At 40.1% G+C, this 144,179-nt stretch overlaps 4 protein-coding genes and 3 pseudogenes across 4 annotated transcripts; 4 read left to right on the top strand and 3 right to left on the bottom strand.

Moving 5' to 3' along the window:
• The first annotated feature begins 13,337 nt into the window (after positions 1-13,337).
• On the top strand, positions 13,338-16,749 carry LOC130868541 (melanoma antigen preferentially expressed in tumors-like). The gene is made up of 3 exons (XM_057760723.1): positions 13,338-13,627; positions 14,866-15,447; positions 16,236-16,749. Exons 1-3 carry the CDS (start codon positions 13,338-13,340, stop codon positions 16,747-16,749), a joined length of 1,386 nt encoding a protein of 461 aa, XP_057616706.1.
• Positions 16,750-53,423: 36,674 nt separating this feature from the next.
• LOC130867232 (melanoma antigen preferentially expressed in tumors-like) lies at positions 53,424-56,087 on the top strand. Its single transcript, XM_057758972.1, has 3 exons — positions 53,424-53,713; positions 54,126-54,707; positions 55,574-56,087. The coding sequence occupies exons 1-3, from the start codon at positions 53,424-53,426 to the stop codon at positions 56,085-56,087; spliced, it is 1,386 nt and encodes a 461-aa protein (XP_057614955.1).
• Positions 56,088-61,185: 5,098 nt separating this feature from the next.
• LOC130868178 (transcription initiation factor TFIID subunit 10-like) lies at positions 61,186-61,828 on the bottom strand (annotated as a pseudogene).
• A 4,705-nt stretch (positions 61,829-66,533) lies between these two features.
• Positions 66,534-92,825, top strand: LOC130868540 (melanoma antigen preferentially expressed in tumors-like). Its single transcript, XM_057760722.1, has 6 exons — positions 66,534-66,572; positions 68,263-68,367; positions 68,448-68,569; positions 90,152-90,451; positions 90,864-91,448; positions 92,312-92,825. Exons 1-6 carry the CDS (start codon positions 66,534-66,536, stop codon positions 92,823-92,825), a joined length of 1,665 nt encoding a protein of 554 aa, XP_057616705.1.
• Positions 92,826-97,734: 4,909 nt separating this feature from the next.
• On the bottom strand, positions 97,735-98,373 carry LOC130868169 (transcription initiation factor TFIID subunit 10-like; annotated as a pseudogene).
• A 4,953-nt stretch (positions 98,374-103,326) lies between these two features.
• On the top strand, positions 103,327-121,326 carry LOC130868539 (melanoma antigen preferentially expressed in tumors-like). The gene is made up of 7 exons (XM_057760721.1): positions 103,327-103,365; positions 105,056-105,160; positions 105,241-105,362; positions 112,270-112,383; positions 118,632-118,931; positions 119,365-119,949; positions 120,813-121,326. Exons 1-7 carry the CDS (start codon positions 103,327-103,329, stop codon positions 121,324-121,326), a joined length of 1,779 nt encoding a protein of 592 aa, XP_057616704.1.
• A 5,132-nt stretch (positions 121,327-126,458) lies between these two features.
• On the bottom strand, positions 126,459-127,097 carry LOC130868170 (transcription initiation factor TFIID subunit 10-like; annotated as a pseudogene).
• Positions 127,098-144,179: the final 17,082 nt, after the last annotated feature.

The following is a 144,179-nucleotide window of genomic DNA, read 5'->3' as shown; positions in this document are numbered from 1 at the left end:
CAAGGGCCATGGTGACGTCTAGGCCTGGGTTGCAGCCAGGGGCCATGTCTGCATCCATGGCCCTGCTGCAGCTGGAGTCCATGTGGATGTCAGTGGCTCCTGTGACCACGGAAGGTCATAAGGACAGGGCTGCACAGAGTTGGTCCCGTCTTTCCCTAGCTGCAGCTCTTGGGAGAGCAGCTCTTACCTCTTGACTAGGCAGCACAGTAGAAATGACCCTGTTGGCAGGGAAGGAAGGCACACTTATGAGCTATCCCAAGGGCATGACAGCAGGAGAGTTATTCCTGCCACTCATCTGCCATGGGCTAATAGAGAATTCTACCACCAACCCACCCAGTCCCTTGCTGCTTGTGGACAGTGGCAAAGCTGTCCCTGAGGTCGTGAGAGCAGGACAGCTGATCCCACCAGCCCATCTCGGCTGCCATGTGTAACCCTCCCCCTCAACCCTCACCAGCTGTGACAGACAGAAGAGCTGGTCTTGGGGGGCCTGAGAGTGGGAGAGCTGGTTCTGCCCCTCACTAACTGCAGCCCTCGGGAGAGTGGGCTCTGCACCTCATCTAGGCAAAGCAGTAGAGCCTACCCTGGTGATGTGGGTGCATGTAAGCCAACCCGTAGGACAAAAGAGCAGGAGAACGGGCCCCACCCCTTGTTTCCTGCTGCTTTGGGTGAGCTAGCCAGGGTAGTGCTGGTGAACACAACCTGGTGGTGAGAGTGAGGCAAAGCTGGCAGGCTGACCAAACTAACTCCCACTCATACCCAGAAGCAGGGCTATGAGCCTTCCCACCCCAAATTCTACCCCATCTATGAACCCTGGAGCATGTGAAGGGACACATCCTGTTTTTATTGAGCAATACATTGTTCTGTGCTCCCCCTTCCTCTCCCCACCCTCTCTACTCTCTTTCATGGTCTCCATGACCCAATTTACTCAGGAGATCTTGTCTTTGTCTACTTCCCATGTAGATTCGATCCATGCATGTCTATTTTAGGGTCCTCGTTGTTCTCTAGCTTCTCTGGAATAGTGAATTGTAGGCTGGTTTTTCTTTGCCTTATGTTGGAAAACCACATTTGATTGAGTGCATATTATATTTGTCTTTCTGGGTCTAGGTTACCTCACTCCATATGATGTTTCATAGATCCATCCATTTACCCCCAAATGTCAAGATGCCATTGTTTTTTTACACTGTATAGTACTCCATCGTGTAAATGTACCACATTTTCCTTATCCATTCTTTGGTCTTCCACTTGTTTGGTTAGAGTTACTTCAAGATATTTTATGTTATTTGTGGCTATTGTGAAACTTGATGTTTCTCTGATTTCTTTTTCAACCCATTTATCATCTGTGTAAAGGAGGGCTACTGACTTTTTTTAGTTAATCTTGTATACTGCTACATTACTGAAGGTGTTTATGACTTCTAGAAGTTATTTGGTAGAATTTTTGGAGTCACTTATGTAATCATCACATCATCAGCAAGTAGTGAGAGTTTGACTTCTGATTTGTAGCCTCTTGACATCCCTTGTTGTCTTATTGCTCTAGCTAGAACCTCAAGTAATATATTGAATAGACATGGAGAGAGTGGAAAGCCTTTTCTTGTTCTTAATTTCAGTAGGATCACTTTGAGTTTCTCTCCATTTAGTTTGATGTTGGCTGTTGGTTGCTGCATATTGCCTTTATTATGTTTAAGCATGTTCCTTGTATCCCTGCTCTCTCCAAGACCTTTCTCATGAAGGGATGTTGCATTTTGTCATCCAGTGAGAGCATCATGTGTTTTTTATTTAATTTGTTTGTATGGTAGATAACACTGACGGATTTTTATATGTTGAACCATCCCTGCATCTCTGGGATGAAGCCAACTGGATCATGGTGGATGATTTTTCTGATGTGTTCTTAGATTCAGTTTTGATTGCTTTTTCTTGGTTTTCTTTAAAGGGTTTGTTGATGTCTTCCAATAAACATGACAAAAGCCACCATTGGTGACTTGTAGACACAGCATCAGAATTTTCAGAATGTAAGAAGCCAAAGGAAATACAATGAAAAGCAAAAGTATCAGGGACTTAGAGAAACACAATAAAATGGCTGGGGTTAGAGTGTTATTTCTGGAAGGTGAACTGGGAGTATGTGGTTTAAAAACAAATTAGAAGAAATAATGGCTGTATATTATTCAAACACAAGCACAAATAATGGAAGGTTAAAAAATAGAACTATTCCTATTTGCAGATGATATGACTGTCTATATAAAGTATTTCAACAATTCTACAAAAATATACTTAGGAACAAAATCACAACTTTAGAAAATTATTTGGACAAAAGAAAGCAGTTGCTAATTTGTATGCTAGCAATGCAAATGCAGAAATCATAACAGAAAGAAACATACTCTTTGAAAATTCATAAATATAATTGTAAGGGAATAATCTGCGAAAATGTCTTCATGGGTTGAAAAACTTAACATTAAAAAATGTCAATTCTTCCAAATTTCTTCTAAATTTTAAATGCAGTGTTTATAAAAATATTAGTGTCTCTTTTACATATATAGGCAATATTCTTCAATATTTACATGGAAATTCACAAAACTTACCACAGCTAAAATATTTTTGACAATAAAGTAGAAGAAGTCATTCTGTATGGCATTAATTATACATATACTACAGAATTGGAGATAATAGCATAGGTATGGGCATATATATAAATGAAATAGCATGCGAAAATGTGTTTATGCAATTGAATTTTGAGAAGGAAACAGAACAATTTTCTATACAAAGGAAAGAAATTTAGATAAATAATGGTAAAGCAGTTGTATGTTCATAGTGAGGGGCAAAGTACCCTTACAAACCATATAAATTCAACACAAAATAGGTCAGAGATTTAAATGGTAAAAGTATAATGCTTCTTGAAAATATTCTCCAGACTGGGAGAAACATTTGCATACCACCTCACACACCTGAAGTCATAGTGTTTATGACAAGGCACCACTTGAAAATTCACAAGCCCTGCACAAGTTCAGTGACGGGCAAATTCCCATAATGGAATGGGAGGGTATCGCTAAGTCCCACTGTTATCAGGGGAGCTACTGAAAATTGATAGCTTCACAGAGACAGAGAGTATATTTTTTTAAAGAGGTGACCCTTAATAAATCAACTGTGCTGCAGTGGAAGAGCACAGATCTGAGAGTACAAGTGCAGCAAACATTACACTTGGTGGGTTAAAAGAAAAAGAAGAGAACACAAAATCGGGTGTATCGTTGAGGATCTGTGAAAGGTGAGATATGATCAGAATACACTACAAAATTCTCTGAGGATTAATAAAAAGATCAAGAAATATATACGCCGCACCATCCCAAATCTGTAACATTGTACTTGCATTTCCATGTAAGATACTTCCAATTTGCCAGGTGGTCGTGGGACATGAATTTAATCCCAGCACTCAGGAGGCAAAGGCAGGCGGATCTCTGTGGATCTGAGGCCAGCCTGGTCTACAGACTGAGTTCCAGCACAGTCAGGACTGTTACACAGCGAAATTTTGTCTTGAAAGACCAAACCAACCAAACAAAAAGAATGCATAGACTAAAGAATATTCTGTGTGACTCACTGTCATGCTACAGATTCCATGATGGATTTTTTTCTTTTAAATTTTATTTTATTTTGGATGGGAGGTTGCGAGGGCAGAGGGAAGATAAATGACCAAAAAAAAAAAAAAAAAAAATGAAGATACATGACATGAAAGACACGAGAATTAAAAAAAAAGAAAGTTTAATATTAACAGAAGAGAAAAAGAAGGATTTTACAGGAAAATACGGTGGTACATAAGTTTGTGAGAGAGTCTTATATAGGAACCAGAAGGTTGCTCTCATAGCAAGGAAAACATGGGCTATCCATTCAGCACCCATATATCACTTATCTAAGCAGTGCTAAACTGAGGGCGCATTAATGAGACATTGGCTAATACTTCTATTTTCTTCCTACGGAAGACACACAATAAAATGCCAAATAGCATAAGAGTACACTGTATTTCTGTAAACAATAGTATAGAAAAGATTAGCAGATAGCGGCATGTAGAATCAGTAGTATGGGGGAAACGTTGAACACTGGTCCTGAAGAGACGGCTCGGCAGTTAGGGGCTTGTGCTGCTTTTGCAGAGGACCTGAGTTTGATTCCCGAACCTGGGAACCCATGTCGTCAGATAGTTCCCAACTATTTTCACCTTGTAGGTAGCTCCAGAGGAGCTAACTCCGCCCATTTGGGCGCAGTTTCCTAGAGGAGGACAAAGACGCGGGTTAGTCAGCTGACCTCAAAAGAACCAGTTGAAGTCCAGTGCCTGCCTCTGTGTAATCTGAGGAGGATCCATTTGCCAGACAAGCACTGAAGGCTGAGAGACCTTGCTTCAAGCTCCTCACCCACCTGAAAGGGAAGGTTGCCGCTGCTGAGGTACTAAAAAGGCAAATTACTTTCCTTGCCATACCAGGTAAGTAATTTAAACTTTTTTTTCGTTTTATATTTTATGGGCGCGGTGAGGAGCGGTTAGAGACAGAGTTTCTCTGTAGCCCTGGCTGTCCCGGAAGTCGCTCTGTCGACAAGGCTGGTTTTGGAACTCACAGAGATCCCCCTGCCTCTGCTTCCCCAATGTTGGGATTAAAGGCGTGCGCTACCGCTGCCTCAGTTTTCTTTTTGTAAAATGGAACCTTTGGAGCCTCAATTACCTTGATCCAGACTTTGGAGATTAATTGGGATCTAGCTGGATCTTTCAGTGTGTCCCCAGATGGTGTTCACTTGAGGAACCGTTTATCCCGAAGTGATTCGCTTCAATTCTGTGACTAGAGTGTTTAAATGCTCTCAAAGCATCCTTTCTCCTCAAAAACTTCTGTTCCTCGGTCTGGTCATCGAACAGGTTGCAGATGTCTAATGTGAATCTAGCCTTTCCAAGTCTGAGGTAAGAAGTTACCAAAGTTGTCTTTGCTACAAGGTGAAACTTTTTTTTGTTGTTGTTGTTTTGGTTTGTCGAGACAGGGTTTCTCTGTTGCTTTGGAGCCTGCCCTGGAACACTTCCTCTGTAGACCAGACTGGCTTTGAACTCACAGAGATCCACGTGCTTCTGCCTCCCAAATTCTGGGATTAAAGGTATTTACCCCCACCACCTGACAGTTTTGTTATTTTTTTATATGTCAGCTTTTTAAAATAGTAAAGACCGCACTGTGTAATTATTCTCTTTTTATAGTATTTCACTTTCTTGGTTTTTTTTTTTTTTTTAAATTGAGGTAGGCATTGGCGGCACATGCCTTTAATCCCAACACTCTGGGGCACAGGCAGGCAGATCTCTGTAAATTCGAGGCCAGCCTGATGTATAGTGCGAGTTCCAGAACAGACAAAACAGCTACACAGAGAAACAGTGTCTTGAAACCCTCCCCATGAAAAGAAAAACATAAAACCTACTCTCTTCCTCCCCTGCCTATAGGGTTCCTTTAGGGATCTTTCTACAAATGCTGCTTTGATGTTTCTAAACTGTTTGCCTTGAGTTTACCTTCCAGAGTGACTATCATTCCACACATGTTTCTGCCTTTGAGTTTATCTTCCAGATTGACCATCATTCCACACATGTTTCTGCCTTTGAGTTTATCTTCCAGAGTGACCATCATTCCACACATGTTTCTGCCTTTGAGTTTATCTTCCAGAGTGACCATCATTCCACACATGTTTCTGCCTTTGAGTTTATCTTCCAAGGTGACCATCATTCCACACATGTTTCTTCCTCGCCGCAGCTTGGAAAAGATGACTTTGCATTGTTTGCAATCTGCTCAGTTTTAAGAATGAAAAGATATAGTTCCATGTCATCTGGCTTTCAAGTCGCTCACAGGATATCTGATGTTACTCTGGTGGCTTTGCTTTTATTAAGGGGATTGACATTTTTCTCTTGCAGCTTTTAATATTGTGTCTTTGTTCTTGTAGGCATCAAATGTTTTTTATGTTCCCGTAGCCTGCATTTTACTTCCAACCTATTTTAGATAAATTGGTTTTTTTTTTGTCCCTGTGTATTTTGGATTCCAAATCTCTCTTGTACTTGGATGTTCATTTGTTTTCCTAGATTTAGGAATTTTTCAGAGATAATTTCACAGGCTAGGTTTCCCATGCCATTAGTTTTCATGCCGTCTCCTCTTTCTACCCCAAGGAATCTTCTATGTCCCTGGATTTCTGAAAGTTGTGGTCGTGCTTGTTAATTTGATTTTATTTATGGATGTCTAAATGTCACGTTTCCTTGAGATTTTCTTCCAACCCTAACCTTTCTTTGCCTTGATCTAGTATATCAGTAACCTTTTTCATCTTATTCGTTGTTTCCTTCCCTGCTTTTTTTCAAAGTATCAATGTCCTTGCTGACTTGAATATTTACATTCTGAATTGATTTCCTTCCTTGTTTGTATCTTGAAAGCCATTGGTAATTTTTCAAGTAGAATTTTGAATTAATTGTCTAGAATTTCAAGAGTTGATTCAGTATTTAAGGATTAACGATGCTTATGCCTTGTGTTTTCATGGTTGTGTATTGGTAGTTTTGCATCACATGGAGTCTACACCCCACCCAGGTGTCACACCTGGGGGACTGTCTTTCAATGAAAGACTCAATATCCACTATATTCACAGAGGGTAAAGGAAGCCACTATAACAGCTGTAAACATCACACTTAACCATGCATATAACTAATCACAAAATTGTAAACAATTTTAATTAACTGATCAAAGCCAAATACTACAGCACCAATGACTACAGAACAGAAATAGCATGAATGATGTATAGCAAGAAATGAAGTTAAAAACCAATTTGGACAAAGGTAGAAATGGTAAATGAGTGAAATGAGTTAAGGGACCAAGGAAGAGGACATTGCAAAGCAGCAACACTAAACAAAAGAAAGGAACTGAAGAAATGTGAATGTGAAGAGGTAAAGAAAAGATATTTTAAAACAACTGATTGCACAATTAAGAAACTTGGAAACATAATTAGGTAGATGTAAGAGAAATATAACTGAGAGGCTTAAAATAAAATGAAAATGACTGAGATTATATTAGAAAGGAAAGAGTACAGCAAAGAGGCACATAAAAGAAAAATTGGAAATTAGAAGCCTCATAGACTGAACAGCTATCAGGTTCTTGGCCTTTCTGTTGGGAGAAAGTCACTGTTGAACTAGCCTGACCAATTGACTAGCCTATGAATTAAAATTGGGAAAATACAGCACTCTAAAACTAAGAAGAAGATGTCAAGTATCAGAGCAGCTCCCTTGCAGGTCCTCTACTGGAGCCTGCCACAGGTTGCTAGCAGATGGATGAACTGGAATTGGATTGTCCTATTCTTTTGAGGGCTGTGACAGTGAACCTTCAAGGATCAGATTCCAACAGGGCTCCACGTTTTTAGGAGCTTCCAGTCTTTGAGTCTCAGAAGCCTCTGCTGTCCATACGTACTTTGCTGTCTGTGTGATGGACAGGGTTTACCCGTGTTCAGAAACTGTGGGGTGGCTAACATCTATGCCAAAGTGTGTCTCCCAAGCGCATTTTAGAATGAAAGAAGAAATAGCGCTGAGATTTGGGTTGGATGATCAGTCTCTACACATTCATATCCTACCCTACAGGGCTGCTGTATGATGGGGAGGGGGCTGCAGAATCCTGGGGCTGTGCTGGGCCTAACGTTCAGAGTTCTTCTTCTCACCGGTCATGAATTGTATGTCAGACAGATGCCGCTAGGTCTCAGACTGATTGCTGATCCCAAGTATGATATATCAGCATCTTCAACCATCCTTAGGTTACGAGCTATGCTTCCTGTCATGGATGCTGGGATCTCCCCCCACTGTGTTGTTCACTGCAGTACCTGCCAATTGAACTCAATATGTCTATGTCTGATCTTCAGTGTCCATCTAGAGAGACTCACTAGCAGCGTGTCCCTAGTCATGATTTTGTGATGTCTCCTTTTTTTCCTCGTTTGGAAGGCCAGAGTAAGCCTGTCTCAAATAGCAAGCCCTTCTCAAGATGTCACCCATCTACAATACTTTGATACAAAGAGGGCTGAAACGGATGTCTTCTCTCATGCGAGTGGAGTCACCCCAGTCTCCCCAACTTGACTTAAGGTGGGTGAGAACTGTGGGCGTGCCCTTTGGGTAGTGCTGTTTCAGGCTCTTATCCAGGCTCACTTAGCTTACCTTTATGATGAGGCTTTGCCTTCCTCTTCCCGGTCATGGGACGACTGCTGGAACCTTAGCTACTTGCTCCTTTTGGCGGCATAGTCCTGTCTCTGTGCTTTTCACCTTCCTGTGACTTATTTTCTTATTTTTTACACCATCTTAATCTCTCTTTGTGTTCCAGAGTCTGTCCCTTCTCACCTGGACGTTTCCTCATTCACTATGTGCCACCATAGGCTGATTCTAATTTGGCATTGTCCTCTAGAATTTAATGTTTTCTTCTGACTAGATAGAAAGTGTGCATCTGTGAAAAAATACACGTTTTACTCTTTCCCCACTCATATTACTGGTATGCAGGGCATACCCACCAGAATGCTTTGGGAGTGGCTAAGTGTAACTGACATTAGACAGATTAAATAAATACACAAAAGCTAATGAGCAACACTTAAAGTCTAGGAGAGAAGCACACTGTGCTGTGGGTAGAACTATACAGTGTCACATTCTGGAAGAAAGTGTACAAAAAAAGGGCTGTGGAACATTCTTGGTAGTATCGAGAAGGGAACGACCTTCACTTCATGGGGGAATAATTGTTCTGCACAATACTGTGGATGACAGTCTTCTGGTCAGGAAATAAACAGGTCGTGTGCTTTGAGCGACTACCTACATAGGAGAGCAACAGGGTACTTAGACTAGGGGATTTCTTCTCATGGGGACGTAATAGGAAGGGTCACTTACTATTAGGCTAAAACCTGTTTAGTTTTCCCCGGATGTCAAAGCACACATTTTTTTAAATTTTCTGGTTCAGATCACATTACCAGAAGAGATCGTGGATTAGTGATAATGCTTGCCGTAATTACTTGGATCAGTCATGGTGAGCGTGTTGCTCCACTGTGAGGCTTGCTACCTTTTGTCCTTTGTTAGTAGCAAATATGGTGAAAGAAACAATTTAAGTTTGAAAGAAATACTATTCTTCCCAGAACTTGAATCTCTTTTAGGAACTAGCCTGCTACAAATGTATCTAATCGTGGCCTTCCGGTTTATTTGGGCATATTAATATTGCCTGTTGGAATTTCTCTTTAGGAAAGGGTACTATCTGTATTTGATTAATTTATTTGTACCAGTGTGGTTTTAGGAATAAATGCGATACTATATGTTATAATCATCTTACAAGATATTTTGTTCCTTGAATTATTCTGGGACCTCCTTTTAGTTAGCCAGTTGCTTTCTCAGTATAATGATGCATTGCTTTGTACACTACAAGTGTCTGACACTAGGAATGTCAGATTCATCTTGTGAATGTTTTTCCATCCTGGCCTTGAGTTAGATCCCCTTGTCCAAGAATTTCTGAATCCTCTTCTTAATGAGTTGCATTTAGATAGTCTTTATTAATGGGCTTTTTCTGTTGGTAAGTCATTTTCAGTGCAGAAGTAAGATATAGTAAGCATGTAGCCATATTTATAGAAACACACAAGCACACACACACACACACACACACACATAAATGACAGAATCCTACGATGCTGCTTCTGATTCCAATACTTGCTAGCTTTACCTCTAAATCTTTTCCTTTGCCATTTGTTATCAATGATATTTTTACTTATTCTTTCCTAGTCAGTATACATATACATTAGTTCCAGAATTACTAACTATATTGACAGAAACATTTGTTTACTTGTATGTGTGCTCTTATTTCTGTCTTTACCTTCTTCAATAAAATTAAAGCTTTCTAGGCACAAATATTTTGTTATTCCTCCAGTATGGTTACAATATTTATTTGAATATTTACAAAATCTATGTAAATTGTAATTAGTTTAATTTATTGGCTTTAGGGAATCCTCCTGTCCACATGTTGAGTAATTTCAATTGCTTACCTTGTACTCTTGCTATCCATAATGTATTGACTTCAAGACATCCATAGTGAATTTTCATTCATGCTCTGTGAATACTCAAGTTTCTTATATGTAGTGTTGTAGTTACATAAGGGACACATAAATTCTACCATATACTTAAAATTAGTTCTAGATTGGTCATACCTAATGTAATGTAAATTCAAGTAATTTTTCCTATATTGTATAGGGAGTAATGGCACAGGGAAATCCTATACATGTTCAGTACTGGCACATTTTAATAGATATTTTATAGAAGTGCTGTTTGAATCTGTACGCGTAGACCAAATGTTTCACATTCAAAAATAGGATTTTTGAGAGTATAAAAAAGCTTTACCAAAGTGTATTGTTATATAAATGTCACTCCTATTCTCATCTCTTCTACTGTGCTTTTATTTCCCGACCTTTTCCTGTAAGTTTCAGGCCTAGTTCATCCTGTAGTATATTTTGCACAAAGAGAAGTCATGTTTTTTATATTGCTTTTATATAAGAAAGATAGCATGGTTTATATTTAACTTTGTACTTTGTATGATTTTATAACTTTTAATCAGTTTGTTCTCTGACAATTTTGTACATGCATGTAGCTCATCCTTGCTACTGTCACACCCCATCTTATCTGAATGCTTCTAGCATCCTTTAACCCTCCTCCTACAAATCCTTCCCACCATTCATAGCTTTACTGTAAATTATCAATGGGTATTATTGTTCCATTTCTATACCAAAGTTTTGATCCTTAGTCCCTAAAGTTTGGAGTTAGATATATAGTTTATTAACCAAATGTCTCAAATATGTGGAACCAATACATCATCCCATTTTGTTAACTACTTTCTGATTTAATTATGATTCATCGTTTGAGATTATTTTATTTTTATGTGGTCAGATTGATTGTCATTTATTTTCAATTGCCCTAAAGTTTAAGTTATATAGATACAAAGCCTGTTCCTTATGATCTTGTTAAAATTTTGTATGCTTTCTTCAAACCATTATATGGCTTCATAGTTATGACTTTATCTTTAACTATTCTGTATGTAGCATGTCTCGTGGATTATTTTTTTCCCTAAAGGTCTCATTTGTTCTAGCACCATACAGTACGTGTGCATTCTTGTTCCAGTGGTTCTCTGGTTCTCCATACTACATTTAAAATGCACTGTTTTCCCTTGGCATTGGATTCTGCTTCCAAGCTTTCTAAGCTATCCCCACGGACTGTTTGTCTATTTTTGCATCACTACCATGATGCTGTAATTAGAATTTTGTAGTATGCTCTCTTGTCTGGTACCGTAACTCCATCTCGGTTGTCTTTTCATTTTCTTAACTGTCGTGCATAGTCTTTATTATGTGAGCTTTATCATTAACTTGCAAAATGTTTGCAGATATTTTTAAAATTACAATAAGTAGATACATTAGCTTAGGAAAAGTGATATCTTCTGAACGTTAAATTTGCCTGGAAGAAAATCAAATTATAGTACTATTGCTTTGGAATCCTTAAAGTGGAACCTGTGAGCCATTCTTAAACCAGACATTAAGCTCACCCAAAACTTAGCTTTGAGCAAAATTCTTTGAATATTCACATATGCACCAGGGAACATGCAGATCTGGTAAACTCTGCAAATTCTGGAACAAATTTCACTAGCATTTGTAACAGTTTGAAAGCACCCTTTGCTTCTGGAGTCTGAGAAATCTCTCCTTTTTGTAAGATCATTTTGACTTTTGCTGGACATAAAAGAATCACAGTTCTTTTGACTGATGGGATGGAATCTGCAGCCCCTCTTGTTCTTTTAAGCTATAAAAGGAAACTATTTTTTTTAACTTGGGATATATTCTCAGGACTTCTTAGATATTATATATCCTGGAATCACAATTCTGAGAGGCTTCAAGTAAATGCGATTCTTTGCATTTGACTAGGATGATTTTTGTGCCAGTCAGCAAGTTATTCTAGTTTGTACAGGTTTGTACCTAGCATCATAGACTAGGTAGGTGACAAATAGAAATGTTATTTACTGGTAATTTTAATGTTTGTTCTTGTTGTTTTTCTTAAGTTTGCTTATTTGTTTGATGTCACATTGTTTTATAATATGTCTATTTTAATTGTGCTGTTTGCTGTCCCTCCAGTTTTTCTGTCTTTATAACTATTTCTGTTTGTTTGTATGTTCCAATTTCATTGTTTCTTCTATTTTCCATATTTTTAATTTTCTTCCTTTCATTGTCCATATTTTCCAAAGTGCCTGGCAATAATTCCCTGACCCTTATTTAAATTACTCTTTCCCAGAAGCCTTGTGTTTCAAAGGCTGCAGTGTTAAATTATAATAGTCCTTATTTGATGTCATGTATTTCTTTATTTAACACACATACATTTTAATAGAGCCAGCTATTATCTTTTTACACCTACATATATCCTATGTTGATCATATCCAGCTATTCTTTTTTCACTTTCAATACTCAAATTGCCAACCTTCCCTGACACTCAGAGTCACCATTCTGTTTCCAGATTAACAGATTTTTAATTTCTATGTGTGAGAGACAGCAAGAGGATTTAAATCAGAGTTTTTTTTTTTAGTCTGCTCCCTAAAATGCTTGCTTTCCTTGACCTTAAAGACATAGTATTATTAATTTGGGCTTGTTTCAGGTATAATCTTTCTGCCTGTTGTTTCAGAACAACTTGAAGCCCCAAATCATCACCTTTTATGTGTATCTTTTGAAATTTTGATCTCTCTTCACCTGTCAGAAAGTCTGGTTCTAGTGATGTCCTGGGGTTTCATTCTTTTACTTACAATTATTATTTCTTTTTTTTTGATTTTTCGAGACAGGGTTTCTCTGTGGTTTTTGGAGCCTGTCCTGGAACTAGCTCTTGTAGACCAGGCTGGCCTCGAACTCACAGAGATCCGCCTGCCTCTGCCTCCCGAGTGCTGGGATTAAAGGCGTGCGCCACCACCGCCCAGCTACTTACAATTATTTTTTATGACTTAGTATTTTCCATTTCCAGACAAATGAAGACATTACCTTTGTGTATATTTACATTTCTCTTTCTTGTTAATTTTGTATTCTTTGCAGAGGAAATATTATCAGGTAGGTAGCTACCTAATGTTGACTTCTAACATATTACTAATTTTAATGTCATTTTATCATATGTATATTGTATATTCATATACATAATGATATAACCAGATCAATATCTAACCTGTGCCTATAATAGAGATCTCTAGAAATCATTATCTGACTCACCATATATTTAGTCTGTAAATGTTTTTCTACATTGCTAACAGTGAGTCAGCACTGCCAATTGTTTCTCACCTCTATGCAGGTTCATGAAGATGGACCACAAGGACCCAGCCACACTGTTAGACCTTGCTATACAGAGTCTGCTCAGTACTGAGACTGTAATAATCCAATCACTTGAGGAGATTCCAAGAGAACTCTTTATTCCATTGTTCACTGCTGCTTTCTTGGGTGGACATAAGAAGACACTGACAGCAATGGTGAAGGTTTGGCCCTTTTTCTGTCTCCACATCGGAACATTAAGAGGACATGAAATACACGGTGAACTCTTAAAAGCCATCGTGGATGGTCTTCAGGTCCTTCCTGCTGTAAACTCTGCTTCCCGGTAAGACTCTGTATGATAGTGACATGGTGAGACAGCAAGAGGTTATTCTTCAACCTGTGACAGGGGAGGAAAAAGATATAGCAAAGATAATTAGTGCTAAATTCTGACAATGGATGGGAGGTGTTTGGTCCGACTGTTGAGATCTTGTTGTTTTTAATTTTTTCCTTTTATTAAAAATATTTTTTCTCATATATCCCGATTATGGTTTCCCCTCCCTCTATTCCTCCTAGTTCCTTTCCTCTTCCTTTCCCATATAAATCCACTCCCTTTTGTCTCTCATTTGAAAACAAATGGGCTTCTAAGGGATAAAAATAAAATAAAATGAGGTAGAACAAAAACTAACACACCAGAATAGGACAAAACTAATAAAGAGAAGGAAAAGTTGCCGAGAAAAGGCACAGGAACACATATAGAAGTAGAAAAGCACTGAATTGCAGCCAGGAATCCCGTAAACCCCCGACACTAGAACCCATAATATATATACACAAAAGACCCATAGGGTAAGAAGAGATAAAAAATTAAATATATAAATAAAATTAAAACATAAGATGATTTTTTAAACAGCTCGGACACATTTGAGATAATGAACCTCCAAAGATGCCACTGAGTTGGTGTTCTGTTGGCCACCTGCTGCTGGTCATGCAGTCTTCCATTAAGAGTAGATTTCCCCCATCCCCAGATGAGAGTTCACTAGAAGAGACTAAATTTTCATTTGCAGGTGGTTGTCAGTTGGAGATAGGTTCTGGGTTAGGGATAAGGGCGTATGTCCACTTCTTTCAGCTCTAGGACCCCATCTGGTGCAGGCCCATACTGGCCCTGTTCATGCTGCCTCAGTCTCTGTGACTTCATATGTGTGTGTATCATCTTGATTTAGAGGGCTTTGTTTCCTTAGTGTCCTTCACCCCCTCCGGATGTTACACTCTTTCCACCTTCTCAGTTGAGGTATTTGAGAGAATCTAATGTCTTATAGAGGGCTTTAATTTTGTAAGAGATGTGACTGAGAAGGCTATTGATTGGTTAACATGATGAGCATAACATGATGAGAAGACAGAAGCACAGAAATGGGTGAGCATTGATGGAGAATCTAGGACAGAGGTAATGCTGGAAAGTGCTGTGTTTAGTTGCTGTATGGAGTTGAGCACCCGACGAGTTTTATCTTCACTTGTTATCATTAGTTCTGTTGGATTGTATTAAAATATGCCACCTCTCTTATGTGCTATCTCCCCTTTTCCCTACAGAACCTCCAAACTGAAGATCCTAGATTTGAGGCATGATGTTGACCGCAGGACCACATGTTTTCAATCCAGGACATCCCCTTTCTGTTTTCAGTCTTGTTCCTATTCTCAGACCTCTGCCCCAAAGAGAGAAGGCCAACGCAGCACTGTAAATGTAGTGCCTGAGGTTGAGTTGTCCAGCTACCCCACTGAATTACTAGTGGACCTTTCCCTGGATGGCACCTTGAGAGCAAGGGAGTTTTTGTCTTTGCTTCTGAGTAAAGTTGAAGAAAGTTCCGGGTCCTTGCACCTCTGCTGTCGAGATCTGCAGATTGATAAACTGTCTGAGTATAAAAATACCCTCAAACTTGTGGATCTGTTGTGTATTGAACACCTGGCAGTTGATCAGGCTTCTCTTGGTGATGTTACAACCCTTTTGTCTCACATGGTCCACTTGGACAGTCTTAGTCTGTCTAAAATCACCCTTAAGTCTTTGAATGGGAAAACATTCAAAAGTTTCCTTACCCAACTTGAGCGGATGAAGAACCTTCAGGAGCTCAGCTTGTCTTTCTTCTGCCTCACAAATCGTCTACACAAATTGCTCAGGTGAGAGTCTGAGGGGAGGTACCTGGTTTCCTTCACATTCTGTTCTTAAGACAGGAAAGAAACTAGACTATGGCATTCCTAAGGCTCGATGGAATCTGTTTTTCCCTTCTCCTCAGCAGTAACACTACAGGAACTTTGAAACTGTCCACTAGAGCACTTCATTTATAGTGAAGAAAAGTCAGGATTACAAAATTAAGCTGTACCTATTCATTTATTCAGACAACTATACTCATACAATATAGGACCTCAGAATATCTTAATGAAAAGAAAAAGTCTTTCTCCAGGTATCTAGAGAAGAACTGGAAGCATTGAGGTAGAAGGAGGTAAAGATTTCATGCTGTAGTGTTGACATACATACTCATCAAAAGATCCCCGTAATTCATATTGTCAGATCATTTTTGCTCGTGTGCTGTGCTCAAGGATCAGGCCCAGAATCTAGAGACTGTCATTTAGGAACCTTCAGTTGGCTGTTATCCCTGACCCCATTCCATCAAATAATAGAATTAGATTCGTGTGGATTGTAATTGCCAACTAGGTTAAATTTTTTCACTCATTATTTCTCAGGACCAAGCATAATAATATCTTGTACATGTTCTGAAGATTGAAAATCTGTGTCTAAGAGTGGAAAAGTCTTTCCTAGAGCCACAAATGTATTAAGTTATTTTAAAGTCCACATTGCTAGCTGCTGCAGCGCTGTATGTACAAAGAAGTTTGTTCTACGTTCTTAGATAATTTCCCACCACCAGTTCCTCATTCTTGAGCATCAATTTTCTGTTTTCTCCCTACAGAGTCCTACCACCTGATTTGGATTTCTTGAATCTGCCTTTCTGTGAGCTTTCTTACAGAGACTTCAGATTTCTTTCCCAGTGTCCTCAGGCAACCCAACTCAAGCTGCTGAATCTCAGTAACAATCCAATATCTTGGGAAGATTGTGAGCCTTTCCAGACCCTTATGGAAAATGTCTCTGGTACCTTAGAGTATCTAGAGATAAATCATTGTCTTATAACAGATTCTACCATAACTTCTCTTATTCCAGCTCTAAGCCACTGTTCCCACCTCCGTGTGCTTAGTTTTGCTTCTAACCCTATTACAATGTCTATGCTCGTGAGGATCCTGCAAAACTTAATACCGCTTATGGAGCTGAAATACGTGGTTTACCCCATCCCTGTGCATTGCTACGAGCGGTGGTATTTTCGGGGTAGTTTAGATCGACAGAAGCTTGCTGATGTGCATGCACAATTGAAGATGATGCTACAGGCAGCACAGCGGACTGACATGACCTTGATCACTATTTTAGAGTGAATTTCACAGTTCAACCAATTGTCAATAATGATACTTGCCATTCAAGCACCCAGTGTTCTTTCCTGAGGGCCATCGGCTCCATATGTAAGATTTATATATTGTAGGAAATGTAGTCAGGAAATAGAGATAGGAACTGCCCTTATGAAGAATAACTCTGACAAGAAAATGGAAGAGTTAAAAAGTTCCTGAGGCTGAGTTGTCCATTGTCACCATTATTCTTCTTACCAGTATGATATAGAACCGGAAGTCATGATAAATCATACCTCTGTCCTCAATGAAATTTACTTCTGGCTACTGGACACCAGTCACGACACTCTACCCTTTCCTGGACATGTTTCTGGAGGTCTGGTAGTTATTGAAACCAACACTTTTGTCCTCTAGGGTTGTATTGAGCCTCTCAATTTAAGACTGTCTTCTGTCTCTTATAGGAAACCATCTGGATTTAACAGTGAGAAAAAGAATGTGTACGCATTACCCATTGAGTGACTCAGTTTTTCTCTATTTCATACTCCTTTTCCAAGGATTGGTTTGGGATAGTATTGTAGTCAGTCAAAATGAACAGAGAGACAAGACAAGGTTCCTCCCTGAAGCCACTCAGAGGCTCAATGTTTCTGTGGCTTATCTGTTTCTCCACAGATTGTTAGTGCCTAGAAGAAAGGTGTTTTACCCGTTTTATTTCCCTTGTTCTTATTACATGTTCTGTTCAGTCTCTTCCCAGCAGAGTTCATGGGTTCCATGTTACCATCTTAGAGCCTTTCTCTCACATCTGTTTGATGTTTGCCTTCTGTCCTTGTGTAAAATGCCTGACATAGTAGACTAGTAAGGAAGGGAATTTTGTTTCCCAGCTTTAGAAGTTTCACCACGCTTGTTTAATTGCACTGCTTTATGACTTCAGCAAGGCAGAACACGGGAAAGAGCTTGTGACAGAGGGAGATTCTTCCAATTCATGAAGCATGGAAGCAGAGAGAGCAAGAGCCTGAGTCCCTATACAGCCTGCAGGAGTGGGACTACACAGATCTGCCTCCTTGAACTAGCCTGCCCTAAGTTTCTACCACTTGCCCTGGAGCCCTTCTTGAACTAGCTAGCCAATTCAAAATTTCAACCAGCCATGAGCTTGAGACCCCCTTTTATCATGTTAGCTCAGGAAGACATTTAGGACACATGGCATAACTCTTACTGTTGTTCTTTTAGTTATCTACTTACACCTAGTCATTTTGTCTTATTGCACCATGTGCATTTCCTTCACTGTATACATGATTCTGTTTGAATTTCTTGTTGCTGCTTTTCCACTATAGTTGCTCCATTTGTTGTACTTTCTTTTAGCCAAATCCATATATTAATTCCAAATATTTGATCAATCAACAATGTGATGTAGCATAAATAAAAATACCACATTGCATATCCAAAAAATGGTAAGAAACAAAGGGCGTAATGTCAATAATTAGTAATTGTAATGTTGGTATATTGAAATGGTAACTAACATACTGATTTCTTTGAAAGTAGCTCAGTTGCAATCACATGTTAAAACGGTAATGTTACTGTCACTCAATAACACAGTAACTAAAGAATTGAAATTGAATAATTATATGTGCTTAGTGTTTTCTTGTTGCAATAAAATAGACTGCATTTTAAAGGTGTAGTAAGAAAGAAAAGTGAACATAGTGTGCTTTCATACTGTTTCTATTTTTAAAAATTAACATACTTGATTTCAGGGCAACTCAGTAAAAGCATTGTTAAAATTAATTGGATTTTAAGTCATTGGGATGGTACAGTAAGTACAGTCATTGAATTTGACCACTTGGTTGCCACTGTGGAAATAGAGAATGGATTTTTAAGGATTGTCCTCTGTCTTTCACATGCATTCCATGGAATTGATACTGCTATACTCACACACATCACACACACACACACACACACACACAGCACGCAGATACAGGTAATAGTAATAAATCAAATTTAAATCGAATTTGGTTCATTATATCTGTTAAAATAACAAACAAGAACCACCAGTAAAAAAATAACTTAGAAAGTATTTAAAGCCATTTCTATTAATTCTGGTTTGCGTGATAAAGAATTACATTTGCTTCTCAGGAAGAAAAATTATAATAACATAATTCATATATAGAGTTTCTCTTTAACACATTATTTCATGCTTTGAAGAAAAATGAAAATTTAGTGACTTAGTTATACCTTTCATGTTACTTATATAGACTGCAAAAACTATTAAAATGTCAATGTAATAAGCAATTGCTTTGTATTTCTTTCTTGTTAACATTACATTATTTTGGCACATATATAAATAAAATATTATTAAACCTTAAGTTTACCTTTTTCTTCTATATCCTTTGGGTTTTCTCCTCATCCTAATGTTGCATTTAGTGCATTCTCTGCATATGAAAAGACTTGTCACAAACACTCACCAGTGTTTGTTGAAGTAGTGGCAGAGGCACGGTGTATTAGTGACAGACAACCTCAAGCCAAAAGTGAGAAATAGAAAGGGACAGAAAGAGACAAATATTACAAGCCTCAGCCGGGCGGTGGTGGTGCACGCCTTTAATCCCAGCACTCGGGAGGCAGAGGCAGGTGGATCTCTGTGAGTTCGAGGCCAGCCTGGTCTACAAGAGCTAGTTCCAGGACAGGCTCCAAAGGTACAGAGAAACCCTGTCTCGAAAAACGAAAAAAAAAATATTACAAGCGTCTACCAATCTTGAATCCGACCAGACAGAGCCAGTTAAATTTGAATGTCTGTGATGATCACTCGTACTGAAGGTTTTCTTCTATTTTTAAGGTGCTACTCTTTAGGTCCAAGACTGTCTTCAGAGCCATTCTTCCATTTTCTTAAAGAATAGTAGACATTAACAGTGCAATTTTTTTCTATCAAATCATCTTGTATCAGCTGATTTTTGTAGTTGTGAAATTAGAATCCTGATAAAATTATATGCTTATAGGAAGTGGGGATGATTATTGAAAAAAAAATAACTGATGAATTTGAAAGAGTAAGAAGGGATATTTGAGAGGGTTAGAGGGAGGAAAGGACAGGGGGAATGTAATTATAATTGTTGTGGGGGGTCCACCAGAGAGCACGGCTCAAACACAAATTTAAGCCAATAGAAAGTATTTATTAGCTGGCCTATGACTGTACTGGGTGTTCGGGATCCCAGTGTAGCCCGCACCCTTTCTCAAGGTGAACTTTTAAGCAGAAAATCCAGTCTTGGGTTGGCATACTTCAGTTAACAAGAACAGTTAGCCAAAAGCAGAGCTATAGAAGCCAAAAGGCAAGGTTAGTACATTTAGAGATGTTCTCAGAACTCTGGACCTTGCTGGAGTAGGTCTTTGTTATAGTGTTGGCAGATGGTGCTGAAAGCTGCTGAGTTTCACAGCCTGAATACACTTCCACCATGGAGTCAGCTGTGCTAAGGTCTGGAGGCATGCTCCGTTCTGGGGCCCTGTTATGTTCCCCACTGGTCTCAGTGAATGAGTCAAGTCGTGGACTCACCCTGCTATAAAGAGGTAGCTAGACCCGAGGACCATTAATTTTACTGAACTGATACATAACTGGCCTTATAGTTTAAGATGCACAATTCATCCAATTAGAATGAGAATTAAAGGCCCAGCCAGTGCTGATAGCAGAGTAGTTAGCCAGGGGGACCAAGAGAGCATAGACTGGTACCAATTATTTATGTCTTTGTCTCTTTCTTTTTGAGGTTTCCCCCGACCATGCTAAGAATTTCTCCAATTACTCCTGATCAAATAACAAAGAAACAACAAGTTTCTCCCAAAGTCGTGCATAGTCTCCTTTGCAGGAGCATTTCTGTAAATGTTGTTTTACAGAAATGGTCCTGCAAAGCATTTAAACTGTTGTTTAATTAAACAAATTAAACTGTTGTTTTAATTCAGAAGTGGAAACTTAGTATCTGTAGGTCCTAATCAACCTGTCTATTAGTTTGGAATGTATCGGAAGAGGCACGTTTAGTCAAACCGTTAGTACACGCATGCATACATCAAGTAGTCTCAGGGGCTCAGTACTATCATTGTTATCCAGATGAATTAACCCGTAAGGCAGAATAGCAGGCATCAGGATAGGGGAAGTGCCCAGGTTAAGCCCTCTAATGCCAATTTGGGGTGCCCCAGTCCCAGTGAGTTTTGTCTGTCAATGGCTGACAGTCTGGTTAGTTCCTATCAGTGAGTTTTGTCTGTCAATGGCTGACAGTCTGGTTAGTTCCTATCTCTTTGTAGTCCAGAGGCCAAGTATCTAAGCATAATCAGCAATCCTGACTGATTTCTGGCTGTAAATAATTAACCCTCCAGGGTCCCTTCCTGTGGCATAGAGTCTGATTACCTAGGGCTTTTATGTTTCCCAAAGGCCAGAATCTTTTTAAAGGAATTTTTTTTCGAGGAAGCCTCCGTTTTATGAACCCCCCCTTTTTTTTTTTTTTTTTTGTAGTGGAAACTCACTTGTTTCTGGCAAGTGGGGGAGGCAGCTGGAGGTCATGCATAGAACTGTAACACAACAAGACACTGGAAGTGGGTATCAACATGTAAAGGTGGAGGTGGATATTATTGTTTATTATTTGGATATAAAAGTCAGGCCATTATCAGACCCCATTGCTAGAGGGAAGGCAAATCAGGGGGCCAGTTCCCAGAGGAGCTTTTTTAAAACTACTATTTGAATAGTTTTATTCTGGGTGGGAAATGCTTCTGTCTACCTGGACAAGATAGCTATAAAAATCACAAAGTTATTTCATTCTCCCCCAGCAGGCCAAATCTTGGTGAATTCAGTTTTCTCAGAATTCTTGGGGTTGTTCATCTCTCATTTGGACCCCTTCCTGGGTAAGAGCTCTCTGCTTTGGATTTACTTGAACACAAACCTGGCATCTGACTGCAACATCCTACACTATGTTGTCCAGTCAATGTATAACACACCTTGATCTGAGGAGCTCAGAAAGTTTGTGGACCCCAGATGAGTAGCCTGGTGAAGGTCAGTTTCCAGAGCCCTGAAACATTTTTTTATATCTTGACCTGTATTTGTGTCTTAAGTTATTTTTTAGACCTTCAAAGCTTATAAACTTTTATATTCTTAGACCTTAATACATTTTTTAATGCACTAACAAACTGGCTGTAGCTTTGTGGAAGAATCTGGATACCTTTTGTTATTAAACTGACATTATAACTGCCCTAGCCATTAATACTATCAGATATCTCAGAAGGATATACAAAGTTTATCTGAGTACAGACCAAATAGTTTTTAAATCTATTAAAAATGACAGGGACCAGAGTCCATATACAGTTAGTCATACCCAGGTCTCCATAGCATTAGGGGCAGAAATATCCAGAAGAACAGTCTTACTGTCTCAGCCAGGCCCATAAGGTGGATTTTTTTTTTCCTGTGGAAGAGGGTCATGGAAAAGACTCACCTTATTTTGTCTAGGCAAAAGTGGTACAATCAATTCTTCAAGGTCCTGTTGTTTGTCCACAGTCTGGACCGGGTCCTGGCAACTGGTGTTGCACTAGGGATCATCTCACCCAGTGGTCAGTTTTGTCATACTCCAGATAGAGACATCATGGTATCTCATAATCTTCTCTGGAGACCTTGGGTTACTGCTAGAATCTTGGAGTCTAATATAATAAGCTTTTTAGTCATTATTTTAAATGACATATTCTGCAGATCTCTGAAGTATGAGGGCTGACTAGGTATGTCTGATTAGACAAACTTCGTTTTTTACCATTTGCTTTAAGTTTGACTTTGAAAACACATATAGGGAACTAAATAAGGCTTATTTTTGTAGCTAATTATATCAGCACTTTAAAGATGATAGACTAACTTGCATTTCCTGACAGTCTATAATAATTTAGCAGCTTTTACAAGACTAGAACTCCACACTCTGTAATGATTTTGAATTAAAGCTAATAAAGAAACTGAATTGGTCATTCAGAAGGTAAACACAGAACAAGTTTATATCTAGCTGTTAATGCTGTCTCCTGCAAAGGCAAGGAACAGGTTCCAAGGCGAAATGGGAACCGGAGGGAGTCTAAGAGCTAGCATTGCCTATGGCAAACTGAGACTCAGGTCAACCTTCCTGCTGATCTATAGAATCCATCTTAGCAGTTGTGTACTAAGTTGACCTGGGAAAGCTGCCCTGGGCTCTACATTTTTCCCCTTCACAAGTACTAACGACAGGAATCAATCATGGATCCTGTCTGTCCAGGGACTCAAGGGATGATACTGGAACCTTAATGCCATCAGTTGAACAGTATTGACCCATTCTCAAACAAAAGCCGTCACGTCTGTTGACAAGGAGCAAGATTGTTAGAGGCCTGTTACAGCAAGAAGCAAGGTTGTTAATCAAGGAGACCAGCTGAACAAGTTTTCATCCAGCTTTCTTATGTTTTGTACTTGATCATTAACAAGGCCATTGAATCTTTAATTACCCTAGAGTGATTGACATAGAAACAACATTCTTTCCCCAAAAGAGGAAGTTCAAACCTCTTAGTATCAATATTAAAATTTATGACTTAGTTTACCCAAATAGCTTAAACTTTGATAATATAAAACATAATATAAAACATTTTATAACACAGATGTCTCACAGCCTTATAAATTTATTTAAAAACTTAAAATCTCTTAAATGTCTTTTTGCAATATCAAGAATATAAAAAATAAAGTACTTTTTAGAAAGCAACATGAGTCATCATGCAAAAATTTATCCCAATCTAAACTATCTTGGAGAATTGTTAGGCCCAATCCATGTGGTCACTTTTAATAAAGATGGTGGTGAAATCATGTGGCATCCATTTTTTAAACTCTAGTAAAATGGCAATTTAAAATTTAAAATGGAATTATGCCTTATGTTTTTTAAATTACCCATGCATAAATTTTAAGTAAATTAAACATGAGTCTAGCAAAGGAAGAGCCATAATCTACTTCTAGAACCAGCTTTAAAAAAAAACAGTAGCATATAACAGTTTTAATACTATCTATACCAAAAAGTTATCTGAATTTTTGCTAACCCAAATTTAGTAACCAGAGCTCAGTGAAAATTTTCTGAAATTAGGCCCATAACAGCAAAATAGAACATTTCTGAATCAGCTCCATGCTTGTAAGAAAACTTATATAGACAAACTTTTCAACAAAACAAGCACATTAAATATTTGCATGTATGAGAAACCACAGCAAACATAGTTTACATCCCTTTTTTCTCGCTTTTTAGACTATATACCAAAACCTTTCTTGTTTTTTCTCTCTCACTTTTTAGACAATATAAAAACTCTTACCAACGTCTTTGTGTGTGTGTGTTTTCTCAGTGGTGTATGATATATGGCTACAGCATTTTAAACAAGAAGAGAAACATGCATACTATAAAAAAAAAACCCTTAAAATTTATATCACATAAAATCCTATAACAACATGAAACATTTGAGACCAACAGTAGTTTTTTTATACATTAACCAATAATAACTTGTAACCAGCCCCTATATATGATGACAAATATTTATAACATATTGGATCTGAAAGAGTCCTTGATCCAAGGAGCCAAAGCTACGTCAAGTTTGATCAGAAGCTGAAGCAGGCAGGGGGAACTCATCCACCAGCATGGGAGGTATGCAGCATGAGGGGGAAAAGATGGTTAACTTCTCCAAGCCATATCAATTAACCTCAGACTCTCTCTTAGTGTTTGAAATCCTGTTGGGATACATCCGCCCCTACAACTGTGACTGGCAACCTTGCTATGTTGTAAAAACAAGGCTGCATAGCCCACCCATCCATCCACACAAGTATGCTGCCCCACAGCTGGCAGCTTGGCGCTTGGAGCCAAGGCTGACTCTTTTTCATGAAATGTTTAAGGTGGTGAGGAAAATATACCCCTATGCTTATGGCCCTATCTCTAAAGTCCTGTAAGTGATCCCAATATCAAAGTCAAAGAAGTCTGATTCGTGTCTGTCCATATCGTCAGCATCAGTCTAAGTCAGGACAAAACCACAGCAACACACAGACACACAGGGCAATGAACAGGACAATGGCACTGAACCAAACCCAAGACCCAGATTCCAGCAACTAAACCAAGGACACAGCTTCAAGCTGTTTTGCGGGTGTGACCCGCCCCTCTATCACACTGAGATGGCTGTGTGTCTCTATGCAGACTTGAGACCCACTACCTGTGTGTCTCACCGGAGAACTGACCACGCTACTCGCATGTCTGACCACAGAACTGAGAAATGCTACCGATGTATCTCGCCAGAGGGAACCACCCTCAGCAGAAGGGCCCTGGGAATGTCTTCCCAGGTGCCCTGCCTATGATCTTTTCCTGCATCCACAGATTGTCTTCAGGCACTACAGTTTTGGGGCCCTCTCACAGACAGACATGTGTCATGAAACAAAACACAGAAAACTTGTCAGTCGGTTGAAGGCTCTACAGGTGGTAGTCCTAGAGGGCTTTGGGGGATCTGGGACAAGCCTCCAAATGTTATGCCCAAATCTGTGAAGTCCTTGCAAAAATCGACAAGAAGACCGAATCCCGTATGAAAACAAGCAAAGAGCCTTTATTTAAATCAAATTTGCAAACTCGGTTTCTCTGCATGGCCAAGGTATTGGAATAACCGGAGAGCCCCAAGCTCAGTTAGAATTGGGTTTTTATAGTAGTAAAGGTGGGGGTTAGGGGTTTCTGAGGTTTTAAGACCCCTGACTGGCTGACATTTGTCTCGGGGTGTCCTGTTGAGTGTGTGCTGGCAGGTGATCCTATCTAGAGTGGTTGGAATGCCAGGCATTTCCTTCGAATGATATGTTCTTGGGTGGAAGTCAGGTAATCTCAGTATGTGGTTCCTCCTGCAACCAGGCATTGCCTCAGGGTAAAGTACTGAGACTCAGGCCTCCATTTAAATTTATCTATGGCCCAGTTCTACTCTGACAGGAGATACTGGGTGGAAGTAAAGAACTTCCTTTGGGTGACCTGCATACTTAGCTTATCATGGCTGGTCTTGGCTGGCCCCCACAGGAACTACTGAGGTCTCCATGGATAGGTGAGTTAGAGGATGGAGTGGGACTTGTAGATTACAAGTCTGACTAATGATGGGTGTTAAGTAGCTGCCTGTTGGCTAGCTAATGATACTTAGGCAGGTCTTAGAGGGCCCCGGGATTTGCATCAGTTTCAAAGGCCTAGAGAATGGGCTGTCCAGCATGGGAGCTGTTCACTCACATCTTGATTCCCTCTGTGTATCAGAGATACTCTGAGATCACAGAGGATGAGTTTGAGAGAGGAGTAAGAGTTGTAGCTTACAGGGTCTGATCAATTGGGTGGGAGGGTTGGAGCAGCCTCTCTACAGGAGCCTTGCCTGCTGGCTGGCTAGTGAAACTGAGGCAGGTGGGGGATGGGCTCGGGATTTTTCTCCAGGTACCTAGGGCCTAGAGATTGGGCTGTCCACCTGGGGAGCTGGCCACTTACCTCTTGGTCTACTCTGTGTAGTCACTGTCTGCTGAAGCTGAGGCAGGTGGGGGAGGGGCCCGGGGTTTTGCACTGGTACCTGATGCCTAGAAACTGGCCTGTCCAGTAGGGTGATTGATCACCCACCTCTTGGTCCACTTGGTGCAGTCCCAATCTGTGTCACAGAGATCCTCTGAGTTCATGGGGCACGGGTAAATTTGGAAGTGATGTGGGATTTGTAGTTTAAAGGGTCTGATCGACAGGGGAGCATTGGAATAACTAACCTGCAGGAGGCTTGACTGCTGGCTGGCTAGTGAAAATGAGGCAGGTGGGGGAGGGGCCCAGGGTTTTGCCCAGGTACCTAGGGCCTAGAGACTAGGCTGTCCACCCTGGTGGCTGGTCACTAACCTCTTGATTCCGCTGTGCATTCCCAGTCTGTGTCTCAGAGTTCTTCTCGGTATATTGTTTCTTTAAAAGAAGCAAGAATGGAGAATTAATGTCATTCATATTTCTCATATTGCTTATATTATGGCATGTTAATGTACAAAATTTAAAAAACTGATAAAAAGTCAATGTTGTCACCAGCAAATGATTTATATTGCCTCCTTGTTTATCAGGTACCAGGCTTGACAAAAATACCACTTGCTAGGGTAGGGCCTTAGGGATCAGAAAAATAAATAAGTAGTATGATGATGCAAATAAAATAATAAAACAGAAACCATAGAATAGTACTGGGAAGGAGTTCCAGTGAATACTGATATGGCCCACGTTTAATTTTCCATACATTTTATACCCCAGTACAACAGGGAGAAGAAGGAAAAAGGCTTCTTTAACATTATACAAAGGACAACCCAAACAGTTATTTACTTCAACACTTTGAGACATTAAGTCATTAGCATTCTGTTATTTAGGCAGTGAACCCACCCTAGACAAAGTATCCTAAAGGCAGCCATTCCCAACCTTAAACCCTCCATTTCAAAAGAAGGAGCAGATCTATGCTTGCATATCCTGGCCATCTGTTAGGGTAGAGTGGATCTACCTGTACAGGTCATCTTAATATCAAAAGAACCAAGTAACCACATCCTGGGTCAGGATGTGTGGCCCTGGCTGTTGTCAATAATTTTGAGCAAGCCCAAACTCTCTGACCTTCAGACAAGGTGGAAATTGGCTCACATTTTTGGGCCTCCACACATTTTAATTTAAAGTATTTTGACATTTTATATTAAATAAAATATTGTTACAATTTAATTTCATGAATTTCATTAAACTTCTTCTTTTAGTTTTCCTGTTTCCAGCATGACTCTATGTATTTTCTGGGTATATATCTGAAGGTTGCTCTAAATTGTTTGCTTTCATCTGATTTAAAAAGTAATTTATGTTCAGGTGTTGTAGGAGGCCACTTGTTCATTTCTCATCTGCCCAGACTCCCAAGATAACCACACAGAAACTGTATTAATTAAATCACTGCTTGGCCAATTATTTAAGCATATTGCCAGCTAGTTCTTACATCTAGAATTAACCTATCTCCATTATTTTATATTTTACTTTGAGCTCGTGGCCTACTGGCAAGGTTTTAACATATCTGTCTCTGGCAGCAGTTCATGGCTTCTCTTTGATTCTGCCTCCTTTTTCCCAGCATTCACTGTCAGGTTGTGGAGAGCAATGTCTAGCCTTGGCAATAGCCTTGATTGTGTGAGGATTCCCATGGGACCCTTTTGGCCTATGACTCAATTAAAAGTAACCCAGTCCCAGTCCTGGAACTTTCATTTGGTGATAAGAGATGGGACATTGTCTCCCCCATTATTTGGCGATCTCATTTGCATTGCCTTCATAGTATATATATATATTAGGAAGCTGCTACTGTATTAGGTTTCAAATGACCCCTAATTTTAGTTGTTTTTCCCCATTTTACCTCTTTCTTTCATTTTCCTCTCCCCTCCCCATTTTTTTATTAATTAATTTATTTAATTATTAAAGATTTCTGCCTCTTCCCCGCCACCACCTCCCATTCCCCCCCCCAATCAAGTCTTCCTCCCTCCTCAGCCCAAAGACCAAGCAGGTTTCCCGGCCCTGTGGGAGGTCCAAGGACCACCCACCTCCATCCAGTTCTATTAAGGTGAGCATCCAAACTACCTGGGCTCCCACAAAGCCATTACGTGCAATAGGATCAAGAACCCATTGCCATTGTTCTTCAGTTCTCAGTAGTCCTCATTGTCCATTATGTTCAGCGAGACCGGTTTTGTCCCATGCTTTTTCAGACCCCGGCCAGCTGGCCTTGGTGAGTTCCCGATAGAACATCCCCATTGTCTCAGTGTGTGGGTGCACCCCTCGCGGTCCTGAGTTCCTTGCTCATGCTCTCTCTCCTTCTGCTCCTCCTTTCGATCGTGAGACTTCAGTCCAGTGCTCCAATGTTGGTTGGTTGAATATTAACCTCCCCTCCCCATTTTATTCTTCCATTCTACCCCTATCCATCCGTTACTGTTTTTCTTTTCTAATGAAACCTATCTGTCCCTGACCGACTTAATTCCTTAGTCTGTACCTACCTGGAGCATGAATAATAAAATTCCAGAGACAGATATTGGGGCTCAAGCTGAAGATCAGAAAAGCAAAGTGGCTGATCACTAGCTCTTACCTTTACCTCTTACCAAAATGGGTAATCCTGCCTCCAGGAATCCTCAGACTGAGACTAAGAGTGAGACCTGTCTCCTCCTGTCTTATAGTCCTCTCTTGTGCTGGGATTAAAGGCATTCATCATCACCACCTGACCTATATGATTGACCTGTATGACTAACTAGTGTGGCTGCTTTGCATTCTGATCTTCAGGCAAGCTTTATTTATTAAAGCACAAATATTATATCTCTTAACCTACCTTCTATGGTTATGTAGATTGAAGCTTAGTTATCATTCACTCAACAGATAATATCCTCATACAAGTGAATGCATACCATATTTGTCTTTCTGGGTCTTATATACATCATTCAGGATGATTTTTTTCTAGTTCCATCCATTTACCTAGATGATAACATCACCAAGACTAATAAACCAGAAGCAAACTTTATTCCAGAAACCAGATCAAAGGAAAACCAGAGGCAAACTTAAAAATAAAAAGAAAATAAAAAATAAAAACCACCGCAGGGCACAGAAGCATCTTATTATATGACAAATACTTAAAACTTTTTAAAAATGAAGGTAAGGTTTCATTACAGAACTAATAAACAATAGTATAGTAAGAAAACACCGAAAACAAAATAATTTGAAAATGAAGCAAAATTTAGCAATTCTTTGAATGTACACACAATACCCATGAAAGAACATAAATTTTGATTAGTTTTTAAGCAATTAAAATATTAAAATAATAGTTGAAAAATTTTCAAATGCAATAATGAGAATCTCCATGTCCATAGTAATGATCTTATAAACTTCAACAAAATTTAAGGATAAGATAAATCTCATCTGCATAACATTTTCAAGAATATAAATACGACACGCTTCCTATTTTATTTTATGACACTAAATTCTGTGACAACCTAAGCAAAACTGTCAGAAGAAAAAATATATCAGTATTCTTCTTGTATATAGTTGTAAAAATTCTCAGTAAAACATTAGTAAATTGAATCTATCAACACGCAAAGTACTTGTTAGTCAGTAACTCAACTTCTCAAAGTGAGAACACTTTGGTTTCACTATGTTAACACACTTAAGAAGAAAAATAAAATGACAGTATCATCATCCAGAAAAAAGGAACTGGTGAAAATAGAACTACTACTATATACATCAAAGAAGTATGGACATTAATATATGAGAGTGAATATATGTGTGTTTTCCAACAATGTATTTTTGTGGTATAGAATGGTGTTGTACATGTATGCATATTTGTGTACCCTGTGCATATAATGCCCACAAAAGCCAGAAGATGCATCTGTTCTTGATGGAGACCTAACGAGTGCGCTGGATTCAGGGAAACTAAAGGTGTCAAAAGCTGTGAGGCTTTTGTGTCTCCTTCCAACCGGGGACTTAGGCCGAGCAGAACACCCAAAGCTTTTAACCACTGAACCATCTGTCCAGCAAAGGCCTGATTTTTAAGTGAAAATCTTCTGTACCTTTAGTTCATTCTATTTGACTTTTTGTCTCCAAGCTTGAGACCCGGCTTCGTAGAATTCTCTGGGCATTCAGTATTTAAGTCACACTCACACAGTCCACATAAACCTGTTAATTCAAAAAGATGTAGGCAATTGCATAGACACCTAAATTGTCCGCGCCGCCGGGGCCTCGTGAGCCGCAGCACGCGGAAGGAGTTGGAGAGCAGTCAGCTGACCCCAGCTAGCCAATTGGAGTCCTCCATTGGGCGCACTAACTCTGAAGAGGACCGGTTGGGGTCCTCAAGCGGCTTTTGAAGTTCTCGCGCTCTGGTCTGCCGCTTCTGAGGTGCTGAAGAAGTCGGAAAACTCTCCCCGCTCCCCTACTCAGGTAAGTGACGACAGAAGTTTCTTTTCATAAACGGAACCTATTTGGGGATTAGTCATCGATTTCACCGGATTTCTTAACAGTTTGGCCCTGTTGGCGCGAGGCAGCCCAGTTCTCGCGAGGAAGCCTTTCTTCGCCCTGTTCGCTCAAGGCGTAGGTCCCGGCTTGTTTTCTCGAGGCAGCGTTCCGGCCCTGTTCACTTGAGGTATGAGTTCCTGAGGTCACATCAATTATGTGATCAGTTGCATTATATTCTCTATTTAAAATGCTTCACTTCTTTCACCTATTAGTGAAAGTCTATATTTCTGAGTGGGTGTGGTGCCATATTGGAGGCTGAAGTAAGCCGACTCCAAGCTCTGCCTCAGCCTGGATACAAGGCAAGGGCTTCTCTCAGGGGAAAAAACAAAAAATAACAACGAAATAAAAACAAACAACAATAACAAAATCATCATTATTTGCATCAACCCGGGTACCTAACAAAATCATCATTATTTGCATCAACTTGGGTACCTGATGTATTCTGTCTTAAAAAAAATATACAGCCAACAATAAGAGGAAAATATGACCTTTCTTTGTATTTGCATCAGACCGAGTACATAGTAAGGCCTTGTCCTAAAAAAATAAAATAAGCAAACAACAAACAACTCCCACAAAGAAAAGAACACACCATTTTTTTCATTGCATATTCGTCTTACTAGTTTTCATATACAAGGCTTTTAAAATGGTAGATGCTGATTTCCCTTCCAGTTTATTTAATATGTATTTTAAAATACTTTGGCATCTGAAATAGAAATACCTGTTGGAGATGAGTGTGACTTCATATCCAAAGCATTTAGGACGTTTTTCAGTTCCCTGCTGTGTCTGGTTGGAAACTTTATGATTTATATGTCTCTGCATACTGAATGTGAGAGTTATAAGTGTTTGCCTCCATGCCTGAATTTTATCTATAAAACATTTAAAAATAATTTTACAAGTCTAAAATGTATTCTCCCAGATATTTCTGCTGAAAGACGTCTTATAAAACTAGTCTTTAGTCTTTCCCATAAGGAAAGCAAACTCCATACAAAGGTTCTTCGATGCTCATCACCTTTTCTGAAACAGTTTGGTTCTGCCAAGAGCAGACATGTCTCACTGTCATTAAAAGTCTTAGGTTATTAAACATATTAAATGTCATATTCTGTAGGTCTTTGTAGCATTTGAAGACCATCTCTCTATCTCAATGTAGCTGTTTATGACCTTGAAAACATACCTAACATGACTATAAGTTTGACTATTAATCTGTATTTCTTAATTATACATTACATTTTTAAATGAGCTGCATACACACAATACTCCAAATAAGAGTAGAAATACAGTATAACAAAATTAAATTTTCATCAATTGGGTATATATCCAAAGGATGCTCAATCATACCACAAGGACATGTGCTCAGGTATGTTCTTGGCAGCATTATTCGTAATGGTCAGAACTACGAAACAGTCTAAATGCCCCTCAGCCGAAGAATGGATAAAAAAATGTGGTATAGCTGAACATGGTGGTGCATGCCTTTAATCCCAGCACTGGAGAGGCAGAAGAAGGCAGATCTCTGTGAGTTCAAAGCCAGTCTGGTCTACAAAGTGAGTTCCAGGACAAGCTACAAAGAGAAACTCGGTCTTAAAAAACAAAACAAAAAAAAAAAAAAAAAAAGGAAAGAAAGAAAGAATGAATGAATTGTGGTGCATAATATAGTAATACCCAGTGGTAAAAGTAATGACATCTCGAAATTTGCAGGCAAATGGGTGGATATTCACTCATAAGTGACTTTTAGACATAAAGCAAAGAAAACCCAGTCTACAGACCATAACCCCAGAGAACCTCAGTAACAAAGAGGACCCTAAGAGAGATACACATGAATCTACATATGAAGGAGAAAAGTATAAGGTCTCCTGAATAAATTAGGAGTGTGGGAGTCACAAGAGAGTGTAGAAGAGGAAAGGGGAGGAAGGAAGTGGAGCAGATTAAAAAAAATGTATAGCTCAATAAAAGCAATGCAAAAAAAGAGGAAAAAATGTATCAAAAAATATATATCAATGTAAAATGTTTCAGATTAATAGTTGATTTTTGGATTAAAGTAAGTTCAATAATCTACCCTTTTATCTTGTCATTTCTATATTTCCCTTTCCTTTTTTTCTTATTTTTTCTTTTCTTTTTTTTTTCTTGGTTTTTCTTTTTAAAGGATTTCTCTGTAGCTTTTGGAGCCTGTCCTGGAACTAGCTCTTGTAGACCAGGCTGGATTCAATCTCACAAAGATCTGACTGCTTCTGCCTCCCTAGCGCAGGGATTAAAGGCGTGCACCACCACTTTCCGGCCAGATTTTTAATTTATTAAAATTTAATTTGTCAGTTTTGGCTATTGTCTCCTGAACTGTTTCCAGAATGCATTTAAAGAGGTTTTACTGTGCCTATACAGTGCCTATAAAGTGTTTTTATTATAGAAGTTTCAGGATATCACATCTTACATTAGGAGCATTGATTGATTTTGAATTGATGTTTGTAAAGAGAGACAGGAATACAGGTTACTCTCTCTCCATTTAGATGGTTAGCTTTGCTAAACTAACAAAAATTAACTGAAGTGTTGTAACATAGTTCCTTTTCTCCAGTGGATGTTTTGGGCACTTTTTTTCTTCAGTAATCAGGTGATTCTAGATATATGATCATATTTCAGGGTTTTCTATTTCATTCCACTGACTTACACATCTCGTTTTGTTGCAATAGCATGCTGCTTTTGTTTCTATTGCTCGGTGACATAATTTGAAAGCAGCTAATGTTTACTTGCTTGTTCCTGTATGTAAGAGGTCTTCTGTCTTCTACTGTCTTCTTCGATTTCTTCCTTCACTGTTATTAAATTAGCTGTTCCAGTCTTTCACTTCCTCGTTAAGTCTGTTCCTTAGTATTTAATGCTTGAAGCAATTGTGCATGGAATTGTTTTCCTGATTTATTTGTCAATGGCATAGTTATTAGAATATGGAAAAGCATCAATGTTTGCACTTACTTTGTAATACTGAATGTTTTTTGCTGCTTTTGCCAAATCCTAATGTTTTCTGTTAGAGCATTTGTAGTCTTTTAATATAGGATTATAGCAAAGATTCTTAGGAACCATTAGACATCCCCTTTACTCTTTGTGTATCATTTGCCATTTTCTCTTGCTTTACTACAGTGAACTGAAACTTCAATCAGCACATTAAGTAAGATTGGAGAGGGTGGATCATACTTTCTCATTGCTGACTTGAGAAAAAATGCTTTGCAGTTTTTCAAATTTAATATGATTTTGACTGTAGGTTTATTGAAGTACCAGCTGCAGAAGTCTGTGAGGCTGGACCATATTAGCCAGCAGCCTTGAAGCTGTTTTGGAAGAAGACTGTTAAGGAGATTCTAACAGAGGTATTCTGAAATTCTGGATCACCAGGGCCATCAGTTTTCATTGGTGTTTGGTCCCCTTGCTCTGAAAATACATAAACTTTCAAATATAATATATATTCACATTAATATTAGTATAGAGTGTGCATTATACATAAGTCAGCCAAATATGAGTTTTTATTATGTGTTTAAGTAGGTAAAATATGCATTACATATCTTTTAGTTCCTTTAGGTTCATTTCTTTATGTTTGTAGTTAGGGTTTCAGAGGATCTTTCTCTTTCACATGTGATTTTCTTTAACCCAGAATGAATCCACAGCCTCTCATTTCCTGTGGAAATAAAAGCATAACTTCTCCTGCAAAGCAATACACATTTTGACTTAAAATTTGGAAGTCAAGGCATTTTAATCAAGCAGTCCTCACAATTCAGATGTCCTAGAAACCAAAAAATTCAAAGACGACAGAATAACATACAGGATCCTGACTCTCTGTATTTTTTAATCTTTACTTTGTTTTTATATTACTTTATTTCCTCTTTAAGTACCTAATTATTTTAAACTATTTTGCATACCATTTCTCTTCTGTCTTCCAAGTCTATGCATGTTTTCAAACACACTGTGACACACTTAGAGGCTTTCTCCATCTGATCCTGCTTTACTGCGTTTCTCTATCCTTTTCTGACCACATGAGCCAAACTTCAAACTGTTAAGTGGTGTGGCTAGGACCAAAGCCTATGCCTTGGCAGCTGATTCTGCCCTGTTTGGTTCCCTGAGAGCCTAGATTCATGTCAGAGGTACAGGTGTGAGCAGCATTTACTGCCCCAGCTCTGGGAATTGTTGAGTCCATGCTGCCACCAAGTAGCACTGCTTGCTGCTCATAAACCCCATTGAAGTGTTCAGTAGCAGGACCTCCCAAAAGAACCATCCATGCTGGTAACACAAACCAGGAAAATGCATCTTAAGGTAGGCAGGCCTCTGCCTCTAGCAAACAAGAAAACAGTGGTACCAGAAATTCAAGTTTGACTCCACTTTTGTGTGTTTAGAATCCTTTTTTTAAAGCTTTTCTGGCATTATTTGGATGTATATGGCCCTGAATGTTGGGTGCCATTTGTGTAGGTGAAGTTTTCCTGTCCTGCAGCTACTCTGAAACACACCGAGTCTTATATTACACATGCTCAGCTGGTAGCTCAGGCTTATTACTTACTAACTGTTATAACTTAAATTTACTCATTTCTGTTCATCTACATTCTGCTGTTTAGCTTTATGTCTGTCCCATTTTGTGTGTCTGATTCATTCTGCCTCTGGCTGGTGACTCCTTTGACTCTGTACTTCTTCATCCCAGCATCCTATTATCTAGTCTTCCCATCTAACCTCCTCCTGCCAGCTATAGGTTAGTGAGCTCTTGTTAGCCAAGGAGAGTAATACAGATTCATAGTGTATAAAAAGATTGTTCCACAACAGCAGGACATCTTGGGAACTGTCTCAACAAAGAGTTCTCCCTGAGATATGAATTTGGCTGACTGATAACAGTTGCACAATGACATTAAGACAGTGTCAGCAGAACTTTTGGTTTTCAGCTGCCAGGAAATTCTATCAGAAACTATTACCATGTCAAAGCTCATGTAAATGTAAGTCATGCATGGGACCAGGTTTTAACCCAGGTAAACATAATAACTTGGTACCTTAAGTCCCATGGTTCTGTCTTTTTTCCCAAGGGAGATACAGGTGTAAGGGGTGGTCCATTGTTAAGGAAAACTGATGATGTAGTGACCAATACTAGGAGGAGTGGAACCTATGAAGATCCATCTAATAATCGCTTTAACATCAGTCATAGAGAGACAGAATTTGCCTGCTGGGTTTCACTCTTGCTTTGCTCCAGTATTTATTCACAATGGACCCTTTCCTCCTCTCTTTTGGAACAGTAATGTATTTTTTGTGTCATTAAATGTTAGAAGTATGTAATTTGATGTTATTATTTTGATTTTACAGGGGTTACAGTTAAGAGACTACCTCACAAGAAACTTTAAGCTCTGGAATTGTAAACAGTCTGGAGACTGAAAGACTGTGGGGACATTTGAAGTTGGACTGAGTGCATTTTGCATTAGGATATGACTATAGACTTATGTGGATCAGGGAGTAGGATGGAGTAGTTTGAACGAGAATGGCTCCCATAGGCTCAAGTATTTGAATGTTTGATTCCTAGTTGGTGAACTATTTAGGAAGGATTAGGAATTGTGGCCTTGTTTGAGAAAGCCTGTTACTGGGGAGTGGCTTTTGACTTTTGAAAAACCACTTCCAGGCCCAGTCTCACTTTCTCTCTTCCTCCTGCATGCAGATCAGGAAGTAAGCTCTCAGTTACTGCTCCTTCGCCATACCTGCCTGCCTGTCACCTTACTCCTCACCTTGATTTTCATAGACTAAGCCTCTGAAACTGTAAGCAAACCCCTAATTAAATGTTACTTTTTTATATTTTCTTTGGTCATGGTATCTCTTCACAGCAATAGAAAAACAACTAAGACAATGGGTTCAAAGCTACATATGATTATTGATTGCTTTTCTCTGTTAGCAGCTTGCATAGCACATTGAAAATTGTAAGAACTAGTCCTTATGGATGAGACTTGAGGGCTGTTTCCAGATCAGTTCCTCCAAGTCCTATGCCTGAAATGTGTGGTGCCTTTTACAGTAATATCATACCTTAAAGTCCTCATAGGCAGATGAGGGCAATGGAAATAGCATCTATTCCTTGGGGTGTTTCTTAGATTTCCCAAACTAGATTTCAGGATTTTTTTCTTTTTTTCTTTATTTTTTTTCATTCAAAAATTTCCACTTCCTCCCCTCTTCCCATTCCCCTCCAACTTCCCCACTCACCCCCGTCCTTCCCCCTTCCAGTCTTAAAATAAGGCAGAGTACCCTGCCCTGTGGGAAGTCCAGGGCCCTACTCCATCCATCCAGACCTGGAAGGTGAGCATCCAAATAGACTAGGGTCCCAAAAAGCCAGTACATGCAGTAGAAACAAGTCCCAGTGCCTTTTTCAGTGGATTCTCAGTCAGCCCCCATTGTCAGCCACATTCAGAGAGTCCGGTTTGATCACATGTTCATTCATTCCTACTCCAGCTGGATTTGGTGAGCTCCCATTAGATCAGCCACACCGTCTCAGCAGGTGGACCAAACCCTCATGGTCCTGATTTCCTTGCTCATCTTCTCCCTCCTTCTGCTCTTCACCTGGACCTTGGGATCTCAGTTTAGTGCTCTGATGTGGGTCTCTCTCTCTCTTTCTCTCTATCCACCACTGGACAAAGGTTCTACGGTGATATTCAAGATATTCATCAGTATGACTATGGGACAAAGACCTAGCTGGGGACATATCTGTGGACACTTGGAATCCCCTCTAGAGCCAAGTCTCTTGCCAACCCTAAAATTGCTCCCTTAATTAAGATATCTTTTTCCCTGCTCCTATATCCACCCATCTTCCATCTCAACCCTTCCACTCCCCCAAGCTCTCCCCAATTGTTCCCTTCTCTCTTCTCTCTCCCCCTCCCCTTCCCCCATCTCATCCCCACCCCTACCCTCATGCTCCCAACTTTTGCCCAGCAATCTTGTTTGCTTCCAATTTCCAGGAGGATCTATATATGTTTTTCTTTGGGTTTTACCTTGTTATGTGGCTTCTCTAGGCTTGTGAACTATAGGCTCAATGTCCTTTGTTTATGGCTAGAGTCTACTAATGAGTGAATACATACCATATTCATCTTTTTGGGTCTGGGTTATCTCACTCAGGATAGTGTTTTGTATTTCTATCCACTTGCATGCAAAATTCAAGATGTCATTGTTTTTTAGCACGGAGTAGTACTCTAATGTGTATATGTTCTACACTTTCTTCATCCATTCTTCCATTGAGGGGCATCTAGGTTGTTTACAGGTTCTGGCTATTACAGATAATGCTGCTATGAACATATTTGAACAAATGTTTTTGTAGTATGATTGGGCATCTCTTGGGTATATTCCCAAGAGTGATATTGCTGGATCCTGAGGTAGGTTGACTCCCAATTTCCTGAGAAACTGCCACACTGATTTCCAAAGTGGTTGCACAAGTTTGCATTCCTTACTCCACATCCTCTCCAGCATAAGCTATTATTGGTGTTTTTGATTTTTAGCCATTCTGACAAGTGGAAGATGGTATCTCAAAGTTGTTTTGATTTGCATTTCCCTGATTGCTAAGAAAGTTAAACATGACCTTAAGTGTCTTTTGGCCATTTGAACTTCTGTTGAGAATTCTCTGTTCAGTTCAGTACCCCACTTTTTAATTGGGTTAATTAGAATTAATGTCTAGTTTCTTAAATTCTTTATATATTTTGGAGATCAGACCTCTGTCTGCTGTGGGGTTGGTGGAGATCTTCTCCCATTCAGTAGGTTGCCTTTTTGTCTTAATGACAGTGTCCTTTGCTTTACAGAAGCTTCTCAGTTTCAGGAGGTCCCATTTATTCATTGTTGCTCTTATTGTCTGTGCTACTGGGTTTATACATAGGAAGTTGTCTCCTGTGCCCATGTGTTGTAGACTGCTTCCTACTTTCTCCTCTATCAGGTTCAGTGTGGTCAGACTAATATTGAGATCTTTAATCCATTTGGACTTGAGTTTTGTGCATGGTGATAGATATGGATCTATTTTCATTCTTCTACAGGTTAACATCCAGTTATGCCAGCACCATTTGTTGAAGATGCTCTCTTTCTTCCATTATATAATTTTAGCTCCTTTGTCAAAAATCAGGTGTTCATAGGTTTGTGGGTTAATATCCGGGTCCTTGATTCAATTCCATTGATTGACGTCTCTGTTTTTATGCCAATACCAAGCTGTTTTCATTACTGTATTTCTGTAATGCAGTTGTAAGTCAGGGATGGTTATGTCTCTGGAAGTTCCTTTATTGTATAGGATTGTTTGGGTTATCCTGTTTTTTTCCCATATAAAGTTGTTTATTGTTCCCTCGAGGTCTGTGAAGAATTTTGTTGGGATTTTTGATGGGGATTGTGTTGTATTTATAGCTTGCCTTTGATAGAATTTCCATTTTTACTATGTTGATTCTACCCATCCAAGAGCATGGGAGATCCTTCCATTTTCTGGTTTCCTCTTCAATTTCTTTCTTCAAAACCTTAATGTTCTTGTAAAATAGATCTTTCATTTCCTTGGTTAGTGTTACCCCAAGATACTTTATGCGATTTGTTGCTATCGTGAAAGGTGAAGTTTCTCTGATTTCCCTCTCTGCTTCTCTATCCTTTGGGTATAGGAGGGCTACTAATTTTTTTTGTAGTTGATCTTGTATCCTGCCACATCACTGAAGGTATTTATCAGCTTTAGGAGTTCTTTGGTAGAGTTTTTCATGTCACTGATGTACACCATCATATCATCTGCGAATAACAAACGTTTGACTTTTTCTTTTCCTATTCGATTCCCCTTGATCTTATGTTGTCTTATTGCTATTGCTATAACTTCAAGCATTATGGTGAAGAGATATGGAGAGAGTGGACAGCCTTGTATTGTTCCTGATTTTAGTGGAATGGCTTTGAGTTTCTCTCTATTTAATTTGATGTGAGCTGTTGGCTTCCTGTACATTCCTTTTATTATATTTAGCTATGATCCTTGTATCCCTAATCTCTCCAAGACCTTTATCATAAAGGGGTGTTAAATTTTGCCAAATGCTTTTTCAGCATCTAATGAAATGATCATATGCTTTTTTCTTTTAGTTTATTTATGTGATGGATTACATTGATATATTTTCATATGTTGAACCAGCCCTGCATCTCTGGAAGGAAGCCTATTTGATCATAATGGATAATTTTTTGATGTGTTCTTGAATTCGGTTTGCCAGTATTTTATTGAGAATTTTTGTATTAATGTTCATGAATGAGATTGGTCTGAAATTCTCTTTCTTGGTTGGGTCTTTGTGTGGTTTTGGTATCAGGGTAACTGTAGCTTCATAAAAAGAGTATGGCAATGACTCTTCTGTTTCTACTATGTGAAATACATTAAGGGGTATAGGTATTAGGTTTCTTGGAAGTTCTGGTAGAATTCTGCCTTAAAACCATCTGGTCTTGGGATTTTTTTTGTTGTTGTTGAGAGGTTTTTTTATGACAGCTTCTATTTCCTCATGACATATAGGTCTATTTAAATTGTTCACCTGGTCTTGATTTAATTTTGCTATATAGTACTTATCTAAAAAATATCCATTTCTTTTACATTTTCCAACTTTGTGGCATACAGGCTAATGAATCTCTGAATTTCCTCAGTGTCTGTTGTTATGTCCCCCTTTTTATTTCTGATCTTGTTAATTTGCGTGTTCTCTCTCTGCCTTTTGATTAGTTTGGATAGGGTTTTGTCAATCTTGTTGATTTTCTCCATTAACCAGCTCTTTGTTTCATTGATTCTTTGGATTGTTTTCTGTGTTTCTATTTTGTTGATTTCAGCCCTCAGTTTGATTCTTTCCAGTCTTCTACTCCTCCTGGGTAAGTCTGCTTCTTTTTCTCTAGAGCTTTCAGGTGTGCTGTTAAGTCTCTAATGTGTGCTTTCTCCGTTTTCTTTATGTGGGCACTTAGTGCTATGAACTTTCCTCTTAGCACTGCTTTCATAGTGTCCCATAGATTTGGGTATGTTGAGTCTTTATTTTCATTAAATTCAAGGAAGACTTTAATTTCTTTCATTATTTCTTCCCTGACCCAGTGGTGGTTCAGTAGTTGACTGTTACATTTCCATGAGTTTGTAGGCTTTCTGGGGGTAAAATGTTGTTAAATTCTAACTTTATTCCATGGTGATCCGATAAGACACAGGTGGTTACTAATATTTTTTTATATCTGTGGAAGTTTGCTTTGTTACCGAGTATGTGATCAATATTTGAAAAGGTTTTATGAGGTGTTGAGAAGAAGGTATATTCTTTCCTATTTGGGTGGAGTGTTCTATAGATGTCTGTTAAGCCCATTTGATTCATTACCTCTGTTAGTTCTTTTATTTCTCCGTTAAATTTCTGTCTGGTTGACCTGTCTATTGGTGAGAGAGGAGTGTTAAGTCTCCTATTAGCATGTGGGGTTTGATGTATGCTTTGAGTTCTGGTAATATTTCTTTCTTTTTTTTTTAAATTATTTTTATTCTTTTATAATTAAAATTTCCACCTGTCCCCGTTCCCCATTTCCCTCCCCCTCCTGCCAAATATCGCCCCTCCCCCCACTCCCCTTTCCCTATCCGCACTCCTCTTCTCCTCCCCTCACTCCATTCCCGCTCCCTCTCGATACTGAAGAGCAGTACAAATTCCCTGCCTTGCGGGAAGACCAAGGTCCTCCCACTTCTATCTAGGTCCAGGAAGGTGATCGTCCAAACAGGCTAAGCTCCCACAAAGCCAGTTCATGTATTAGGATCGAAACCTAGTGCCATTGTCCTTGGCTTCTCATCAGCCTTCATTGTCCGCCATGTTCAGAGAGTCCAGTTTCAACCCATGTTTATTCAGTCCCAGTCCAGCTGGCCTTGGTGGTCTCCCAATAAATCAGTTCCAATGTCACAGTGGGTGGGTGCACCCCTCGCGGTCCTGACTTCCTTGCTCATGTTCTCCCTCCTTCTGCTCCTCATTTGGACCTTAAGAGCTCAGACCGTTGCTCCAAATTGAGTCTCTGTCTCTATCTCGATCCATCTCCAGATGCAGGTTCTAAGGTGATATGTAAGATATTCATCAGTATAGGATAGGATCATTTCAGGTTCCCTCTCCTCAGTTGCCCAAGGTACCAGCTGGAGACATCTCCCTGGACACCTGCAAGCCCCTCTAGAGAAGCTAAATAAGAAAGTGAACCCAAAGAAAATCGTATAGTCATCCGCCTGGATAGGGGAAGTAGACAAGATTGCCGGGCAAAAACTGGGAACTAGTGGGTGAGGTGGCTTGGGGCTAAGGGGAAATGGGATGAGAAACGTGAGAAGGGGAGGGGAGGATGGGAGGAGCTTGAGGGATTGGGATGGTTAGGATATAGGAAGTATGGATACAGGAGCAGCGAAGTATATATCCTAACTAAGGGAGCCATCTTAGGGTTGGCAAGAGACTTGACTCTATTGGTAATATTTCTTTTACATGTGTGGGTGCTTTTATATTAGCGCCATACATCTTCAGGACTGAGACTTCATCCTGATGAATTGTTCCTATTAAGAGTATAAAGGGTCCTTCTCTATCTCTTCTGATTGATTTTAGCTAGAAGTCAATTTTGTTGAATATTAGTATAGCCATACCCACTTGTTTCTTAGATCCATTTGATTGAAAGTCCTTTTCCCAACCCTTTACTCTGAGGTAATGTCTGTCTTTGTGGTTGAGGTGTGTTTCTTGTAAACAGCAGAATGTTGGATCCTGTTTTTGTATCCATTCTCTTAACCTGTACCTTTTTATAAGTTAACTGAGTCCATTGATATTAAGTGATATTAATGACCAGTGGTGGTTTGTTTTTGGTGTTAGAGTTTGTGTGTTTCACTTCTTTGAGTTGTGCTGGTAGAGGGTTGTTAGATGTCTGTGTTATCATGGGTGTTGTTGGCTTCCTTGGGTTTTGGTTTCTCTTCGAGTACTTTCTGTAGGTCTGGGTTTGTGACTACATATTGTTTAATTTGTATTTGTTTTTGTCCTGGAATATCTTGTTTTCTCCATCGATGGTGAATGCAAGCTCTGCTGGGTATAGTAGTCTGGGGCTGCATCCATGGTCTCTTAATGTTTGCAGCACATCTATCCAAGACCTTCTGGCTTTCATGGTTTCCATAGAGAAGTCAGGTGTAATTCTGATAGGTTTACCTTTATATGTTACTTGACTTTTATCCTTTGCAGCTCTTGATATTCTTTCTTTATTCTGTATGTTTTGTGTTTTGGTTATTATATGCAAGGGGATTTTTTTTATCTAGTCTATTTGGTGTTCTGTATGCTTCTTGTACCTTCATAGGAATATCCTTCTTTAGGTTGGGAAAGTTTTCTTCTATAATTTTGCTGAATATATTTTCTGGGTCTTTGAGCTGTAATTCTCCTCCTTCTTCTACCCCTATTATTCTTAGGTTTGGTCTTTTCATGGTATCCCAGATTTCCTGGATGTTTTGTGATAAGAATTTGTTCGATTTGCTTTTTCTTTGATCAATGAGTTTATTTCCTCTATAGTATCTTCAGTGTCTGATACTCTTTCTTCTATCTCTTGTATTCTGTTGGTTATACTTGTCTCTGTAGTTCCTGTTCATTTACCCAGATTTTCTTACATATCCATCCCTCCGTTTGTGTTTTCTTCATTGCCTCCATCTCATTCTTCAAGTCTTGAACTGTTTCCATTACCTGTTTGATTGCTTTTTCTTGGTTTTCTTGGGTATCTTCGAGGGATTTATTAATTTCTTCTAGCATTTTGTTAGTCTTCTCATCCATTTCTTTAAAGCAGTTTTTCATGTCCTATTTAATGGTCTTTAACACTTTCATAATGTTACATTTAAAGTTGATTTCTTCTACTTGTTCTGGATTAGGATGTTCAAGTCTTCCTGTTACATGTTCACTGGATTCTGGTGTTATCGTAATGCTTTTCAGGTTGCTGGAGGTATTCTTGAATTGGTGCCTGCCTATCTCTTCCTTTAAATGCAGTCAGGAGAGTCTTGGCATCTTGGTCCAGTCTTTGCTGTGCCTAACTGTGTGCTTGGTGGTTTTTCTTGGTCTGCTCTCTCTTAGGTTCCCTCAGCACTGGATTTGGCTTTTAGATCCCTTCATCCCCGAAGAAGGCTGTGGTGGTGGGTCCTTAGATCCACAGATGGAAAGGAGTGCTTGGGAACAAAATGGGATGGGGTAACTATAGAAAGCCAGTAGCCAGGGAGACACCTCATTGAATGGCCAGGAATGTTTAGGGAGTTGGAGGAGGACCTGTATTCCATTCCTGGGGTATCAGGCTGGTGGGACAGGCACACACTTAGCCCTCTGGATGGATCTCCTGGTACAGGAGCAGGGCCTCTTGCTGGCTAAGGACCTCACAGACAAAAGGGTGGGAACACTTACCCTCCAGATGGATCTTCTGGTAGAGGAGCAGGGCCTCTTGCTAGCCAAGGACCTCAGAGACAAAAGGGCAGGTTTTGATTTCAGAATTTTTTAACATCCTTCCAATTCCTTCACTTACATATAGATCATTGTGGTACAATGTTTAATTTTATTTGGATTGTTTCATTTCTGTCATTTTCCTTAATAGTGGTTTATAATTTTTTGCTTTAGGATCTGATAAGATAGAAAATACTGATTTTACTTTTAAATAATTTTTACTTGCCCAGTGCCTTCATTGGTATCTATATCACAGAATATCTCATGGACTGCTGAGAAGATATTTATCCTGTAGCTATTGAATGTAATAGTCTATACATTCTTGCTCCAGTTTGCTTTCTTGTTTCTCTGATAAGCACCATAACTGAAAACAACTTGGGGAGGAAAGGATTTATTTCACTTTTTCTCTTATAAATCCACAATCCAGGAAAGTCAGGTTAGGAATTCAAGACAGGAATCTGGAAGCAAAAACCATGAAGTAATTATGTTTACTGACTTTTCCCCCCGGTTTGTTCAGTTGCAAACCATACTTTTCTCAAGTATACTTTTAGACTATTTGTTCAGCATTTTAAGTACTTCTGCATTTTTTTGATATGGCATTGAGGAGATATTTTCATTTGCTGTGATTTTCATATTTCTTATAACTTTGTGTTGTGACTTCTGTATCACGTTGGATGGGTATGTGACACCTTCAGGTTTATCTTTTCATAGTGTATAGCCATCTGTGGAAGGCTCAGTATCAAGTCCCAAAAAGAAAGAAGAAAAGAAACCACTGAAATAGCTAAACTATATATAGAAGTACACACAGAAATTGTTAAAGTCAACTACTGTGCCCTAACAGCTATGTAGTAGATACTCACAGAAGTAATGTACAGTAGATTATTAAGTTAAAACTCAGTTTGGGCAAAAGTCGCACTAATCATACCCAGTGTCTGTGAAAAAGAGCACATATAGTTGGGAGGTGTTTAGAGGTGGGAACTGATCTAGGAGGATATATGGGCAGTACTGGGATTAGATATTAATAGAATACATTTTAAACATTGTGAAACTTCTAAATAATTAATAAAATGTTCTATTTTAAAAGTAGAAATAATAATATGTGAGTGAAGAGGACAGGAGAAGGAAATAGAGCACTGAGGTGTGTGTTGGGATTTTTATGTTAGCACACTCACTTCTCACCCAACAGTAGACCATCTGTGAGAGGGAAGAGGCTGCTACAACCTAAGGCCTTCGTGGACCTGAAACTCAGGATTCTCAGTTTCACCAGCACTGAACCAGAAGGTAAATGACTTCAGATGTAGGACTGCTCCCCAACCTCGCGCCTGGGATCATCAGTGTCCTCACAAGGTGGCAGAGATTTCTCATTAACATGCAAGTGTTGTGACCTCAGAGTGGTGGGGCCTTCAGTTCCTGAGGATCTGTTGCGTGTCTTTTTCAGCGCGTCCTTGCTGTCATTCACCCAACCCTTCACTGCCTTCTACAGGTGTCTCTCCATAAATCTGGTGCGGCAGCCTCTCTCTAGTTCTTATTTACCAGAGTAGTTTTGTCTTAAATAGTCGGCCGCTCTCAAGATTGCACCTGGCTGGATATCCCTCAGACACTAAAGAGGAAGAAATATTTTTCTCTCACATTGACTGGTGCCATAGCAGAATCACAGTCCCTAAATTTCCCAGAATGAATTAATGCTAGTGAGAAGCTTGGGCTGACCTTTGAGGTAGGGGTGTCCATCATTTTATCAGAGACACATTATATTTGGAAGTGACTTTTCCTCATTCCTCAGACCCTCACCCAGAACTGGTGCTAGAACTTTTGAGACGTGGCTACTCTATATACAGAGACTCATTCTTACTTGTGAGGGCCTGGCCTTAGCTTACCATGTTTCTAGCCCGCTTTTCTTTACTGAAATTATTCTGTCTACATTTTGCCTCAAGGGTTTTTATCATTCTCTATTCTCTATACCTTTATTTACTTCTTAACACCACAGCTTGTTGTATAGCTTGGTGGCTGGACCCTCTGTCCCTTCTTCTACTCCTTTTTCTCCCTTCTTTCTCTTCTCTCCTCCTATTTATCCTCTCTGCATGCCAGGCCTGCCTATTCTTCTCTGGCTAGCTATTGACTGTTCAGATCTTTATTAGCCCAAATGGGTGTCTTAAACAGGCAAAGTAACATACCTTTACAGTTAAACAAATGCGATACATCTTTGTATAGTTAAACAAATATTCCACAGCATAAACACATCTTTAACTAATATTCCCCAACAGATGCTAAATGTATTTATATTGTTGATATGGGAAATATTACTGTCATTCACATAACCCAGAATAAAACTGTCTATTTGAGAAAGTACTACACATTCCTACCCTTTTCTCCTTTCCCATTTCTTTCACATCCTTCACTGAAGGAATAGTATATTCTTCACTTTTTGCTCTAATAGTACTTACATTTCTTTTGCACAAAGGACAGTAATATGTTTTTATATCACATTCTTACTTGAGAGAGAGAGTGCACATTTCTATTCTTTTATTTAACAGCAGTTCTTTCTTTACTGAAAGTACATCTAATACAGTATATTCTGATTATCATTTCCTCTTCCCCAAACTCCTCCCTCCTCCCCATTCCCCCAAATCTTTACCTTTTCTATCTCTTGCTCTCATTAGAAAACAAACAAGATTAACAAAATAATATAAACTAAGATAGAATAAAAGAAAACCAGAATAGGTCAGTACAAACAGATAAACAGAAAAAAGAAAGGCAGAAAAAACACAAGAAAAACTCACATTCACACACAGAGAAAACCCGTATAAACAAAATCTGAAGTGTAGTCATAATATCTTTGGACTGTCAGTGCCGAGATAATGACATGTTGATTTCCTATTAACTATGAATGCTTGGCCTTGTCTTAGGCTTGTTCCCAACTAGCTCTCAAAACTTATCCCATTAATATTAATATTCATTCTGCCACATGGCTCGTTACCTCTCCTCCATACTATAACTCTACTGTGCTCATTAGTAAATTATACTTTCTTCCAAGAGTTCCTATCATTGCCTGGAAGTCCTGCCTTGCTATTGGCCATTCAGTTTTTTTTTAAACCAAACAGAAGTTGCCTTGGTAAAGACAAATTTTCACAATGTTCAAAAAGAATATCCCACAACACCGAAACCATAATATAAAAGCAAAAGACATATAAGATTTAAAAAATTACCCATATGATACATTATTTGACAAAAACCCTCCAAATATATCATTGAGTTCATTTTGGGTTAACTAGTTCCTGCTAGGCATAGATCTTGCTCTTAAATCTGGTTTGCATATCCAGTGAGACTCATCATGGAGAAAACTATTTTTTCTTTATGAGTATTATTAATCAGAGATAGATAAGTTTTTAATTAGGTATGAAGGCTTGCATCCACTTACGCAGGCCATACACATGTTGCCATAGTCTCCGTGAGTTTATAAGGGCATCATTCCTGTTGTGTCTAGAAGGCCTTGTTTCCTTGGAGTTTTCCATCCCCGTGGCACTTATAATCTTTCTGCCTTATCTTCTGGAGTGTTCTCATCTATTTTATTCAGCTATTTGTCTCTTTTTTATTTTTTTAAATATTTATTTATTATGTATACAATATTCTGTCTGCGTGTATGCCTGCAGATCAGAAGAGGGCACCAGACCTCATTACAGATGGTTGTGAGCCACCATGTGTTTGTCAGGAATTGAACTCAGGACATTTGGAAGAGCAGGCAATCCTCTAAACCACCGAGCCATTTCTTCTGCCTTATTTGTCTCTTCTTATAGAAGTGACAAGATATTGTAATTACAGAAATTCTCTAGAAGGTTTTCATTTTCTTGGTATCAGGAGTCCCTTCTCAAGTGGCTTCCTTCTCTCTTCTTAGCTATTCCTGTGTATTCTTTCATATATGAACTTTACCATCAGGCCGTCTAACTCAGTAAAATGTAGATATTTTTGAAATTGAATTATATTTAAACATCAATTTAGGGAGAACATCTTAAATGTATTTTAATGTTGAGTTTGTCAGGAAAAAGTCAAATTTAAATAGCATTGCTCCAAAACCCTTAAAATGGAATCTGGAGTCCTTATTCAATCATATCAGGCACATCCACAATTGAATTTTGAACCAAAGGCCCGGGATATTTACAGATATTCTTAGGAACGGGCACCACTCTGTTGTAATGAGAGTGGCGGGCTATGTCCCTACCACCCGGCTAGTTTATACCTGAAATGACCACACCAAATTGTATTAATTAAATTACTGCCTGCCCCATTATTTCTAGCCCCTTATTGGCTAACTCTCACATATTGATCTAACCCATTTCTTATAATCTGTATTGCCACTTGACTGTGTCTTACCGACATGAGTCTAACCAGCGTCCATCTTGGAGAGGAGAGCCATGATGTCTGCCACACTGTCTTCTTCCTCCCAGAATTCTGTTCTGTCTACCATGCCCATCTAAGGGCTGCCCTATCAAAAGTCAAGGTAGTTTTCTTTATTTAACCAATGAAAGCAACAGTTAGATAGAAGACCCTCCTACACCATTTCCCCTTTTCTGTTTAAACAAAAAGAAAGGCTTTAACTTTAACATAGTAAAATTACATATAACAAAACAGTTATCAAGCAAAAATTAGTCACAATATTTATATCTAGTTTATCTTTTATCATAACTAAGGAAAACTATAACTATAACTAAGCATTCTTCAACTCCATCAAAGACTCCAGAAGGATATAATATTACCAAAGTAAATGAGAAGTAAGCAACTTCCAAAACTCTAGAAATCACAGAGACATCCCACTGCCTGGACAGTCACCCAAAGTTCTTTTGTACTGTTGGGGCATCCATCTTCGGCCTTCAGGCCCATAGTATCCAGCAGACTTTTCCATGATGCAGGAAATTTCAAAGACAGTTCAGTCACTTTCTTTTGTATCCTGCAGAATGTCTCACAGACTCTTTCATGAATCAGGAACCTTGTAATATCATCTCACATTTAGGCAAGTTTAGCAGTCCTCTCTCTGTGGGTTCTTTGTGTCCAGTTTATGCAACAGTACAGGCAAGAGCAGTTTCTTGCCAAATGGCTAGCAAATTCTTTAAGGAGCCTCTTCAATGCCCATCTTCCTCTTGAAGTAGCTGGTGCTACCAGGAGCAGATGTGTCTCATTGTCATGAAAAGCCCTAAGTTATTAAAACCTTTAAAATGCCATATTCTGTAGTCTTTGAAAGATATGAAGAATGTCTATTTAACTAAAATATACCTCTATATATCTAGAAAAATCTAACTAACATGACTACAAGCTTGACTATTATTGAAGATTATCCATTAACAACCTATATTTACTAATTATACATTTCATTTTTACTACTTTTTATTTATTTTTAATTAATTAATTAATTTATTTATTTATTAAAGATTTCTGCCTCATCCCCGCCACTGCCTCCCTTTTTCCTCCTCCTCCCCCAGTCAAGTCCCCCTCCCTCTTCAGCCCAAAGAGCTATCGGGGTTCCTGCCCTGTGCGAAGACCAAGGACTACCCACCTCCATCCAGGTCTAGTAAAGTGAGCATCCAAACTGCCTAGGCTCCCATAAAGCCAGTACGTACAGTAGGATCAAAAACCCATTGCCATTGTTCTTGAGTTCTCAGTAGTCCTCATTGTCCGCTATGTTCTGCGAGTCCGGTTTTTAAATGAACTACACAAACACAATACCTTAATCAAGAGCAGAAATACATATACATATAACAAGACTGACCTTAAATTAGTATCAGTAAACCAAGATCATATCAATGAAAATTATTCATATCTATATCATATCCCCCTTTAATGTAAAAGAACATTTATAAGCAACATTTGGGAATACGGGTGCAGTTATTTCTATCCAAACTGCTTCATGCTGTGTGGGGGCCCTGTTAATCAGGTCTTTCATGGTATAACCTGAGTGTCAGGGTCATCTCAGTCGGCAGTTGCGTGAAGTAATTTTCTGAAGTTGTTCACAATGACCTTTCAGGAGGGCGTGGTCTATCATACCATATTGGGATAGAAGCAATCCACAGGGTCTCATCCTCTGTGAAAACAAAAGAAGAACCTCTTTTCTAAAGCATCATGTCCTTAGACCCAAATTTTGAAGTCATAATGCCCTTATGATATCCATTCTGGTTTAGCTTGGCAGCCCATATAATGAAATGTCTCTCTGTATTAGTTCCTTTACAGTCAAAAAATTCAAAGAAAACACAGTAATACAAAGAATCCAGACTGTCTGTGAATTTTCCATTTTTATATGACTTGCTTTTACTCTATCACTTTATTCTGTCTTTTTAAAGACTTTACCATTTTTTTAAAGCATTAACTTTACTTTATGACTTTTTAATACTCTTTTTCTTTTCTCTTCCAAGCCTATGTATGTCTATCTAACACTATGACCCATTTAGAGGTCTTTTATGTCTGAATCTGTTGTATTGTGAATCTGTAATTCTTTATTATCCAGGAGCACTTCTTAAAATGCTAAGCACTTCTTAAAAACTTAAGTTGCACCATGTAGGGGTAATACGGTACCACCTCTTTCCTGCCCAGTCTAAACCTTAACTGCACTGATACTATGATAATTACGACTGTTTTCTGCTTGAGATTAAAATAGTTCAGCATGGCAGGAGCTGCTCCTGCCTCAGAGTCATTTGGTGCCCCTGAGCCACACACAGTTCCAGGCACACAGCAGTCCACATTGCCATCAAGCAAGCCGTAGCACTTTACTAACAAAACCCCATCCAAATTCTCTGTCTCCCACAAGAAACAGAGGTTGCGGTAGGAGCATAGCCCAGAAAGCCAGTGTTTTAAAACTGCGGCTTTTTTCCCCCGCCTTTATGTAATAGCCACACTCAACACTTTAACTCTGAGAATGAGCTTTTTATCTGAGTTACAGCCTAATCTGCCATGCAGACCACTGTGCAGCCTGGAAACATCTCTGTGTATGGCAGCAGGAATCTACCATGCTCCCATGGTTATGCACACCTAGTAAACCTGATCCCGCTGTCTGCCCGGGCAGGTAGCGCTGAGTCACAGGAATGGTCTCAACCAGTTTCCTCTCAACCCTGAGTGGACACAAATCTTCGGGGCCCAGAAATGCTCCATAGCCAGAGATTGCACAGGCAGCAGGGCCCAGGAAGCCGCGTTTTAAAATGGTGTGGCTTTTTTTTGTAAGGTTGCTGAGTCAGGAGTTATCTCTGTGGCATGCCACCCACAAACAGCAAAAAGCTGTGTTAAACTCTCTCTCTCTCTCTCTCTCTCTCTCTCTCTCTCTCTCTCTCTCTCTCTCCTTTTTAAGCACTCTCAGGTTTTACGTGGAGTTAGTATACCCCATTGGGCAGCCACTCTGTTATAAAGAGGTGTGGCGGGCCCTGTCCCCACTACCAGACTAGTTTATACCCGAAATAATCACATGGATATCTGTATTAATTAAATTTCTGCCTGGCCCATTAGTTCTAGCCTCTTATTGGCTAACTATTACATATTCGTTTTACCCATCTCCATTAATGTGTATCACCACTTAACTGTGGCTTACCGGCATGAGTCCAACCATCCTTCTCAGAGAGGAGAGCCATGGTGTCTGCCATATTGTCTTCTTCCTCCCAGAATTCTGTTCTGTTTACCACGCCCATCTAAGGGCTGCCCTATCAAAAGCCAAAGCAGTTTTCTTTATTTAGCCAATGAAAATAAGAAATAGACAGAAGACCCTCCCACACCAGATGACCTTGAAATAGAGCGCAAAAAGCAAATTCTTGAATACATTTCACTAACATTAAATAGAAAATTCTTGAATACATTTCACTAACACTTGTAACAGTGTGCGAAATCAGCTACTTTGTTACATGAGACTGCCCAGTCCCTTCCTTTGTAGACTGACTTTTTCTTCACATATAAGAAAATTCTTCACCAAAAGGAATCACTTACCCTCTCTTGCACTTTGAGCTACAACAAAAGACCACCTTTTTGAGACCCTTAGACATGTCCCTGATATTGAAAGCCTAGAAGCCTCAAGAAAGTGTAACACTTTTTAAATCTTAGTCATCAAGTTATTTTATCAAAAGACAATGCCATAAAGTGTACAAGATGTTGTAGCAAAGTACCATATTAGGTAGGTGATAAGCAGCAGTTATTTTGTTTCTGATGGTTTTAATGTTTTTGCTTCAAATTTTTCCTTATTTTGTGTATTCATATGATACTACATAGTTTTATAATCCAATTTATCATACTGTTTTCTTTTTATCAGTGCTGTGTAGGCATTTCAGAGGATTTGTTGTCATTCCAGCACTAGAAGAAAAATTTAGTAGCTTTCTGACTCTTTTATGTGTTACAAGATTCTTAATGCCCCCCATTTTTTTTTCTGTCATTAACAAATTTTCTTGAATGTTTCTCCTATCCACATCAATTTATTTTCTCAGAGCCTGTGTGTTTTAAAGACTGCAGTCTTAAACCCTCCATATTGTTTATTTGATATGCATTTGATATGCATTTTTTGTAACACACACTCATAATTCATATTAATGAGACTCATTGTGATATGTCCATACCAACCTCTAGGTTACATGAATTATATCTAACTGTTTTGTCACCCCAACCCCTGCCACCTCTCCTAGACCCTAGAAGTCATTATTCCATTATCAGATTTAATTTTTACTTACAAGTGAGACAACATACAACTTTGAGTGAACAGTTTTGAAGTCTTTGCCCCAAACTGTACTGCATTATTTTGTTTTTATGGTTTTTTTCATCTTTAGGATTAATTTATGACTAACGTTTCTGAGTATTCTTAAGGTCAACTTTAAGTTCTTAACCATCTTCCTTCATGTGTATCTTGCAGAGTTTTGGTGTCTTCATCTGCCACAAATATAGGGATGGGAGTGAGACAAATCAAGGGCTAGAATGTCATTCTTTTTCTCTTTAATCACAGTTAATTTGATGTTTTAATATTTACTATTGTACCACCTTGTAGATTTATCTTTTTCCTCATCATAGCTTAACTATTACTGAGGGAAAATATGGGAATTCATGTAGATAAGTGACCATAGCTGTTTTCTGCTTACTTTCTACCCATTTTGATGACATTTTATAAGACACAGAGTATATATAAACATGGGGGAGAGAGTAGTAACACACGCATAAACACATACGGTTATAAACTCACAAGTCTGTTTCTAATCTGTGTCTATATTAGAAGTAGCTGGTGGTGACCATCTGATTGATGTCTTCTTCAAATCATTTCTTCTTTACTAGCACGGGTTACAAAGAAGACCCTCTGTGTTTTTGCAAAACTTCTAAATGTTTCTCCTCCTGATGCAGGTTCACAAAAATGGATGCAAACAATCCCACAACTCTGATGGATCTTGCTATACAGTGTTTGCTGAGACATGAGTCTGCAGCAATCCAAGCTCTGGAGAATATTCCAAGATATTTTTTTGTTCCATTGTTCATTGCTGCCTTCAAGGGTGGGCATAAGAATATATTGAGTGAGATGGTGAAAGTTTGGCCCTTTTACTGTCTCCATCTTGGGACATTAACTGTACGGGAGCCTCATCGTGAACTCCTGAAAGCCATGATTGAGAATCTTCCATTATATCCTGCAAAGAACTCTTCTTCTCGGTAAGACTCTATAATGGAGACATGGTAAGACAAAGGAGGTCTTAGAAGGAGTAACTAGTGAATGCAGAAGATTTATTTTTAAGACTCAGCTAAAACGTGGTAACACATTAAAGACTGATGTCTTCAATATTCCTTACGAAATCTGATATTGAGGATTCTATTGATGGGTTTATGTAACGGGTGTTACTTAAGAGAAAGACAGGAGCTTTAAGACTGGAGGGGATTTAAGGTGTACAAAGCATGGGGGAAGAGGAAGATGAATTTTCATGGCAAAGAGTTGTTTGTAGTTAGTACAAGGAGTACCAGCTATGGATAAAAGGATTTATTTGTTCCTATATGTCATCATTGATTCTACTGGGTTTCATTACCATTTGCTGTTTCTCAGATGTTCTATCTCCTCTTACCCCTACAGGAAACCTAAACTGAGGATCCTAGATTTAAGGCGAGACATTGACTGTAGGATCACATGCCCTAATATCAGAATCAAACCGCCTTTCTGTTTTCACTCTTGTACTTATTCTGAAAACTCTGTCACGAAAATGGAAGGAAAGCTTCGTTTTACAGATTTAGAGTCCTCAGTTCATTTACCCAGGCCAATAGATTTAATAATGGATCTTTCCCTGGATAACTCTTTAATGGAAAGGGAATTTGTGATTGTGCTTATGAGGAAAATTAGGGAGAGTTTCGGTGCTTTGCACATATGCTGTCGAGATTTGCAAGTTGATAAATTGGGTGACTGCAAATGCACCCTGAGAATTCTTGATCTCAACTGTGTTAATCAGCTGTCAGTTGATAAGGGTTCACTGAGTGATATCACCTACGTTCTGTCTCAGATGAGCCACTTAAAGAGCCTTAGTCTGTTTAAAGTCACTTTTAGATCTCTGAGTGGGAAAGTCTTTAAAAATTTCCTTAGTCATTTGCAACGTATGGAAAACCTTAAGAAACTCAACTTGTCTTCATTCTGTCTCAAAAACCATCTGGACAGCGTGCTCAGGTAAGAGTTTCGGGCAGGTTTGTGGGTTTCCTGGATAAGTCTTGGGACAACATAGAAAATATTCATGGGTATTCCTAAACTCATCAAAACCTTTTATGCTTTCCACTTTGTCACTTTTGGGAATTTGAAACTGGAGGAGGAATTACAGAAACTAAGCAGCCAGCAATGTAAAAATAAGTGCAGAAATATGAAGGTGAAAACCCACTAGCCCTCTAGATAAGAGAAGAAAGAGGAATTGAGATGGTGGAAGAGTTTTTTCTATAGCACTGATACCAATGGTTTACAATGTCAGATCACTTTACTAATTTGTAGTCACCAAGGTATAGGCCATGAAAGTAGAGGATGGTATTTAGGGACTGACCAAAGGTAATTTTCAGTTGACTGCTCTTTCTGATCCCTTTCCACTAAAAACATGAACTGAAATCTACAATGGATAATATTTTAAGTATCAAGTGTGTTGGTTTTTCTCTTAATATTTCTTGAAATCATCACCTATAATACACTTTACACATTCTTAAGATTAAAAGAAATTATACATCAGTGTTGAAAACAAAGCTTTCAGCCAGGTGTGGTGGCACAGGATTTTAATCTCAGCACTCGGGAAGCAAAGACAGGCAGGTTCTCTGAGTTCAATGCCAGTATAATCTCTATAGTGAGTTCCAGGAGAGCCAGGACTACATAGTAAGTTACTGCCTAAAAACACTTCTTAGAGTCACAAAGCTATTAAGCAAACAAAGTAAAGATTAACTTATTAATACCCATTTATAATGCATGTGAAAAGTAGTTTATTCTGGATATAAAGATATATAGTGTTCATCATTCAATCCTCATTCTTCAGAAGTTTTATTGTTGTTTTCTCCCTACAGAGTTCTGCCACCTAACCTGGATTTTTTGTATCTGTCATTCTGTGATATATCGTACAGAGACTTCAGATTTCTAGCCCAGTGCCCTCAGGTTTCCCACCTAAAGATATTGAATCTTAGTCACAACACAATGAATTGGGATGACTTTGTGCCCTTTCAAACTCTTCTTTTGAATCTCTCTGGTACTCTTAAGCATCTAGAGATAAGTCATTGCCTTATAAATGATTCTGCAATCTCTGTTCTTATCCCTGCCCTAGTTTGTTGTACTCATCTCCGTGTCCTGGGCTTTGCTGCTAACCCCATCACAATGCCTATGCTTGTGAATATCATGCATAGTTTAACACCCTTGATGAGGCTAAAATACGTCATTTATCCTATCCCTATGCATTGCTATGAACGATGGCGTTTTCAGGGCCGATTAGACCGACGGAGGCTTGCCATTGTACAACTACAACTGAAGGCCATGCTACAGATTGCAGGGAGGCATGACATGAAGTGGATCACTTACCCAGAGTAAATTTCACAGTTTCAATCTGATATGTACTACTTAAGTACTAAATGTTATTTCCTGAATCCATACACGGCAACATATATGGTTCTTACATTGAGGGAAATTACACTTAGGAAAAATAGATACGTAAACTAATTCCTATACAGAATAATTTAGAAAAAATGGAGGACTTTGAGAATTCCTGTGTATCTCTTGTATACTATTAATATATTTCATTTTACTGATCACAGTGATGTGCATGTAATACAGGATGATCAAGTCCTAGTTTGCTCTATTTCTGCTCATACTGTTGGTTCAGTTGTTGGTACACCATACAAATGGAAACAATGACAGACTTTCCTGTCTATATTTGAGAATATGGTAGTGTTTTGGTTTTTTTGAGACAATGTTTCCATCCCCTAAGAAGGCTGGTTTTGGGTGCTTTGGGGAAACCATCAAGATTTAGTAGTGGACAAGGAAAGCAGGCAAGCAGAGGCTCTGATGTTTCAATATAACCTCAAACACATAAATATAATTGGACAATTCCTTGATGTAGGCCAACTGTAAAGTTTCCACTACTTCCCATGCAGTCGTCAGTTGGGTATCTAACCTTTTTAGGTGGGGCTTAGGATCCTTGCCGTAATATTCCCCCTACTTTAGTTCTCCTATTCCACTCCTAGTTCTGTCAATCCTGTACATTTCCTTAGCTGTATAAATCATTCCCTATATAGATTTTGCTTCTCTTTTCCATTAGCTGTGCCCCATTTGGTATGATACATACTAGCCCTGTTTGAGTACTGAGTCTAACTGACTTTATACTCCAAAATATAACACCATTATAAATTCAGATAGCATATCCTAGAATTACTTAGAAATGGTGTATGTAAAGTCAGTAATTAAGAATTTACACAGGGCTAAGGAAATGCCTCAGTCACCCATTTGCTTACCACACAAGCACTCCTGTGCTCAGCTCCCAACCTGGCATTTGTGTAAAAAGCTGAGCATTAAAGAGCACACTTGTAACTCCAGTGTTGAAAAGCTGGAGGAAGGAAGATCATTAGGGCTACATAGCCAGACATTCTAGTAATTTAGTGCATTCTACGTTCAGTGAGAGATCTGCTCTCAGAAAATATGTATAGAGGAAAAAAACAGATACTGACTTTACTCATTCATGTTTGAGGATGAGCACACGTGTGTGCACACGGTCAAGTGCATGCACCTTCTCCAACACATGAACACGGACACATAACAATATCTTACTCATATTGTTAATTTCTTTAAATGCATACTGCATCACAAAGTCATGGTAAAAATACAAAATTAGCTTTTGTTCCTTTCCTTTTATTTTGAAATGCCAAACAACTGCATTTCAGTCATTGAATAACAAAAAGAAATAATAATTCTTTGCATAATGTTGTCCTATTGAAAAAAATTAGTAAAGCACTGACTTATTTCTTTATATTTATATAGTTTTCTTTTTTATATGAGGTCATGCTCAGTTTCAGTATGACCAAAAAAAAAAGTAATTGAATTTTGTTATTAGTAGTGATACCAGTAAATGTTTCAAACTATATATATTTATTGGTTTTTTGATACAGGGTTTCTCTGTGTATCTTTGAAGTCTGTCCTGGAATTCACTCTGTAGTCCAGTCTGACCTCAAACTCCCAGAGATCCACCTGCCTCCACCTGCCACGTTCTGGGATTAAAGGCATGGACCACCACTGCCTGTGTTCAAACTATATTTTACAGGCAAAATGTAATAAGAAAATGGCAAGGCAGTTAATATTTGTTTTTATTAATTTTATTTTGGTGGTAACATTATATTTCTAAATTAATAAGAAAAAGAATGTTAAAATATGCTGTATTTCATTTGTCATATTTATTTTGTGATATAACATTCCAAATTTGTACACTTTTCATAATGCTTACATCTTTATATAATGTACAAAATTTCAAAAACCAACTAAAATACCATTGTAATGAGCAATTTACCTTTATTGTTTACAAGTTAAAAATGGAAAGTATTGGACAGTTTTTATTAAATAAAATATTAAAATTAACTTTACCTGTTTCTTTGAACTTTCTCTTTTGTGTTTTCCATATGGCTGTCACTATATGTTCTGAGATCTTGTGCTCTCAGAAGTACGGATCTGACTGATATGTTCACAATATCAGAATACTGGGGAAGCTGAAACTGGACCAATATTGGCATAGTTTCTCTCTCTGTCTTGCCTTGATTGCCATGTTTCTGTCAGCGACACTGCACCCTGAGGTGAAAACTAGACCCTACAATGAACAGAGAACTTGGAGTTTATTTCTGTCGTACTGACAATGTGAATGGTATTCCTGGAGACTCCCGTGCAAACAGGTGCTCTGGACACTTTGTTTTCCATAGATTTGAAAGGCAACCTAAGAGAGTGTACTCTATTGCTTCTATATGGGTGTGATAAAAACTTCCAAAGCAACTGAGGGAGGAAAAGGTAGTTTGACTTACATGTCCCAATCTCAGGCCATCATTGGAGGAAGTCAGAGTAAGCATTTGAACAAGAGCAGAGGCAGGAAAGATGGAGGAAAGCTGCTTAGTGTCTTTCTGTGGCTTGTTGAACAACATGTCTTTTACAACCCAGGACCAATTGCCCAGGAAGCACTTTCCAGAGTGGGCTGGGATCTATTTCATCAGCCATTCAGTAATCAAGAAAAATGCCCCACAGACTTGCTTACAGGTCAATCTGGTGGAGACAGTTCTTCATCTATGGTCCCCTTTCTCTTCATGACACTAGTTTCTGTAAGGTGACAAACTAGCCACTACAGTAGACCTCTGCCTTCTTGACACACATACATAGCTTCTAAACCAGAACCTTTCCTTGTTTATTCCCAGTACCTTTCGTTACTATCACAACATAAAAGAATATGACCTTCAAAATACCAAATCCTTTAATTTTTTCAGTATTAACACTTGAAGGTCTCTTTAAAATTTCAAAGTTTCTTAACTGTGGTTTCTAATAAAATTTAAAATGGTTCATAAAAATTCCATAATGAAACCTAATATTTGGGGGGATAATTTTTAAATATATGTGTTTATATATTCATACATTTTAACATTTTGTCACATTTGACATACAAAACACGTATGCGTGTGTGCTGTTCAGAGACAAATTGTAGGAGTTTGTTCTGTCTTTCTGCCAGGTGGGTGCAATGGTTTGAACTCACGCTGTCAGGTGTGGCAACAGATGCCTTTACCTGCTGTTCTGTCTCCCTGGCTACTTTAACAGGTCTTTAAGAAGTTCAAATACCTTCTTTTGTAAGACAGTATAGATTTATCTGGTTCCAAATTATGTGTGATAGATTAACATACTTAGTATCTATTTTAATTTGTTATAAATCATGTTTTGAAAACCTATAGCAAAGTTTTTTCTCCTCTCATCCTTAACTTCCAGAATTACCATTTGAATGTGCTGAAACATAAGTATTCCACAAGGAGGTCTTAGGTCAACATTTCCATATGTACACTTTAGTTAGAGCCAGCTGAGATAAAGGCTTTGAATTATGGATTTTTCAAGAGCCATAAAAATTACAAAAGGGACTGGAGAGATGGGTCAGTGGTTAAGAGCACCGGCTGCTCTCCCAGAGGACCTGGGGTCTGATTTCCAGCACCCACACTGTGGGCACAATAACCACCTGTACCTCCAGATCCAGAGGATCTGACACTGTCTTCAGGCCCCTTTGGTCACTGCACACACATGGTACACATCCATGCGGGAAAAACACCAATACTCATAAAATAAAAATGGAAAGATTTGAAGTACAGACAACAACCCTTTGAAATCCTAAACTCACAGCTTGAATTAGATTTACTGGCAATAATTTAGAATGATATGGAATTTGAAATAATACAAGATTGTAGCTTTAGCAGTATTTGTGAATTCTGTTTAGGATACCTAGAGACAAATTGTGGTCCATCTTGGTGAATTAAGGAAAAGTTGATGTAATATGATACACACCGTTAGGTATGTATTTCTGCTTCACCAACCCTTCCAGGTGAGTCTCACAGATGCAGCTGTACTTAAAGTGAAATTCTGGTGCCTGTGCATGTAGGTAAGACTTGATGGCACAACTACACATCAAGGTCAGACTTTTCCCCGCCTCCAATACCAGATGTATCTCCAGGTTTCACTTGTCCTAGATGAATTTCTCTCATGTTCCTCACATGGCTGTGATCTGAACTCTGAAGTCACTGCTGTTTGCCAGCCCTATAGCTTGACCCACCTGACCTAGAAGAGAGGCCCCGAGGAAAGACCTACCCCATGCAGGGAAGCCTCACTCTATGATCTCAAAAGCTCAGTTGCTTACACCTCGCAGCTACTCCTTCCAGTCCCAATCACATCTCTCCAACCAAAGAAAATCCCATCCCAAACTGAGAGGCCCACAAATGGCAACGTCTAATGCGTTGGGGTCTGTGGGTAAGGGTCTCGAGCAAATCAGTACAGGGATGCAGTGTATGAACAACTGCACAACAAGCTTTAGTTCGTATGGTTTTTATACAGACTAAAAGGCATTACCTCAACCCTGGACCGCCCTTTACTGGCGTACATGATCATGAGAAAGTCTTACCTCACTTTGCAAGAAACAATGTCTCAATAAATAACAGTAATTAAAAGAAACGAAGTACCTAGAAACAAGGTAAAAAGTATACAGAAGCAAAGCACTTGTTTATATCTGGTAGAGTGTGAAGAACTGAGCTCAAAGACCACTTCCTTATCCAGGGTACAGATTCTGATGGAACGTTTGCGAAATGGGCAAAGAAAGCATGCTTTCATGTATGCTTGGTAGCCAAGCAACCATTTCCCAACTTCATCCCATCTGTCCCAGGAGGAGCCTGCACTCTAAGCCAGTTGTGTCTCCACACACAAAGCTCAGAATCCCCATTGCAAAGCTGCCCCTTAGCTTCCAATAATTCCGGTGTAAAAATTTCTGATTTTTAGCTAAGCTTTTGAATTTGACATTTCCAGTAATATTTATTTATTTATTTTTTCTTTGCCTGTCACAATAAAGTTTATTATGAAAACAAGCTGTTGTGGGAAGAAAGGAAAAGACAAATACATCTGGGTTAGGTGGCTCAGCGACCTAGTGCGGCTTCTTCACATTGATGCCATGTTCACTGAGGGCAGGGTCAAGTCCTCCATGGTTAGGGTGTACTTGCGGTCCGTGCTTTTGCTCCGGGAGCTGCCAGAGGCTGTGCCCTTCATTTTGCAGTGCTGTAGGGCATCATTAACACTATCTGAGATGAATTTCTGGGCGGCTAGTGAGATGAGCCGGATTGTGCGTGGGTCTGAAGCTTCAAAGCCAGCACGGTTCAGGTAATAATCAGTCACTGCATCTGGGATCGCAGGGGTGTAATCCTCCAGCTGCATCAAGAAGTCCAGCAGTGGCATGCTGGCCACTATGGGCTTCACTTCTCCATTGGCCGCGCTTGGCAGGGTGAAAACCTTGTTGGACATTGCCCCTTCAGGGGGAGCTGCACTGCCTGCTGCCTCATAGGCCGGCCCACGCCGCTCTGCCAGGTCCTGGCTTGCAAGGCTTTGGGGGCCTTGCCCATAGTGGTGGCTCCAGCACTGGGTCCAGCCGTCCCTGCGAGGCTGGCCTTGGTGTTTGCTGCTGTGCTGGTCGGCACCGTGGCAGGAGCAGACACCGGAGGCGCCCATATCGCAACAGAGGCAGCACAGGCCGGAGCAACCTCGGGGTCTGCTCCTGAACCGCTGCAGCTCATGGGGCTGGTGGGAGAGGCAGCGAACTAGTAATATTTATTAAAGAGTATTTCACAGTGCCCTGTGATTTCCCTTCAGCATGTGCAGGTTCCTGGGACTTGGTATCATGTCTTTCACCCAGCTCTTTGTTTCAATACCCATTGTTCACACACTGCCATCATTTCTCCATCCTTCAGTAGTTTCTGCTTAAATAGTTTGTTTTCCAAATAGTCTCCAAAATTAAATTGCTCAGAGGAGCTGCCTCAGTGGTTAGGAGCACTTGTTGCTCCTCACAGATGATCTGGATTTGGTTCCCAGCACCAGTGTAGGTTGGTTCACAATCCTGTAACTCCAGAGCTAGGTAATCTGACACCCTGTTCCCAGAGCTGTGTGCATTTGCATGTTCAAATGTACACAACACACACCTATATATAAACAAAATTTTAGTTAGATTGCCAAACAATATCACATAAAAATGATAAAACTTTGCCCAACTGAAGTCTGAAGTGGCCCTGTTTTCCAAAAGAACAGAAGGTTCTGTTCACCCCTGAGCTAAGCATACAAGGGAGGCCCTCTTTTTGACCTTGGTAGGATGGGTCATCTTGAAGTGCAGAAGCTGCAGTGATTTCTCCAGCTTTTCGCTCCATGAACACAGCTCTCAGCTCAGCTCACGGGAACTTACACACTACGTTATAGAAGGAGGTTTTGACTGAGCAATTGCCAACAGTGCGTCATCAGATCTTGGCTTTGAATGTGCTATGGTTTTAGTCTTTGATACCTCCACATTTCCTGTTTTCTCACTTTGTTGTTGTTTTGACATTTTAATTAGTATTAGTACATGGATGGAATGTGTTTGGACCCAATATATCTCCAATTCCCTCCCCTATGTTCCTTTTGTGGCAGTGTGTGCCTGGATCACCAGAACTGACACACAGAGACTGGTGGATCCTGGGACTCGCTTACCAGGTCGTCCAGCAAAATGGAGAGCTGCAGATTCAGGAAGAGACCCTCTCTCCAAAAATAAGGTGAAGAAGTGATCCGAGATGACATCCCAGTGTCAACCTCTAGCCTGCACACAAGATACACACACACACACACACACACACACACACGGGCATCTAAAAAGAAAGCAGTCCCCTGACACTTACTTGCCTTTGGTTCCCAGAGAGGGACATGCAGGTAGAGACCTTACCCTCTGGAGTTTCCTAGCCTCCAGTTCAGCAGACATATTTTACAAATAGCTTCGACAGTACTTGGTGGCTCACACATCTGATTCCAGCACATAGGAGGGAGAATCAGGCAGATCTATGTGAGTTCAAGACTCCCATGGTTTATGTAGAACGATCCAGGAGAGCCAGTGAGGCCTCCCCCCCAATTTTTCATTATCACTGCTGTAGTCAAAAGCCAAGTTAGGGGCTTTTCCCATATTTGTGCCTACTCCATTATCCTCGTCTCTGTGGGTCATCACAATTGCTGTGGGGTTAATGGCGTACTTTGACTCTGTTCTGATTTTTGTTTCCTCTTTTATCTGCCCCTTTCTCTTCTGCCATCTGCATTTCTAGATATCATGGATCTGCTCTCACACATGCTCTCTCTCTCCTTCACTGTCAATCTGTTTCTTTCTATCCATCTCTGTCTCTCTGTCACTGTCTCTCTCCCATCCTTTTGAAGACAAAACACCAAGAATAGATATGTCCATTCTCTGTTAAGATTCTGGACTTCCCAGAGACTCTCAACAGACTACACTAGGACTTCTCTACCCATATTGCAATGGTGTCCTCTCGCCAAAACCACAACCTTATTTTTCTCTAATCTTGTTCCAGTTTACCGACACTCTGAGAGTTACTTTAGTGTGCCTTCTTTTCTCAACTCATTCTGTCTCTCAACAGGTTACCGACATTTTCCCACAGTTCAGAACAGTGTACTGGATACAAATTCAAGGCCTTTCACTTGCTGACTGTGTAGGCATGGATACAAACCCTATTATCTCTATTCCTCAAGTTTTATTCTGTAAAATGGGAGTGGGTAGGAAATTAGCCTCACATTGGTGCTGTGCACAGCGGGTATGTGGAAAGGACCAACACGTTGCATTGCAGATACTTTTGTCTGTTCCTCTGGACCTTGGTTGGGAATCTCTAGACATGCCACTCCCAATGTGTAGACTGATGGTAATTAATATTAGTCACTTTTCTACTTGTCAGTTCTATTGATCTATAAGTGATACACAGAAATATATAGATTTAAACAATACAGAGAATTGATTTGATGTATGTATATATAGTGAAATGATGACCTCCCTGCAGCCATGTTCTCTGCCATGACGACAGTGGACTAAAGCTCTGAAACTGTAAGGAAGCCCTATTTGAGTGCTTTCCTTGGTAAGAGTTGCGTTGGCCATTATGTTTCTTCCTAGCAATAAAGCAGTGGCTAAGACAGAAGGTGGTACCAAGACTGTGCTATCACTGTGAAAGGGCTAACTGTACGGTTGTTTGAGGACTATGGAAGACTGTGGGACTTTGGAATAGAAAAGCAGTTGAACACTTGAAGGGAGACTTAAGGGACTATGCTGATAGGGCAATGTGGGCTCAGCCCAAGAAGATTCAAAGGGAAAGAATATTACTAAGGTCTAGAGACCATAACTGTGATACTTTAGCAAAGATTGTAACTGTTTCCTGCACTTGTCCAAAATTTCTGGAGGAACATTACAAGTATAGTTGGCTATGTTCAGTGCTCAAGGAGATACAAAGTTTCAGTAAAAGCCTGATGCTAAATGGAATGAAGGGAGTGGTGACCTCAGAGCGAGACCCCATCCAGCTAGGCACACAAGTTGTAGAAAGCAAATAAAGGCAAGCTTAAGCAGTGAAGGAAACCATAATCAACAGCAACCTGACGCAACAGTAACTCAACAATGGGGAAGCTCCCAGTCCCATCAAGCAGCAGAACTTGTCAGCTTTAGAAAACTCGTTCAAAGACAGGGTATGTGGGGCCTTCCTCTATGCTTACAGAAAGCAACTGAGGTCAGGCATGGAGGCCTCGTAGTCCCTGCATGGAGGCTGGGTGACGCCATTTGTGAGACTGTGGAGGTGAAGCCAGAGCTGTAGGTTATCTGCCAAGGAGAGCTGCAGACTAGGTGTAGAACCGTCCTAAGAGAGACAAGAATGTTACAGTCAACAAAACTGAAAGAAGATGGAGTTTGGAACAGAGATTCAGTATCAGTCATGAAGATGAGAATTTGAAGCCTGTCCTGCTAGTTTTTGAATTTCCTTTATTCCGGAATTTTCTCGCTATGCTCCCTAAATGGCAATGTGTTTTTGTTCCTACTGCACGTACTGGCTTTGTGGGAGCCTAGGCAGTTTGGATGCTCACCTTACTAGACCTGGATGGAGCTGGGTGGTCCTTGGACTTCCCACAGGGCAGGGAACCCGGATTATTCTTAGGGATGATGAGGGAGGGGGACTTGATGGGGGAGGGGGAGGGAAATGGGAGGTGGTGGCGGGGAGAAGGCAGAAATCTTTAATAAATAAATAAATAAATAAATAAATAAATAAATAATAAAATCCCTTTAGGAATGGTGATGTGTATCCTGTGCCTTTGTTTTTCTTTTTCTTTTCTTTTCTTTTTTTTTTTTTTTTTTGAGGCCTGTCCAGGAACTAGCTCTTGTAGACTAGGCTGGCCTCGAATTCACAGAGATCCGCCTGCCTCTGCCTCTCAAGTGCTGGGATTAAAGACATACGCCACCAAGGCCCAGCTTATCATATACCTTTGTATGTAGGAAGTAAGAGATCTGCTTTTTTTATTTTGATTTTACATGGAATTACAGCTAAGAGATTGTCATGAGTCTCAGAAGGTAATTTGGACTTTGGACCTTAAAAAGTATTGAGACTATGGGGACTTTTGAAGTTGGACTGAATGGATATTTGCATTGAGATATGGTTATAAGCCTATGGGAGCCAGAGATCGGAAGGTGATGGTTTGAGTAAGAATGGCTCCAATAGGCTCATGTATTTGAACGCTTAGTCATCAGTATTAGGTATTCATGCCAACTTGGATAGTGGTGGAAACTTTCCCTGCTGTTCCAAGAGATGACCCTGGAGACCTCTGGCCACCACTGCCAGCTACTCTAGTGGCAGACCTGACCCCTCAAGGCATGTGAGTGGCTATCCCTCATAAGTCCTCTTTGAGGAGCTCCAACAGCCAGACCACGGTCCCCCATCTTAAAAAAATGTAATCACCCATTCATATAGGAGAGTGACCAGGCTGTGGCCTACAGAAAAAAAATCCCAGCAATGCCTGAATTTGCCCGAAGAACAGGCCACAGGTCACATAATCTTCCAATCTCTGGTCTCCTTTGAAAGCTCTGTCCCACCAAGAAATATATATATAAACTCTGTCTTCTGCTCAGTTCTATGCAGCTTCTCACCTGAGCAGAGGTGAGGCAGCCGTCCTCCTGGGTTTTTCCCTCCCAATAAATCTCTTTGTGTGAGGTTTGCTGTGTGATATGACTTTGTGGTATTCGTCTACTCCTGACTTCCAGAATAATTTCATATCTGAGCTGTAATTCAATCAATGAGTACCATTATTTAAGAAAAACTAGAAGATGTGTCCCTGTCTGAAGAAGCATGTTACTAGGAGTGGGTGTTGAGGTTGCAAAAAGCCAAGGAGAGTCCCAGTCTCCCTGCCTCTCTACCTGCAGATCAGGATACTGCACCCAGCTACTTCCCCAGCACCATGCCTGCTGTGCTTGCTGCCAGGCTCTCCATCATAATGGTAATGCACTCTGAGACTTGAGGAAGGCCCCAGTTAAATGCTTCCCTTTCTAGTTGCCTTGTCACGGTTTTGCTTCAGAGCAATAGAACAGTGACTAAAAGATCTCATATATATGCATATAAAACACCATATTATGAGGGTTGGGAAAAGTATTCGACAGTTCACTTGCCAGAAAAGCATGAAGACCCGAGGTAGATCGTGGCACTCAAAAAAAAAAAAGAAAAAGAAAAAGAAAAGAAAAAGAAAAAGAATAAAGTCCACTGGGCATGGCAGTCAATCTGTAATTCAGAGGTGGGGAGACAGAGATAGGGAACTTCCATTGCTAACTGGTAAAAGTGGGGGGTTCTGTTTTGATGAAATGATGAGGAGAGCAATCGAGGAAGGCCTTTGGTTTAAAGCTCTAGCACACACACACACAAATAAATTCGAACAAGATACACAGAATACACACATATATACACAACAAAATACATCTTATTGTATGACAAATACTTAAAACTTTTTAAAAATGAAAGTAAGGTTTCATTACAGAGCTAATAAACAATATTATAGTAAGAAAACACTGAAAGCAACATAATTTGAAAATTAAGCACAATTTAGCAATTCTTTGAAAGTATACACAATACCTAGGAAAGAACAGAAATTTTGATTAGTCTTCGGGCAATTAAAATATTAAAATAATAGTTGAAAAATTTCAAATGCAATAATGATAATAATATCCATGTCCATAGTAATGATCTTATAAACTTCAACAAAATTTAAGGATGAGATAAATCTCATCTGCATAACATTTTCAAGGATATAAATATGACCAACATTCCATTTTATTTTATGACACTAAATTCTGTGGCAACCTAACCAAAACTGTCAGAAGAAAAAATATACCAGTATTCTTCTTGTATATAGTTGTAAAAATTCGTAGTGAAACATTAGTAAATCAAATCTATCAACACACAATGTGCTTGTTATTAAGTAACTCAACTTCTCAAAGTGAGAACACTTTGGTTTCACTATGTTAACACACTTAAGAAGAAAAATAAAATGACAGTATCATCATCCAGAGAAAAGGAACTGGTGAAAATAGAACTACTACTATATACATCAAAGAAGTATGGACATTAATATATGAGAGTGAATATATGTGTGTTTTCCAACAATGTATTTTTTGTGGTATAGAATGGTGTTGTACATGTATGCATATTTGTGTACCCTGTGCATATAGTGCCCACAAAAGCCAGAAGATGCATCTGTTCTTGATGGAGACCTAACGAGTGCGCTGGATTCAGGGAAACTAAAGGTGTCAAAAGCTGTGAGGCTTTTGTGTCTCCTTCCGACCGGGGACTTAGGCCGAGCAGAACACCCAAAGCTTTTAACCACTGAACCATCTGTCCAGCAAAGGCCTGATTTTTAAGTGAAAATCTTCTGTACCTTTAGTTCATTCTATTTGACTTTTTGTCTCCAAGCTTGAGACCCGGCTTCGTAGAATTCTCTGGGCATTCAGTATTTAAGTCACACTCACACAGTCCACATAAAATTGTTAATTCAAAAAGATGTAGGCAATTGCATAGACACCTAAATTGTCCGTGCCGCCGGGGCCTCGTGAGCCGCAGCACGCGGAAGGAGTTGGAGAGCAGTCAGCTGACCCCAGCTAGCCAATTGGAGTCCTCCATTGGGCGCACTAACTCTGAAGAGGACCGGTTGGGGTCCTCAAGCGGCTTTTGAAGTTCTCGCGCTCTGGTCTGCCGCGTCTGAGGTGCTGAAGAAGTCGGAAAACTCTCCCCGCTCCCCTACTCAGGTAAGTGACCACAGAAGTTTCTTTTCATAAACGGAACCTATTTGGGGATTAGTCATCGATTTCCCCGGATTTCTTAACAGTTTGGCCCTGTTGGCGCGAGGCAGCCCAGTTCTCGCGAGGAAGCCTTTCTTCGCCCTGTTCGCTCAAGGCGTAGGTCCCGGCTTGTTTTCTCGAGGCAGCGTTCCGGCCCTGTTCACTTGAGGTATGAGTTCCTGAGGTCACATCAATTATGTGATCAGTTGCGTCATATTCTCTATTTAAAATGCTTCACTTCTTTCACCTATTAGTGAAAGTCTATATTTCTGAGTGGGTGTGGTGCCATATTGGAGGCTGAAGTAAGCCGACTCCAAGCTCTGCCTCAGCCTGGATACAAGGCAAGGTCTTCTCTCAGGGGAAAAAACAAAAAATAACAACGAAATAAAAACAAACAACAATAACAAAATCATCATTATTTGCATCAACCTGGGTACCTAACAAAATCATCATTATTTGCATCAACCTGGGTACCTGATGTATTCTGTCTTAAAAAAATATTCAGCCAACAATAACAGGAAAATATGACCTTTCTTTGTATTTTCATCAGACCGAGTACATAGTAAGGCCTTGTCCTAAAAAAATAAAATAAGCAAACAACAAACAACCCCCACAAAGAAAAGAACACACCGTTTTTTTCTTTGCATATTCGTCTTACTAGTTTTCATATACAGGGCTTTTAAAATGGTAGATGCTGATTTCCCTTCCAGTTTATTTAATATGTATATTAAAATACTTTGGCATCTGAAATAGAAATACCTGTTGGAGATGAGTGCGATTTCATATCCAATGCATTTAGGACGTTTTTCAGTTCCCTGCTGTGTCTGGTTGGAAACTTTATGATTTATATGTCTCTGCATTCTGAATGTGAGAGTTATAAGTGTTTGCCTCCATGCCTGAATTTTATCTCTAAAACATTTAAAAATAATTTTACAAGTCTAAAATGTATTCTCCCAGATATCTCTGCTGAGAGACATTTTATAAAGCTAGTTTTTCCCATAAGGAAAGCAAACTCCATACAAAGATTCTTCGATGCCCATCACCTTTTCTGAAACAGATTGGTTCTGCCAGGAGCAGACATGTCTCACTGTCATTAAAAGTCTTAGGTTATTAAACATATTAAATGTCATATTCTGTAGGTCTTTGTAGTATTTGAAGACCATCTCTCTATCTCAATGTAGCTGTTTATGACCTTGAAAACATACCTAACATGACTATAAGTTTGACTATTAATCTGTATTTCTTAATTAAATGAGCTGCATACACACAATACTCCAAATAAGAGTAGAAATATACATACAGTATAACAAAATTAAATTTTCATCAATTGGGTATATATCCAAAGGATGTTCAATCATACCACAAGGACATGTGCTCAGGTATGTTCTTGGCAGCATTATTCGTAATGGTCAGAACTACGAAACAGTCTAAATGCCCCTCAACCAAAGAATGGATAAGAAAAATGTGGTATAGCTGAGCATGGTGGTGCATGCCTTTAATCCCAGCACTGGAATGGTAGAAGCAGGCAGATCTCTGTGAGTTCAAAGCCGGCCTGGTCTACAAAGTGAGTTCCAGGACAAGCTACAAAGAGAAACTTGGTCTTAAAAAACAAAAAGAACAAAAGAAGAAAGAAAGAAAGAAAGAAAGAAAGAAAGAAAGAAAGAAAGAAAGAAAGAAAGAAAGAATTGTGGTGCATAATATAGTAATACCCAGTGGTAAAAGTAATGACATCTCGAAATTTGCAGGCAAATGGGTGGATATTCTCTTGTAAGTGACTTTTAGACATAAAGCAAAGAAAACCCAGTCTACAGGCCATAACCCCAGAGAACCTAAGTAACAAAGAGGACCCTAAGAGAGATATACATGGATCTACATATGAAGGAGAAAAGTATAAGATCTCCTGAATAAATGGAGAGGGTAGAAGAGGAAAGGGGAGGAAGGAAGGGGAGCAGATAAAAAAAAAAAAAAAAACCTTATAGCTCAATAAAAGCAATACAAAAAAGAAAAGAGGAAAAAATGTATCAAAAAATCAAAATCCTTATCAATGTAAAATATTTCAGATTGATAGTTGTTTTTGCTTTTTGGATTAAAGTAAATTCAATGATCTTCCCTGTTATCCTATCATTTCTATATCCCCATTTTCTTTCATTTTTCTTTTCTCTTTCTTTCTTCTTTCTTTCTTTCTTTCTTTCTTTCTTTCTTTCTTTCTTCTTTCTTTCTTTTTTGTTTTTTTCTAGACAGAGTTTCTCTGTAGCTTTTGGAGCCTGTCCTGGAACTAGCTATTGTAGACCAGGCTGGCCTCGAACTCACAGAGATCAGCCTGCCTCTGCCTCTGGAGTGCTGATATTAAAGGTGTGCACCACCACTGCCTGCCCCCCTTTCCTTTTTAGAACAAGATCCCTGAATATAAACTTTTTTGTTTGTTTTCTTTCCTGACCATTACCAATAACAACTTGCAACCAATCTACCTTAAATAATAATAAACAAATATAATCCATCATTTTGGAATTTGGACGTTGTTCTCTAGACTACTTCCTGTTGATGTGGGCACTGTTTTCTTTTGGGGATCCTGGGAAAATTTACAATTATGGTCAAGTTCTGACTGGAGTATGATCTGAGACAGCAGCCTTGAAGCAATTCTGGATGCAGAATTCTGAGGAGACTATAACAGGGGCATTTTGAAATGCTGGGTCACCTAGGCCATCTGTTTTTTTTTTTTTTTTTTTTTTTTTTTTTTTTTTTTTTTTTTTTTTTTTTCTCTTTTGGTGTTTGATCCCCTTGCTCTGAAAATACATATGCTTAAAGATAGCATACATCTCTGCATTAATACAAGTATAGACTGTTAATTGTATATAAGTCAACCAAAGATGATTTATTTTTGTTTTATGTTTAAGCAGGTAAAATATATTTTGCATATCTTGTAGTTCTTCTAGGTTGTTTTCTTTATGTTTGTAGTTAGATTTTTCATGGGGTCTTCTTTGATCAAACCTGATTTTCTTTAACCTGGAATGAATGCATAGTCTCTCATTTTCTGTCAAAATATAATCATAGCCTTTCTCCAAAGTAATATATCTTTTGACTTAAATTTTGAAATCAAGATTTTTTTAAAAAAATATAGATTGGTTGAATGTAGCAGTGTTTTAAAAATAATCCAGAACCTCTTAGAACCAAAAAATTCAAAGATAGTCCAATAATATACAGGATCCACACTCTGTGTACTTCCCATCTTTACATGGCTTATTTAATGTTTTTATTACTATTTCTTTTTTTAAGTACTTTATCATTTTTCTTTTCTCTCTCATGACTAAGTATATTTTTAAACACACTGTAGCCTGTCTAGAATATTTTCCATCTGAATCTGTCTTACTTCATTTTCTGTAACCTTTTCTGTCTGCATGAGCAACATCCCCAAACTTGCCATACAACATGCTGGCAGAGATTACAATTCTAGTTTAAACCCACAGGTAATGACTGGAAGAAGCCTCTCTGTACTGCAGCCCATTTCAGAGAATGCAGGAACCCACCATGCTGCTTAACTCATGGCAGTTGGTGGCCATCTCCATCACTCAAGCAGCTGTTGGAAGATGTCTCTGCACTGTGCCTGGCATGAGACTGTGAGACTAGGAAGCTGCATTTTTCTCTGTTTCTTTGCATTTAGAATCCTTTTAAAAGCATTCTCAGGCTTTGTGTGGATGTACGTGGACATTGGGCACCATTTGTAGTTGGGAGTTTTTCTGTCCTGCAACTGCTCACAAATAAACATTAAGAAGTTTAATATTAATTACAAACGCTCAGACAGTTGCTCAGGCTTATTACTAACTATCTCATATTTTAAGTTAAACCATATTTCATATGTATGTTCTGCAGTGTGGCAGTACCATTATTTGCACAGCACATTCATCTGCTCCCTCTGAAATGATCTGGCATGAGCGAGAAGAGAACACAAAACTTGAACAAACCCACTTAGGAGTTTATTAAAGGGGAAAAGTGCACACAGGCCTGGGAAAAATGGTGTACAGAGAGAAAGAAGGAGAGAGACTGCCTCTCCAAGAGGGAGGGAAGGAGGGAGGCAGAGAAGAGAGAGAGAGAGAGAGAGAGAGAGAGAGAGAGAGAGAGAGAGAGAGAGCGGGAGGCTGCATCTCTGAGCTCAGGGGGACAGAGAGAGCAAAGGTGGCCCGTCCAGCTTTTAATGGCTGCCTAACACATGCGCACAGGGTGAAGACGTGGCTATGTCACACGCTGATGACAGGCGACCTGGAAATGCAGCTGAATAATTACATTCCACCTTTTGTTTATTATAAAAATTTGGGGGGGGTTGAGGATCTTAATGGGTGTGAATGGGGTGTCGTAAGGTCTCTCTCATGACAGCTTCACACTGACTTTGTGGGTGTCAAGGAGTTGGGATGTTTGACCATGTCCTGGGGTGGCTGATTACTGCTGTATCTTCTAGACTCTGAGGAATTGGTTGGCTGGCAGCTTGGACCTCACAAAATGTTGGAAAGGCAAAAATTATGCTTGGAAAAAAATTTAGATCCTAGAGATTAACAGAGGAGAGTCCCAAGATGGAAGATAGAGGGGTTTTCCCCCAGGGGTTCCCAAGAGCAGGAATGACAAGAAAAGAATTAAATAATGTTTATTCTGGGCGAGTCTGGTCCATTTAGGTGGGTCCAATTGGCTCCCCGGAACTTAATATCCAGGAAACACTGCTGCAGTAAGTGAGAAAACCTGTTATGTTAAAGTTTGTTTTGTGAGTTTTTGGAGTTTGGGGCTGCAAACTCATTATTGTTTCTTACCGCCTGGGCTTTTGACAGTCCTTGTGCCTCTGGCTCTATGTTTAATGATGGTTCCTGTAATAATAGCTGAGTGGTTAACTGGAAATTTAAGCATGACATTGTAAGCATATAGGAGAAAGAAGAAAAGGGAGAGTATATGGAGTTTTGGCACAAGAGAGTTGAGTAAGGATGAGACTTTCATCTTTTGGAACTAGAGAAAGAGTGGCTGATCCTGGTGTCCTCTGGAACTTGAGGGAACAGGGCCCTGTTTGAGTTACTGTATATGAGGGGATATCTTGAGCTGGAAGAGTAAAAGGTTTAAAATTTGACAGGTGAATCCAATGAGGAAGTCCCTCGAGCTTGGCAGCTGTGGGAGTTACAAGAATTACTTTAAAGCGGCCCTGCCATTTAGGAGAAAGGGGTGAGGGGCATTGGTCTGGGGGAGAAAATAATACCTGATCCCCTGTTTTAATCGGCGGTGGGCATGAATTAACAAATGGTTGAGGTAATGAGTGGTTGGTGAAATCCCATAATAGGGAGCATAGATGGGATAACAGTGGAGTAAGCAGGAGATCAGGAAGGGGAGAGGATTTAGGTGAGAGGCCGGGGATTAAAATTGGCTGCCCATATGTGAGTTCAAAGGGTGAGATAAAAAGGGGGCCTTTGGGGAGAGCCCTAAGCCTTAGTAGGGCCAGAGGCAAAAGTTTTAGCCAGTCAAGGTGAAGGCAAAGATGTTTTGAGATTGAGAGCTGAGAGGGATAGAGAAAAAAGCATCCTTGAGGTCTAGAACTGAGAAGTGGGAGGTTCCTGGAGGAATATTGGATAAAAGTGTGAGAGGGTTAGGCACTACAGCATAAAAAGGGACCACTGTGGAGTTAATGAGGCAGAGGTCTTGAACCAGACTATAGATTCCATTAGGTTTTTTAACAGCAAGTATAGGAGTGTTAAAGGGAAAAGGGGTGAGGCGAAGTAGCTTTTTTTTTTTTAAAGGTCAGAGATGATAGGCTTAAGTCCCTTAATGCTCTAGAGAGAGGGGGTACTGAGCTTGGGTAATGTACTTAGTAGGATCTTGTAATTGGATAACAGTGGGGGAATGGTGTTTTAACAACAGACGGGTTTTGGGTGTCCCAGACTTGGGGGTCTACCTGGGAGGCTGGTAGAGGAAAAGACACATTAGGGTTGGGAGGTTGGGAGGCTAGGAGAAGGAGGAGTGGAGCTACTGGCGAGTCTGGCGTAAGGTAAATGGGAGGAGCAAAGGAAATGGAAGCTCCTACCTTTGCTAAAAATTCCCTTCCCATGAGAGGTATCAGGCAGGCTGGCATGATTAAAAATGAATGTGTGAGATAAATACCCCTAAACACACAGTTAAGTGGTGGGGTCTGCTGAGGTAGATAAGGCTATCCCCCTACCCTGACAATAGGGAAACTAGAAGGAGAAGTAGACCCCAGAATTCCCTCAGTATCGAGTGTGTGGCTCTGGTGTCCAAGAGAAAGGATATGGGCCATCCTGATACCATTATGTTTATCTGTGGCTCCTCATTGCAAATGACGGTTGTGGTCGGGTCAAAGGAACCTGAGCAGCCTCACTCATCTATGGCCAGACCTAGAAGGTCAACTTGGTAATTCTCTGGGTCAAATGTCTCCATGCCACTACATGTATGAAGACAGTCTACTGCCCAGTGACCTTCCCTATGACACCTTGGACAAGGTCTCGTGGTACTGAGATGAGGATTAGGGCATGCTCAGGCCCAGTGACCAATTTTACCACATTTGAAACATGGACCTGGCAGTTCTTGAGCCCCAGGGGGCAAGGGAGAATCATGGATCTGGCGGTCGGTCACCGTGGTTGGGGGTGGTCCCCCATCTTCAGGAACTCCAGAGGGTTGCCAAGAGCTCAACAGTCAATTCCTCGGGTTCGGAGAAACGGTTAAGCTGACCAAAGTGGGAAGACTTACCAATCGAAGCAGGTGTTGTTCAGAGAGGTTGCGCTAAGGCATAAGGAGGGGTGGGTTGTTTTCCAGAAGGTCCCCAGTTTTGATTCTGACCCCAGGAGAGAGGCCTGGGGCGGAAGAATCTCTCAAGTCACCGCACCAATGAAATGATCTGGCGTGAGCAAGAAGAGAACACGAGACTCAAACAAACCCACTTAGGAGTTTATTAGAGTGCACACAGGCCTGGGAAAAATGGTGTACAGAGAGAGAGGGAGAGAAGCTGCCTCTCTGAGCACGGGGGACAGAGGGGGGGGCGCTGCCTCTCTGAGAGTAGGACAGAGAGAGGGGGGGAGAAAGGGAGAGAGAGGCTGCATCTCCGAGCGTGGGGGACAGAGAGAGCAAAGGTGGTGCCTCCAGCTTTTAATGGCTGCCTAGCACATGTGCACAGTGGGAAGACACGTCACACGCTTATGATGGGCGGCCCGTGCCATGCACATAAGCAAAAGGGGTTTGCGTGGCTACGTCACATGCTAATGACAGACGACCCGGAAATGAAGCCTATGGGTAGCTGAATAATTATACCCAGTGACTCCAGACTCTGCCTTTCATCCTCCCAGCATTCTCAGTTTGGCTCTCTCACCTAACCTTACCCTGTTTAGCTGTTGGTTAGTCAGCTTCTTTATTAACCAATAAGAGTAATACAAATTCACAGTGTATAGATGGATTTTTCTACAGTGCATCTCATTAAAAAAAACAAGTTATCATATGAAATAAACATTATGACGTTTTCAGTATGTATATCATGGTCCTTTTTTCCTGGTCCTTCTCAGTGCTCTCTCATGTTCATTGAGCGTCTTAAGATAATTCTCTGTCCTTCTCTCAAACAGATGGTTTTCTACTTTCATTGCATATTTTTATATATGTATGAATATGTATTTAAATCTAGGCACTTCATGTGAGAGAAAGTATGTAATATTTATCATTCTTAGACTGGATGATTTTGAGTAACCTGATGGTTTTCAGTGCTATGTATTTTTCTACAAATGACATAATTTTGTTTCACTTTCTCACTTAGTAATAACTTCATTTCATATGTACACATTATTTCTTGTATCCATTCATCTGTTGATGTAATTCTAAGCCGATTCCATTCCCAGGATATTGTGAAAAATAACATAAGAAAACACGAATGTGCAGGAATCTCTGTGGGGTTTTGATTTGGATTGCTTTGGGTTGTATGTGTGGATAGTAAGATAGTTCTAGTTTCCACTTTTTTCAGGATCTTCCATAAATACCTTCATATTTTCAGCAGTGTTTTATAAGGGTTCCTTGCCCTCATATCCTCCCTTGTGTTTGTTGTCATTTAGCTTATCAATATACTTTTAATTATTATTTTCCTTAAGTCTATGCAAGTTAAACATTTATGAGTATATGTATTAGCCAGTTGTATTTCTTCTTTTGAGACCTAACCAATTGATTAGTCATTTATTAGTGTGTTGGCTTCTGTATTTGGCATTTAAAGATTTAAGTTCTTTAAAGATTCTGAATATTAATTCTCTTTTTTTAAAAAAGGGCTAGAAAATATTACCATACTGTTGGTTGTCAGTATATTGTTGTTTCTATTGCTCTGCAGAAGCTTTTTATTTGTTTGTTTGTTTGTTTGTTTATTTATTTATTTATTTATTTTGGGTTTTCGAGACAGGGTTTCTCTGTGGCTTTGGAGCCTGTCCTGGAACTAGCTCTTGTAGACCAGGCTGGCCTCAAACTCACAGAGATTCACCTGCCTCTGCCTCCCGAGTGCTGGGATTAAAGGCGTGCACCACCACCTCACAGCCAGAAGCTTTTTAATTTCATGAAATTTAATTTGTCAGTTTTTGCTATTGTTTCCTGAGCTGATCCCAGAATGTATTTTAAAGAGGATTACTGTGCCTATACAGTGCCTATAAAGTGTTTTTCTCACATTATAGAAGTTTCAGGATGTCACATCTTACATTAGGAGCATTGATTGATTTTGAATTGATGTTTGTAAAGAGAGACAGGAATACAGGTTACTCTCTCTACATTTAGATGGTTAGTTTTGCTAAACTAACAAAAATTAACTAAAGTGTTGTAACATAGTTCCTTTTCTCCAGTGGATGTTTTGGGGACTTTTTTTCTTCAGTAATCAGGTGATTCTAGATATATGATCATATTTTAGGGTTTTCTATTTCATTCCACTGACTTACACATCTCGTTTTGTTGCAATAGCATGCTGCTTTTGTTTCTATTGCTCGGTGACATAATTTGAAAGCAGCTAATGTTTACTTGCTTGTTCCTGTATGTAAGAGGCCTTCTGTCTTCTACTGTCTTCTTCGATTTCTTCCTTCACTGTTATTAAATTAGCTGTTCCAGTCTTTCACTTCCTCGTTAAGTCTGTTCCTTAGTATTTAATGCTTGAAGCAATTGTGCATGGAATTGTTTTCCTGATTTATTTGTCAATGGCATAGTTATTAGAATATGGAAAAGCATCAGTGTTTGCACTTACTTTGTAATACTGAATGTTTTTTGCTGCTTTTGCCAAATCCTAATGTTTTCTGTTAGAGCATTTGGAGTCTTTTAATTATAGGATTATAGCAAAGATTCTTAGGAATCATTAGACATCCCCCTTTACTCTTTGTGTGTCGTTTGCATTTTCTCTTGCTTTACTACAGTGAACTGAATCTTCATTCAGCACATTGAGTAAGATTGGAGAGGGTTGACCATACTTTCTCGTTGCCGACAAATGCTTTGTAGTTTTCCAAATTTAATATGATTTTGACTGTAGGTTTATTGTGTAGAGGCATTTTATAATGAGATGATATGTTGCTTTTAGTCTTAGATTCTTCAGTGCTTTTTTGATAAAGGCCTGTTTTGCACTTGTAAGATCATTATGTGACCTCTGACTACAAACCTATTAATAAGTCAAACATCCTTGCATACCTAATATAAACCAACTTGTTCATGGTGTTAAAATCTATTATTAAATTCAGTTTATATTCAGGGGGATGCTTATATGTTTTTCTTTGGGTTCACCTTCTTATTTAGCTTCTCTAGAGTCACGAATTATAGTCTCAATGTCCTTTATTTATGGCTAGAAACCAAATATGAGTGAGTACATCCCATGTTCCTCTTTTTGGGTCTGGCTTACCTCACTCAGGATAGTGTTTTCAATTTCCGTCCATTTGTATGCAAAATTCAAGAAGTCATTGTTTTTTACAAAGAAGGTGAACCCAAAGAAAAACATATAAGCATCCCCCTGAATATTAACCTTCATCAGGCGATGAAAGAAGACAGAGACAGAGACCAACATTGGAGCACTGGACTGAAGTCTCACGATCCAAAGGAGGAGCAGAAGGAGAGTGAGCACGAGCAAGGAACTCAGGACTGCGAGGGGTGCACCCACACACTGAGGCAATGGGGATGATCTATCGGGAACTCACCAAGGCAAGCTGGCCGGGGACTGAAAAAGCATGGGACAAAACCGGTCTCGCTGAACATAATGGACAATGAGGACTACTGAGAACTGAAGAACAATGGCAATGGGTTCTTGATCCTATTGCACGTAATGGCTTTGTGGGAGCCCAGGTAGTTTGGATGCTCACCTTAATAGAACTGGATGGAGGTGGGTGGTCCTTGGACCTCCCACAGGGCAGAGAAATCTGCTTGCTCTTTGGGCTGAGGAGGAAGGAAGACTTGATTGGGGGAGGGGGAGGGAATGGGAGGTGGTGGCGGGGAAGAGGCAGAAATCTTTAATAATTAAATTAATTAATTAATAAAAAAAATAAATTCAGTTTATAAAGACTTTATTAGAAAAAAGTAATACATTAATAATGTTCACCACCAAAACTTTTTTTAAATTTTAGTCTGAACAAGCCAAATATCAAGGTATTTTGTCCACAAAGGAGAAGTTTAGCATTTCCTGTATGTTTTAATTAGGTAGTCTCATGAGCATTTTTGAGGTCTGATAAAATATTTCCTTCATCCATGTGTTTCTAGGATTTTCTTTGTTGAGAGATACTTTAATCTTATTGTTTTTATGGATCTCTATTTTACTAATTTATGTATTCATTCTCTCATTTAGTTCAGCTAAGGATATTGCCACTCTTACCTTTTGAAAGAAACTGTCCTTTTTCATTGATTATTTGTACTGTTATTTGTCTTAGTTACTGTTTCATTGCTATGAACAGGTATGACCAAAGCAATTTTACAATGTATTTAATTGGGCGACTGCTTAAAACTTCAAAGGGTGAGTCCATGGCCATCATGATTGGGAGTGTGGCAGGCACTGTGCTAGCGTATTAGTTACAGCTTCCACCTGATCTGAAAGTTGCAGACAGAGATAGATTGGGCCTGGCATGAGTGGTGACACACCTCCTAATAGTCCCACTAACTGGGAACCTGCATTCAAACATATGAGTTTATGAGGCCCTTTCCTTTTTTGAGTCAGGGTTTATCTGTAGCCCTGGCTGTACTGGATCTTGCTCTGTTGTAAACCTGATAATCACAGATATACCTGTATCAGCTTGGGATAAAAGTTTACTGTTCACAGAGGCAGAAGCTACAAAAACCAGTGGGTTTCAGATGGTAACTAGCGGCTGTTTAGTCTATATAGTGAGTTCAGAGAGTATCTGTGCTCCCGAAGTTTCAAGTCCCAAGAGGACTCAAGGTCGATAAAAAGTCCAGAAGGTCCCAGAAGAAGGATGGAGCTACCAAAGGGCAGGGATCCAAGAATCCTTCCTGGGTTTCTACACCAAAATGTTATATTTAAGAATAATAAAGGAACAAAAACCATGAAAGAGACCTAAGTCTGCTCTCAACAGTTGAGAGTATTTATTAGCACAGCAGGAAGGGCCAATGACTTCCCATGGGAATGGAACTTGTGTGAAGGGGAAGGAGCTGGTTAGGGCTCTTATAGGACTGGGCAGGGGGTTTGAGTATCCGAAAGTTGATAGAGCTGCAGAGAGCACATAAGAACTCCTCCTTTTGAAACTTCTCGTTCAGGCAAAGCAGACTGTAGACAGAGTTTTCTTGTTCCACAGACAATCTCAAATACACTAAGGCTTATATTAATTATAAATGCTTGCCTGATAACTCAGGCTTAGTACTAACTACCTCTTACAAGTTAAATTGACCCATTTCTGTTAATCTATGTTCTGGAATGTACCTTTTGCCTCTGTTCCATTTTGTGTGTTCAACTCATTCTGCATCTTGCTGGCAATTCCTCTAACTCTGCCCCTCTTCAACTCAGCATCCTCTTTTAGTCTGGTTTTTCACCTACCTTCCTCCTGCCAAGCTATAGGCCACTGAGTTCTCTATTAGCCAATTATGGTAATACATATTCATAGTATACAAAAAATGTTCTACAGAATTTCCCCCTTTTTGTCTAACTAAAAGGAAGGTTTTAACTTTTAACAAAGTAAAACTATATATAACAAAAAGAGTTATCAAGAATTACAGTTACAAAATTCAGTCTATTTGGCAAAATTAGAGAAAATACTCTGTTATCTGTCGTATCTTTGTGAGGCTAAAGTTTTATACCTAATTTACCTTTGATCATAACTTAGGACAACTCTGACTATCTAGTCTTCAACTCCATCAAAGAACTCAGAAGGATGAAAATGTTATTTAATGACAGGGACATCAGTTTGCCTGGACAGTTAACCTAGATTCTTCTTTGATGTTGGGGCATCCAACTATGGCCTAAAGACCTGGTATATCTGACAGACATTTCTGAGAAGCAGGGGATTTTGAAGGACTTCCTGCCTTGTCTTGGCAAAGATTGGGAATCACTCACTTTCTTTTGCATTTACTGGTCCAGTTTGGACAGTAGCTGTCAGCAATTGAGGCAAAGGGATTTTCTTTGCCCACATGGCTAACTTTTGCCATAAAAAAAAAAAATTCCGTATGGAGTTTCTTCAGTGCCCATCACCTTCTCTGAAGTAGATTGGTTCTGTCAGCAGGAGACATGTCTAAATGAGCTGCATAAACACCAACAAGTGCATACATATGCAGTATAACAAAATTAAATTTAAATTTGTATCAAGGTACAAAAATCCATTCAAATATTCTTACATTTATACTTAGTACTAGGAGTTGCTTTTTAGTTTAAAAGTAGATTCAACAATCTTTTCTTTTATCTTACCATTTTTATATCCCCCCTTTTCTTTTCAGAAAGAGATCTTTGAATCTAATCTTTGTTTAGCATTTTTTCTTTTTTTTTTTTTATTTTCGAGACAGGGTTTCTCTGTAGCTTTGGTTCCTGTCCTGGAACTAGCTCTTCTAGACCAGGCTGGCCTAAAACTCACAGAGATCTGCCTACCTCTGCCTCCCGAGTTTGTTTAGCTTTTTAATGACTATTACCAATAACAACTTGTGATCAATCCCCTTAAGTGATAACAAACATCCAAAACTAAAGTTTGAGAATGTGGTTACAGTTCTCTAGACTGTTTCCTGTTGTTTGTGGGTACTGATATCTTTGGGGAAACCTTGAGAAAATTAAGACAATAATGAAGTACCATCTGGAGAAGTCTGTGAGGCTGGACCATCTCAGCTAGCAGCCTTGAAGCTGTTTTGGATGAAAAATGTTAAGGAGACTCTAACAGAGGTATTCTGAAATTCTGGATCACCTGGGCCATCAGTTTTCATTGGTGTTTGGTCCCCTTGCTCTGAAAATACATAATCTTTTAAAGATAATATATATTTGGATTAATTCTAGTATAGAGTGTGCATTGTACATAAGTCAGCCAAATATGAGTTTTTATTATGTGTTTGAGTAGGTAAAATATGCATTGCATGTCTTTTAGTTCTTTTAGGTTCATTTCTTTATGTTTGTAGTTAGGGTTTCAGAGGATCTTTTTCTTTCAGATCTGATTTTCTTTAACCCAGAATAAATCCACAGCCTCTCATTTCCTGTGGCAATAAAAGCATGACCTCTCCTGCAAAGCAGTATACATTTTGACTTAAAATTTGGAAATTTTTTAAAATTATAAAAGTCAAGGCACTTTCAAAATATTTATGTATTGGTTTAATCAAGAAGTCCTTACAATACAGTATGTTCTAGAAACCAAAAAATCCAAAGATGACAGAATAACATACAGGATCCAGACTCTCTCTGTTTTTTAATCTTTATTTTACTTTTGCTTTTATATTACTTTATTTCCTCTTTTAGGACCTAATTATTTTAAACTATTTTTCATACCATTTCTCTTCTCTCTTCCAAGTCTATGCATGTTTTCAAACACACTGTGACACACTTAGAGGCTTTCTCCATCTGATCCTGCTTACTGCGTATCTCTATCCTTTTCTGACCACATGAGCCAAACTTCAAACTGTTAAGTGGTGTGGCTAGGACCAAAGCCTATGCCTTGGCAGCTGATTCTGCCCTGTTTGGTTCCCTGAGAGCCTAGCTTCATGTCAGAGGTACAGGTGTGAGCAGCATTTACTGCCCCAGCTCTGGGAATTGTTGAGTCCATGCTGCCACCAAGTAGCACTGCTTGCTGCTCATAAACCCCATTGAAGTGTTCAATAGCAGGACCTCCCAAAAGAACCATCCATGCTGGTAACACAAACCAGGAAAATGCATCTTAAGGTAGGCATGCCTCTGTTTGCCTCTAGCAAACAAGAAAACAGTGGTACCAGAAATTCAAGTTTGACTTCACTTTTGTGTGTTTAGAACCCTTTTATTAAAGCTTTTCTGGCTTTATTTGGATGTATATGGCCCTGAATGTTGGGTGCCATTTGTGTAGGTGAAGTTTTCCTGTCCTGCAGCTACTCTCAAACACACTGCGTCTTATATTATACATGCTCAGCTGGTAGCTCAGGCTTATTACGTACTAGCTGTTACAATTTAAATTGACCCATTTCTGTTCATCTACATTCTGCTGTTTAGCTTTATGTCTGTCCCATTTTGTGTGTCTGATTCATTCTGCCTCTGGCTGGTGACTCCTTTGACTCTGTGCTTCTTCATCCCAGCATCCTATTATCTAGTCTTCCCATCTAACCTCCTCCTGCCCAGCTATAGGTTAGTGAGCTCTTGTTAGCCAAGGAGAGTAATACAGATTCATAGTGTATAAAAAGATTGTTCCACAACAGCAGGACATCTTGAGAACTGTCTCAACAAAGAGTTCTTCCTGAGATATGAATTTGGCTGACTGATAACAGTTGCACAATGACATTAAGACAGTGTCAGCAGAACTTTTGGTTTTCAGCTACCAGGAAATTCTATCAGAAACTATTACCATGTCAAAGCTCATGTAAATGTAAGTCATGCATGGGACCAGGTTTTAACCCAGGTAAACATGATAACTTGGTACCTTAAGTCCCATGGTTCTGTCTTTTTTCCCAAGGGAGATACAGGTGTAAGGGGTGCTCCATTGTTAAGGAAAACTGATGATATAGTGACCAATACTAGGAGGAGTGGGAGCTATGAAGATCCATCTAATAATCGCTTTAACATCAGTCATAGAGATACAGAATTTGCCTGCTGGGTTTCACTCTTGCTTTGCGCCAGTATTTATTCACTATGGACCCTTTCCTCCTCTCTTTTGGAACAGTAATGTATTTTTTGTGTCATTAAATGTTAGAAGTATGTAATTTGATGTTATTATTTTGATTTTACAGGGGTTACAGTTAAGAGATTACCTCACAAGAAACTTTAAGCTCTGGAATTGTAAACAGTCTGGAGACTGAAAGACTGTGGGGATATTTGAAGTTGGACTGAGTGCATTTTGCATTAGGATATGACTACAGACTTATGTGGACCAGGGAGTAGGATGGAGTAGTTTGAATGAGAATGGCTCCCATAGGCTCAAGTATTTGAATGTTTGATTCCTAGTTGGGGAAATATTTAGGAAGGATTAGGAATTGTGGCCTTGTTTGAGAAAGCCTGTTACTGGGAGTGGGTTTTGACTTTTGAAAAACCACTTCCAGGCCCAGTCTCACTTTCTCTCTTCCTCCTGCATGCAGATCAGGAAGTAAGCTCTCAGCTACTGCTCCATCATCATACCTGCCTGCCTGTCCCCTTACTCCTCACCTTGATTTTCATAGACTAAGCCTCTGAAACTGTAAGCAAACCCCTAATTAAATGTTACTTTTTTATATTTTCTTTGGTCATGGTGTCTCTTCACAGCAATAGAAAAACAACTAAGACAATGGGTTCAAAGCTACATATGATTATTGATTGCTTTTCTCTGTTAGCAGCTTGCATAGCACATTGAAAATTGTAAGAACTAGTCCTTATGGATGAGACTTGAGGGCTGTTTCCAGATCAGTTTCTCCAAGTCCTATGCCTGAAATGTGTGGTGTCTTTCACAGTAATGTCATATGTTCAAGTCCTCTTAGGCAGCTGATAAGAATGGCAATAGCTTCTATCCCTTGGGGTGTTCCTTAGATTTCTCAAAGTAGATTTCCGGATTTTTGAACATCATTCCTGATTGCTTCACTTACCTATAGCTCATTGTGGTACAATGTTTAATTTTATTTGGATTGTTTCATTTCTGTCATTTCCCTTAATAGTGATTTATACTTTTACCACTTTAGGATCTGATAGAAAACATTGTTTTTACTTTTATATAGTTTTTACTTGCCCAGTGCCTTCATTGGTATCTGTATCACAGAATATCCCATGGACTGCTGAGAAGATATGTATCCTGTAGCTATTGAATGTAATAGTCTATACATTTTTGCTCCAGTTTGCTTTCTTGTTTCTGTGATAAACACCATAACTGAAAACAACTTGGGGAGGAAAGGATTTATTTCACTTTTTCTCTTATAAAGCCACAATCCAGGAAAGTCAGGTTAGGAATTCAAGACAGGAATCTGGAAGCAAAAACCATGAAGTAATTATGTTTACTGACTTTCCACCCCTGGTTTGTTCAGTTGCAAACCATACTTTTTTCTTAAGTATACTTTTAGACTATTTGTTCAGCATTTTAAGCACTTCTGCAATTTATTTTGATATGGCATTGAGGAAATATTTTCATTTGCTGTGATTTTTATATTTCTTATAATGTTGTGTTGTGACTTCTGTATCACGTTGGATGGGTATGTGACACCTTCAGGTTTATCTTTTCATAGTGTATAGCCATCTGTGGAAGGCTCACTGATGGAGGAAGGTCATCGGTTAATTAATAAAGAAACTGCTTGGCCTTATAGGATAGAACATAGGTGGGTGGAGTAAACAGAACAGAATGCTGGGAGGAAGAGGATGTAAGCTCAGATGCAGGGCAGCTCCTCTCAGAGCCAGATGTGATGCAGCCAGCCGCCAGGTAAGACATGTTGAATCTTTCCCGGTAAGCACACCTAGTGATGCTACGCAGATTATTAGAAATGGGCTAAATTAATACATGAGAATTAGCCTAGAAGAGGCTAGATATATGGGCCAGGCAGTGTTTAAAACAATACAATTTGTGTGTTGTTGTTTCGGGGCATAACCTAGCCAGGCGGCCAGGAGCTGGGTGGCAGGAACACAGCCCGCAGCTCCTTCAACAGCTCAGTATCAAGTCCCGAAAAGAAAGAAGAAAAGAAACCACTGAAATAGCTAAACTATATATAGAAGTACACACAGAAAGTGTTAAAGTCAACTACTGTGCCCTAACAGCTATGTAGTAGATACTCACAGAAGTAATGTACAGTAGATTATTAAGTGAAAACTCAGTTTGGGCAAAAGTCGCACTAATCATACCCAGTGTCTGTGAAAAAGAGCACATAGAGTTGGGAGGTGTTTAGAGGTGGGAACTGATCTAGGAGGATATATGGGCAGTACTGGGATTAGATATTAATAGAATACATTTTATGCATTGTGAAACTTCTAAATAATTAATAAAATGTTCTATTTTAAAAGTAGAAATAATAATATGTGAGTGAAGAGGACAGGAGAAGGAAATAGAGCACTGAGGTGTGTGTTGGGATTTTTATGTTAGCGCACTCACTTCTCACCCAACAGTAGACCATCTGTGAGAGGGAAGAGGCTGCTACAACCTAAGGCCTTCGTGGACCTGAAACTCAGGATTCTCAGTTTCACCAGCACTGAACCAGAAGGTAAATGGCTTCAGATGTAGGACTGCTCCCCAACCTCACGCCTGGGATCATCAGTGTCCTCACAGGGTGGCAGAGATTTCTCACTAACATGCAAGTGGTGTGACCTCAGAGTGGTGGGGCCTTCAGCTCCTGAGGATCTGTTGCGTGTCTTTTTCAGCACGTCCTTGCTGTCATTCACCCAACCCTTCACTGCCTTCTACAGGTGTCTCTCCATAAATCTGGTGCGGCAGCCTCTCTCTAGTTCTTATTTACCAGAGTAGCTTTGTCTTAAATAGTCGGCCGCTCTCAAGATTCCACCTGGCTGGATATCCCTCACACACTAAAGAGGAAGAAATATTTTTCTCTCACATTGACTGGTGCCAATAGCAGAATCACAGTCCCTAAATTTCCCAGATTGAATTAATGCTAGTGAGAAGCTTGCGCTGACCTTTGAGGTAGGGTGTCCATCATTTTATCAGAGACACATTTTATTTGAAAGTGACTTTTCCTCATTCCTCAGACCCTCACCCAGAACTGGTGCTAGAACTTTTGCGACGTGGCTACTCTTGGATGGATAGCCTTTCTGTTTCTCAGTACTTTTACGCTGTCCTAGCCTTTCTTTTGTGATTCCTGATGTTTTACTCTCTTTCCTTTACAGTAGCCTGCCTTTTCTTACCCTGTCTTCTCTTTTGCTAGTTTGTACGACTTTGGATTTTTGAGAAAGTGTGTCATCTAGTACAAGGTGTGGTTGAGAATACCTAGAACTACTAGTCTAACTGCTTCTGCCTATTGTGTCCTGGGATTGCAGGCATATGCCTCTATTCCTAGTTCTCTAATTCTTTCTGTTTACCATGGAGTATGTACGTAGCTTCTATGGTTATTTTACCCAAGAATTTTATGTTTTCTTATGATTGTATAGTAATTTTGTGTTTTCTTATGATTGTATGGAAATTATACATTGGTGACAAAAATACCTGTTCTAATGGCTTCCATACTAGCCTTTGCTCATTTTGGAGTAGGAGCTATGTTAACCATAGTGTTTCTGCAATAGCTTAAAATATGGTACCTGGTTACCAAACGTGTAATCTTCACAACATGCAGGGATGCTCATAATTGGTTTTTGTTTGTTTGGTTTCATTTGTACATGGCTTGATAATCAGTGAGGCATTCTCACCATGCTTCCTCCAAGTCTGGCTGGAGACAGCATCTTGGTCTTTCGTCTTCCCAGAATTCTCCTTGTCTGGTCCACTCTCCTACGCTTTATGCCTGGCTACTAACCAATAAGTGTTTCATTAAACTAATATGAGTGACAAATCTTTATAGTGTACAAGTGCATTGTCTTATAGCATTTCCCCTTTTTTCTTTTCAAAACAGGAACTCTTGAGTCTAATCTCCTTTGTTTAGCTTTTTTCTGACAACTACACATAACAACTTGTAACGAACAGTCTAAGCAAAGACAAGCATCCATAACCCTTTTGGGAGGGGAGAATGTGGGAGTAGTTTTCTTGTCTACTTCCTGATGATTGGGGGAACTAATAATCTTATGGGGCCCTAAAGAAAATTTGTGATTATGGTCGAGTCCTGGCTGGAATATTCTGTGAGACTTGGTCATCTCAGCCAATAGACTTGAAGCTGTTCTCAATGCAGAACTCAGAAGAAAATTCAGTAGAGGTGCTCTGAAATGTTGGATCATCAGGGCCACCTGTTCTCACCTATTTCATTCAGCTATTTGTCTCTTCTTATAACAGTAACAAGATATTGTAATAACAGAAATTCTCTAGAAAGTTTTCATTTTCTTGGTATCAGGAGTCCCTTCTCAAGTGGCTTCCTTCTCACTTCTTAGTTATTCCAGTGTATTCTTTCATTTATGAACTTTACCATCAGGCTGTCTAACTCAGTAAAATGTAGATATTTTTGAAATTGAATTACATTTACACATCAAATTAGGGAGAACTTTTTAAATATTTTTTAATGTTGAGTTTGTCATGGAAAAGTCAAATTTAGATAGCTCTGCCCCAAAAGCCTTATAATGGTATCTGGAGTCCTTATTAAATCATATCAGGCACATCCACAGCTGAATTTTGAACCAAAGTCCTGGAATATTCACACATATTCCTAGGAACATGGTGACCTTGTAATAGAGCACAAAGGGCAAATTCTTGAATACATTTCACTAACATTTGTAACAGTGTGTGAAATCAGCTCTTTGTTACATGAGACTGCCCAGTCCCTTCCTTTCTAGACTGACTTTTTCTTCACACATAAGAAAGTTCTTAAGCAAAAGGAATCCTTGCCCTCTCGTACTTTGAGCTACAACAGAAGACCACCTTTTTAAGACCCTTAGACATGTGCCTGAGATTGAAATCCCAGAAGCCTCAAGAAAATGAAATACTTTTTATATCTTAGTCATCAAGTTGTTTTATCAAAAGACAATGCCATAAAGTGTACAAGCTGTTGTAGCAAAGTACCATATTAGGTAGGTGATAAGCAGCAATTATTTTGTTTCTGATGGTTTTAATGTTTTTGCTTCAAATTTTTCCTTATTTTGTGTATTCATATGATACTATGTTGTTTTTCAATCTATCTAATTTATCATGCTGTTTCTTTTTATCAGTGCTCTGTAGCCATTTTAGAGGACTTTTTGCTGTTCTGGCAGTAGAATAAAAATTAGGAGCTTTCTGACTCTTTTATGTGTTACAGCATTCTTAATTCCCCTCATTTTATTTTTTTCCATCATTAACAAATTTTCTCGAATGTTTCTCCTATCCACATCAATTTATTCTTTCTCAGAGCCTGTATTTTTTAAAGAATGCAATTTTAATCCCTCAATATTGTTTATTTGATATGCACTTGATATGCATTTTTTGTAACACATACTCATAATTCGTATTAATTTGACTCATTGTGATATGTCCATACCAACCTCTAGGTTATGTAGAAGGAGCAGCGGGCTGAGTTCCCGCCCAGCTCCCACGCGGCTAGCTTTATACCCAAAATAAAAACACATATATTGTATTCTTTTAAACACTGCCTGGTCCATTAGTTTCAGCCCCTTATTGGTTAATTCTCACATCTTGCTTTAACCCATATTTAGTAATCTGTGTTGCACCACGAGATGATGGCTTATCAGGAAAGATCCTAACCTGCATTTATAGTGGGTCAGAGAATCATGGCGACTGCCTCACTTCCCTTCTTCCCAGCATTCTGTACTGTCTACTCCACCCACCTAAGTTCTGACCTATCAGGCCAAGCAGTTTCTTTATTAATTAACCAATGAAACAACAGATAGATAGAAGACCCACCTACATCAAGATTTCATGAATTATATCTTAACTGTTTTGTCACCCTACCCCTGCCACCTCTCCCAGACCCTAGGAGTCTTATTCCGTGATCAGATTTACTACTTAATTTTTACTTATGCATTATTTTCATTTTATGTTTTCTTTTTCATCTAGGATTAATTCATGACCAATATTTCCGAGTATTCTTAAGGTCAACTTTAAGTTCTTAACCATCTTCCTTCATGTGTATCTTGCAGAGTTTTCGTGTCCTCATCTGCCACAAATATAGTGATGGGAGTGAGACAAATCAAGGGCTAGAATGTCATTCTTTTTCTCTTTAATCACAATTAATTTGATGTTTTAATATTTACCATTGTACCACCTTGTAGATTTATCTTTTTCTTCATCATAGCTTATATACTACTGAGGGAAAATATGGGAATTCATGTAGATAAGTGACCACAGCTGTTTTCTGCTTACTTACTACCCATTTTGATGACATTTTATAAGACACAGAGTATATATACATGGGGGAGAGAGTAGTAACACACGCATAAACACATACGGTTATAAACTCACAAGTCTGTTTCTAATCTGTGTCTATATTAGAAGTAGCTGGTGGTGACCATCTGATTGATGACTTCTTCAAATCATTTCTTCTTTACTAGCACGAGTTACAAAGAAGACCCTCTGTGTTTTTGCAAAACTTCTAAATGTTTCTCCTCCTGATGCAGGTTCACAAAAATGGATGCAAACAATCCCACAACTCTGATGGATCTTGCTATACAGTGTTTGCTGAGACATGAGTCTGCAGCAATCCAAGCTCTGGAGAATATTCCAAGATATTTTTTTATTCCATTGTTCATTGCTGCCTTCAAGGGTGGGCATATGAATATATTGAGTGAGATGGTGAAAGTTTGGCCCTTTTACTGTCTCCATCTTGGGACATTAACTGTACGGGAGCCTCATCGTGAACTCCTGAAAGCCATGATTGAGAATCTTCCAGTATATCCTGCAAAGAACTCTGCTTCTCGGTAAGACTCTATAATAGAGATATGGTAAGACAAAGGAGGTCTTAGAAGGAGTAACCAGTGAATGCAGAAGGTTTATTTGTAAGACTCAGCAAAAACTTGGTAACACATTAAAGACTGATGTCTTCAATAGTCCTTAAGAAATCTGATACTGATGATTCAATTGATGGGTTTATGTAACAGGTGTTACTTAAGAGAAAGACAGGAGATTTAAGACTGGAGGGGATTTAAGGTATACAAAAGATGGGGGAAGAGGAGCATGAGTTTTCATGGCAAAGAGTTGTTGGTATTTAATACAAAGAGTCCCAGCTATGGATAAAAGGATTTATTTATTCCTATATGTCACCATTGATCCTACTGGCTTTCATTACCATTTGCTGTTTCTCAGATCTTCTATTTCCTCTTACCCCTACAGGAAACCTAAACTGAGGATCTTAGATTTAAGGCGAGACATTGCCTGTAGGATCACATGCCCTGAAGTCAGCATCGAATCACCTTTCTGTTTACATGCTTGCACTTATTCTGACCAGTCTGTCAAAAAAATGGAAGGACAGCTTCGTTTTACAGATTTAGAGTCCATTATTCGCTTACCCCTGGGGCCTGTCGAATTACTAGTGGATTTTTCCCTACGTAGCTCCTTAATGGAAAAGGAATTTTTGGTTTTGCTTGTGAGGAAAATTGTGGAGAGTTTAGGGGCTTTGAACATATACCGGCGGGATTTGCAAGTTGTTAAATTGGGTGACCGCAGACACACCCGGAGATTTCTTGATTTCAACTGTGTTAATTGGCTGTCAGTTAATAAGGGTTCCCTGAGTCATACCACCAACATCCCGTCTCAGATGAGCCACCTAAAGAGCCTTAGTCTGCTTAAAGTCCCTTTTAGATCTCTGAGTCGGAAAGTCTTTAAAAATTTCCATAATCATTTGCAACGTATGGAAAACCTTAAGGAACTCAACTTGTCTTCATTCTGTCTCAAAACCCATCTGGACAGCAGGCGCAGGTAAGAGTTTCGGGCAGGTTTGTGGGTTTCCTGGATAAGTCTTGGGACAACATAGAAAATATTCATGGGTATTCCTAAACTCATCAAAACCTTTTATGCTTTCTACTTTGTCACTTTTGGGAATTTGAAACTGGAGGAGGAATTGCAGAAACTAAGCAGCCAGCAATGTAAAAATAAGTGCAGAATATTGAAGGTGAAAACCCACTAGCCCTCTAGATAAGAGAAGAAAGAGGAATTGAGATGGTGGAAGAGTTTTTTCTATAGCACTGATGCCAATGGTTTACAATGTCAGATCACTTTACTAATTTGTAGTCACCAAGGTATAGGCCATGAAAGTAGAGGATGGTATTTAGGGACTGACCAAAGGTAATTTTCAGTTGACTGCTCTTTCTGATCCCTTTCCACTAAAAACATGAACTGAAATCTACAATGGATAATATTTTAAGTATCAAGTGTGTTAGTTTTCCTCTTAATATTTCTTAAAATCATCAATTATAATATACTCAACAAATTCTTAAGTTTAAAAAAATTGTATCTCAGTGTTGTAAAGAAAACTTTCAGCCAGGTGTGGTGCACACAATTTTAATCTCAGCACTCAGGAAGCAAAGTCAGGCAGATTCTCTGAGTTCAATGCAAGTATAATCTCTATAGTGAGTTCCAGGACAGCCAGGACTACATAGTAAGTTACTGCCTAAAAAAAATTCTCCAGAGTCACAAAAGTATTAAGCGTAAAAAGTACAGATTAATGCATTAATACCCACTTATAGTGCATGTGAAAAGTGGTTTATTCTGGATATAAAGGTACAAGTTTTCTCATTAAATCCTCATTCTTCAGAAGTTTTATTGTTGCTTTCTCCCTACAGAGTTCTGCCACCTAACCTGGATTTTTTGTATCTGTCATTCTGTAATATATCCTACAGAGACTTCAGATTTCTAGCCCAGTGCCCTCAGGTTTGCCAACTAAAGATGTTGAATCTTAGTAACAATGCAATGTATTGGGATGACTTTGAGCCCTTTCAAACTCTTCTGTTAAATCTCTCTGGTACTCTTAAGCATCTAGAGATAAATTATTACCTTATAAATGATTCTGCAATCTCTATTCTTATCCCTGCCCTAATTTCTGGTACTCATCTCTATATCCTGGTCTTTGCTTCTAACCCCATCACAATGCCTATGCTTATGAATATCATGCGTAGTTTAACACCCTTGATTAAACTAAAATATGTGATTTATCCTATCCCTATACATTTCTATGAACGATGGGATTTTCTGGGCAGTTTAGACCGACGGAGGCTTGCTATTTTACAAGTACAACTGAAGGCGATGCTACAGGTTGCAGGGAGACGTGACATGAAATGGATCACTTACCCAGAGTAAATTTCACAGTTTCAATCTGATATGTACTACTTAAGTACTCAATGTTATTTCCTGAACCCATACATGCAATATATACGGTTCTTATATTGAGGGGAATTGCACTATGGAAAATAGATATGTAAACTAATTCCTGTACAGAATAATTTAGAAAAAATGGAGGACTTTGAGAATTCCTGTGTATCTCTTGTATACTATTAATATATTTCATTTTACTGATCACAGTGATGTGCATGTAATACAGGATGATCAAGTCCTAGTTTGCTCTATTTCTGCTCATACTGTTGGTTCAATTGTTGGTACACCACACAAATCAGACCAATGACAGACTTTCCTGCCTATATTTGAGGATATGGTGGTTTTTTTTTTTTTTGAGACAGTGTTTCCATCCCCTAAGAAGGCTGGTTTTGGTTGCTTTGGGGAAACCATCAAGATTTAATGGTGGACAAGGAAAGCAGGCAAGCAGAGGCTCTGATGTTTCAATATAACCTCAAAAACATAAATATAATTGGACAATTCCTTGATGTAGGCCAACTGTAAAGTTTCCACTACTTCCTATGAAGTCATCAGTTCTGTATCTAGCCTTTGTCACATGAATTTTTTGGTGGGGCTTAGGATCCTTGCCATAATATTCCCCCTACTTTAGTTCTCCTATTCCACTCCTAGTTCTGTCAATCCTGTACAATTCCTTAGCTGTATAAATTATTCCCTATATAGATTTTGCTTCTCTTTTCCATTAGCTGTGCCCCATTTGGTATGATACATACTAGCCCTGTTTGAGTACTGAGTCTAACTGACTTTATACTCCAAAATATAACACCATTATAAATTCAGATAGCATATCCTAGAATTACTTAGAAATGGTGTATGTAAAGTCAGTAATTAAGAATTTACACAGGGCTAAGGAAATGCCTCAGTCACCCATTTGCTTACCACACGAGCACTCCTGTGCTCAGCTCCCAACCTGGCATTTGTGTAAAAAGCTGAGCATTAAAGAGCACACTTGTAACTCCAGTGTTGAAAAGCTGGAGGAAGGAAGATCATTAGGGCTACATAGCCAGACATTCTAGCAATTTAGTGCATTCTACATTCAGTGAGTCATCTGCCCTCAGAAAATATGTATAGAGGAAAAAAACAGATACTGACTTTACTCTTTCATGTTTGAGGATGAGCACATGTTTGTGCACACACAGACACACACACACACATAGTCAAGTGCATGCACCTTCTCCCATACGTGAACACGGACACATAAACATACCTTACTCATACTATTAATTTCTTTACTTGCATACTGCATCAAAAAGCATGGTAAATATACAAAATTAGCTTTTGTTGAGATGCTAAAACAACTGTATTTCAGTAATTGAGTAACAAAAAGAATAGATTGTGAGTAATAATTAACACATAATGTTGTCCTATTGAAATAAATTAGTAAATGCAATGGCGTAATTTTTTACATTGTCTTCTTTTTTAAGTGAGGTCATGCTCAGTTTCAGTCTGACCACAGAAAAAAGTAATGGAATTTTGCTTTCAATAGTGATACTGGTAAATGTATAAAACTATATAAATTATTTGGTGTTTTGAGACAGGGTTTCTCTTTGTAGCACTGAAGCCTGTCCTGGAATTCACTCTGTAGGCCAGGCTGAATTCAAACTCCCAGAGATCCACCAGCCTCCACCTGCCAAGTTCTGGGATTAAAGGCTTGCACTACCACTGCCTGGGTTCAAACTATATTTTACAGGCAAAATGTAATAAGAAAATGGCAAGGCAGGTAATATTTGTTTTTATTAATTTTATTTTGGTGGTAACATATTTCTAAATAGAAAAAGAATGTTAAAATATGCTGTAATTCATGTATCATAATTATTTTGTGATATAACATTCCAAATTTGTACACTTTTCATAATGCTTACATCATTATATAATGCACAAAATTTCAAAAACCAACTAAAATAACATTGTAATGAGCAATTTACCTTTATTGTTTACAAGTTAAAGATGGAAAGTATTGGACAGTTTATATTAAATAAAATATTAAAATTAACTTTACCTGTTTCTTTGAACTTTCTCTTTTGTGTTTTCCATATGGCTGTCACTATATGTTCTGAGATCTTGTGCTCTCAGAAGTACGTATCTGACTAATGTGTAAACAGTATCAAAATACTGGGGAAGCTGAAACTGGACCAATATTGGCATAGTTTCTCTCTCTGTCTTGCCTTGATTGCCTTGTTTCTGTCAGCAGCACTGCACCCTGAGGTGAAAACTAGACCCTACAATGAACAGAGAACTTGGAGTTTATTCCTGTCCTACTGAAGATGTGAATGGTATTCCTGGAGACTCCCGTGCAAACAGGTGCTCTGGACACTTTGTTTTCCGTAGATTTGAAAGGTAACCTAAGTGAGTGTACTCTATTGCTTCTATATGGGTGTGATAAAAACTTCAGCAGCAACTGACGGAGGAAAAGGTAGTTTGACTTACATGTCCCAATCTCAGGCCATCATTGGAGGAAGTCAGAGTAAGCATTTGAACAAGAGCAGAGGCAGAACAGATGGAGGAAAGCTGCTTAGTGTCTTTCTGTGGCTTGTTGAACAACATGTCTTTTACAACCCAGGACCAATTGCCCAGGAAGCACTTTCCAGAGTGGGCTGGGATCTATTTCATCAACCATTCAGTAATCAAGAAAAATGCCCCACAGACTTGCTTACAGGTCAATCTGGTGGAGACAGTTCTTCATCTACGGTCCCCTTTCTCTTCATGACACTAGTTTCTGTAAGGTGACAAACTAGCCACTACAGTAGACCTCTGCCTTCTTGACACACATACATAGCTTCTAAACCAGAACCTTTCCTTGTTTATTCCCAGTACCTTTCGTTACTATCACAACATAAAAGAATATGACCTTCAAAATACCAAATCCTTTAATTTTTTCAGAATTAACACTTGAAGGTCTCTTTAAAATTTCAAAGTTTCTTAACTGTGGTTTCTAATAAAATTAAAAATGATGCATAAAAATTCCATAATGAAACCTAATATTTGGGGGGATAATTTTTAAATATATGTGTTTATATATTCAAAGCATTTTAACATTTTGTCACATTTGACACGTATCGTGTATGCTGTACAGAGACAAATTGTAGGAGTTTGTTCTGTCTTTCTGACAGGTGGGTGCAATGGTTTGAACTCACGCTGTCAGGTGTGGCAACAGATGCCTTTACCTGCTGTTCTGTCTCCCTGGCTACTTTAACAGGTGTTTAAGAAGTTCAAATACCTTCTTTTGTAAGACAGTATAGATTTATCTGGTTCCAAATTATGTGTGATAGATTAACATACTTAGTTTGTATTTTAATTTGTTATAAATCATGTTTTATAAACCTATAGCAAAGTTTTTTCTCCTCTCATCCTTAACTTCCAGAATTACCATTTGAAAGTGCTGAAACTTAAATATTCCACAAGGAGGTCTTAGTCAACATTTCCATATGTACACTTCAGTTAGAGCCAGCTGAGATAAAGGCTTTGAATAATGGATTTTTCAAGAGCCATAAAAATTACAAAAGGGACTGGAGAGATGGGTCAGTGGTTAAGAGCACTGGCTGCTCTCCCAGAGGACCTGGGGTCTGATTTCCAGCACCCACACTGTGGGCACAATAACCACCTGTACCTCCAGATCCAGAGGATCTGACACTGTCTTCAGGCCCCTTTGGTCACTGCACACACATGGTACACAAACATCATGCGGGAAAAACACCAATACTCATAAAATAAAAATGGAAAGATTTGAAGTACAGACAACAACCCCTGGAAATCCTAAACTCACAGCTTGAATTAGATTTACTGGCAATAATTTAGAATGATATGGAATTTGAAATAGGTATTGTGCATGTAGGTAAGACTTGATGGGACAACTACACATTAAGGTCAGACTTTTCCCCGCCTCCAATACCAGATGTATCTCCATGTTTCACTTGTCCTAGATGAATTTCTCTCATGTTCCTCACATGGCTGTGATCTGAACTCTGAAGTCACTGCTGTTTGCCAGCCCTATAGCTTGACCCACCTGACCTAGAAGAGAGGCCCCGAGGAAAGACCTACCCCATGCAGGGAAGCCTCACTCTATGATCTCAAAAGCTCAGTTGCTTACACCTCGCAGCTACTCCTTCCAGTCCCAATCACATCTCTCTGACCAAGGAAAATCCCATCCCAAACTGAGAGGCCCACAAATGGCAACGTCTAGTGCGTTGGGGTCTCTGGGTAAGGGTCTCGAGCAAATCAGGGCAGGGATACAGAGTATGAACAACTGCACAACAAGCTTTATTTCGTATGTTTTTATACAGACTAAAAGGCATTACCTCAACTCTGGACCCCCTTTACTGGCGTACATGATCATGAGAAAGTCTTACCTCACTTTGCAAAAAACAATGTCTCAATAAATAACAGTAATCAAAAGAAATGAAGTACCTAGAAACAAGGTAAAAGTATACAGAAGCAAAGCACTTGTTTATATCTGGTAGAGTGTGAAGGACTGAGCACAAAGACCACTTCCTTATCCAGGGTACAGATTCTGATGGAACGTTTGCGAAATGGGCAAAGAAAGCATGCTTTCATGTATGCTTGGTAGCCAAGCAACCATTTCCCAACTTCATCCCATCTGTCCCAGGAGGAGCCTGCACTCTAAGCCAGTTCTGTCTCCACACACAAAGCTCAGAATCCCCATTGCAAAGCTGCCCTGTAGCTTCCAATAATTCCGGTGTAAAAATTTCTGATTTTTAGCTAAGCTTCTGAATTTGACAGTTCCAGTAATATTTATTTATTTATTTTTTCTTTGCCTGTCACAATAAAGTTTATTATGAAAACAAGCTGTTGTGGGAAGAAAGGAAAAGACAAATACATCTGGGTTAGTTGGCTCAGCGACCTAGTGCGGCTTCTTCACATTGATGGCATATTCACTGAGGGCAGGGTCAAGTCCTCCATGGTTAGGGTGTACTTGCGGTCCGTGCTTTTGCTCCGGGAGCTGCCAGAGGCTGTGCCCTTCATTTTGCAGTGCTGTAGGGCATCATTAACACTATCTGAGATGAATTTCTGGGCGGCTAGTGAGATGAGCCGGATCGTGCGTGGGTCTGAAGCTTCAAAGCCAGCACGGTTCAGGTAATAATCAGTCCCTGCATCTGGGATCGCATCAAGAAGTCCAGCTGCATCAAGAAGTCCAGCAGTGGCGTGCTGGCCACTATGGGCTTCACTTCTCCATTGGCCACGCTAGCAGGGTGAAAACCTTGTTGGACATTGACCCTTCAGGGGGAGCCGCGCTGCCTGCTGACTCTTAGGCCGGCCCGCGCTGCTCCTCCAGCTCCTGGCTTGCGCGGCTATGGGGGCCTTGCCCATAGTGGCGGCTCCAGCAGCGGGTCCCAGTCGTCCCCGCGGGGCTGGACTTGCTGTTTGTGGCTGTGCTGGTTGGCACCTTGGCAGGAGCAGACACCGGAGGCGCCGCTATCACAACAGAGGCAGCACAGGCTGGAGCAACCTAGGTGTCCGCGCCGGAACCGCTGCAGCTCATGGAGCTGGTGGGAGAGGCAGCGAACTAGTAATATTTATTAAAGAGTATTTCACAGTGCCCTGTGATTTCCCTTTAGCATGTGCAGGTTCCTGGGACTTGGTATCATGTCTTTCACCCAGCTCTTTGTTTCAATACCCATTGTTCACACACTGCCATCATTTCTCCATCCTTCAGTAGTTTCTGCTTAAATAGTTTGTTTTCCAAATAGTCTCCAAAATTAAATTGCTCAGAGGAGCTGCCTCAGTGGTTAGGAGCACTTGTTGCTCCTCACAGATGATCTGGATTTGGTTCCCAGCACCAGTGTAGGTTGGTTCACAAACCTGTAACTCCAGAGCTAGGTAATCTGACACCCTGTGCCCAGAGCTGTGTGCAATTGCATGTTCAAATGTACACAACACACATCTATATATAAACAAAATTTTAAGTTAGATTGCCAAGCAAAAATTGAAAATATTTTCATATAATCGTGTTAAAGATGAATACTCATGGAGAATTTTTTCATTTTATTCCTGTTTTTATAGTAGGATACAGAATTCCTAGGATAAAGCTTCATTTGTTGACTTTCAGAAACCTTGGAATTTTCTCTCTGTTTGCCAAAGCTGATGCATTCTCACCTTTTAACTCAGCTCCTACAGGAAAATCCAGCAAACAATATCACATAAAAATGATATAACTTTGCCCAACTGAAGTCTGAAGTGGCCCTGTTTTCCAAAAGAACAGAAGGTTCTGTTCACCCCTGAGCTAAGCATACAAGGGAGGCCCTCTGTTTGACCTTGGTAGGATGGGTCATCTTGAAGTGCAGAAGCTGCAGTGATTTCTCCAGCTTTTCGCTCCATGAACACAGCTCTCAGCTCAGCTCACGGGAACTTACACACTACGTTATAGAAGGAGGTTTTGACTGAGCAATCGCCAACAGTGCGTCATCAGATCTTGGCTTTGAATGTGCTATGGTTTCAGTCTTTGATACCTCCACATTTCCTGTTTTCTCACTTTGTTGTTGTTTTGACATTTTAATTAGTATTAGTACATGGATGGAATGTGTTTGGACCCAATATATCTCCAATTCCCTCCCCTCTGTTCCTTTTGTGGCAGTGTGTGCCTGGATCACCAGAACTGACACACAGAGACTGGTGGATCCTGGGACTCGCTTACCAGGTCGTCCAGCAAAATGGAGAGCTGCAGATTCAGGAAGAGACCCTCTCTCCAAAAATAAGGTGAAGAAGTGATCCGAGATGACATCCCAGTGTCAACCTCTAGCCTGCACACAAGATACACACACACACACACACACGCACACACACACACACACACACGGGCATCTAAAAAGAAAGCAGTCCCCTGATACTTACTTGCCTTTGGTTCCCAGAGAGGGACATGCAGGTAGAGACCTTACCCTCTGGAGTTTCCTAGCCTCCAGTTCAGCAGACATATTTTACAAATAGCTTCGACAGTACTTGGTGGCTCACACATCTGATCCCAGCACATGAAAGGGAGAATCAGGCAGATCTATGTGAGTTCAAGACTCCCGTGGTTTATGTAGAGCTCTCCAGGAGAGCCAGTGAGGCCTCCCCCCCAATTTTTCATTATCACTGCTGTAGTCAAAAGCCAAGTTAGGGGCTTTTCCCATATTTGTGCCTACTCCATTATCCTCGTCTCTGTGGGTCATCACAATTGCTGTGGGGTTAATGGCGTACTTTGACTCTGTTCTGATTTTTGTTTCCTCTTTTATCTGCCCCTTTCTCTTCTGCCATCTGCATTTCTAGATATCATGGATCTGCTCTCACACATGCTCTCTCTCTCCTTCACTGTCAATCTGTTTCTTTCTATCCATCTCTGTCTCTCTGTCACTGTCTCTCTCCCATCCTTTTGAAGACAAAACACCTAGAATAGATATGTCCATTCGCTGTTAAGATTCTGGACTTCCCAGAGACTCTCAACAGACTACACTAGGACTTCTCTACCCATATTTCAATGGTGTCCTCTCGCCAAAACCACAACCTTATTTTTCTCTAATCTTGTTCCAGTTTACCGACACTCTGAGAGTTACTTTAGTGTGCCTTCTTTTCTCAACTCATTCTGTCTCTCAACAGGTTACCGACATTTTCCCACAGTTCAGAACAGTGTACTGGATACAAATTCAAGGCCTTTCACTTGCTGACTGTGTAGGCATGGATACAAACCCTATTATCTCTATTCCTCAAGTTTTAATCTGTAAAATGGGAGTGGGTAGGAAATTAGCCTCACATTGGTGCTGTGCACAGCGGGTATGTGGAAAGGACCAACACATTGCATTGCAGATACTTTTGTCTGTTCCTCTGGACCTTGGTTGGGAATCTCTAGACATGCCACTCCCAATGTGTAGACTGATGGTAATTAATATTAGTCACTTTTCTACTTGTCAGTTCTATTGATCTATAAGTGATACACAGAAATATATAGATTTAAACAATACAGAGAATTGATTTGATGTATGTATATATAGTGAAATGATGACCTCCCTGCAGCCATGTTCTCTGCCATGACGACAGTGGACTAAAGCTCTGAAACTGTAAGGAAGCCCTATTTGAGTGCTTTCCTTGGTAAGAGTTGCGTTGGCCATTATGTTTCTTCCTAGCAATAAAGCAGTGGCTAAGACAGAAGGTGGTACCAAGACTGTGCTATCTCTGTGAAAGGGCTAACTGTACGGTTGTTTGAGGACTATGGAAGACTGTGGGACTTTGGAATAGAAAAGCAGTTGAACACTTGAAGGGAGACTTAAGGGACTATGCTGATAGGGCAATGTGGGCTCAGCCCAAGAAGATTCAAAGGGAAAGAATATTACTAAGGTCTAGAGACCATAACTGTGATACTTTAGCAAAGATTGTAACTGTTTCCTGCACTTGTCCAAAATTTCTGGAGGAACATTAGGAAGTATAGTTGGCTATGTTCATTGCTCAAGGAGATAAAAAGTTTCAGTAAAAGCTTGATGCTAAATGGAATGAAGGGAGTGGTGACCTCAGAGCGAGACCCCATCCAGCTAGGCACACAAGTTGTAGAAAGCAAATAAAGACAAGCTGAAGCAGTGAAGGAAACCATAATCAACAGCAACCTGACGCAACAGTAACTCAACAATGGGGAAGCTCCCAGTCCCATCAAGCAGCAGAACTTGTCAGCTTTAGAAAACTCGTTCAAAGACAGGGTCTGTGGGGCCTTCCTCTATGCTTACAGAAAGCAACTGAGGCCAGGCATGGAGGCCTCGTAGTCCCTGCATGGAGGCTGGGAGACGCCATTTGTGAGACTGTGGAGGTGAAGCCAGAGCTGTAGGTTATCTGCCAAGGAGAGCTGCAGACTAGGTGTAGAACCGTCCTAAGAGAGACAAGAATGTTACAGTCAACAAAACTGAAAGAAGATGGAGTTTGGAACAGAGATTCAGTATCAGTCATGAAGATGAGAATTTGAAGCCTGTCCTGCTAGTTTTTGAATTTCCTTTATTCTGGAATTGTCTCACTATGCTCCCTAAATGGCAATGGGTTTTTGATCCTACTGCACGTACTGGCTTTGTGGGAGCCTAGGCAGTTTGGATGCTCACCTTACTAGACCTGGATGGAGCTGGGTGGTCCTTGGACTTCCCACAGGGCAGGGAACACGGATTACTCTTAGGGATGATGAGGGAGGGGGACTTGATGGGGGAGGGGAGGGAAATGGGAGGTGGTGGCGGGGAGAAGGCAGAAATCTTTAATAAATAAATAAATAAATAAATAAATAAATAAATAAATAAATGAAACTCCCTTTAGGAATGGTGATGTGTATCCTGTGCCTTTGTTTTTCTTTTTCTCTTCTTTTCTTTTTTTTTCTTTTTCTTTTTCTTTCTTTTTTTTTTTTCTTGAGGCCTGTCCAGGAACTAGCTCTTGTAGACTAGGCTGGCCTCGAATTCACAGAGATCCGCCTGCCTCTGCCTCCCAAGTGCTGGGATTAAAGACATACGCCACCAAGGCCCAGCTTATCATATACCTTTGTATGTAGGAAGTAAGAGATCTGCTTTTTTTTATTTTGATTTTACATGGAATTACAGCTAAGAGATTGTCATGAGTCTCAGAAGGTAATTTGGACTTTGGACCTTAAAAAGTATTGAGACTATGGGGACTTTGAAGTTGGACTGAATGGATATTTGCATTGAGATATGGTTATAAGCCTATGGGAGCCAGAGATCAGAAGGTGATGGTTTGAGTAAGAATGGCTCCAATAGGCTCATGTATTTGAACGCTTAGTCATCAGTATTAGGTATTCATGCCAACTTGGATAGTGGTGGAAACTTTCCCTGCTGTTCCAAGACATGACCCTGGAGACCTCTGGCCACCACTGCCAGCTACTCTAGTGGCAGACCTGACCCCTCAAGGCATGTGAGTGGCTATCCCTCATAAGTCCTCTTTGAGGAGCTCCAACAGCCAGACCACGGTCCCCCATCTTAAAAAAATGTAATCACCCATTCATATAGGAGAGTGACCAGGCTGTGGCCTACAGAAAAAAATTCCACTAATGCCTGAATTTGCCCCAAGAACAGGCCACAGGTCACATAATCTTCCAATCTCTGGTCTCCTTTGAAAGCTCTGTCCCACCAAGAAATATATAAACTCTGTCTTCTGCTCAGTTCTATGCAGCTTCTCACCTGAGCAGAGGTGAGGCAGCCGTCCTCCTGGGTTTTTCCCTCCCAATAAATCTCTTTGTGTGAGGTTTGCTGTGTGGTATGACTTTGTGGTATTCGTCTACTCCTGACTTCCAGAATAATTTCATATCTGAGCTGTAATTCAATCAATGAGTACCATTATTTAAGAAAAACTAGAAGATGTGTCCCTGTCTGAAGAAGCATGTTACTAGGAGTGGGTGTTGAGGTTGCAAAAAGCCAAGGAGAGTCCCAGTCTCCCTGCCTCTCTACCTGCAGATCAGGATACTGCACCCAGCTACTTCCCAAGCACCATGTCTGCTGTGCTTGCGGCCAGGCTCTCCATCATAATGGTAATGCACTTTGAGACTGTGAGGAAGGCCCCAGTTAAATGCTTCCCTTTCTAGTTGCCTTGTCATGGTTTTGCTTCAGAGCAATAGAACAGTGACTAAAGGATCTCATATTTATGCATATAAAACACCATATTATGAGGGTTGGGAAAAGTATTCGACAGTTCACTTGCCAGAAAAGCATGAAGACCCGAGGTAGATCGTGGCACTCAAAAAAAAAAAAAAAAAAAAGTAAAAGAAAAAGAAAAAAGTCCACTGGGCATGGCAGTCAATCTGTAATTCAGAGGTGGGGAGACAGAGATAGGGAACTTCCATTGCTAACTGGTAAAAGTGGGGGATTGTGTTTTGATGAAATGATGAGGAGAGCAATCGAGGAAAACCCTTGGTTTAAAGCTCTAGCACACACATACACACACACACAAATAAATTCGAACAAGATACACAGAATACACACATATATACACAACAAAATACATCTTATTGTATGACAAATACTTAAAACTTTTTAAAAATGAAAGTAAGGTTTCATTACAGAACTAATAAACAATATTATAGTAAGAAAACACTGAAAGCAACATAATTTAAAAATTAAGCACAATTTAGCAATTCTTTGAAAGTATACACAATACCTAGGAAAGAACAAAAATTTTGATTAGTCTTCGGGCAATTAAAATATTAAAATAATAGTTGAAAAATTTCAAATGCAATAATGATAATAATCTCCATGTCCATAGTAATGATCTTATAAACTTCAACAAAATTTAAGGATGAGATAAATCTCATCTGCGTAACATTTTCAAGGATATAAATATGACCAACATTCCATTTTATTTTATGACACTAAATTCTGTGGCAACCTAACCAAAACTGTCAGAAGAAAAAATATACCAGTATTCTTCTTGTATATAGTTGTAAAAATACGTAGTGAAACATTAGTAAATCAAATCTATCAACACACAATGTGCTTGTTATTAAGTAACTCAACTTCTCAAAGTGAGATCAGTTTGGTTTCACTATGTTAACACACTTAAGAAGAAAAATAAAATGACAGTATCATCATCCAGAAAAAAGGAACTGGTGAAAATAGAACTACTACTATATACATCAAAGAAGTATGGACATTAATATATGAGAGTGAATATATGTGTGTTTTCCAACAATGTATTTTTTGTGGTATAGAATGGTGTTGTACATGTATGCATATTTGTGTACCCTGTGCATATAATGCCCACAAAAGCCAGAAGATGCATCTGTTCTTGATGGAGACCTAACGAGTGCGCTGGATTCAGGGAAACTAAAGGTGTCAAAAGCTGTGAGGCTTTTGTGTCTCCTTCTGACCGGGGACTTAGGCCGAGCAGAACACCCAGAGCTTTTAACCACTGAACCATCTGTCCAGCAAAGGCCTGATTTTTAAGTGAAAATCTTCTGTACCTTTAGTTCATTCTATTTGACTTTTTGTCTCCAAGCTTGAGACCCGGCTTCATAGAATTCTCTGGGCATTCAGTATTTAAGTCACACTCACACAGTCCACATAAAATTGTTAATTCAAAAAGATGTAGGCAATTGCATAGACACCTAAATTGTCCGTGCCGCCGGGGCCTCATGAGCCGCAGCACGCGGAAGGAGTTGGAGAGCAGCCAGCTGACCCCAGCTAGCCAATTGGAGCCCTCCATTGGGCGCACTAACTCTGAAGAGGACCGGTTGGGGTCCTCAAGCGGCTTTTGAAGTTCTCGCGCTCTGGTCTGCCGCGTCTGAGGTGCTGAAGAAGTCGGAAAACTCTCCCCGCTCCCCTACTCAGGTAAGTGACGACAGAAGTTTCTTTTCATAAACGGAACCTATTTGGGGATTAGTCATCGATTTCCCCGGATTTCTTAACAGTTTGGCCCTGTTGGCGCGAGGCAGCCCAGTTCTCGCGAGGAAGCCTTTCTTCGCCCTGTTCGCTCAAGGCGTAGGTCCCGGCTTGTTTTCTCGAGGCAGCGTTCCGGCCCTGTTCACTTGAGGTATGAGTTCCTGAGGTCACATCAATTATGTGATCAGTTGCGTCATATTCTCTATTTAAAATGCTTCACTTCTTTAACCTATTAGTGAAAGTCTATATTTCTGAGTGGGTGTGGTGCCATATTGGAGGCTGAAGTAAGCCGACTCCAAGCTCTGCCTCAGCCTGGATACAAGGCAAGGTCTTCTCTCAGGGGAAAAAACAAAAAATAACAACGAAATAAAAACAAACAGCAATAACAAAATCATCATTATTTGCATCAACCTGGGTACCTAACAAAATCATCAATATTTGCATCAACCTGGATACCTGATGTATTCTGTCTTAAAAAATATACAGCCAACAATAACAGGAAAATATGACCTTTCTTTGTATTTGCATCAGACCGAGTACATAGTAAGGCCTTGTCCTAAAAAAATAAAATAAGCAAACAACAAACAACCCCCACAAAGAAAAGAACACACCGTTTTTTTCTTCGCATATTCGTCTTACTAGTTTTCCTATACAAGGCTTTTAAAATGGTAGATGCTGATTTCCCTTCCAGTTTATTTAATATGTATATTAAAATACTTTGGCATCTGAAATAGAAATACCTGTTGGAGATGAGTGTGATTTCATATCCAAAGCATTTAGGACGTTTTTCAGTTCCCTGCTGTGTCTGGTTGGAAACTTTATGATTTATATGTCTCTGCATACTGAATGTGAGAGTTATAAGTGTTTGCCTCCATGCCTGAATTTTATCTATAAAACATTTAAAAATAATTTTACAAATCTAAAATGTATTCTCCCGGATATTTCTGCTGAAAGACGTCTTATAAAACTAGTCTTTCCCATAAGGAAAGCAAACTCCATACAAAGCTTCTTCAATGCCCATCACCTTTTCTGAAACAGATTGGTTCTGCCAGGAGCAGACATGTCTCACTGTCATTAAAAGTCTTAGGTTATTAAACATATTAAATGTCATATTCTGTAGGTCTTTGTAGTATTTGAAGACCATCTCTCTATCTCAATGTAGCTGTTTATGACCTTGAAAACATACCTAACATGACTATAAGTTTGACTATTAATCTGTATTTCTTAATTATACATTACATTTTTAAATAAGCTGCATACACACAATACTCCAAATAAGAGTAGAAATATACATACTGTATAACAAAATTAAATTTTCATCAATTGGGTATATATCCAAAGGATGCTCAATCATACCACAAGGACATGTGCTCAGGTATGTTCTTGGCAACATTATTTGTAATGGTCAGAACTACGAAACAGTCTAAATGCCCCTCAGCCGAAGAATGGATAAGAAAAATGTGGTATAGCTGAACATGGTGGTGCATGCCTTTAATCCCAGCACTGGAGAGGCAGAAGCAGGCAGATCTCTGTGAGCTCAAAGGCAGTCTGGTCTACAAAGTGAGTTCCAGGACAAGCTACAAAGAGAAACTCGGTCTTAAAAAACAAAACAAAAAAAAAAAAAGAAAGAAAGAAAGAAAGAAAGAGAAAGAAAGAAAGAAGTGTGGTGCATAATATAGTAATACACAGTGGTAAAAGTAATGGCAACTCGAAATTTGCAGGCAAATGGGTGGATATTCACTCATAAGTGACTTTTAGACATAAAGCAAAGAAAACCCAGTCTACAGACCATAACCCCAGAGAACCTCAGTAACAATGAGGACCCTAAGAGAGATACACATGGATCTACATATGAAGGAGAAAAGTAAAAGGTCTCCTGAATAAATTAGGAGTGTGGGAGTCACAGGAGAGTGTAGAAGAGGAAAGGGGTGGAAGGAAATGGAGCAGATTAAAAAAAATGTATAGCTCAATAAAAGCAATACAAAAAAAGAGGAAAAAATGTATAAAATATATATATCAATGTAAAATGTTTCAGATTAATAGTTGATTTTTGGATTAAAGTAAGTTCAATAATCTACCCTTTTATCTTGTCATTTCTATATTTCCCTTTCCTTTTTTTCTTATTTTTTCTTTTCTTTTTTTTTTCCTTGGGTTTTTCTTTTTAAAGGATTTCTCTGTAGCTTTTGGAGCCTGTCCTGGAACTAGCTCTTGTAGACCAGGCTGGATTCAATCTCACAAATATCTGACTGCTTCTTCCTCCCTAGCGCTGGGATTAAAGGCGTGCATCACCACTTTCCAGCCAGATTTTTAATTTATTAAAATTTAATTTGTCAGTTTTTGCTATTGTCTCCTGAACTGTTTCCAGAATGCATTTAAAGAGGTTTTACTGTGCCTATACAGTGCCTATAAAGTGTTTTTATTATAGAAGTTTCAGGATATCACATCTTACATTAGGAGCATTGATTGATTTTGAATTGATGTTTGTAAAGAGAGACAGGAATACAGGTTACTCTCTCTACATTTAGATGGTTAGCTTTGCTAAACTAACAAAAATTAACTAAAGTGTTGTAACATAGTTCCTTTTCTCCAGTGGATGTTTTGGGGACTTTTTTTCTTCAGTAATCAGGTGATTCTAGATATATGATCATATTTCAGGGTTTTCTATTTCATTCCAATGACCTACACATCTCATTTTGTTGCAATAGCATGCTGTTTTTGTTTCTGTTCCTCGGTGACATAATTTGATTTGTTTTTTTTTCTTTTGTTTTTTATTGAAAAAAAAATTTCCGCCTCCTCCCCACGTCCCATTTCCCTCCCCACCCTCCCGCCCCTCTCCCCCTCCCCCCACTCCTCTTCTCCTGCCTCTCCAGTCCCAGGAGCAGTCAGAGTTCCCTGCCCTGTTGAAAGTCCAAGGTCCTCTCCCTTCCATCCAGGTCTAGGAAGGTGAACATCCAAACTGTCTAGGCTCCCACAAAGCCAGAACCTGAAGTAGGATCAAAACCCCGTGCCATTGTCCTTGGCCTCTCGTCAGCTCTCATTGTCCGCCATGTTCAGAGAGTCCGGTTTTATCCCATGCTTTTTCAGTCACAGTCCAACTGGCCTTGGTGAGCTCCCAATAGATCGACCCCACTGTCTCAGTGGGTGGGTGCACCCCTCGTGGTCCTGACTTCGTTCTTCAAGTTCTCCCTCCTTCTGCTCCTCATTAGGACCTTGGGAGCTCAGTCCGGTGCTCCAGTGTGGGTCTCTGTCTCTATCTCCATCCATCGCTAGTTGAAGGTTCTATGGTGATATGCAAGATATTCATGAGTATGGCTATAGGATAGGTTCATTTCAGGTTCCCTATCCTCAGCTGCCCAAGGAACTAACTGGGGACATTGCCCTGGGCATCTGGTAGCCACTCCAAGTTCAAATCTCTTGCCAACCCTTAGGTGGCTCCCTTAACTAAGATATGAGTTTCCCTACTCCCCTATCCAACCTTCCTATATCCCCAATCATCCCGTTTCCCCAAGTTCCCCTCATCCTCTCCTTCACACTTTTCTCTCCCCATCTCCCCTTACCCCCATCCCACCCCACCCCCAAGATTCCAATTTTTTGCCCGGCAATCTTGTCTATTTCCCATAGCCAGGAGGATAACTATATGTTTTTCCTTGGGTTTGCCCTCTTGTTTAGCTTCTTTAGGACCACAAATTATAGACTCAGTGGCCCCCTATCCATGGCTAAAAACCAATTATGAGTGAGTACATCCCATGATCTTCTTTTGGGGTCTGGGTTACCTCACTCAGGATAGTATTTTCTATTTCCATCCATTTGCATGCAAAATTCGAGAAGTCATTTTTTTTACTACAGAGTAGTATTCTAATGTGTATATATTCCACACTTTCTTCATCCATTCTTCCATTGAAGGACACCTAGGATGCATCCAGGTTCTGGCTATTACAAATAATGCTGCTATGAACATAGTTGAACAAATGTTTTGTCATATGATAAGGGATCTCTTGGGTATATTCCCAAGAGTGGTATTTCATTCATCTAATGAAATGATCATATGCTTTTTTTCTTTCAGTTTATTTATGTGATGGATTACATTGATAGATTTTCATATGTTGAAATAGCCCTGCATCTCTGGAAGGAAGCCTATTTGATCATAATGGATAATTTTTTGATGTGTTCTTGAATTCGGTTTGCCAGTATTTTATTGAGAATTTTTGTATTAATGTTCATGAATGAGATTGGTCTGAAATTCTCTTTCTTGGTTGGGTCTTTGTGTGGTTTTGGTATCAGGGTAACTGTAGCTTCATAAAAAGAGTTTGGCAATGACTCTTCTGTTTCTACTATGTGAAATACATTAAGGGGTATAGGTATTAGGTCTTCTTGGAAGTTCTGGTAGAATTCTGCCTTAAAACCATCTGGTCCTGGGATTTTTGTTGTTGTTGTTGAGAGGGTTTTTTTTTTTTTTTTTTTTTTTTTTTGGACAGCTTCTATTTCCTCACGACTTATAGGTCTATTTAAATTGTTCACCTGGTCTTGATTTAATTTTGCTATATAGTACTTATCTAAAAAATATCCATTTCTTTTACATTTTCCAACTTTGTGGCATACAGGCTAATGAATCTCTGAATTTCCTCAGCGTCCTCCTTTTTATTTCTGATCTTGTTAATTTGTGTGTTCTCTTTCTGCCTTTTGATTAGTTTGGATAGGGGTTTGTCAATCTTGTTGATTTTCTCCATGAACCAGCTCTTTGTTTCATTGATTCTTTGGATTGTTTTCTTTCTATTTTGTTTATTTCAGCCCTCAGTTTGATTCTTTCCAGTCTTCTACTCCTCCTGGGTGAGTCTGCTTCTTTTTTTCTAGAGCTTTCAGGTGTGCTGTTAAGTCTCTAATGTGTGCTTTCTCCGTTTTCTTTATGTGGGCACTTAGTGCTAGGAACTTTCCTCTTAGCACTGCTTTTATAGTGTCCCATAGGTTTGAGTATGTTGAGTCTTTATTTTCATTAAATTCAAGGAAGACTTTAATTTCTTTCATTATTTCTTCCCTGACCCAGTGGTGGTTCAGTAGTTGACTGTTACATTTCCATGAGTTTGTAGGCTTTCTGGGGGTAAAATGTTGTTAAATTCTAACTTTATTCCATGGTGATCCGATAAGACACAGGTGGTTACTAATATTTTTTTATATCTGTGGAAGTTTGCTTTGTTACCGAGTATGTGATCAATATTTGAAAAGGTTCCATGAGGTGTTGAGAAGAAGGTATATTCTTTCCTATTTGAGTAGAATGTTCTATAGATGTCTGTGAAGTCCATTTGATTCATTACCTCTGTTAGTTCTCTTATTTCTCCATTAAGTTTCTGTCTGGTTGACCTGTCCATTGGTGAGAGAGGAGTGTTAAGTCTCCTCCTATTAGCGTGTGGGGTTTGATGTATGCTTTGAGTTTTAGTAATATTTTTTTATGTATGTGGGTGCTTTTATATTAGGGGCATAGATCTTCAGGACCGAGACTTCATCCTGATGAATTGTTCCTATTAAGAGTATAAAGAGTCCTTCTCCATCTCTTCTGATTGATTTTAGTTAGAAGTTAATTTTGTTGAATATTACTATAGCCACACCCACTTGTTTCTTAGGTCCGTTTGATTGAAAGTCCTTTTCCCAACCCTTTACTCTGAGGTAATGTCTGTCTTTGTGGTTGAGGTGTGTTTCTTGTAAACAGCAGAATGTTGGATCCTGTTTTTGTGTCCATTCTCTTAACCTGTACCTTTTTATAAGTTAATTGAGTCCATTGATATTAAGTGATATTAATGACCAGTGGTGTTTTTTTTTTTTTTTTTTTTTTGGTGTTAGAGTTTGTGTGTTTCCCTTCTTTGAGTTGTGCTGGTAGAGGGTTGTTAGATGTCTCTGTTATCATGGGTGTTGTTGGCTTCCTTGGGTTGTGGTTCTCTTCGAGTACTTTCTGTAAGTCTGGGTTTGTGACTACATATTGTTGAATTTGTATTTGTTTTTGTCCTGGAATATCTTGTTTTCTCCATCGATGGTGAATGCAAGCTTTGCTGGGTATAGTCGTCTGGGGCTGCATCCATGGTCTTAGTGTCTGCAGTACCTCTATCCAAGACCTTCTGCCTTTCATGGTTTCCATAGTGAAGTCAGGTGTAATTCTGATAGGTTTACCTTTATATGTTACTTGACCTTTTTCCTTTGCAGCTCTTGATATTCTTTCTTTATTCTGTATGTTTTGTGTTTTGGTTATTATATGGCAAGGGGATTTTTTTTATCTAGTCTATTTGGTGTTCTGTATGCTTCATGTACCTTCATAGGAATATCCTTCTTTAGGTTGGGAAAGTTTCTATAATTTTGTTGAATATATTTTCTGGGTCTTTGAGCTGTAATTCTTCTCCTTCTTCTACCCCTATTATTCTTAGGTTTGGTCTTTTCATGGTATCCCAGATTTCCTGGATGTTTTGTCATAAGAATTTGTTCGATTTGCTGTTTTCTTTGATCAATGAGTTTATTTCCTCTATAGTATCTTCCATGTCTGATATTTTTTCTTCTATCTCTTGTATTCTGTTGGTTATACTTGTCTCTGTAGTTCCTGTTCATTTACCCAGATTTTCCATATCCTTCCATCCCTCCGTTTGTGTTTTCTTCATTGCCTCCATTTCATTCTTCAAGTCTTGAACTGTTTCCATTACCTGTTTGATTGCTTTTTCTTGGTTTTCTTGGGTATCTTCGAGGGATTTATTAATTTCTTCTAGCATTTTGTTAGTCTTCTCATCCATTTCTTTAAAGCAGTTTTTCTTGTCCTATTTAATGGTCTCTAACACTTTCATAATGTTACATTTAAAGTTGATTTCTTCTACTTGTTCTGGATTAGGGTGTTCAAGTCTTCCTGTTACATGTTCACTGGATTCTGGTGTTATCATGATGCTTTTCAGGTTGCTGGAAGTATTCTTGAATTGGTGCCTGCCTATCTCTTCCTTTAAATGCAGTCAGGAGAGTCTTGGCATCTTGGTCCAATCTTTGCTGTGCCTAACTGTGTGCTTGGTGGTTTTTCTTGTTCTGCTCTTTCTTAGGTTCCCTCAGCACTGGATTTGGCTTTTAGATCCCTTCATCCCCGAAGAAGGCTGTGGTGGTGGGTCCTTAGATCCACAGATGGAAAGGAGTGCTTGGGAACAAAATGGGATGGGGTAACTAGAGAAAGCCAGTAGCCAGGGAGACACCTCATTGAATGGCCAGGAATGTTTAGGGAATTGGAGGAGGGCCTGTATTCCTTTCCTGGGGTATCAGGCTAGTGAGACAGGCACACACTTAGCCCTCTGGATGGATCTCCTGGTACAGGAGCAGGGCCTCTTGCTGGCTAAGGACCTCACAGACAAAAGGGTGGGCTTGGTAGGTGCAGGCTTGTGTGGAACAAAGAAACTCCTGCAGCTGTTGCACTCACCACTGTGTCCCCAGACCCTCAGCCACAAAACAGGCTGAGTTGAGGGATCCTAGGAACCTGGAGATGGAAAGGGGTACTTGGGGGCAAGCTGGGATGGGATAAATAGAGAAAGCCAGTAGTGGGGGAGCCTGCTGAATGGCCAGAAAGTTTAGGAGATTGGAGACTGCCTCTACTCCGTTCCCAGGGCGTCTGGTCGGACGAGCAGGCACACACTTACCCTCCAGATGGATCTTCTGGTAGAGGAGCAGGGCCTCTTGCTGGCAAGGACCTCAGAGACAAAAGGGCAGGTTTTGATTTCAGAATATTTTAACATCCTTCCAATTCCTTCACTTACATATAGATCATTGTGGTACAATGTTTAATTTTATTTGGATTGTTTCATTTCTGTCATTTCCCTTAATAGTGATTTATAATATTTTACTTTAGGATCTGATAAAATAGAAAATACTAATTTTACCTTTAAATAATTTTTACTTGCCCTTCATTGGTATCTATATCACAGAATATCCCATGGACTGCTGAGAAGGTATTTATCCTGTAGCTATTGAATGTAATAGTCTATACATTCTTGCTCCCATTTGCTTTCTTGCTTCTGTGATAAACACCATAACTGAAAACAACTTGGGGAGGAAAGGATTTATTTCACTTTTTCTCTTATAAATTCACAATCCAGGAAAGTCAGGAATTCAAGACAGGAATCTGGAAGCAAAAACCATGAAGTAATTATGTTTACTGACTTTCCACCCCTGGTTTGTTCAGTTGCAAATCATACTTTTTTCTCAAGTATACTTTTAGACTATTTGATCAGCATTTTAAGTAGTTCTGCATTTTTTTGATATGGCATTGAGGAGATATTTTCATTTGCTGTGATTTTCATATTTCTTATAACTTTGTGTTGTGACTTCTGTATCACGTTGGATGGGTATGTGACACCTTCAGGTTTTTCTTTTCATAGTGTATAGCCATCTGTGGAAGGCTCAGTATCAAGTCCCAAAAAGAAAGAAGAAAAGAAACCACTGAAATAGCTAAACTATATATAGGAGTACACACAGAAATTGTTAAAGTCAACTACTATGCCCCAACAGCTATGTAGTAGATACTCACAGAAGTAATGTACAGTAGATTATTAAGTTAAAACTCAGTTTGGGCAAAAGTCAAACTAATCATACCCAGTGTCTGTGAAAAAGAGCACATATAGTTGGGAGGTGTTTAGAGGTGGGAACTGATCTAGGAGGATATATGGGCAGTACTGGGATTAGATATTAATAGAATACATTTTATGCATTGTGAAACTTCTAAATAATTAATAAAATGTTCTATTTTAAAAGTAGAAATAATAATATGTGAGTGAAGAGGACAGGAGAAGGAAATAGAGCACTGAGGTGTGTGTTGGGATTTTTATGTTACTGCACACTCACTTCTCACCCAACAGTAGACCATCTGTGAGAGGGAAGAGGCTGCTACAACCTAAGGCCTTCGTGGACCTGAAACTCAGGATTCTCAGTTTCACCAGCACTGAACCAGAAGGTAAATGGCTTCAGATGTAGGACTGCTCCCCAACCTCACGCCTGGGATCATCAGTGTCCTCACAGGGTGGCAGAGATTTCTCACTAACATGCAAGTGGTGTGACCTCAGAGTGGTGGGGCCTTCAGTTCCTGAGGATCTGTGGTGTGTCTTTTTCAGCACGTCCTTGCTGTCATTCACCCAACCCTTCACTGCCTTCTACGGGTGTCTCCTTGTAAATCTGGTGCGGCAGCCTCTCTCTAGTTCTTATTTACCAGAGTAGCTTTGTCTTAAATAGTCGGCCGCTCTCGAGATTCCACCTGGCTGGATATCCCTCACACACTAAAGAGGAAGAAATATTTTTCTCTCACATTGACTGGTGCCAATAGCAGAATCACAGTCCCTAAATTTCCCAGAATGAATTAATACTAGTGAGAATCTTGCACTGACCTTTGAGGTAGGGGTGTCCATCATTTTATCAGAGACACATTATATTTGGAAGTGACTTCTTCATTCCTCAGACCCTCACCCAGAACTGGTGCTAGAACTTTTGAGACGTGGCTACTCTTGGATGGATAGCCTTTCTGTTTCTCAGTACTTTTACGCTGTCCTAGCCTTTCTTTTGTGATTCCTGATGTTTTACTCTCTTTCCTTTACAGTAGCCTGCCTTTTCTTACCCTGCTTTTTGTTTTGCTAGTTTGTATGACTTTGGATTTTTGAGAAAGTGTGTCATCTAGTACAAGGTGCATTTTTAACTCACTGTGTGGTTGAGAATACTTGAACTACTAGTCTAACTGCTTCTGCCTATTGTGTCCTGGGATTGCAGGCATATGCCTCTATTCCTAGTTTTCTGACTCTTTCTGTTTACCATGTAGTATGTACGTAGCTTCTATGATTATTTTACCCAAGAATTTTATGTTTTCTTATGATTGTATGGTAATTTCATGTTTTCTTATGATTGTATGGAAATTATACATTGGTGACAAAAATACCTGTTCTAATGGCTTCCATACTACCCTTTTGTCGTGGTCCCCTTCCGCCAGCAAGAAGGACACGCAACACTAGAGCTCGTCTTGCTAAGCAGTTTATTCAGGACCTTGTTAACAATTGTAAAATCTCTCTCTCTCTCTTTCTCTCTCTCTCTCTTACTCACTCACTCTCCCTCTCTCCCTCTCTCTCTACCTCTCTATCAGGGCAAACCTCTCCCAGCCCTTAAGTAGGAATGGGCTACCAATCCTGGATTGCCAGGTGGGCACTGCTCATAGGTCCACGCATATGCAAGCAGCTGACAATCACTGCGTGATAAGTCAGGCCTAGTTGATATTAGGAGTTGATTATCACAGAGAGCACTCGCTTTCGGGATCGCGGAGGGCGGGAGCCAGCAACATTAGGTGCAACTCCACACAGCTCTCTACACATAGCCATCAGGTGTGACTCCACAAGGCTGTCTACACCCTTTGCTCATTTTGGGGTAGGAGCTATGTTAACCGTAGTGTTTCTGCAATAGCTTAAAATATGATACCTGGTTACCAAACGTGTAATCTTCACAACATGCAGGGATGCTCATAATAGTTTTTGTTTGGTTGGTTTCATTTGTACATGGCTTGATAATCAGTGAGACATTCTCACCTTGCTTCCTCCAAGTCTGGCTGGTGGCAGCATCTTTGTCTTTCGTCTTTCCACAATTCTCCTTGTCTGGTCCACTCTCCTATGCTTTATGCCTGGCTACTAACCAATAAGTGTTTCATTAAACTAATACGAGTGACAAATCTTTACAGTGTACAAGTGCATTGTCTTACAGCATTTCCCCTTTTTCTTTTCAAAACAGGAACTCTTGAGTCTAATCTCCTTTGTTTAGCTTTTTCCTGACAATTACACATAACAACTTGTAACAAACGCTCTAAACAAAGACAAGCACCCATAACCCTTTTGGGAGGGGGGAATGTGGGAGTAGTTTTCTTGTCTACTTCCTCATGATTGGGGGCGCTAATAATCTTATGGGGCCCTAAAGAAAATTTGTGATTATGGTCGAGTCCTGACTGGAATATTCTGTGAGACTTGGTCATCTCAGCCAGTAGCCTTGAAGCTGTTCTGGATGCAGAATTCAGAAGAAAATTCGGTAGAGGTGCTCTGAAATGTTGGATTAACAGGGCCACCTGTTCTCACCTATTTCATTCAGCTATTTATATATTTAATTCAGCTCTTCTTATAGCAGTAACAAGATATTGTAATTACAGAAATTCTCTAGAAAGTTTTCATTTTGTTGGTATCAGGAGTCCCTTCTCAAGTGGCTTCCTTCTCTCTTCTTAGCTATTCCAGTGTATTCTTTCATTTATCAACTTTACCATCAGGCTGTCTAACTCAATAAAATGTAGATATTTTTGAAATTGAATTACATTTAAACATTAAATTAGGGAGAACTTTTTAAATGTTTTTTAATGTTGAGTTTGTCAGGGAAAAGTCAAATTTAAATAGCTCTGCCCCAAAAGCCTTATAAGGGCATCTGGAGTCCTTATTCAATCATATCAGGCACATCCAAAACTGAATTTTGAACCAAAGTCCTGGAATATTCACACCTGTTCCTAGGATCATGGTGACCTTGTAATAGAGCACAAATGGCAAATTCTTGAATACATTTCACTAACATTTGTAACAGTGTGTGAAATCAGCTCTTTGTTACATGAGACTGCCCAGTCCCTTCCTTTCTAGATTGATTTTTCTTCACACATAAGAAAGTTCTTAAGCAAAAGGAATCACTTGCCCTCTCTTGTACTTTGAGCTACAACAGAAGACCACCTTTTTAAGACCCTTAGACATGTGCCTGAGATTGAAATCCCAGAAGCCTCACGAAAATGAAACACTCTTTATATCTTAGTCATCAAGTTGTTTTATCAAAAGACAATGCCATAAAGTGTACAAGATGGTGTAGCAAAGTACCATATTAGGTAGGTGATAAGCAGCAGTTATTTTGTTTCTGATGGTTTTAATGTTTTTGCTTCAAATTTTTCCTTATTTTGTGTATTCATATGATACTATGTTGTTTTTCAATCTATCTAATTTATCATGCTGTTTCTTTTTATCAGTGCTCTGTAGCCATTTTAGAGGACTTTTTGCTGTTCTGGCAGTAGAATAAAAATTAGGAGCTTTCTGACTCTTTTATGTGTTACAGCATTCTTAATTCCCCTCATTTTATTTTTTTCCATCATTAACAAATTTTCTCGAATGTTTCTCCTATCCACATCAATTTATTCTTTCTCAGAGCCTGTATTTTTTAAAGAATGCAATTTTAATCCCTCAATATTGTTTATTTGATATGCACTTGATATGCATTTTTTGTAACACATACTCATAATTCGTATTAATTTGACTCATTGTGATATGTCCATACCAACCTCTAGGTTATGTAGAAGGAGCAGCGGGCTGAGTTCCCGCCCAGCTCCCACGCGGCTAGCTTTATACCCAAAATAAAAACACATATATTGTATTCTTTTAAACACTGCCTGGTCCATTAGTTTCAGCCTCTTATTGGTTAATTCTCACATCTTGCTTTAACCCATATTTAGTAATCTGTGTTGCACCACGAGATGATGGCTTATCAGGAAAGATCCTAACCTGCATTTATAGTGGGTCAGAGAATCATGGCGACTGCCTCACTTCCCTTCTTCCCAGCATTCTGTACTGTCTACTCCACCCACCTAAGTTCTGACCTATCAGGCCAAGCAGTTTCTTTATTAATTAACCAATGAAACAACAGATAGATAGAAGACCCACCTACATCAAGATTTCATGAATTATATCTTAACTGTTTTGTCACCCCTAACCCTGCCACCTCTCCCAGACCCTAGGAGTCTTATTCCATGATCAGATTTACTACTTAATTTTTACTTATGCATTATTTTCATTTTATGTTTTCTTTTTCATCTAGGATTAATTCATGACCAATATTTCCGAGTATTCTTAAGGTCAACTTTAAGTTCTTAACCATCTTCCTTCATGTGTATCTTGCAGAGTTTTGGTGTCCTCATCTGCCACAAATATAGTGATGGGAGTGAGACAAATCAAGGGCTAGAATGTCATTCTTTTTCTCTTTAATCACAATTAATTTGATGTTTTAATATTTACCATTGTACCACTTTGTAGATTTATCTTTTTCCTCATCATAGCTTATCTATAACTGAGGGGAGGGAAAATATGGGAATTCATGTAGATAAGTGACCATAGCTGTTTTCTGCTTACTTACTACCCATTTTGATGACATTTTATAAGACACAGAGTATATATACATGGGGGAGAGAGTAGTAACACACACATAAACACATACGGTTATAAACTCACAAGTCTGTTTCTAATCTGTGTCTATATTAGAAGTAGCTGGTGGTGACCATCTGATTGATGTCTTCTTCAAATCATTTCTTCTTTACTAGCACGGGTTACAAAGAAGACCCTCTGTGTTTTTGCAAAACTTCTAAATGTTTCTCCTCCTGATGCAGGTTCACAAAAATGGATGCAAACAATCCCACAACTCTGATGGATCTTGCTATACAGTGTTTGCTGAGACATGAGTCTGCAGCAATCCAAGCTCTGGAGAATATTCCAAGATATTTTTTTGTTCCATTGTTCATTGCTGCCTTCAAGGGTGGGCATATGAATATATTGAGTGAGATGGTGAAAGTTTGGCCCTTTTACTGTCTCCATCTTGGAACATTAACTGTACGGGAGCCTCATCGTGAACTCCTGAAAGCCATGATTGAGAATCTTCCAGTATATCCTGCAAAGAACTCTGCTTCTCGGTAAGACTGTATAATGGAGACATGGTGAGACACAGGAGATAATTCTACAGCTTGATACTCTCTTAGAAGGAGTAACTAGTGAATGCTGCAGGTTTATTTGTGAGACTCAGTTAAAACTTGGTAACACATTAAAGACTGATGTCCTCAATATTCCTTAAGAAATCTGATACTGATGATTCAATTGATGGGTTTATGTAACAGGTGTTACTTAAGAGAAAGACAGGAGATTTAAGACTGGAGGGGATTTAAGGTATACAAAAGATGGGGGAAGAGGAGCATGAGTTTTCATGGCAAAGAGTTGTTGGTATTTAATACAAAGAGTACCAGCTATGGATAAAAGGATTTATTTGTTCCTATATGTCACCATTGATCCTACTGGCTTTCATTACCATTTGCTGTTTCTCAGATCTTCTATTTCCTCTTACCCCTACAGGAAACCTAAACTGAGGATCTTAGATTTAAGGCGAGACATTGCCTGTAGGATCACATGCCCTGAAGTCAGAATCGAATCACCTTTCTGTTTACATGCTTGCACTTATTCTGACCAGTCTGTCAAAAAAATGGAAGGACAGCTTCGTTTTACAGATTTAGAGTCCATTATTCGCTTACCCCTGGGGCCTGTCGAATTACTAGTGGATTTTTCCCTACGTAGCTCCTTAATGGAAAAGGAATTTTTGGTTTTGCTTGTGAGGAAAATTGTGGAGAGTTTAGGGGCTTTGAACATATACCGTCGGGATTTGCAAGTTGTTAAATTGGGTGACCGCAGACACACCCGGAGATTTCTTGATTTCAACTGTGTTAATTGGCTGTCAGTTAATAAGGGTTCTCTGAGTCATACCACCAACATCCCGTCTCAGATGAGCCACCCAAAGAGCCTTAGTCTGCTTAAAGTCCCTTTTAGATCTCTGAGTCGGAAAGTCTTTAAAAATTTCCATAATCATTTGCAACGTATGGAAAACCTTAAGGAACTCAACTTGTCTTCATTCTGTCTCAAAACCCATCTGGACAGCAGGCGCAGGTAAGAGTTTCGGGCAGGTTTGTGGGTTTCCTGGATAAGTCTTGGGACAACATAGAAAATATTCATGGGTATTCCTAAACTCATCAAAACCTTTTATGCTTTCTACTTTGTCACTTTTGGGAATTTGAAACTGGAGGAGGAATTGCAGAAACTAAGCAGCCAGCAATGTAAAAATAAGTGCAGAATATTGAAGGTGAAAACCCACTAGCCCTCTAGATAAGAGAAGAAAGAGGAATTGAGATGGTGGAAGAGTTTTTTCTATAGCACTGATGCCAGTGGTTTACAATGTCAGATCACTTTACTAATTTGTAGTCACCAAGGTATAGGCCATGAAAGTAGAGGATGGTATTTAGGGACTGACCAAAGGTAATTTTCAGTTGACTGCTCTTTCTGATCCCTTTCCACTAAAAACATGAACTGAAATCTACAATGGATAATATTTTAAGTATCAAGTGTGTTAGTTTTCCTCTTAATATTTCTTAAAATCATCAATTATAATATACTCAACAAATTCTTAAGTTTAAAAAAATTGTATCTCAGTGTTGTAAAGAAAACTTTCAGCCAGGTGTGGTGCACACAATTTTAATCTCAGCACTCAGGAAGCAAAGTCAGGCAGATTCTCCGAGTTCAATGCAAGTATAATCTCTATAGTGAGTTCCAGGACAGCCAGGACTACATAGTAAGTTACTGCCTAAAAAAAATTCTCCAGAGTCACAAAAGTATTAAGCGTAAAAAGTACAGATTAATGCATTAATACCCACTTATAGTGCATGTGAAAAGTGGTTTATTCTGGATATAAAGGTACAAGTTTTCTCATTAAATCCTCATTCTTCAGAAGTTTTATTGTTGCTTTCTCCCTACAGAGTTCTGCCACCTAACCTGGATTTTTTGTATCTGTCATTCTGTAATATATCCTACAGAGACTTCAGATTTCTAGCCCAGTGCCCTCAGGTTTGCCAACTAAAGATGTTGAATCTTAGTAACAATGCAATGTATTGGGATGACTTTGAGCCCTTTCAAACTCTTCTGTTAAATCTCTCTGGTACTCTTAAGCATCTAGAGATAAATTATTACCTTATAAATGATTCTGCAATCTCTATTCTTATCCCTGCCCTAATTTCTGGTACTCATCTCTATATCCTGGTCTTTGCTTCTAACCCCATCACAATGCCTATGCTTATGAATATCATGCGTAGTTTAACACCCTTGATTAAACTAAAATATGTGATTTATCCTATCCCTATACATTGCTATGAACGATGGGATTTTCTGGGCAGTTTAGACCGACGGAGGCTTGCCATTGTACAAGTAGATCTGAAGGCGATGCTACAGGTTGCAGGGAGACGTGACATGAAATGGATCACTTACCCAGAGTAAATTTCACAGTTTCAATCTGATATGTACTACTTAAGTACTCAATGTTATTTCCTGAACCCATACATGCAATATATACGGTTCTTATATTGAGGAGAATTGCACTATGGAAAATAGATATGTAAACTAATTCCTATACAGAATAATTTAGAAAAAATGGAGGACTTTGAGAATTCCTGTGTATCTCTTGTATACTATTAATATATTTCATTTTACTGATCACAGTGATGTGCATGTAATACAGGATGATCAAGTCCTAGTTTGCTCTATTTCTGCTCATACTGTTGGTTCAGTTGTTGGTACACCACACAAATCAGACCAATGACAGACTTTCCTGCCTATATTTGAGGATATGGTGGTGTTTTTTTTTTTATGAGACAATATTTCCATCCCCTAAGAAGGCTGGTTTTGGTTGCTTTGGGGAAACCATCAAGATTTAATAGTGGACAAGGAAAGCAGGCAAGCAGAGGCTCTGTTGTTTCAATATAACCTCAAGAACATAATTATAGCTGGGTGGTGGTGGCACACGCCTTTAATCCCAGCACTTGGGAGGCAGAGGCAGGCGGATCTCTGTGAGGTCGAGGCCAGCCTGGTCTACAAGATCTAGTTTCAGGACAGGCTCCAAAACCACAGAGAAACCCTGTTTCAAAAAAAAAAAAAAAGAAAGAAAGAAAGAAAGAAAGAAAGAAAGAAAGAAAGAAAGAAAGAAAGAAAGAACATAATTATAATTGGACAATTCCTTGATGTAGGCCAACTGTAAAGTTTCCACTACTTCCCATGAAGTCGTCAGTTGGGTATCTAGCCTTTGTCACATGAATTTTTCGGTGGGGCTTAGGATCCTTGCCATAATATTCCCCCTACTTTAGTTCTCCTATTCCACTCCTAGTTCTGTCAATCCTGTACATTTCCTTAGCTGTATAAATCATTCCCTATATAGATTTTGCTTCTCTTTTCCATTAGCTGTGCCCCATTTGGTATGATACATACTAGCCCTGTTTGAGTACTCAGTCTAACTGACTTTATACTCCAAAATATAACACCATTATAAATTCAGATAGCATATCCTAGAATTACTTAGAAATGGTGTATGTAATGTCAGTAATTAAGAATTTACACAGGGCTAAGGAAATGCCTCAGTCACCCATTTGCTTACCACACAAGCACTCCTGTGCTCAGCTCCCAACCTGGCATTTGTGTAAAAAGCTGAGCATTAAAGAGCACACTTGTAACTCCAGTGTTGAAAAGCTGGAGGAAGGAAGATCATTAGGGCTACATAGCCAGACATTCTAGCAATTTAGTGCATTCTACGTTCAGTGAGAGATCTGCCCTCAGAAAATATGTATACAGGAAAAAAACAGATACTGACTTTACTCTTTCATGTTTGAGGATGAGCACATGTGTGTGCACACACAGACACACACACACACATAGTCAAGTGCATGTACCTTCTCCCATACGTGAACACGGACACATAAACATACCTTACTCATACTATTAATTTCTTTACATGCATACTGCATCAGAAAGCATGGTAAAAATACAAAATTAACTTTTGTTGAGATGCCAAAACAACTGTATTTCAGTCATTGAGTATCAAAAAGAATAGATTGTGAGTAATAATTTACACATAATGTTGTCCTATTGAAATAAATTAGTAAATGCAATGGCGTAATTCTTTACATTGTCTTCTTTTTTAAGTGAGGTCATGCTCAGTTTCAGTCTGACCACAGAAAAAAGTAATGGAATTTTGCTTTCAATAGTGATACTGGTAAATGTATAAAACTATATAAATTATTTGGTGTTTTGAGACAGGGTTTCTCTTTGTAGCACTGAAGCCTGTCCTGGAATTCACTCTGTAGGCCAGGCTGAATTCAAACTCCCAGAGATCCACCAGCCTCCACCTGCCAAGTTCTGGGATTAAAGGCTTGCACTACCACTGCCTGGGTTCAAACTATATTTTACAGGCAAAATGTAATAAGAAAATGGCAAGGCAGGTAATATTTGTTTTTATTAATTTTATTTTGGTGGTAACATATTTCTAAGTAGAAAAAGAATTTAAAATATGCTGTAATTCATGTATCATAATTGAAATATCATTTCAAATTTGTACACTTTTCATAATGCTTGCATCATTATATAATGCACAAAATTTCAAAAACCAACGAAAATAACACTGTAATGAGCGATTTACTTTTGTTGTTTACAAGTTAAAAATGTAGAGTTTTTGACAGTTTGTATTAAGTAAAATATTAAAATTAACTTTACCTGTTTCTTTGAACTTTCTCTTTTGTGTTTTCCATATGGCTGTGACTATATATTCTGAGATCTTGTGCTCTCAGAAGTACGTATCTGACTAATGTGTAAACAGTATCAGAATACTGGGGAAGCTGAAAATGGCCCAATATTGGCATAGTTTCTCTCTCTGTCTTGCCTTGATTGCCATGTTTCTGTCAGCGACACTGCACCCTGAGGTGAAAACTAGACCCTACAATGAACAGAGAACTTGGAGTTTATTTCTGTCGTACTGACAATGTGAACGGTATTCCTGGAGACTCCCGTGCAAACAGGTGCTCTGGACACTTTGTTTTCCATAGATTTGAGAGGTAACCTAAGTGAGTGTACTCTATTGCTTCTATATGGGTGTGATAAAAACTTCAGCAGCAACTGACGGAGGAAAAGGTAGTTTGACTTACATGTCCCAATCTCAGGCCATCATTGGAGGAAGTCAGAGTAAGCATTTGAACAAGAGCAGAGGCAGGAAAGATGGAGGAAAGCTGCTTAGTGTCTTTCTGTGGCTTGTTGAACAACATGTCTTTTACAACCCAGGACCAGTTGCCCAGGAAGCACTTTCCAGAGTGGGCTGGGATCTATTTCATCAACCATTCAGTAATCAAGAAAAATGCCCCACAGACTTGCTTACAGGTCAATCTGGTGGAGACAGTTCTTCATCTATGGTCCCCTTTCTCTTCATGACGCTAGTTTCTGTAAGGTGACTAACTAGCCACTACAGTAGACCTCTGCCTTCTTGACACACATACATAGCTTCTAAACCAGAACCTTTCCTTGTTTATTCCCAGTACCTTTCGTTACTATCACAACATAAAAGAATATGACCTTCAAAATACCAAATCCTTTAATTTTTTCAGTATTAACACTTGAAGGTCTCTTTAAAATTTCAAAGTTTCTTAACTGTGGTTTCTAATAAAATTAAAAATGATGCATAAAAATTCCATAATGAAACCTAATATTTGGGGGGATAATTTTTAAATATATGTGTTTATATATTCATACATTTTAACATTTTGTCACATTTGACATACAAAACACGTATGCGTGTGTGCTGTTCAGAGACAAATTGTAGGAGTTTGTTCTGTCTTTCTGCCAGGTGGGTGCAATGGTTTGAACTCACGCTGTCAGGTGTGGCAACAGATGCCTTTATCTGCTGTTCTGTCTCCCTGGCTACTTTAACAGGTGTTTAAGAAGTTCAAATACCTTCTTTTGTAAGACAGCATAGATTTATCTAGTTCCAAATTATGTGTAATAGATTAACATACTTAGTATCTATTTTAATTTGTTACAAATCATGTTTTGTAAACCTATAGCAAAGTTTTTTCTCCCCTCAGCCTTAACTTCCAGAATTACCGTTTGAAAGTGCTGAAACTTAAATATTCCACCAGGAGGCCTTAGTGAACATTTCCATATGTACACTTTAGTTAGAGCCAGCTGAGATAAAGGCTTTGAATAATGGATTTTTCAAGAGCCATAAAAATTACAAAAGGGACTGGAGAGATGGGTCAGTGGTTAAGAGCACCGGCTGCTCTCCCAGAGGACCTGGGGTCTGATTTCCAGCACCCACACTGTGGGCACAATAACCACCTGTACCTCCAGATCCAGAGGATCTGACACTGTCTTCAGGCCCTTTTGGTCACTGCACACACATGGTACACAAACATCCATGCGAGAAAACCACCACTACTCAAAAAATAAAAATGGAAAGATTTGAAGTACAGACAACAACCCCTGGAAATCCTAAACTCACAGCTTGAATTAGATTTACTGGCAATAATTTAGAATGATATGGAATTTGAAATAGGTATTGTGCATGTAGGTAAGACTTGATGGCACAACTACACATTAAGGTCAGACTTTTCCCCCGCCTCCAATACCAGATATATCTCCATGTTTCACTTGTCCTAGATGAATTTCTCTCATGTTCCTCACATGGCTGTGATCTGAACTCTGAAATCACTGCTGTTTGCCAGCCCTATAGCTTGACCCACCTGACCTAGAAGAGAGGCCCCGAGGAAAGACCTGCCCCTTGCAGGGAAGCCTCACTCTATGATCTCAAAAGCTCAGTTGCTTACACCTCACAGCTACTCCTTCCAGTCCCAATCACATCTCTCCAACCAAGGAAAATCCCATCCCAAACTGAGAGGCCCACAAATGGCAACGTCTAGTGCTTTGGGGTCTCTGGGTTAGGGTCTCGAGAAATCAGGACAGGGGTGCAGAGTATGAACAACTGCACAACAAGCTTTATTTCGTATGTTTTCATACAGACTAAAAGGCATTACCTCAACTCTGGACCCCCTTTACTGACGTACATGATCATGAGAAAGTCTTACCTCACTTTGCAAAAAACAATGTCTCAATAAATAACAGTAATTAAAAGAAATGAAGTACCTAGAAACAAGGTAAAAAGTATACAGAAGCAAAGCACTTGTTTATATCTGGTAGAGTGTGAAGAACTGAGCTCAAAGACCACCTCCTTATCCAGGGTACAGATTCTGATGGAACGTTTGCGAAATGGGCAAAGAAAGCATGCTTTCATGTATGCTTGGTAGCCAAGCAACCATTTCCCAACTTCATCCCATCTGTCCCAGGAGGAGCCTGCACTCTAAGCCAGTTCTGTCTCCACACACAAAGCTCAGAATCCCCATTGCAAAGCTGCCCTGTAGCTTCCAATAATTCCGGTGTAAAAATTTCTGATTTTTAGCTAAGCTTCTGAATTTGACAGTTCCAGTAATATTTATTTATTTATTTTTTCTTTGCCTGTCACAATAAAGTTTATTATGAAAACAAGCTGTTGTGGGAAGAAAGGAAAAGACAAATACATCTGGGTTAGTTGGCTCAGCGACCTAGTGCGGCTTCTTCACATTGATGGCATATTCACTGAGGGCAGGGTCAAGTCCTCCATGGTTAGGGTGTACTTGCGGTCCGTGCTTTTGCTCCGGGAGCTGCCAGAGGCTGTGCCCTTCATTTTGCAGTGCTGTAGGGCATCATTAACACTATCTGAGATGAATTTCTGGGCGGCTAGTGAGATGAGCCGGATCGTGCGTGGGTCTGAAGCTTCAAAGCCAGCACGGTTCAGGTAATAATCAGTCCCTGCATCTGGGATCGCATCAAGAAGTCCAGCTGCATCAAGAAGTCCAGCAGTGGCGTGCTGGCCACTATGGGCTTCACTTCTCCATTGGCCACGCTAGCAGGGTGAAAACCTTGTTGGACATTGACCCTTCAGGGGGAGCCGCGCTGCCTGCTGACTCTTAGGCCGGCCCGCGCTGCTCCTCCAGCTCCTGGCTTGCGCGGCTATGGGGGCCTTGCCCATAGTGGCGGCTCCAGCAGCGGGTCCCAGTCGTCCCCGCGGGGCTGGCCTTGCTGTTTGTGGCTGTGCTGGTTGGCACCTTGGCAGGAGCAGACACCGGAGGCGCCGCTATCACAACAGAGGCAGCACAGACTGGAGCAACCTAGGTGTCCGCGCCGGAACCGCTGCAGCTCATGGAGCTGGTGGGAGAGGCAGCGAACTAGTAATATTTATTAAAGAGTATTTCACAGTGCCCTGTGATTTCCCTTTAGCATGTGCAGGTTCCTGGGACTTGGTATCATGTCTTTCACCCAGCTCTTTGTTTCAATACCCATTGTTCACACACTGCCATCATTTCTCCATCCTTCAGTAGTTTCTGCTTAAATAGTTTGTTTTCCAAATAGTCTCCAAAATTAAATTGCTCAGAGGAGCTGCCTCAGTGGTTAGGAGCACTTGTTGCTCCTCACAGATGATCTGGATTTGGTTCCCAGCACCAGTGTAGGTTGGTTCACAAACCTGTAACTCCAGAGCTAGGTAATCTGACACCCTGTTCCCAGAGCTGTGTGCAATTGCATGTTCAAATGTACACAACACACATCTATATATAAACAAAATTTTAAGTTAGATTGCCAAGCAAAAATTGAAAATATTTTCATATAATCGTGTTAAAGATGAATACTCATGGAGAATTTTTTCATTTTATTCCTGTTTTTATAGTAGGATACAGAATTCCTAGGATAAAGCTTCATTTGTTGACTTTCAGAAACCTTGGAATTTTCTCTCTGTTTGCCAAAGCTGATGCATTCTCACCTTTTAACTCAGCTCCTACAGGGGAATCCAGCAAACAATATCACATAAAAATGATATAACTTTGCCCAACTGAAGTCTGAAGTGGCCCTGTTTTCCAAAAGAACAGAAGGTTCTGTTCACCCCTGAGCTAAGCATACAAGGGAGGCCCTCTGTTTGACCTTGGTAGGATGGGTCATCTTGAAGTGCAGATTCGCTCCATGAACACAGCTCTCAGCTCAGCTCACGGGAACTTACACACTACGTTATAGAAGGAGGTTTTGACTGAGCAATTGCCAACAGTGCGTCATCAGATCTTGGCTTTGAATGTGCTATGGTTTCAGTCTTTGATACCTCCACATTTCCTGTTTTCTCACTTTGTTGTTGTTTTGACATTTTAATTAGTATTAGTACATGGATGGAGTGTGTTTGGATCCAATATATCTCCCATTCCCTCCCCTCTGTTCCTTTTGTGGCAGTGTGTGCCTGGATCACCAGAACTGACACACAGAGACTGGTGGATCCTGGGACTCGCTTACCAGGTCGTCCAGCAAAATGGAGAGCTGCAGAATCAGGAAGAGACCCTCTCTCCAAAAATAAGGTGAAGAAGTGATCCGAGATGACATCCCAGTGTCAACCTCTAGCCTGCACACAAGATACACACACACACACACACACACGGGCATCTAAAAAGAAAGCAGTCCCGTGACACTTACTTGCCTTTGGTTCCCAGAGAGGGACATGCAGGTAGAGACCTTACCCTCTGGAGTTTCCTAGCCTCCAGTTCAGCAGACATATTTTAAAAATAGCTTCGACAGTACTTGGTGGCTCACACATCTGATCCCAGCACATAGGAGGGAGAATCAGGCAGATCTATGTGAGTTCAAGACTCCCGTGGTTTATGTAGAACGATCCAGGAGAGCCAGTGAGGCCTCCCCCCCAATTTTTCATTATCACTGCTGTAGTCAAAAGCCAAGTTAGGGGCTTTTCCCATATTTGTGCCTACCCCATTATCCTCGTCTCTGTGGGTCATCACAATTGCTGTTGGGATTAATGGCGTGTTTTGACTCTGTTCTGATTTTTGTTTCCTCATTTATCTGCCCCTTTCTCTTCTGCCATCTGCATTTCTAGATATCATGGATCTGCTCTCACACATGCTCTCTCTCTCTCTCCTTCGCTGTCTCTGTTTATTTCTATCCATCTCTGTCTCTCTGTCACTGTCTCTCTCCCATCCTTTTGAAGACAAAACACCAAGAATAGATATGTCCATTCTCTGTTAAGATTCTGGACTTCCCAGAGACTCTCAACAGACTACACTAGGACTTCTCTACCCACACTGCAATGGTGTCCTCTCGCCAAAACCACAACCTTATTTTTCTCTAACCTTGTTCCAGTTTACCGACACTCTGAGAGTTACTTTAGTGTGCCTTCTTTTCTCAACTCATTCTGTCTCTCAACAGGTTACCAACGTGTTCCCATAGTTCAGAACAGTGTACTGGATACAAATTCAAGGCCTTTCACTTGCTGACTGTGTAGGCATGGATACAAACCCTATTATCTCTATTCCTCAAGTTTTAATCTGTAAAATGGGAGTGGGTAGAAAATTAGCCTCACATTGGTGCTGTGCACAGCGGGTATGTGGAAAGGACCAACACATTGCATTGCAGATACTTTTGTCTGTTCCTCTGGACCTTGGTTGGGAATCTCTAGACATGCCACTCCCAATGTGTAGACTGATGGTAATTAATATTAGTCACTTTTCTACTTGTCAGTTCTATTGATCTATAAGTGATACACAGAAATATATAGATTTAAACAATACAGAGAATTGATTTGATGTATGTATATATAGTGAAATGATGACCTCAACAGAATTAATGACCACATCCATCGAATCATATAGTTACCTTTTTAGACAGGAATACACATTTAGTCTCTTAAAAAAATTCCCACAGGGCAGGGTACCCTGCCCTCTCTTAGGGAGGGAGGGAGGGAGGGAGGGAGGGAGGGAGGGAGAGAGAGAGGGAGGGAAGGAGAGGGAGGAGGGTGAGTGTGAGAGTAGGAGGGGAATGGGAGGAAGGGGAGGAAGTGTAAATTTTTGAATGGAAAGAATTTCAGTATAATATGCATTACTGCCAAGTACGGTCACAATCCCTGTGTTATACATCAGGCCTACAGAACACATTTGCTTTAGAACCAATAACTTCTCTCCTCTAAGCAATAGCTCCCAATTTATTTCACTCTTGACCCTGGTAGCCCACACCTGTGCTGTTTTGCATAAGCTAAGTTTTTTAGGTTCACTTGCATTTTGGAGTTTCTTGAGTTTTATTTATTTTTTGTGGTCATAGAATTGTGATATGAGGCCATTTGAAAATTCAGTTCTGTAAGGATAAGTGGTACTGTGTACATCTTTGTGTGTTTGGTGGCCTTTTGTGTGTCTAGAGAAATGTGTAGCAGAGTCTCTCATCCATTTGAAAACCCAAGTGGCTGGTCTGATCAACTAAGATCACAGAGGGAGACAGCAGGTTTAGCTGGTGTCACATGTCATCTGATCATCCACCACTCTATGTTTTGTATCTTTTCCAATCAGAGTGTCTGATTGCATGAGCCCCTGCAGTCGCTCTGCACACTCAAGCCTCTAAATACAATGGCTTGAATCGGAGAAATGCAAATCAAACCAACTCTGAGATGCCAACTTACACCTGTAAGAATGGCCAAGATCAAAAACACTGATGACAACATATGCTGGAGAGGTTGTAGGGTAAAGGAAACTCTCCTGCATGGCTAGTGGGAGTGCAAACTCGCACAGCCCCTTTGGATATCAGTATGGCGATTTCTAGAAAATTAGGAAACAACCTTCCTCAAGACCCAACAATTCCACCTTTAGGTATGTACCCAAAGGATGCTCAAGCATACCACAAGGACATGTGCTCAACTGTGTTCTCATTACAAACCATGTGCTCATTACAAAACAATAAAGATGGCCTTTAATATCTCACTTCAGTCAAAGCTCACCAAGCTAATGATCTATCTACACATGTTAAACTGTGCACTGTGTGACTCACTGTGTCACAGTACAGCTTCCACCATGAGAATTTTCTCCTGCTTCCTCTTTTCCCTGGGGGAGGGTGAAAGGGCAGGGGGCAGATAAGAAGGGATGCGGAAATGAATGGCATGGACATGTGAGTTGTGAAAAACACAAAGAATAGCTAAAAGGTTTATTAAAAAGCTGCACTCTAACTGTATAAAAACACTGAATTGTGTCAACACCAATGAGGAACATTTGCAAGCAAATCCTAAATACCAGGCTATTATCTACTTTCTGTGAGATTAACTGACTAATGGGCATGATAGGTAGTGATTTCATTGAGCAGCTTGAACAACATATTTTAATATGTGAAAACACAAGCACTCATGAGTCACTGAGGGACGGTGAGGGTAGGAAATGGAAGAGAATCGCTTCAGTGGAAGTTCTCTGCTGGAGTTTACTACTTTAAAATAGTGTGGGCATGTGGGAAGGTGGAATGTTTGTGTCAGAGGGGTGTCCCCAGTCTGTGAGTGAGACACCTCTGAACCAGGAGCAAGGAACTGGTCCACTGAGAGAATGATTTCCCTCTTCAATGTCACTTGCTCTAGCCTTGAAATTTCTGCTGTCAAGACAATGGAATTCCGTAATTTAAGGAAGCCGAGAATGTAATTGTACGCAGATTAACACAAGTATGTTGGATATACAGGTCTTTGGAAAACATTGTTTTCAATTTCATGGAGGGAGAACATGGATAAAAGTGAAGCTTTGCTCCTATGAGTGTACACATCCACGCGTGGGTCAGGAGGGGATCGTGTCTCCTCTAGCGTTGTACATTCCCAGGTGCAGTTTTCCCCATCAGAGAGTGTACACGGGCTTCTCGGTTGAAGCTAGACATCCTGGGAATGGGTGAACATAAAACAGTCACAACTAGTGATTAAATCATTCATGTTGCTCAGACAGTTCCTAGTCTTTGTCTCACTCTCCAGACCACAGAGTCAGCTGTTCAGACTGTCAGAGGGAAAATCCTGACTCTGGCCACTAGGGGGCACCACGGCTGTTTCCTTTTGAGTTGTTCTCAGTTTAATATCTGAAATGTTCACTGCAACAGGGGCTCTGAGATGTGACAAATCTCCACACACATTAAGACAGTTCTGTCTGCTGTTGACCCCAAATCTGCATGCCATTCAATGCCTCATTGTTTCCTCCCTTGGTGCAGACTGAACTCTGCAAACTGTAGTGTGCTGGCATTTCAGTTGTATTTTAATAAATACAGACTGCCTGAAGATCAGAGAGTAAACAGCCGCACTCGTCAGCCTTATAGACCAGGTTATGGGAATATACGCCTTTAATCCCAGTAGCCACAGTGACACACACATTTATTCCAAGTGGTGCACGTCTTTAATCCCAGCCTTAGTGAGGGATATAAGACGGGGGGAGACAAGTCTCAGTCACACATTCTCATTCTGAGATTGCTGGAAACAGGATCGCCATTTCAGACTGAGTTTGAAGTAAGAGCCAGTGGCTGGCTGTTTTGCTGCTTGAATCTTTAGGTTGAACCCCAGTTTATGAACTTCAGTTTTTATTAATCCTTCTTAACTGTCGAGATTTCTCTCCAGGAGTCGAGTGTGGGTTCCCCAACTTCCCATTCTTTCACAGGGTTCTCCAATCTCCTCCAGTCACTGGAGGAGTCCCTGGCTCTCCTGTGCGCTCTGCACACCACTGTCTGGTCCTGAACCAGCATCTCCGTCTGCTTCCACACACTCCTGCCTTCCCTGGCACACGCTGGTGATTCCCAGGGGCTCCAGAACTACCTGGCGTTTTATAATATGGACACTCAGAGAACATGTCTCTAGCATGTGCTCTGGACTAAAGCTTGGACATTCTCCAATGATCTGTTTGGTGAATCTTTGTTGTCAAGGCAACACTATTGGGAGGTGGTAAGACTTGATAAGCAAGGCTTTGTGGGAGCCCCTATGTGCTTTGGAGTCGAGCCTCTGAAGGGATGGATATAGCGAACCCAGGCCTGTGTCTTTTAGCCTATGCTCCCTAGCCACGAGAGGGCTGCTTTTTCTCTATCATGCACTCAGACCAAAGGATGCTGCCTCACCACAGATCAAAAGCAACAGAATCAAACGGTCCAGGTCTGGTGTTTCAGTCCTACTAGAAAAACTGTGCTTTTGCTTTATAAACCAATGATCTATTTGTTTCTGTAAGAAAACCTGAAGGACACGGTCTTCCCTTACACCTCTCAGGATTTTCAGAATATAAATTCTGTATATAGGTCCATTAACTCACGATTTTAAAGACAGGCTCGCTGTACCCTCCATGACCTGAAACCTGCGGTAGAAATCAGACTGTCCTGGAATTCACGGACATCTGCATTCTTATGTATAGTGGATTTTGCAATAAAATTGTGAAGCACGATGCCTGGCCAAACTGGATTTTTAAGGAATTGTGTTCATTTTGTGGTATGGAGAATCTAAACCCTGTCTTTGTAAATTCTAGCTAAGCAAAGTCTCTGCAAAGGAGTTACACTGCCGTCCGTGAGTATTTTTCCTGTTGGCTGTATCCATGCCAGACAAGAATTCTACCAGGGAGTCTGTATGTCCCCAGCACCAAGATTTTTCTTTAGGTCTATGTGGAGAGACACTTATTTTGTCATAGTGCCACCTTGTGGCGTCATCATGAAGTGCAGCTAGAAGACAACTGAAATTCTGGAAGGAGGAGGCCTAGGTTCAGAACTTTAAGAGAGGAGAGGGGCACTGGTGGCCTCTAGGGAAAATTAAGATAATTTTCGCATCAGATAGAAAGTTCCGTACTACCGGAAATGAAAGATTTTCCATCATTTCTACGTTCTGAGACCTTTGCACAGAGATCTGTACAAATAAAAGTGATCATGTGACATTTTTTACTTGCTGATGTAAAAATCACAGCTCTCGTACTAAAGGGAATAAGACAGTTTATTCTGGAGCCATTATGAGTGAGCACAGCACAGGAACATGGATTGAGGTTACCCAAACTTCCTTGTTCCAATGAAGAAGCAGTTTCAGGGGTTTTTACAAAATATGTTTTCACACACACACACACAGAGAGAGAGAGAGAGAGAGAGAGAGAGAGAGAGAGAGAGAGAGAGAGAGAGAGAGAGGCAAGTTTAAGCTAGATTGACAGGTACAGCAGAAAAGGAGTGTATTGACGAGTTTGGGGAAGCTTTTTCATAGGATTAAAACATTGTCTGATGACGTTTTTACTCTTGGATTTTTGGAAGCAGGTGCTCAGCTAACTTGGTAACCTTATATTTATGATCACAAGATGTTAGTTCTAGGGTCACAGCTTCTAAGAGAATTTTCTTCTCAGAGCTGGAAGTTCAGAAACAGAATTGGGCATAGAAGGGCTATTCCTGAAGGTACCACTGGCCCAAGATAAAGTAAACAGCCTGTCAGTCCAATGTCTCCAGAGTGCAGAAATTCCCATTGTCCTTCAGTCTCTGCGGTCAAGGAGGCTCCTTCCAGGGTTCACGTGTTCATGTTGTAACCTACTTTCTGAGCATGGAATTCTTATTTTTTCCTTAAGATTTATTTATTTATTATGTATACAATATTCTCTGTACTCTGCCTGCAGGCCAGAAGAGGGCACAGATCTCCTTACAGATGGTTGTGAGCCACCATGTGTTTGCTGGGAATTGAACCCAGAACCTTTGGAAGAGCAGGCGGTGCTCTTAACCACTGAGCCATCTCTGCAGCCAGGGATTTCTTTCTCAGACTAAATGACAAGATGTGTTAGCTCTTTTCAGGACCATGTTTGCATGACATTTGTTTATCTGGCACCATTTTAAATTTTGTTGAAATTTCAGGTTGGGCTTTTATGTCGACTGGGATACCTTAAACTGTATCTCACCAGCCCCCAAGTGATGGGAATTTTCCATCGTCATAGTTTCTATTGCCTACAATGGTACATCTTGCAAACAGTTGTCTATAATGAAATCTTGAAGGTATCTTTTCAGAATCATAAAGTCTGTATTTTTAATTATCCTTTACATTACAAAGGCCATCGACAAACTTCATTCCTGAAAACACAGTTTGGAAGTTCCAGCTCTCCCGCACACTGGAAATCATGTGAGGTTACACTACTTAGACCAACTACAAATCATCTTCCATTAGTTTTTAGTAGAATCTCCTTTCTGCCATTAGTTTTACTATAATGTGCTTGTAAACCTGCATAGAAGTCCGTGCTATGGATATGACAGTCAGTTTTATAATATCATGTTACTTAGGATGCTATAACAGTCCCAATGACCTACAGATGGAGCTGACATATTTTCCACATCTGTACACTGCTAAAGAGCCTAGTTCACCCTGTTACTGGAACTTGCGGTGACCCTCGTGTTGGAAGCCAGGTGGTACTAGGGAAATTGGATTGGCCTATTTATGAGTTCTTAGTCTTGTAAGTAAATTAATTGAGAAACAGAGTCAGAAGGAAGCTCACGGACAATTTTTACTGATTTGAGAGGAAAACTGCAGGGTTGGCAGCCTGTGGATCTTGGCATTTGCTCAGAGAGGGACGCTAGAGAAGAGGGAGAGTTATTTGTACAGTATTTGTTATTTGTATGCGGTCACACGGCAGAGGGAGCAGACAACAAAAGAGACAGAGAAGCTGTAAGAATGCCCAGAAAGCAGACTCAGGCTTTAGAGGAGGACTGGTAACTGAAAAGCGTCCTCTCTGATCAGATCTGCAGGGCTGTGGGAGGAAAGCTCTGCATGTGTCTGCACTGTGGAGGGCGGCTTTCTGAGAGGGACAAGGACCTTGTCTCGGTGTGCAGAAAACGGTTCTTCCTTTCTCCTTAGCGTTGCTCCAGGAAAATCAGCCTGCATGAGGGGCTGTTGCTTCACCAGATGACTGACTGACTCTGCTTAACTAACTCTTAAGGGACCATCGATATGAGAGTCTGTGACAGTCATTCTTCAGAGCCGTTTACAGTCATGTCACCAGCCAGCCACAGCCAGAGCTGTATTCCATCCTTCCCATCCCAAGGAAGTAGCTTTCCCTTAAAGCAATTCATCAGAGTTCTGGTATCTATCCTCAAATAAGTTTTTTATTGATTCTCTGGGAATTCCACATTATACACCCCAGTCTTGCTCACCTCCCAGGCCCTCCACATCTGCCCATCACCCCTGCAGCATTTCCCTAAAAGAACTCCCCCATGAGAGACCCAGACCCCAGCAGATCTGTAGCCATAGCACCATGACTCTGAACCCAAAGACAGTGAAAGAAACATGTCCAGAATCTGGAATGTGAGCCAGTGAGAGAAACATTTTATCCCTGAACCCAGAGCCAGAGAAAAACACCCTGACCCTTAATGCAGAGCCAAAGAAACACAAGAACACCCCTAGAATCAGAGCCAGTTAAAAATATGCTCTGACCCTAAAATTAGAGCCAAAAGGTTAAAAAGGACCAGTGGAAGAAACACAGTTTGGCCCTGAAGTCAGAGCCATCTCTGCCTGGGACCAACTGAAACACAGAACCAACCAATCTCTGAACAGGAAAACCCAACCAATCCCTGAACAGGGAAGTAACTGTCTCAGGTCTAAAGGTGTGACCTCACCCTATCTTTAGCAGGAGGCTGCCCTTCTTCTCCAGGTATGACTGACCCTGACCTTTCTCTGCCTTTAGTTCACACACCAAGAGAGACCAGTTAGGTACAGGCAACGCCTCACTGCACAGGGAGAGGCCAATCAGAAACAACTCCAGGTGTCCTCATGCTGAGAGAACATTGTTGCAATTGCCCCAGACCTGTAGCAGCCAATCAGCTCAGTCCAGATACCCCTAGTCAGTGTTTGAGACAATCCCAAGTCTGTAACTATGTATGTTTGGAGGACTTGATCCAGTCCTGAGTCTGTGGCTATGCAGGTTTGGAATGACCCAAGCCCTCCCCTTTGGGCCTGGCCACTATAAAAACCTCCTCCCTGTTTGCTGCTCTATGTCTCTCCTGCTCTGCTACTGCTGTTGCTAGGGATGGACAGAGAGAACCCCGTTAACCCACAATAAAGACTATTTGATTTTGCATTGGATTCTGTCTCATGGTGGTATTTTGGGATCCAGGCTTTGTGCATAACACCCCAAATTTATTACAATCAAAACAAAACAAGCAAAAGAAAAACCTCGCTCCTCATTCTGTCCCACCCCTCCAACACCTCTACATTCATCCTAGTGGCACTGGAGACTGCAGTGTGACACACAGTCCACCCTTTTGTCCAATCCGCGCCACCCAGAAAATGTGCATTGCAATGAGTCATTGGTCTAACTCTAGACTCTGGCACACCATCATCACTGGACCCTCTTGGAACTCCGCTTCGATAAGGTGCTGTTGTCCCGAGTCATGGAGATCCTGTGGCTATGGTTCCACAGGACCAGTCCCTTCACACACTCCAGCAGGTCACAGATGAGGTAGATTTAGGGTCGTCTAAACCAAGGCCCAGGATGTGGGCCTGGGTGACAGCTGAGTCGGTCAGTTCAGGTCGCTGGAACAGCCTGGCCTCAGGCAAGGGTCAGAGCCAGCTCTCCCACAGCAGTTGTGAGGGCTAGGAACATCTCTGCCATGAGGAGTGAGGCCAGCTCTCCTTCTGTAGTATCCAGCCACAAAGCCAGCTATTCCAGGACCAGTGAAGGGTGAGGCCATCACAGCATGCCCTGGACTTTCAACAGACCTAGTTCCTAGGGCCCCCTGTGGTACCGCAGGCCATGGACATCAACACAGATCTCAGCTGTAGCGGAAACACTCATGCAGACATGAACCTCGGTGGCAGCTCAGGCTGGGACATCACCATGGCCCCGGTGGCAGCACAGGGCACCCATATCAGTATGGCCCAGGTGGCAACATGTTCTTCAGACACCAACATGGTCTCAGGTGACTGACCAGATGGCAGGTATCCGCACAGCTCTCAGTGGTAACAGGAGCCATGGGCATCAACTCAGACCCTGTCTGCTGTAGGGCCACAGAGCCAGACATGGCCCTTGGCGACAGCCTAGGTACAGAGGTCTCCTTGGTCTGAGCTGGCAAGCAGGATACCGCATCAGCCTGTTCCTATGACCTTTGCTTCTTCAGTTCTGCCCCTTTCCACAGCAAGTGATTCTGTCTGCTTCTCTTTCTCTCCCAGTTCTCCACCATATATTAGCTCATCATAAGGGGACCTACTCAACAGGTGCTGCTAAAACAGGACTGTGGATGTCTTCAGCCAGCCCGGACCGTGAGGACCCAACTTGGCCCATCATTGTCTCTCACCCACCTGTGCCAAGGGACAGTTGGGTCATGAGAGGAGAGTGGAGGAAGAGAAGAGAGAAAGAAAGAGGAACAGGAGCCATGAGGCCATGAGTGAGTCAGGATACCAAGAGACAGGTATGGCCAATATGACTGGGTTATATAGGAATCTGAGAAGCTTGTGAGGGGAAGCCCAGCCCAGGAATTGAGTAGGAGCATTTAGGGTAGGGGGAAGTATATGCCAACCAGGATGATCCTGTAACAGGGAGGGGCCGAGGGAAACTGGCAGCCAGAGCCTACTTTGATGTATTCAATAGGCACTTTACTTAGCCATTTGTGCTGAGTTTGAGACCTAACACACAGATACATATATTAAACAGTCTCTATACACACATTTAAATATTTTGTTAAATACGCAGTAGACCCAAGAATATCCTTTTGCTTAGTCGGGTTTCTATTGCTGTGGAAAACACTATAACTTAAAGCAACTTGAAGAGGAATTAGTTTATTTCCTTTTTCAACTCTCAAGCCATGCTGCATCAGAGATGGAAGTCAGGGCAGGAACTCCAGTAGGGGAGGAACCTGATGGAAGTCAGGGCAGGAACTCCAGTAGGGCAGGAACTCCAGCAGGACAGGAACCTGATGGAAGTCAGGGCAGGAACTCCAGTAGGGCAGGAACTTGAGCAGGACAGGAACCTGATGGAAGTCAGGGCAGGAACTCCAGTAGGGCAGGAACTCGAGCAGGACAGGAACCTGATGGAAGTCAGGACAGGAACTCGAGCAGGACAGGAACCTGATGGAAGTCAGGGCAGGAACCTGATGGAAGTCAGGGCAGGAACCTGATGGAAGTCATGGCAGGAACCTGATGGAAGTCAGGGCAGGAACCTGATGGAAGTCAGGGCAGGAACTCCAGTAGGGCAGGAACTCGAGCAGGACAGGAACCTGGAAGCAGACACTGAAGCAGACCATGGCAGAAGCTAGCTTACTCGATTGCTCCTCCTGGTTTGCTTGTTCGACTTTCTTGTAGCACACAGAACCACCTGCCCAGGGATCGCATCCCCCAGAGTGAGCAGGGCACTTCTACATCAATCAGTAACTGAGAAAATGCCTCCACAGACTAGCCTACGTTCAGACGGAGGAATTTGTTCAACTGAAGTCCACTTCAAAGATAAATATAGCTCATGCCAAGAGGACACACACACACACAAAGAAAACAAAAAACAAAAAACAAAAAAAAAAACTTACACTGAACATCTTTTATTTTAAGTTATTTTTTCTTACATTATTTTAGTTGTGCTTGTGCCACAAGCACACATTTGTGTCAGCCTTAGGATAACTTGCAGGAGTTGGTTCTCTCACTATAGCATAAGGATTCAGGGACTTGGGCTCAGGTTACCAGCCTGGGTGGAGCTGACTTTATACACTGAGACAAATCTTGCCACTCTAATAGGTTCTAAGTAGTTAAGAATGCCGTCATTCCTAAGACAGTACAGACCTATCTGGTTTGTGAATGGGTAGACAATAGACTTATGTTTTCATGTGTTATAGGTCATGCATGCTTAGTCAACCTGAAGTAACTCTGGATTGGATCCCTTAACGTCCAGAATTAAGCTTTGAACGTGCTGGGTCCCGAGTAGACCACCAGGGGGCTCACGGTCAACACTGCAGTATTCACATTGCACTTGGGCCTGACAGATAGAGAAGGACCTCGGAAAGCAGGAAAGCAAAACAACCAGACTAGCAGCAACCCTAGAAATCCACCTCCCGTTTATTTTGATTAGGCATGGCAGGAATAATTTGAATAGGCCAGTCAGAATAATTTCTGAGTGGTGTGAGCTTCAAAAATGTGAGTTTTAATTTTTTATCTTTATTTATGGATTTTTATTATTCCTTTTTAAGGTCTCCCTTTCAAGGGAGGGATGCTGCAAGGGCAAAGGATAAATATGGAGGAACTGGGAAATGAGAGGGATTGGGGTGCATGTTGTGACATTCCCCAAAAAAATCAATAAAAAACTGTTTAAAAATGTAATAAGGTGTGGGCTGAAGACAAGGCTTGGTGATCAAGAGCACCATCTGCTCTTCCAGAGGACTGAGGCTTGAAAGTATTTCCTGCTTCCATGTTGTCCCGAAATCCCTGCTGCCAATGTTCACACACTTCTCTTTTAAACTACCCTCGCTCCTGTCTATCATGAAAAAACTGTCTAAACCTGAGCAGCTCAGGGAACTCAGGGTCACAGCACTGGCCTCGCCCACTGACACCACAGTCTACACACTTCTGTAATGTCCCACGACAATGACTTCTTTCTGCTACAGCAGTGTCTTCTCACCTCACTCTTTCCCCTTCAATAAGCAACTGCTCCTTTCCACTGCAACAATCCCTCCTTGTGCCATTCAAATAATCCTTTCAGATTCCCTACTGATGTAGTCCAGATATGTTTATTTGATAGTGGTGTCATTTACTAAAGTCCTTCACTCCGCAGGGACCCAAGATGCCCTCCTCAGTTTGTATGCCATTCTCATGCCCCAGGCTTTGTACTCATATCTGAATCGATGTACTTTATGTCTAGCATGTAATCACAGGAGCACCCTGCTCTGACCTTCTGCAGCAGGGTTTTTAGTATATTCTTCGTTTTTCCAAACCAGAAGTGCAATAAACTCATCCTTAGAGTTCCATTACAAGTGAAACTGCAACCATCCTGAATGTGTATGTTGAATTGTGGACCATTTGCATGTCATTCCCTTTGGTTGTGTTCAGAAGGTAGGATAGTGTTTCAGCTGTTCAAAGTTCTTTGACTGTCTCCTTTGAATAGTTTTTCTCTGTAGAATGATCTTTGTAGAAGGCCGTTGTTTTGAAGAGAGGTCCTAGAAGATCCCTGGCAGTATCCTACCTGACTTTGGGGTCTGCTGCCATCTCTTTCCTTCCTCAAGATCAAGCCCCAGACCAGAGGGCTTGTGGCAGTTGCAGCTGCACCTCTGGCAGAGCATAGATAAGGGAGGAGCTGCCCTCCTGCTCCCTAAGTGCCCTCCAGGAAACTGGAATGCCCCTCCAAGAAAAAGGAGTCAGTGTTGGCTCAGTCTCTGGAATACAGGTCTTCAACAAATGTTGTGTGTTCCTTCCTGCTCCTTTGAAATGAAAGTTTCTTAGCTGAGCAATGGGCAGCTTTGTGGCTATTGTCCAGGCAGCCTGGGGGAAACATGCAGATGTCCTCTGAGGAATGTTTGCTGAGACTGGACCTGCAGATCCTCAGCAACAGCTGTGGGGCTATCTGCAGGGCTTTGGAGGTTCTGGGTCATGGAGAGTAAAAGGCTGTGCTCCCGATGGTCTGGAGAAGTCCACTGCCCGTGTGAAGTAGAACCACTTCCACTGGTGGCAGGCAAGCTCAAGGAAGATGGCTGGGATATGTGGGTAGCCTGGGCATGTGTGGTTCTTTCCCAGTCCCTTTGCAGACTAAGCCTTCCGTGACAGAGGTCCTCTCCGGGAAGTTGCTGTTCAAACGGGGTTCGAACAGCTCTTTCTAGCTCTCACTCTAGAATTTATAAATGCAAATTTTCAGTGCATAAATTTGTTCTTCAACAATTTCATTTAGGTTTATAGTACATTCTTTTTACTTTTAACCCCCACCCATTTTATTGGGGAATTCCTCTTTAAAAGTCTCTTTCACACATTTGTACATTTTTGTTTTCGGACAAACCCTCTGGTTTTGACCAGGACAGTCTGTGTGCTCACGAGTTTTGGAACTATTCATCAATACCTGGTGGGCTCCCTTTTTGGAACACAACTCTAATCAATCCCTGCCTGTTCCCAGAATCTTTCACCTGACCAAAGTTCACCAGTGAAGTGTAGATCCCCCATGAGATCAGTCTGTGATTTGCTCCTGAATGGCCCAGTCTTATGCGGACCAATGCACGAGGGAACCACAGCTGCTGTGAGATCATGTTTAAAATGGCTGTGTGATGGCCTGAAGATAGTATTTCACATCTCTGACATACTTTCCTCTCCCTCTGCAGTGTTCCCTGAGCCTTAGCAGCTGTGGTATAAACGTTCCGTGAACCACTTCACAGAAGAAAGTTCATGTGTGGTACTGTAAACCCAGTCTGAAACCACTGGCAAAATACATATATACATAAAATTTAAGAAATTTAAAATACTTTTTAAAATTTATGTAGATTAAGGTGAATAGTACCCACTAGCAACTAATGGGGCCGATGTGCAGTGGCTCCTTCTCAGAAGACTGGCTTGTCTTCCCAGTCCTGAAGATGCTCTTAGCCAGTTCTGATTTTCCTTTTGACCAGGTGATTTTTATCTCCAGTGATTCTCAAACAACTCTGGGAATCAGATGGAATTTTCAGCCCTGGTAAACCACTAGAGAGCTTGAATTTTCATCTCAAGGACACATGGCAACAGAACCGTGGTATTTGTGTGAGTTTTTCTGTTTGCCACTTCATCTCAGATAACTCTGATCAAGATATCTATGTTGGACCTCCACGTAGGAAGTTATCATGGGAAATGATTGGGAGCCTTGAAAAGAAGATGCAGCATATGAATCAGGATGGCATGTTTGGACCATGCCAAGAAGAGTCATCACTGGTACTCTGTGGGGACAGTGCAATTTGCAGAATCTGCTCCACATGTTATCTCCAAGATTCTGTCCCTTCACTTGCCCTATTCTTCACCCACAGTAATCAGGTCACGTGTACTGGGGCTGTGTTTTGTTAAGATGCTCTTCTTTGTGAGCAGAAGACTTGTGAAGTAGCTACTCCTACCAAACAGGATGGTTTCCCAAGCACCCAGATCTATAGTCCATCACTCACTAGCTACCTGGAAGAACGTTCTATGCACATGGGGACACAAATCTAGATTCCTGTGCATGATGAGGACTCAGAAGTCCAAAATGAGCTCCAAACTTCATTTCTTTGACTCCTTTCTAGTTGGAGGCCTAGGCCAGCAGATCATGTCTGAGGAATGCAAAAATCGGTCTGTAGAAATTGACAGGATTAAGGGATCTCTGGTGGATTTATGCTCACGTTCAAGCTGTACCCTCTGCTCTGCACCCTTGTTTGGGGGAGTTAGGATTAGCATTCCTATGTTATGAGACAAATGGCTCAGGGTCCAGTAGCCAGTCAGGAAGTATAGGCAGGGCAACCAGAACAGGAGAATTCTGGGAAGAAGAAAGGCTCAGTCTGTAGTTGTTACCCAGAGGAAGCAAGATGAGAATGCCTTGCTGATAAAAGGTACCAAGCCACATGGCTAAAACAGACAAGAATTATGAGTTAATGTAAGATGTAAGAGTTAGTTAATAAGAAAACCTGAGCTAATAGGCCAACCAGTTTATAATTAATGTGGGGCTCTGTGTGTTTCTTTGGGACTGAACGACTGTGGACCTGGAGGGACAGAAACCTCAGCCAACAAATGGTGTCAACATAGACAACTAAATCCACTTAAAATGTGAGAGAGTTTGGCAAAGAATTCTAGAAGCATGGCTTCTTGGTAGCAGCATTTGCTCAGGTGGGTGCTGTTTGCTTGAGACAAACAGGTGTCATTTAAGAGAGGCTTCCTGACTCAGCTTTAGTTGCAAAAAACACTGCAGCTCTTTTAAGAGGCCATGCCACCAAACACTCAAATGGTGTTTATGAATTGCTGACAGCATGCTTCTTGGTGGTGACAGGACCTTGAAACACCATAGAGTTGTGGCAATAAACATGGCTCCCATCAGTACCTCTGCCATGAAGCAAGACTCTCGGAAAGCTAAGGAATGGGGTGGATCCAGTTGTCAAAGCCACGGCTTTAATCCTATCCATATCACTTAGGAAATTAAAGACTCATGTGATCAGAAAAAGAGAGATAAACAGTAAAGATAGATTCAGACAAAGAAAACCTTTAAACAGTTTACAGTATGTTTAAAAATATATGTAGGCTTGAGAGAGGAAAAAAAGGATAAAGTCCTAAAAAAAAGAAAGAGAGTAGTTGAGTGTGGTGGCATACACATTTAATTCCGGCATTTGAGAAGCATAGGCAGGTGAATCTCTGTGAGTTCAAGGGCAGCCTGGTCTACAGAGGGAGTTCCAGGACAGCAAAAGATACACAGAGAAACCCTATCTCAAAAAGCCAAAAATTAAAAATTAAAGAAAGAGTTTAAAATATAGCCATGTGAAGATAGAAAATACACAGAGTATCTGGATACTGTATGCTATTTTGTTGTCTTTGAATTGTT

The sequence above is a fragment of the Chionomys nivalis genome, chromosome X, assembly GCF_950005125.1.
Source record: "Chionomys nivalis chromosome X, mChiNiv1.1, whole genome shotgun sequence".
Classification (NCBI taxonomy): Eukaryota; Metazoa; Chordata; class Mammalia; order Rodentia; family Cricetidae; genus Chionomys; species Chionomys nivalis.
This window is presented reverse-complemented; position numbering and strand designations above follow the sequence as displayed.

What these genes read in the sequence shown, in the direction of transcription:
- LOC130868541 (XM_057760723.1), top strand. Translation starts at nt 13,338, where the DNA reads ATGGACCACAAGGACCCAGCCACACTGTTAGACCTTGCTATACAGAGT. An exon ending in GCTGTAAACTCTGCTTCCCG is followed by an intron (nt 13,628 to 14,865) that starts GTAAGACTCTGT and finishes TTTTCCCTACAG; the next exon opens with AACCTCCAAACTGAAGATCC. An exon ending in CGTCTACACAAATTGCTCAG is followed by an intron (nt 15,448 to 16,235) that starts GTGAGAGTCTGA and finishes TTCTCCCTACAG; the next exon opens with AGTCCTACCACCTGATTTGG.
- LOC130868539 (XM_057760721.1), top strand. Translation starts at nt 103,327, where the DNA reads ATGTCTGCTGTGCTTGCGGCCAGGCTCTCCATCATAATG. An exon ending in TCCGGCCCTGTTCACTTGAG is followed by an intron (nt 105,363 to 112,269) that starts GTATGAGTTCCT and finishes GCTCTTTCTTAG; the next exon opens with GTTCCCTCAGCACTGGATTT. An exon ending in TGGGAACAAAATGGGATGGG is followed by an intron (nt 112,384 to 118,631) that starts GTAACTAGAGAA and finishes CTCCTGATGCAG; the next exon opens with GTTCACAAAAATGGATGCAA.
- LOC130867232 (XM_057758972.1), top strand. Translation starts at nt 53,424, where the DNA reads ATGGATGCAAACAATCCCACAACTCTGATGGATCTTGCTATACAGTGT. An exon ending in GCAAAGAACTCTTCTTCTCG is followed by an intron (nt 53,714 to 54,125) that starts GTAAGACTCTAT and finishes TTACCCCTACAG; the next exon opens with GAAACCTAAACTGAGGATCC. An exon ending in CATCTGGACAGCGTGCTCAG is followed by an intron (nt 54,708 to 55,573) that starts GTAAGAGTTTCG and finishes TTCTCCCTACAG; the next exon opens with AGTTCTGCCACCTAACCTGG.
- LOC130868540 (XM_057760722.1), top strand. Translation starts at nt 66,534, where the DNA reads ATGCCTGCTGTGCTTGCTGCCAGGCTCTCCATCATAATG. An exon ending in TCCGGCCCTGTTCACTTGAG is followed by an intron (nt 68,570 to 90,151) that starts GTATGAGTTCCT and finishes CTCCTGATGCAG; the next exon opens with GTTCACAAAAATGGATGCAA. An exon ending in CATCTGGACAGCAGGCGCAG is followed by an intron (nt 91,449 to 92,311) that starts GTAAGAGTTTCG and finishes TTCTCCCTACAG; the next exon opens with AGTTCTGCCACCTAACCTGG.